Below are 142,773 nucleotides of genomic sequence, written 5' to 3' on the forward strand. Positions count from 1 at the left end.
CAGCATTTGCTGTGCAGCAATGCTCTGGGACAGGTAGCAGCCCCGCAGCTGTGTCCAGCCACCAGGCAGGCCAGCCCGCAAGACACTTGAAGAGGTGTCCATGTGGAAGAGGAGGAGGGAAGCCACCAGCACCAGTGATTTCCTCTGTTACTCATGCTTAGTGTGAGGGAGAGAGGCCTTAGCTTTTGACCAGGGAAGTGAGAATCATTCAAGGCATTTGTTTTACCTGCAAACACCATAACCTCTGCATAGGCCTGTCCGTCACCCCTCCACCCAGCAGGGCATGCAGCCAAACCGCAGCACGCGCAGGAGTTTTCCTGCCGGAGACACGACCCAACCACTAATGGGAGTCTGCACGTGCCCATGAGCCTGCTCTGATCCCTCCCAGCTCCACCCACACCCCAACCAGTGGGATGGGGAGCCCAGGGTGCATTCGCACCAGGGGACGCCACCGGCAAGACGTGACTGAGCTGCAGCTGAGAGATCCACACTGCCAGGGAACGCCCCTCGGCATGGCTGGCAGGGTGCGCCTCAGCCGGAGGGCACGGCTATGCCTAGGCTGCCCATAGGGCCTGGCTGCTGGTTTTCACAAGGGCTCCAATGGCAAACAGAGGGGGTTGACTTTCTCCTGAAAGCACCAAAGGCCACAGACTATGAGCGAGGCAATGGCTTTGCGGCAAGGGGGATCCTTTAATATGGCAGCTTCTTCAGCCTGCTTTAAAAGATATTTATTTCTGGTGTTCCCTAAAAGTATAAAATTGAGAGGGCAGGCCTGGGCCGCTCCTATCTCTGCACGGCTGGCAGCACTGGGCCCCCATCTCCAGCACATGATTCCACTCACATGGCCGGCCAACCGACTCTCCAGTGGCATTCCCCGCCACCCTCCCCACGCACACCAGTCTGCGGTTTCTCAGACAGCCGTCCCCATGGGGAGAGGCAGCCGTTGGCTTTTGCCAGCCTCCTTGCTCGGCTCTGTGCCCTCCGCTTTCAGCCACTCCATCTTCTGCTTGTGCTGCTGCACCGCGTCGGCCACGCGGGCGTCGATCATGGCCTCGGTCAGGATGCCGTCCTCAGACGCATAGGCTGCGGCCTGCAGAGGGGAAGAGAAGGCCAGCTGGTTAGAAACGGAAGGCCCTGGCCTCCTCCCTCCTGACAATGCTCATCACCTTGGTTCCCGAGCACCCTGGTACTGGGCTTTGTCTATCCTGCTAGCCACCAGTACAACTGCCCCAGGGGAAACCGGCAAAGCTGCTATTGGCACGGCTTCCTGAAACCAGGGTAAGATTCACTGGGGCTAAAACCAGTTCGGTCTGTCTGCCGTAGAGGTTTGCACTGGGATAGCTGCACCTGGGGGCAGAAATCAGGGCAAATCCCCACCATGGACAAGGCTGTGGCTAATTTCCACCTTAGAACGATCAGAGGCAGCGAGGCTGGTGTCACCTGGATTTGCAGGAGGGTCAGCGAGCTTCCCTGAAGCTCTCAGCCCTCATTCGAAGGGCTGGCATCATGTGCAGAGAGATCTTCCTTCCCGTTCGACAGGAGTTTGAATTAAATCGGGGTTAACATCAGACAGACCTTCCCCTTCTTTGCCTCCAGCGTTGGAGCAGCCTCACTAAAAATCCCTTTCCTTGTTCGGGTTTCCCTTGCTTCATCCTCGTGATATTGTAACCCTAATAGTTCTCCATTTTGCTGCATGAGAAGTGGTGGGCTTGTCTGCCCTGTGGCTAACAGTAACAGCACCACACTGTAGCTTTTTGGTAGTAAAAGAAAAAACAAAAACAAAACCACAAAACGCTGCCCGGGCTTCTCTCCACATCATAAAGCAGCAGAGAAAAGAAGACAGACGCTATTTCACTCACAAATGCCACCCTTTTTTTAAATAAAGTGTTTCCGCTGCAAATCATTGCAGCAGGAAAAAAATTAAAGCACTCCTCTTTCGGGGGACGGGAAGCTACCTACGCCCACAGCCTCTTACAAAATGCTGCAGATGCAAAAAAACTGACACACAAAGGATTAGCCCCAAATGTAAGTCTGGTTATGAACCCATATTGATCTCCCTACTCCAGCAGGAACAGGGGGCTCCAGACAGCTTGAGCCTCAGAACTGAGAGAGAAATTATCACATGGTAACAGCCATGCTTCGTCTATTGCTAATGAAAGTTGCCAGACTGACCGCCCGAGACACTGAAAACTTGTTTGCCCACAGATAAGGTGCGGCATGACCATGCAACGCCCCCCACCCTGGCCAATGTACTCCAGCTGCTGAGCTGAAGGGAGAACGCTAGTGGACTCAAGCCACGCACGCTAATTCCGATTCATAAAAGCACAACATGCCATGGAAACATATGTCCCCCCTGCAGTTTTTATGCAAATACAAATCGGATTAAACAGTTCTGCGCATGAAGGGCCGGGAAGGCGCTGAACTCACTTCCCAACAGTTAGCAACTTCAGAAGCCACCAGCACCAGAATGGGAAGGAGCAAACAGACCAGCCATTTGCCTTGTGTTCTGTCCTTACCACCCAGGAGATCTCAGCAGTGCTCCTGGTGTGATCGTGTGGGGGTGGGTGGACTGACACATGGAGCAGGGAGGACGGCCACACTGTTCCCTCTGTGCTACTCAAACTCGAGCTCCTCACCTACTGTGCCCCAGCCTCCACTCCCTTCTCCTGGGCCTTGATCCTGCAAAATCCTGACAGCATCCTCCACTCCCCGGGTGCCAATGGGAGTGAGGGTGCTTGGCACCGTGCAGGATGGAACCCCTAGCTCATCTCCTCTCCAACACTGGGAACAGTCCCAGACTCCTTACCACATGCCCGCTTCTCCTGACCCACTTTGTGCAAACCCAGCCAGCCCTGCTTGCCACCTGCCAGCACTGGTCCCCCGGCAGTCTGGCAGAGGGGCTTCCCCACAGATCCCAGGTGTCTGGCTGAATTAGAGTAGAAGCTCTTCAAGGCAGAGGCCGCGTCTTGCATCTATAAAGCATCGCGCACAAGCACCTGGCTCCATAAATCATTAATGAGAGTCCAAAACTGAGGCTGCCAGGCAACAAGGTTTGCAGCATTTACGATCCAGCAGCCTATGAAATGTAACACAATGGTTTCTAGCTCCCCCAGGTTGTTTTACTGTCTGCCTGTATACTAATTCAAGAGGGAGATGCTGCACAGCACTGTACCAGAAGAGTAAGAGGATGGCCTACAGGAGGAGGCTTCACCTGTTCATGTGATTCACGCCTCCCCATTACAGCAGGATTGGAAACATTCTCTCCTAATCACAAGGCACAAGGTTCCCAACTTGGTCCTTGCCCCCCTCCCACCCACCTCTGCCCCTCTTCTTCCGCAGACAGCTGGACAACTAGCAAGTGGAGGAAGGCTGATCTGGCCACAGCAGGGCATTCCACTGCACATGCAGACAGCAGTGTCCGATTCCCAGAGGCGACATCATCCTCTCATGTCTCCACCTCAGAGACACTGGGGTGTAACCTTGCATATTTCTGCACTTGCCCTGGGCAAAGATTTTGTGGCAAGCAATTTAACAATTTATCGCCGTTACCTTTGCAAAGGCAGGCACAGAGAGTTGAGGCCGGAGCCGCGAAGTCTGCACGACAGCTTTGCTTGGCTGCTGCAGGTCACACCCAGGGGAAGCCAAGACCACAAGGGAAGACAACCTTCTCACCGCAAAGAGAGGGCAGGCCCAGACCAGAAGTGTACGGCTTTTTGACTGCAATGGGCATCTGAGCACAGGCTTCCCCTCACAAAAGCCAAGGGGACACCACACTCTCATTCCTCCCTGGAATGGGAAGCTGATTTAAGTGCGGTCACGACACCCCTGCCTACCTACCTTCCTCCTCCTCCGGAGTAGCTGCTTGATCCCTCATCAGGTGCTGCTTTGCAGCCCAGCTCTCAAGCCCCAAGCTGCAGCTACTTAAAGCCTAGAGAGTGATGGGTTGGGGTAGGCAAGAGAGCTGACTGCTCACAGGAGGGTGGGGGCTGAGCGCAAGAGCCTGAGCAGGCCCATGGCAGAGCAGTTCAGCTCGCTCGCTGGTCACCTCTTCAATCATGTTTTAGTAAGTCCACAAGGAAGATCCCTGCCCCCTGGGGAGGCGCTGGGGGCTGCTGATCGGAGCAGAGGGCTGGAAATTAGGACTGCTCCGTTCTCTGGCCGTGAAGTCGCTGATGCACCTGGGATAAGTCTGTCCAACCTCTCTGCTGCCCATTTCCCCACCTTGGCGCAAGAGTAAATTCCCAGCTCACAGAGGTGTTTGTGCACCCTAAAGTTAGCAAACAGCTTCAAGGCGCATGGCTGAGAAGTGCCGCAGCAGGTGAGGAAAGGACAACGTGCCGGGGCTGCCGCACGCTTGTCCTCCACATTCGAGCACTTAAACCAGGCAGGGAGGCTTCATGCTGCGCAGCGACACATTCTGCAGCACGCTGGCAAGGGAGCCCTGGCATCGCTTACTGACCAACCTGCCCCCACGGATGCTCATTATAAAGTGACAGGAGCCTGGGCAGTCCCTTCTCCCCCAGCACCTGCTGTGGTGAAAAGGCTGGTTTGAACATCCCTTCTTCATGGCTGTGTAGCCCTTCTCGGGCTGCATCCAGCCTGCCAGGGCTGCGCTCCCAAATCTGTCTGTTTTCCCCCAGGGCAGCCCTGCAGTCGGGAAGATCCGGCATTTTAAAATGGGGTCAGCACCTCCCTGTGGTGTGTGTATGCACCTGTGGTGAATAGACAGGAGGCGTTCGCTTCTTCCCCGCCACCGCAGAGCCCATCAATTCCATTGTGAAAGCTTCAGCACTGCCGTGCAGTTCACGCTCTGTTGATTTTCTCAATGGACTTTCTATAAATAGAAAGCCCAAGGCCCTAGCTATCAAGAAAGCAAATGGGGAAGCGGCTATCCCTGTTGGGAGAAGCTTAAAGCAGCCCCACGCTTCATTTAGATTCAGACTTCGCTCTTCTGGGCGGATGTAATTTAACCCATTTTCTCTAACGCAACTTTGCAGGCTTGAGAACGTGGACCCAGAAACGGACCAATTCTAAGGCAAAATTAAATAATTTTGGAGCTTGGTGAGGGAGCACAGCATAAATCCCTTCAGAATTATCTCACCGATTCTCCTAAAGCCCCTCTTCAAGGAGGAGACTGTCACACTCAGCTGACAAGCTCTGATCTGTACGCCCAGGGTCGTGTTTACCAGAGACGGTGCAGCGTAGGACAGCCTGCCCCGTAACAATCTCACCTTGAACACCCTTCAGCTCAAAGCACTTCACAAACGTTAATTCTCACGCCGCCCGGCGAGGCAGAGATTCTGCAGACGAGACGTAGACGGGGTAAGGTCACCCAAGTCCGTGGCAGAGAAGGGAACAGATTTCAGGAATACTGACAATAGCTCCCCTATTTCTAACTCTTGGGCAACTCTACCAATGGGACAGAACCAGGATTCCTGGGATTCTCTTACAGTGAGGTTCCGAGAATCTTCCCTAGTTTAGCGGATGGGGGCCGTACCAATGAAAACTCACTTCATTTGCTGGTATTCCAGAGCAACAAGAGCAGCCATCTATCAATGAGTTTCAGTTCAAGATGTACGCGTCAGGAGCTTGGATACTACAGGAAATATTTTGGAAGAAAAGACGATCAATACTGGAAGTAAATTTAATCTTTTGCCGTAACAGTAAGGGCCAGCTACGGAGAAGGGAAAGTCCTCGGGGCAAAGGGAAAGTCAGACAGACAATCGTCTGTAAAAGAGTGCCTAAGCCCGAATCTGGATTTCTAGCATGCAGACTGTTAGCCCCACACTGGACAGCGATGTAGTTTTCTAGCGCTGGAGACTAGATAGGCTGACTTTCTGCACCTTAATGTTTATGCATGAATCACAGAACTGGAAGGGACCTCGAGAGGTCATCTAGTCCAGTCCCCTGCACTCACGGCAGGACTAAGTATTATCCAGACCATCCCTGACAGGTGTTTGTCTAACCTGTTCTTAAAAATCCCCAATGATGGAGATTCCACCTCCTGCCTAGGCAATTTATTCCAGTGCTTAACTACCCTGACAGTTAGGAAGTTTTTCCTAATGTGCAACCTAAACCTCCCTTGCTGCAATTTAAGCCCATTACATCTTGTCCTGTCCTCAGAGATTAAGAACAACAATGCTTCTACCTCCTCCTTGTAACAACCTTTTATGTACTTGAAAACTGTTATGTCCCCTCTCAGTCTTCTCTTCTCCACACTAAGCAAACCCCATTTTTTCAATCTTCTCTCAAAGGTCACGTCTTCCAGACTGTTAATCATTTTTGTTGCTCTTCTCTGGATTTTCTCTAGTTTGTCCACATCTTCCCTGAAATGTGGCACCCGCAACTAGACACAGCTGAGGCTTAATCAGCATCTTAAAACAAGTCTTGGCAAACTAAGCCAAACTAAAATTGATCCTGTAGTGTAAACCAACTTGTGGGTCGTGGTCAGTTCTTTTTAAATCCAGCGGGATTAAGTACAATGGGATTAAAACTGTGTTAGCTGTAACAACTATCCCGATCCCAATCCTTATTTAGGCAGGATGGTAGAGTCAGGGGCAATGCTGTTCACACAGCATATGAATACATATTAATGTGAGGTACTGGAGGCTAAGTGACACAGTGGGTCTGTGCACCAGCCTTTCCCCTTCCTATTGGTACAGAAGCAAACAAAGTTTGATAATTTCTTATCCCAGTGCCTGGCTGGATGTTCATCCACAGCACAGAACCACAACAAGAGCTTGGTATGACTGGTAACCCCCAGACTAGAGGATCATCACTGCAGAGCCTAAGAACCCTAGTGATGGACCAGGACCCCAGCAAAGCGGGGGGCAGGGTGGAGGTGGTGTGGTTGCAGGCTGAGATCAAGGTACATCAGCAGAGCTGAGGGGTCCCCGGACCCAGTCGTGCCCTGGCAGATCTGTGGCATTGGACAAGCAGGAGTCTCAGCAGCTCATGAAGGGATGAGTGCGGGTAGGGATGAAGGAGCGCACATGTATGGAAGAAGAGTGTGGGTTGGTGCAATTTATGCTGCAGTAACATAAACGCTGCATCGCACCCGCGTGCTGTAAGCCAGCAGCTCAAACCCTTCGCTTGTGATCATCCGTTTCACTCAAACGCCTTTTTGACGGTGTTTTAATAGATGGGTTCTCTGCTTGCCTTTCTCCCAGGGATGCTGCTGAATTGGAGGGTGGGGGAGAGAAAAAAAAATTCAGACAGCTGATAGTACTGTGTCTGGCGTTTCACGGGTGATTTGATCAGGTTCAACTGGGTGGAAATCAGAATGGAAATCAGATGCAGCATAGCTCTGGCCTGCTTTGACTAGGCAGAGGCCAGATCTCTTGGAACGCAGCAGCATTTTGTGTCGCTCAAGCCTGCCATTTCGCTCCTGCAGCATTTGGTGCTCCTGCCAGACACTATGCGTGGTTTTGTTTGGTTTGAGACACATGTAAGGAGATTTAATGATTACAGACAGCAAGACTGCAAAGGACTGTTGGAGAAAAAGCTAATTAAGAAAATGGATACATGAATCTGACACAAATTAAGTGACAGGCATGTTGCAATTACGCCTGCTCTTTGGGGAATTAGCTTAGAGTCACGGCGAGGGCATAATACAAAATAGCCCAAAACAAAAGACAGATGAAATGCTCCTATTGAGCATTTCGCTCTGGCATTCATAACTGACAATTTTTACTGGGGCTTTGTGTTATAATCTTCATTGGAATAGGTCAATTTCACTCTTATTTGAAATTTCATAGTCTTTAGGCACATTAGATTTTGGGAGCTGTTGCGATGAGCCCATCTTGAGAAGACTTGGAAGCTTAAATACCTACAATTGCTTCAAGGCTGCTTCGAGGACTTAGCAGATGCAGTGAGCCAGGTGCTCCTTGTTTCCCAGCTTTAAGGCGTAGCTGTGACTAGAAAACCAGGACTGTAATGATGACACCATCACATTTGCTTTGTTCACAAAATTTCCCTAACTGTTAGCAGTTAGCACTGTGAACGCAACATTTCTAGAAGGGAGTGGGAGGGGTGGATGGGGGAACTGAGCTATCAATCACAACCTCTAAAGATTCTGGACCCCCCACCCTAGTGATCCTGTGGATGCACAAAGCAGCTGGCTGCATTCTAGGTATTACACTGTTGCAGCACCAAAGTGCCTCAGACTGGGGGTTAATATAAGATCAATTAGCTTTACTCCAGAAGCTCATGTAACACAGACGACTACGATAAAGATGCTGTTTTGGGGGAGTTATTTTCTGACCATAGCCACATATTTGTTGTTCGGTTTTTTTAGGTACAGTAGATTCCTCATCTCCCCCCTTACCTTGCGTATGCAGCACATTTTGTAACAAAGAATCCGGCGTTGAAGGGATTAGTATGAGCAACTATGCAAGGGTATTATGGGCTGCAACGTCACCTAATATTAGAGACCTCTCTAAATGGACTGGCTTAAGGGTGTTTAATTCCTAAGGGTGTTTAATTCCTACTACGTTAGCTGGAACCACCAGGGAAAGGGAAATGCAGTCAAGGAACAGACTGTCTACAAAGGGCAGGCAAGAGAGAGTTTGGGAGCTGACATTTTATTTAGAGGCAGTGGTCTCGGCTCGGTAATTTTAGCTGCATGACGGAAACTTGATTTATTATTGTGTGTCAATATAGTACAGAAAGCTTGTGGGAAAGGGCATTATCCCAGCCTCAACTGGCCATCCACCATGGACTCCTCCAAGGCTGATATCGACCTACTATACTCATACCATCCCAAAAGATCTGTGAGATTTAGAAGACCTTCCTTTAATTAAAAACCTGCTTTGGGTACAACAACAACAACAAACAACAACAGGCACTGATAGAGTGGTTTTCATCCATGGATCTCAAGTGTTTTATCCAAAGACAGGTTAAGCAAAAACAGAAAAAAATTAAGTAACTATCCAATGTACGTCAATGGCAGAGCCTGAAATAAACACACTTTTGTAAGGCATAACCCTTGGCTATGATAAATTGTGCCATGAAAGCCTCTCTTTTTTTTTTTTTACACACACACACACACACACACACACACACACACACACTCACTCGGGGGAAAAAAAAAGCTAGGAATCAAGGAGAAAAAGTTCAGTGCAAGAATCTCAGTCCTCGACACAGCTCTGCCAACGCACCATACCCAGACCTCTCTTCTCGAGAGACCTATGTCTGGTCAACTGGGCAGAGATATCGTGATGTGCACTGAGATTTTGTGAATTAGTGACCCAATCCCTGCCGCGATTATCATCTTCACCAGAAAGACTGGGGCTTTAACTCATGCTGCCATTTATCCGTAGGACTGTCTGGACCACATTTCTCTAAATGCTACGCAGCGTTTGTACACAAATAGTTTATATCCTGCTTATTTCTCCCCCCCTTGAATCCCAGCAACCCTCGGATTTTCCAAATGCCTTGTCTGCAGATACTAATTTAACTGCTGTCATTTTGCATGACTGCTTGTTTTGTTTCAATAGCGCTACTGCTGGAATGTACATTTTACAGAAGTAATTAGGATAATGGCACTAAGGAAATCAAGGTACTCTACCTTCCCTCCCTTGGTATGCTAGTTAAAGATCACTTCAAGCATAAAGGATGGACACAGAGGTCATTCCTGGGGATTAATGAAAGCTGGGAGAGTTGATGGCTTCATGAAGAGCTGAAGGCCATTAACTGCAGCCGTTCATTACAGGAAATGCCTGGTACCAAGTCGCTTCACCTGTGTTAATAGGATGGATTTTTTTTTTTTTTTAAATCAAGTAAATTTAAGAAACCTGACGCAATGAAAGGTTTGCTGTGTCTCTCCAGAACACTATGACTCTCTCCAAGACAGCTCAAGACAAGGCCTGTAAGTCTAGACTTGGGATTTCACAGTAGGTGGGCAGCAGACCATGTAGCTGCCCTGAGAAAACCAAGTGTGAACAAGGAAACTTGACATTTCCTGGGTGAGCGTGTGCTGCTTTCAAGCAGAGAAAATGTGGTCTAGCAGATATGGCACAGGTCTGGGACCCAGAAAATATGGGATTTATTCCCAGCTCTGCCACTGCTGTGACAGTCTCTTCCCATCCTTTGTCTGCGGAGATTGTAAATTCCTCAGCACCTAGCGCCATGGGGCCTCCAATCTCAGTTAGGTACCACTGCAATATACATAAAAACTCACAGGTTGCTGACCACCAGTTGCTAAATCCCATGTACAGACAAGATTTGGGGACTGAACTTATTAAGCCTCCTGATCAGGAAAGTAACAGCCATAATCCAAACCACTTAAGACTGCTGGATAGGTATCTGCCCCTTCAAATAAGAAGCCAACCACTTCTAGTCTTGCACACATTCCTTCTTTACTAGAAAAGCATTGGCGTCATAGCCAAGGTCTCAGCTTTCACTGTATTCTGTAACCATGTGACAGCTAGCACACAGCAGGAATGAAACATTCACCCCAGCAAATTGATTTATTGAATCCCAACAGACAGACAAAAATGAAGAAAGAAGACTGTCAACAGCACTCGTGAGCAGTTGCCCCTGAGCCCAGATAATGTGTACAGCAATTGGAGTGGATCAGAAGGTAGAAATGCTATCTGCCGGTTGAAAGGCAACAGGAACGAGTGGATCTCAGCAGGAGTGAATTGCACATGAACTTCGCAAGTGTCTGTGCAGTTGCTAAAAGGTGGATTCTAAAAGCAATGTGTTGCAGCAGTGTAGAGAAAGTTGACTTTAGAAGGTTGCAACCGGCTTATAGGATTCAGAGTATTATGATGAATTTTGCATTACCACAGCGCCTAGAAGTCCTAGTTACAGAGCAGGACCCCAATGCGCTAGGTGCTGTACAAATGGTTGTGAACTTGACACTACTGGCTTTCTTCTTGAAACAAAAAACCCAGTAAAAGTGTTGTCACCAATCACACGGGCAAGACAGGATAACTATAGCTCTGAACAATTACTACCAGCACAGTGATTGTGTTTATTTTTCCCCATGCAGACACACACGTGTGTGGGGAAGTAAAGAGGTTTCCTTTCTTTAGATTTGCGGATTAGTGGAGGGATAACTTTTAGTGCTCACAGAGAGGCTGAAATACCTGTCGAGACATCAGTGTAACATGAGGCTGTGGAAGTGCCCCCCCAATTCCAGCCAGATGAAATGTTCCAGATACTGCACTTGTGGGCCTCCTAAGCCAAAACGGACACGTGTGCTGAATGATGCCGATTCTGTATAAGGGCTTCTGAAATACAGCAGTTCACTAGGATAAGACTAGCTGCTTCCTGGCTTGTTTGAGTTACTCTTCCCAGGCCCAGTGTGGATCTGGTACTGTTCCGCGTATGAACAGCTCGCTTTCACCTTCCTCCTCTACCTGCACAAACAATGCTTCAGCAGCTGTTCATGGAAGGAACAACTGTTTTTGGGGTTTACCAGTAGAATAGCAAACCCCATCTCCCCGCCCCCAATTCCAGTTCAAGCCCTTTCCCTTTTCACTGAACACGGAGTTGGCTTATAAAAGTCCTAATATCCCAGTGCTGCAGAAGCTTTGCAAAATTTAATTCCCAGGGCAAGAAAGTGTTTGCTAGGTGAATAAAATACCATTCATTGCTTCATTATGCGAAGGCCAGGCAAGTACACTGCGTGCCAGAGAGGCTTGCAAGACCGTTGTGCATGTACAGGCAGCCCATCTAAAACAATGACCTTTAATCCACTTGGCGGACAGTGGAGACTCTTCAACTTGAGGAGCTGATTTGCTGCCAAGGGGAAAAGAGAAGGCTGTAACTGTGGCTGCTATACTTCAGCCTTTAATCTTGTAAAGAAAGCCTAGCTGAGGCATTGCATAAGGCTTCCTAAGAGCACACTACACATGACTTCATAAAGAGGCTCTGAAGCCCTTTCTAACTGAATGACCAACTATAGGCACTGATCACTCATTTTTCACGGGGAGAGGGAAAAATTCTTGAGTGATTTAGAAGTTACTAGCTCTGAAGAAAGCTGCTTGGCAGCTAATGAAGTAATTCCAACACCTGGCTTCCACATACAATTTATTATTTAGTGCTCTGACTGATCTGAGTTGAAACCAATTGCTGAGAGCGGGCAGTTGCGGTGATGAGTAAGAAAGTGATGGTATTCTCAATTACGCCTCTCCCTACATGGCTGGCTGATGATCTGAGGCAATATGCAATAAAGAATGCAAGCCGGACCGCGCTCCAGCCAACAGTGTTATGTCTGCAAAGCATTTTCAGTCTCTCCACCGCTGACTGGTCCATAACCAGGGCTCTATATACTCTGCAGCGTGAGGGCCCCGGAACCGGCTGCTGAATCAACCCCTTGCTGCAGAACTGGGCTTCACAATCTCAGCTTTAGTTTAAAAAAAAATTTCAAACCCTTGTGGTTTGAGAAGCCAGCCCTAAAAATCAGCACAAAAAACTCTAGATATCTTGAAACAGCAGTTTGGGGAGGTGTGAACTGCCCTCTTCGTATCAATGGGCCTTTCCTTCTGAAGTCCAATGACAACAACTTACCATTGCAGAATTATCAAGCTGATGTGCTGGTCCCACAACCTGGATCAACTCTCATACCCTTCTGGGTGCCAAAAATCCCAAGCTATCTCCTGCTCACTTGCCAAACCACTTCTAGCTTACCCTCTGCTTCCACCCCAAACTTCTCCAGTGCAGTTCTGCATTGTCAGTACAAAAGTCTCCAGGGAGATCAAAAACTGCAAGTGCAGGGACAGCAAAAAATAAATTGATTTACGATCACAACAGACACAGGATACTGCACTGATGGTAGTTATCTTCATACTTAAGGCCTTCAAAATCTCAATACTTCATTCAAACGTAGCTGCAGCCTGCTGCAGAGTGACGCAAAACCCAGCGTCCTTGCTACAAAACTTGGGCCTGGTTTGTCATGAAGTACGTGAACCGGGCCCATATCCAAAACTCCCAGCAATCAAGACAAGAGTCAAACTTTTTGGCAGAATAAACCATGTAATTCCACTGCCCCTGTCCCTCAAGTAGACCTATTCCGCTAAGCAAGGCAACTGACAAACTAGATTTGATCTGGTTTTTAATACTACTCTGATTTTTAAAACCATTCAATGAGTTGTAACATCATTTAGAACCTCACCTCCTCTTTATGGGAAAGGGAGGGCAGGTGACCCAGCTGTCAGAAGTTCATCTTTTTAAACTCAAAGCTGCACTTTCCAGTGCTAGACATGGATGTCCAGAAGAGTTGTGTATATGTTAGAAAACTAACTGTACCCAAGTGTGATATGGCTAACTTTTTAACCAATGGTTTCTGGTGACAGAACAACTGACTACCAAAGTTTGTTTCTTTGATTTCATTTGGTCTGCTCACAATAGCTGAGTTTTCTGAGGAAAACACACACACTCCATGGCTTAAACTCAATCAAAGAAACCACCTTTTGACGAACTTTATACATGCCACAAAAGCCAAGAGCTCTTGCCTTGCAATATTTTGGAGTCTAACGAAGTGCACAGACTTTTGATGGAAAGCGTTAGGACACATTTTGAAGTTTACATCATTAACGGTTTAAAATGCATTGGTTTGACCCGTGAATTTCTCACTAGTCCAATTCATTGATCTGGAAAGAAGCTGTCGCAGGTACAACATGAAATTCTTTTTCTAACACCTTGTAAAATTATAGCTGAGGCATGTCAGAAAGTAAAGGCAAAAATCCCGCTGACTTGTCTTTTTCTTCAGGATGTAGAATCAACCATAAGCTTGCACTGACCTGCCCAGCTATCCCATGTATATACGTGCTGAGGTTGATTTTCAAAGCTGGGTGCACAAATGCCAGTTACAATTACTGCATTTGCCTTCACAAACTGGGTATCTGGGCATGAAGATGGATAGCAGCTGTGCATGTGAATATACAATTCCTACAATTGTACGTATAAATTGCGAGCGCCACTCTAAACATGCAATTATCTTCACTTCTGAAAAATCAGGCTCCCCATGTCCACCACTGAGCTCATTAACATGAAGCCATAACACACAGAGTTACACATTCCAGCTAATTTCTAAGGAACACGCTGCTGAAAGGAAAGTTAATTCCATGTTTGACTTCTGAGTTGAACTACCAGATGTTTCCTGGTAGCAGCCATAACATACAACAATATCACGGGTAACAAGTCTTCTGGAATTGCAGAAGAGCTCTGCTATGAAGGTGCTTCATTTGATATTTTAAAAGATTAAGCAGCAGAACAGAGTAAGTAGAATCCCGGACAGAGAGCAGGGTATGTAATTGGCTCTGATTGCCACAGAACAAAAGGCAGGACTTGGGAACATGCAGAAATCTAAAACTGTAGGATCCAGGAGACTGGGAAGGTGATATGGGGTCAGAGAGATGAGATACATAAGACTAACGCCATTAAGATTAGTTATGTTTGCATGGATTAATTAGGAGCCAAGCGTTACCACATTTCAAGGAGAAAAAGGGAAACTTTGTATACACTTTATTTCTTCACAGCAATATGAAATTGTAGCAGTGGCCAACTATTGACAAATTAACCTAGTACACCACTGGTTCGCAGCTCCCACAGTGATCCAAGCAGCCAGCTTTGGGAACTCCCTTTTATGGGGGATTTCCAAAGAGAATGGAAAGTGACACAGGACCAGTGAAGCTAGAGCGAATAGCTTGTAACCCAGCCATGTGCCCAAATCCAGGCACTGGGGGCAGGTCTGGGAGACAAAATAGCTTCATTTAGTATGGCAGCATCAGGTCTATCAGCAGGCTCCACACTCCAATCTTATTAAGTAAATTGCCAGTTTACTGCAAATTGTTATTCACTCAGTAGAAACGATCACACAGCCATTTCTGTACAAAGCCATTTTTGGTAATTTGCGATGGGTTCGCAGGGAGATGGGTGTTATTCCTTTCAAGTGCAACAACAGCTGCATCTTGCAGCTTTGCTGGTCTCCCCAGCAGCAGGAAGGTGGCAGGTGTGGGACTCCGCAGCACATGGTGTGAGTGTGAGAGGGCTCACCTCTGTGCGAGAAGTACACCAGTAACAGGGACAGGGCAGCGACGCAGAGATCAAAATGTGAAAACGTAAACCGCTGCCATTGGGAAGGAGAATGCCCCAAGTTATGTTGTCCACTAGCTGTACTACAGATTCTCTTGCGGCCTCCCAAACTCCTGACATCTGATCATACGTACTGAAACCTAATGCTCTATGGTACCCTTTTGTTCACATACAGTACGCTCCTCTGAATTTCCATCATTAATACCACAATATAACTTGTGTTGGGAAGTCCAGCTTGAGCTTAGCAACCCTGCATTATCCCTACACTCAGTTCTGCTCCCGAAAGTTGTCTGTATGAATTATTTCCAAAGGCACGAGGCTGAACACATGCATTGATGGTTAAATAAAAGCCAACTGGACAGATTGGTGTAACTCTATGGAAGCAATGTAGATTTACATCAGTCTGGCTCATTCCACATCTAACTTATTTCCTTTTAAAATAAAACCCATAAGAGGAAGTTGTGAAGAGGGAAGGATGTGTTGATTTCAGTTGCTTTTTTGCCAAGCTATTAGAAAAGTAATTTTGAGACATGAGCTTTTGCAGGCAGACTGCCTCATCTGTGAATTTCAGCAATTCTGATGTCAGACTATATTCTGAGCCGTGGTTAATATATTGGGAAGAATAAGCTCCTGATCTCTGCCCCCCACAAGCTGGCAGTATAATTCTGGGAAGATTTCCCAGGAAATGGTCAAAAGCCCTCAGGCTGAGCAAAGGTTTGATCTCTGCCTCCAAGCTACAGAGAAGCAGGAAAACCCAGTATGAGTATTGCTGGATATAGACTGAGTAAAGGACAAAATGAAGGGTTAAGTGAGAGAAGAGGAATCAGGTATGAAACCTAATCTTGGGAGTCAGGGAATAAATCTCAAGTACAATAATAAAAAAATACACCTTCTACAGTGTTTTTCCACCAGTAGGACTCAAAGGACTTCACAGTGGAGGTTGGGATCATTATCTCCACTTCACAGATGGCAAAACAGAGAAGTGAAGTGAAGTGACTTGCTGTACGGCACCCAGCAGGCCAGTTGCAGAACAGAACCCAAGTCTCCTGAGCCCCAGTCCTGTGCTCTGGCCACTAGGCCACAAATCCTAAACCCCTAGCAGAATGGTTTAGCCAGCAGGCCTGCACTGTTCATGAAGGTAGAGAGGAAGAACCTGGGAGTTGCAAGACCTGGGCAGTTCACTGTCTCTGTGCCTCAGTTCTCCCCGCCCCCGGTACGATAAGCACAATACTTGCCTCATTTGCGCATGCTATTACTCAATTTGTGGCTGCAAACAGCAATTGTGTGCAGATTAGACATGCAATGATACACTTGAAGGCTATAAATTTGGCCTGGAAAGTTTAAAAAAAAAATCAAACTCTCCCCTTTTAGGAGTTACTCTTGTAATAGGGCCAACCCATTTTTTTTTAGTGAGCACAGGCTGACAATACCTTTATTGGAAACAGTGACCCTTTGACTAATTTCTCTAACCTAAAATTACAAGATTTCCTCTTGCCATACAATTAAAATGGTTTTCAGGTCCACCACATTTTATTCCAAAAGAGCTATCAGCAAACATCTGCTCTTTCAGGTTAATTTCAAGGTAAATGCCCTTCGTAAGCTTATCCCAAAATACAACTCAATCAACACACCTCTAGATTCTTCTTACAAGGACAGGAATGCAAATGTCCTACTAGAAAATAAAAATTAACTTTTATTTGTATTCCAGCACTAAAAGAAATATGGCAATTTTATAACGGCTCAGCTCAGTGCTTTCATTGTCATCTGTGTCATGAGACACATGGATAATAAAATGATTTATCGTCTGCTCTAACATCTTTTAAGAATAATTTTGTACCAAGATTTCCCATTAACTTGAAATACTGTTAGAAATTAAATCCCACGTGTTTCATGCAAAACAAATAGTCTATTTGGAAACAATTCTGCTTAAATATTTATTACATTTCCTTTCCCTCTGTTTTAAATATGCAGGGAGGACAGGAATACGTAGCTGTAACTGGTTTTATTTTCCCTGATGCTTATTCTCAATCCAAAATCATTCATTGATTTCCCAATTTGCACACTATGCAATACCAGAAGATTAGGACTTCAGCACAAGAAGATATTCTTAAGAGCAAAGACTCTGCTTTCATGTAAGGATATCTTCAGCAACAGAAAAAAAATACAGAACATAAAAGCTATGTAAATGGCATTATTTCTGGTACATATTATTAATTTCCACCAGGCCATAAGCGTGCATTTGCTTTAAAGATGCATAAAATGTACCCATAACCTAATCTAAGTGAACAACTATTCATGTGGCGTTAGCAGGCAAGATAAGAATGCAAGAATGGCCACGGTGGGTCAGACCAAAGGTCCGTCTAGCTCAGTATCCTATCTTCTGACAGTGGCCAATGCCAGGTGCCCCACAGGGAATAAACAGAACACGGAATCATGAAGTGATCCATCCTCGGTCTCCCAATCCCAGCTTCTGGCAAACAAAGGCTAGGGAAGCCATTTCTGCCCATCGTGGCTAATAGCCATTGACGGACCTATCCTGCATGAACTTATCTAGCTCTTTTTGGAACTGTGTGTAACTTTCAGGGAAATTGTATAACTTTTCTTTAGTAACTTTAAAGCTGTACATGGCATATTGACTATTAAAAGGCCAAACTCTGCTCTCGGCCATAACATTGTAAATCCTTAGTTCTCCATTGAAGTGTAAATCCATCCTGACTTCAATTACCGTGCAGAATTTAGCTAGAGGAGTCTGTTCAATCTTCTATACTTCAGTGTATCTAACCAATCCCGAGGCATCACAGGCTTCTTACCATCAGTAACAGCCACAGCAATACAGACCATCAGCAAGAGACCAATGCTACAGAGGAAAACACCCAGTTCCAATCTCTCTTCCAGCAGCTCAGTAACATTTATTTACGCAGAAATCAGCAGGTGTGTATGTTGTGCTCTGCTTTGGGGCACCTGCTGTAAAAAAGCAACAGACTTTCTGCTCTGACTACTGTAATTTACACTCAGCAGAAGGTCAGGGGTCGCTGCTTATGTGCAACAGGCTCTATGCCATCATCCTGGCATATGCCACTGTGGCTGCTGAAGAATTACGTTTTAATGAGAAAAGCAATTCTGCAAGGCCTCCTTTCATGAATGCAAAGCGAGAACAGGGCATCAAGCTGAAGCCAAACCACTGTGGGGTTGTTCTTTTCTTCAGCCACAGATGTAACCTATGTCGTAGATCTGATGGAGGGAAAGGGGAGAAGGTAACATGGCTGGCGTATGTGCTTTGTGTGGGTCTGTATTCTAAGTGTTTCTCAGGACCAGTTCTGGTTCCAGGCTAAGAAGTGCTCTGAAGAAGGTAAGAGGAGGAGTTTTATTCCAAACTAAATGAACAGGCCATCATAATACAAAGAGGTCTCACCAGAGTAGCAAACAATCTAGCTAGCACTAACACATGACATAGTACTTGGGTCTCAAAGACCCCACCTTCTGGAAACAGTGATCAAGACTTGAGCTTCCAGCCCACATCCACAGGGAGCACCAATGAAAAATGCATCTGCAGTGCCTCACCACAGGCTCCCAACTTTCCCGCTTGACTGAAGCGGAGAGAAATGTTAGATAACCCTCAGCTGTAAGCTTGGCGTGTGGGAGAGCATAGCCACATCATACGAGACCACTTCAGAGCACGCCATCTTTCTGTCATTACTTTGGGTGGATCCCCAGACCCCATAAGCGGAGCTGACCAGGAAGGCAGCGCTCCGTTGGATGCCAGGAAGCACAACTGGGGTCCGAGGGAGGGGCCACAATCCACAAAGCACTTCGCTGTCTTTGTGAGCAACAGAAAACAGACAGCAAAGCTACTTTTCACATGTCAAAAATCCAGACACATGCCCAGCTCCCACTACCTGGACTCTCACACTCCGAGGCAAGAATGTCAGAACAAGCCACCATCACTTGCCTGATAGCTGCTTATGAACTAGATATTTTCACATTTTTAACAATGACGGAGAAATCCGCTAGCAGAGACCAAAGCTGTCTCCCCAGCACGTCTTTCTGCTCTGTTCAATATGCTTCTTGTACGACACCCCAGATCCTGGATAACCACCAGCCCTCCGTACAGCATCTCAACGATCTCATATTTGGGCTCAAAGTTGCCTGAATACCGCAGTATTTGCTTTGCTTTCAGAACAGCTACCAAACATTAGGCTGATAGTTTTCAGACTCTGCCTGCTCTGTCTTGGGAACCTGTTTCCTGACTGCTGTAAGGGGTGTCATTCCACTGAAGTCTTTGTATCTGCTTCTACCAGGTCTGAATCTGGCCCCTCAATATTTGGGTGATTTGACAAACCTCTTCATCCACCTCTATTGAGGCCAATGCCTGGCCAAACCTGCATCTCCGGGCCTGACTCTGCTCTGTAAGGAGGGCTGTCTGGAGATCTGCCCTTTTTGTTCCTTACCTTTGCAAGTGTGGCACAGCTCCTCTCAGCTCACTGATTATTTATCACCATGCAGTGGTAGCCTTCCTTACTGAGCCAGTTTTCTCCAAGTCAGGTCTCAATAAACCAATTGCAGGACACCCAGAACGCAGCAAGAGGGATTAAAATGTTACAGGGAAATGCAAAAGCTGACAGGCTATTGAGGTCGGAATGGCTTATTATAAGTGTCCCCTCTGCTACTGCTGTGCAGTGTGCTGGGTACTGGCGGACTGATGCCATCCACCCCAGAGCTGGCTGCATTTCAGCCATGCTGTCTGAGTGTAGTTTGTGAAGTTCTGTGTGAAAGGCAGGATTTGAGATTTCACTAGCACAAACGTAAAACTGCCGTCAGCTGACTGCTCGAGCACGGACTTGGGTTGAAAAGCCACCCAAGAATGCCAGTCATCAACTTCTAGCTTACCTGCCATGCCACAGCAAGCTGGGAAATCTCTCGGCCAGACATGCCCTCTGTCAGCTTGGCAATCTCAGAACACTTTTCCCCGTAGTCAAACTGGGCCAGCTTTAGACGCCTAAAGGTCAGAAGCACAAGGATTAGTTTCCATGCAGTAACATCAGGAGAGAAAAAAAAAAATGGAGGGTGGGATTCTGAAAAGTGCTCGTGTCCATTTAAGTCAATGGAAGCAGAGTTAGGTCAGTGCAGAAGCCATTCACTTGAATGCATGCAAGTGTGTCCAAAAAGGAGGGGATCAGGAATAGCACATGGACTAATGCTAGCCACGGCCATCTGTGGTGGGCTCCCAAAGGCAAGGTGAGACTTCTGGCTTGATTTAGACTCCTGCCAAGAATCTTAATTAGGCCATGGGCATCCTAAACCGAGGGAGTGGAGTCCCGGCAAAGGGGCCAGGAACTGGCTGAAAACAAGGGAGAGGTGGCTGCTGCACTGGTCAACAATCAATACTCGCGCAATTTTATCTCCCAGCAGCAGCTCTATTTTGGAAATTAGGAAACAAAGGCTCAAACTGGCCCCCCAGCGAACACTTGATTGTCACAGCTTGTCTTCAGCTCTTCTCTCATTAATTAGCGTCCCCCCTCTTGCTGGCAAAATTTCCACTTCTCTTCATGAGGTCTAAGCCAAATGTTCCTGCGTTTCATAAGCAATAAGAAAAAAGGGGGATTTGCCATGAGGCTGAATCTCTCTAGCCCATTTGTGGGCTGGGTGCCGGAAGGACAAAAGACAGCTCAATACAAATCGCGCAGAGGGCTGCGAGTCAAGATACCTGGGTTCTACCCCCAGCTCTGCCACTGGCCTCCTGTGTGAGTGACTGTCTCCAAGCCCCAGTTTACCCCAGTCGGTAGCATGCTGACTCTCACCCCCATGATGGTGGTAAGAAGGGTGAAGAGGGGAGATTCTCAGAGGAGCTGCTAGGAATAAGACATTGTGTAACTATCAGACGCTGAACGAGGAGTGTTCTGGAAGCAAGTTCTATTCTAGGAGCAAGGCGTGCAAACTGCAATATGGGTATTTCGCATTAGGGAGTCTGCAGCTCACTATTCCCCCTGCAACTCTCAGAAGTGGATAAAGACAAAAACCCACAATTTAATGAAGTATAAATGTTTGGCTAGCAAACGAAGACTGGAATCAACTTCTTAAGATAGCAGAGGGCATACTCGAAATAAGTCAATGCCTACGAAATATGTCTTCTGCCTTCACTTTGCCCCATTTCCCCCTTCTCTAATTATCTCCTGATTGTAGTCACTAACAAGAGATGCTTATTCTGGGAGGAAAGAACTGACAGATTGGGATATGCCCCAAGCCCACCAAAACCTGAAGTTACATCTTCTCGGCCTGATTTTAACATGCATTGCATCGCGTGTCACTAAGAGCAAGTGATACTGCCAAAAATGAACCCAACAGGAGTGAGACTTGGGCATCCTTTATTATCATAGCACCTGTATGTCCCAGTCATGGACCTCATTGTGCTAGGCGCTGTACAAACAAAACAATACAATAGTCCCTGCCCCAAGGACCTTACAACCCAAGTCTAAGACAAGACACAACAGATGGCTACAGACAGTGGAGTACAAGGAAATGATGAGGCAATACTGGTCAGCATTTTCCCCAGTGGTGTCTGCACATCAGCAGCCTAATCACTGTCCCCACTGTATGCGACCCGTCCCTTACCCCAATTCTGTTCAAGAGCAGGAGACACTCTTGAATGATGGCAAAGGAAGCCTAATGGTCATTACGCAGCACAAACACTGCTGAAGCCCAGAGGAATCCACCTTCAGACCAACAGGCACAACTGGCTGGGAAAAGGGCTTTGGTCTCCGGTGACGACAATCAAGGAAGAGCTTTTCTGTGACAAGGACAAAACCTTCAATGACTCTACTGCTCTGAGGATGGGATACTTACTGTTTCCCCTCTGTGGCAGGCTTCAAGACGTGCTTATCAAAATACATCCTCACCAGACGCTCCCGCTCTTCTAGCTGCGGTAGGTCAAAGTTCACCATTTCATCAATTCGGTCATTGATGGCCCAGTCAAACTGCTCCGGCTGGTTACTTGCTAAAACAAGCATAAACCTGGCAGGAGGGTTGGGGGGAAGGGAGAAGAGAGGAGGTGAGATCAGCCAGACAGACACACATGGATGCAGATCCAATACGATGACTCATGACTGCTACGGCCCAGAGATCTGTACACCACACAGAGCCCACGTGCGGTAATCTTTCTTCCTCAAGCTCCCCAAGCTCATCTTCTCCCACTATCTAATGTTCCAGGGAAGGTCTACTCGCAATGCAGAAAAGTGGCATTGGCATTGCTACCACAGCGATGAACGTGGGCTGGAAAGAGGCTTGTCACATCAGCACAGAAGCAGCTGGCTAATATCTCCCGTACGAGCCAAAGCAAGAGACAGGCCCAGGTCAGGCAAGGGCACAGATTCCATCACACCTGAAAGTTCTCACCCTCTAGCAGCAGTCTAGTGGCTTCAATGAAACAAGCTGGGGGGGCAGCCTCAGTCCAGTTCCTAGTGTGCGCCCACCCCACAAAAAGCCCTTGATGGCCCTTTCAGTGGAAGCCCCAAGGACTGAACAGAGCCATCTTGGTGGTAGGAGCGCCCCCTTGAATGAGGGAAGTGACACCGGGAATGGCACAAACAGAGGCTTGCACTGCTGGGGCCGCACCCATTTTGTGACAGGAGGATTTGGGTCTCTAGGACTCAGAAGCCGGCAGTTTGCAGGCACACTAATTCCTCTTCAAAGATGGAAACATTTAACAGCAGGGAGACTGCAAGTGGCAGGGAAATTGCTTGTGATTTAAAGCTGGGTAATGCTAGATAGTGTTGCCTTGTGAGAGCCCAGCCTTTCCAGCACACCAGCAAGTGCACCGAAGGGAAGCAGATGTCCAAGAATGGGCAAGCTGACCTGCCCCTCCTCTTGCTCCAGCACACTGGATGCTGCTCCAGCTACCTACCCGCTCTTGCCCTCTTCTTCCCTTTCTGGTGGCTTCCCAATTTGTATTTTGGAAACAGAGCGGCTGCTTTTTTGTTTGGTTATGATGTGCTCTCCCCATGCCAATTTCGCCTTAGTGCATTAATTGATGCTACTGGCTTAATGGCGCAGTATAATCTGAAATGGGCTTTTAACAGCAGCTATTGGAATATTGACCTTCTTGCTGCTTGTTGAAATCCAGGCCTGCTGGGGACCATGTTCTTCACATTTATTTGCAAAGATAACTTCTCTGGCCCAAAAGTCGCACTGGCATTCTGCTGAGCCACGGTGGAAACACAGCTGGGCCTTCCTAGACAAAGGTCGTTCCTTGGCGAGGGGGAAGATTATGTGAGACAGCTCGAGAGAAGGGAGTGGAGGAAGTCGCTTGGAGATGTTAGTAACAGGTACCCAACACTGAGATTTCCCACTATGTCCTTTGGGGAAGCTAAGATTGGCTACATAAAACCTAGCACTCATTGAAGGCAGTTCCTGCTAAGTACCAGAAATCCTCAGGGGCCCACTGACAGTGGTGTCTTTACATGGGCTACTAGAGTTACTTAACAAAAGCCTCCTATATCGCGGGCAGGGAGGACTTCTCTAAAGAACCTGCAGTGAGACGCTCTGAAAATTAAACAGAGCACAAAATGAACAGGAGACGTTCGCTCTCCTAGAATGGTTCACTGCAGGAGTCGTGGGCGAACAAAATGAGGAGCTGGCCATTTGGATTGGAGCAGCTAGCACTGGAAGAAACTCCTCCAGAGCTCTGCCCAATGCACCTCAAAAAGGGAGCGAGAGCAAGGGGTTGGTATGAACCATTCCCCACCTGCCTCTGGATCGCAGTGAGATTGTGACTCTGACGCCAGGCTTCAGTTTACCCTTGGACTCGTGAGCCATAAGGTTTGCAAAGAGCTCCACTCCTTGGGAGGAAAGATAGGAAATAACGACGATAAATCTTGAGCTGCAACACTCTATTAATCCTGAGTCCTGCGGCTTCTTCTGGCAGAGCTCCCTCCCTGAGCTCAATTGCTTTGGCAGGGCACAGGGTAAAAGACAGTTCTGTTAAGTGACTTTATCAGTTGTCACCCTTTAAATCTTTGCAGGTTTGCTTTAAAACAACATTACACCCACTCCGTACGGGCAGTGTTCATTCTACTGCCATACCTCTGGGAAATATTGACGTAGCCCTGGTTAATTCTTATTACTAGTTGTGCTTAAATTCTTTGCATTGCTAGAGCTTTTCAAAGTGCTTCAGAAAAGGAGGGCAAGATTCATTATCCCCATTTACAGCTGGGGAAACCGAGGCACGGGAATTGTCCAAGACCAAAGAGAGCCAGGAACAGAACCCAGCTTTCACGTCTTGTGCTTCAGTACCCTATGCAGTGGGCCACATTCCCACCCTTTTAAGGCAACTGAAAAGGGTAAGGGTGACCAATGCACATAAACTTGGCAGACTATAGCTCCCCTTGGTGCTAATAAGAGTTCTGAGGGTGCCTCTGGGAGAAAAACTCTAGCTAGCGTCCTGAACCAATCACACAGCGTTACCATAACAATGTGCACTTTGTTATCTATGTCCTTCATTACATTTTAATTACTGGGCATCTGATCTCCCCGCACTCAGAAAGGAGATGGCTATTTTTGACTTGGCTCCTTTATAAAAGGAGAAATTTAATCTTCAAGCAGACTTGGCAAAGAACCAAGTAAAAAAATTACTTTAAAGGGGGAAAAATTCATCTTTACGTGACCATGATGATCACAGGGAAATGATTCCCATTAGGCTAAGCAGTGCTCTCCGGGTGGAAAATGTTGACTTCACAGAAACTGGGCACAAGATGAATGACAGCCAAGCTAATATGCACACGTATTTGACAAGAACACCAAACACTAATCTGCGTCTGTGGACGTACCTGACAGGCTCAGAGAGAACAGCTCTGGGTTTCCTAAGTGTATTTACAGCAGAGAGTACAAATATACTGAATCCACTAGACAGCTCGCTCAGAAGAGAGAAGAGGGCCAGCGTTAGGAACACGAGAGAGATGGCTCACCCCACGGGCACATGGTCAGAGGGGGCCCTAGAACAGTGAACGAGCTGCAGGTCAAACAGGCACCAGGGAGTCAGACACACACCTGAATGCAAGCCTACCACCGTCTTTAGTGACATCGACATCCATGAATCCAGACTGCACAGGTTTAGCAGAAAGGCTAACTGCCCAGGAAGGGGAAAGTCTGTGCTGCTTCCTTCAAGGCCATCTACAGACCCATATACTGTCCTTACCCATTTCAGTGAAGGCTGCGCAATGCACCTCAAGTGCTAAAACAGAGCCATAGCTGGTATCTGCACGGATAAGGACTGCTCACTCTCTTGTACCGTATATTACAACAAGGTCTGTACAGGCTCCCTTCAAACACTTTCTGGGGCACACAAAGAGCCTCCAAGTTTGACAAACCGGAGTCTCCACTCATGCACTACACTTACGAGCTTCTCTTCTGGCTCCAAGGAAACAAAAGCAGGTGACCGAATTTTTATGTTATTTTTAAGATGCAGTAAGTCAGTTTGCTCAGCATTGATTTTTGTATCTCTTGATGGAGGAGATCAAAGGTCTAACTTCCAATGACCATCTCAACTTGTATTCCCTGGCACCAGGCAAAAATGTTAGCGAGACTTCTGCCTGCTTTTACTGAACATGAGTTACTGCAATACAGAGACTGGGCTCTTACTTGTTGCTGTGCTGTCCCGTCCTGTGCAGAAATGCATTCAATGTCGCTCTTAGGTCTTCACTGATTTTCTCCTGCAAAGATACATTTCAGAGGAGGGTCACTCACCTGGTGGTCAAGGATGGGCCACAACCTTTGCAAATATCAATGGTGATTTTTCTGTTGTTATGGTCGTGCTTGGAGGCCCTGCAAGAAATCAGGGCCCCTTATGCTAGGCACTGTACACATACAGTGAGTGCCTGCCCTGAAGAGCTTACACTCTACCTATTCAAGACAGAGTGGGAAGGGAAAAACACAGATGTGAAGTGACTTGCTCAAGGTTACCAAGCAGACCAGTGGCAAAGCCAGGAATAGAACCCAAGTCTCCTGGCTCCCAGTACAGTGCTCTATCCACTGGACCATGCTGCCTTTGGCTCAATAATATGTCAAAGGGAAGCTTTCACTTTCTATCTAGGTACTTGAAAGGAAGGGAATAAAAAGCTGCAATGAGAAAAGGATTCCCTTGCATATGTATTAATATGATTTCTCCAGGGCTGGACGTGGAAACTCTTTAAACAGATCACTTGGATTCTGAGTGCTGGGCTTAGGGGTAAGATGAGATTTGCCTTCGATGCACAGCACGGGGAATTGTCCTTAAACCGGCAAAAAGGAATTGGTGGCTTTTTTTGGCGCAGCTTTGTTAGTGCTGTGGAAAACAACTCGGCTCTGACAAGAGTCCAAGCCAGCCACTTGCCAGGGTAAAACACACCTGCAGGTGCACAGCAGTGAAACGTGGAACCATGTTTCCGCTGCCTCCTGTCATTTTAATTTCTCATTTTCTCTCCTACCACCCAGCTACCAGTAAGCTGTTCAACACACAGCTCACGCTACCCACCTCCCACTGCTCGACGAAGGAAGGAACAAATTCCCAAGTCAATCCTGAGCGACATTTGCCCCACACAGCTGCAAGAGGGTAATTTCTCCTCTCTAAGTCTCGTAATGATGTAAGCAGTAGGGCACCTGTCAGTTTTAATCATTTTTGCCTGTCGAGGCTAACTAGTCGGGTTAATCGAGAAAGCTGCTGGCTGAGTGACCGACCCCTGCCACACACAGATGGGGGGTGCAGGGAAAAGCACTTACTGTTGCCCTCTTCCGTAAGAATGCATCGGCTTCATCTACAAACAGCAAGAGACTGTGAAGGGAAAAAACAAAACAAGCAGAGACATGGAGACGGATACAGCAAGGGAAGAAGGCAAATGATTTCGAGCACCCTAACCGGCTTAGGGTCCTCTTTCCCCAGACCTAATCATCAGAGGTGTCTAAGCTGAAGCTCCACCAGTGTATACGGGGAGGGGCTGCTGGCGGGGTCCCCTAGCTTTGGAATTTGTCCCACACTGCTCAGAAATAGCCTGAATTGGAGAACTTTCAGGGCACACTGCAAAGCTTATCTTTTTTGTCCAGATGTTTGAAAACAGGAGGGTGTGGGGAACAGCTGGTGGAGGGTCCGAGTCGCATGGTTTAGTGGGAGTGGATAATCCTAAATTGTACAGCTGGACTTGAGTTACGTTCAAGTAATTAAGTAGGGTAGGTGCTCTTTTAGCATCTGTATACTAAGTAAATGCACAGCTCAGGGCACTAGGCAGAAACCCAAGAACACAACAGGCCTCGGTGACAGTATATTCCATATCAAAATTCCATGGCTACGGCTGCTGTTATTTTACCGATGTGACTTTCGGGTCACAGCCATGTACTAAAAATTTCCCTCACCAACTAGTGGTATTTTCCTCATCCCCTCTTTATTAATTTTTTTGAACATACAGCTGGAAATAATGGTTTTATTATTTATTTATTCATTCCTCCAGGTAAAGCCAATGAATAATTCAGAAAAATAAATGCCTTGGTAACCCAAGATTTCTGGTCCCCGCAGGAGACAGGTATTTCAAGTGATCCAAGTGCCTTTTTGGCAAAAACAAACAAACAAACGAAAACACGAACAAACCTTTTACTCAACTCCAGCTTCCCCGGGAATAGTCTGAGCTGCTCTTTCCCACCAGAACAGTTTCTGAAGAGTTGCCTCTGCCCCTGCCTCCAAATACTGGCAGTTTAGTGGAGGCAACAGCTAAACTACAACTCTGAAAGGCAACGCATGTCACCTGATGGAAGCTGGTTAAAAGCTTGTGGGCGCTGCTCCAAGAACATGCACTGCTACATCTCCGTAACCTTTCCATTTACTATGTCTGGGGTGCAGCCTTGAGATAGATCAAGTGTGCAAGTTCAAATTCCAGACCAACTAGTGCTGTGAAATGTGGTATTCTGACGGGGAGTCTGTGTTAGAGGTGGAAACCTCATCTCTCCTCTCCCCTGACACCGCCCTTTCCAGAACAGTAGCTGCCTACTGACAGTAGGAACAATAATCCAAACCTACGGAAAGCAGCACTCTCTCAGACGGCCAGTTTTCCAGCACATTGTATGCAGTGGAATAACTTGACATCTATGCCAGTCCATTTTCTTAAAAACTGTATGCCTTCTGCCTTTCAGCGCCTCAAAATGGAGGCTGCAAACTCTTCCAAAGGAAGTTTATTTTGCAAGCTTTAAATATCAACATTTAGGGGCAAATTAAAACATTTTGGTGATGAACGCAGCAGAGTATCAATATGGACACTGCAAGAGAATGTCTGTCTGAACCAATAACAGGGCACATAAAACATCCATTAGCCCTCTTCATGCACAGCTTACATCCTGCAAAGTAGCATAGGAACAAGATGAGATGGCTCCCAGCCCTCTATTAGATTTTTATATGCCTGGGAGGGGAGAAGGGTGCACATAGAAGAGTGGTATCAGCTTCACACCGTCCTGCAGCTCGCATGAAGCAATTCACATCACCACAAATAGCTTAGCTAGGTGCTCTCTCAAGCCTCAAGAGTGGGGATTTAGTCTGAATGAAAGAACCACTCCAGAATGTTTGTTTTAAAGGGGTCTTGAAAAGGCAGAGAGTGTATGTGCTTTGCTTTTTGATGAATGTCAGTGTGTTCGAATGGATTGTTACAAACATCAAGAATAAAATTCCCTGTTTTTGCTGGAAGCTTATTGGAGAACTAACCAGACAAACAGGAGGATCATGACACCTCAACAGCCTGAAAGCTGAGCAACAGGAAGAGGAGGGCATTATTAGACAGATTTTTTAAAACCTGGTCAAGTCTCAATTTTGTTAACGTTTATTTAATTCCAACCACTGATGCACATAGGAGAAAAGCTCTCCAGGATTTACCACTCCCGCCTCTTCAAGTAGGAAACGAGAGAGCTGCTATTCCAGTTCTCCGTTCCTCTATGAAAACCTCCAGCCAGGACCAGGGAAGGCAAGCACTGACACCCCTGAGAAGTCTCAGGTAAAGAGCAAGAAGAACATTCTTTTTCATGAGTGGGGGGCCAGGAGGGGAAGAACTTCTTCAGCCCTTTATACATCATTAAGCAGCCAAAGAGGGCACCACATTGCAGGTCAGTATTAAAAGGTATGATATGGGATGGCTAATGTAACACTTGTTCCATTACGGTTTCTTCCCAGAAGCATCTGTGGGTACATCTATAGAGCAATCAAAGGTGTGACTGCAGCTCAAGTAGATGTATCAGAGTTAGCTTTAATCTAAACAGCTCAGGTCCTGGAGCAGCGCGGCCTCAGCACAGGCTAGCCCCATGAGGAATTACCCGCGGTCCTGGGCAGGCTTGTACAGTGCTCACTGAAGCTCATGCTGCCTCAGCTTTACTGGCCTAGGATCCAAACTAGCTAGACTAAAGCTTGCTTGGGTATGTCCATTCGAGTTGCAATCACACCTTGTGACTGAAGTACAGACATACCCTATGATTCACAAATGCCTGGTCATTACGTGCTCCCATTCCACTAGGTCCCCCATGCAAGGTAAAGGATCTATGCAAAGCTCAGATGCCAGAGGAACTCCTACTCACCCTCTCCTACTCGTGTTAGCCCAGTCAAAGACTTTGTGCATGGCAGTAACTCCTTCCCGCCCCATAGGGGCGACATCGCCACCTGTCATGATGGCATAATCCATGCCTGAATGCATGGCTAATTTCTGGAAAACAAAGAGGGAAGAGAAAAGAGGGTGTCAGTGGTGATTAAAATGTTCTCATTCACTATTCAAGAGCCCAGAGCAATGAGGTGGCAAAGGGTGCTAAATTACTGACATTTTATGGCTTGGGACGTGTCAGAGCCTCTCCACCTCATTTGCCCATCTGTAAAATCCTCAGAATACCATACCGCCCCCGCCACCTGGTTGAGAGTATTAATGCTTGCAAATTACTGTGCTGATGAAAAATGAAAGTACAAGTTGTATTAAACCACGCTCTCAAATCACAGAGGGGCACATTAGCGTATTTTAAGGGGAAGAAAGGAAGGAAGACTGGATGACCTTGCAGGTGGACTCAGGACAACCAGATTCACAAATTTTAAGGCACAGAAGGGACCACTATAATCCTATAGTCTGACCTCCTTCACAGCACAGGGCAGAGAATTTCACCCAATGATTTCTGCATCAAATCCGTAACTTTTGCTTGAGCTGGAGTACACATCTTAGAAAGACATCTCGTCCTGATTTAAAGACTGAGTGACGTGGGCTGTTCCAATGGTTATTACCCCTGCCTGTTAAAAAAGTACACTTTAATTGTAGCCTGAATGTATCTAGCTTCAGCTTCCAAACCGGGGATCATGTTATGCCTTTGTCTGCTAGATTAGATAAATGAGAAGAATTTGTTTAAGTAAGTATTTACACACCTTGATCAAGTCATTTCTCTCTCTTGGAGAAACTACATAGATTGAGCTTCTTCTGTTTCTCACTTGTAAAGCAGATTTTCCAGAATTCAAATAATTCTTGTAGCTCTTATGAACCCTTTCCAATTTGACATCCATGTTTTTTAAAAACAGGACACCAGACTCCCTCCCTTGGGCAACTCATTTAACCTTTCTGAGCCTCAGTTTCCCACCTTCTGATTACACGCTGTATCCCTTTCTCTGCATTGTTTGTTTAGACTGTAAACTCTGCAGGGCAGGGACTGGTTCTTGCCTGTCTGTGCAACACAATGGGGCCCTAATCTCAACTAGGTCTTTTAGGGGTTAGAGTGATATAACAATAAGGGATGAAGCTCTGCATTTCTCTATTTGTTGATGGAGTTAAAAAACCTGGATTGTTGTTGATTATTTAACTTCTCTGGCAGTCAGCCTAAATTATGGAACTTTTGGAGGCTGTTTTTAAAGCCTGACTCAAGTCATTATTCTGGTGACTGCCAAGTGAAGGGTTTCATAAAGAAGCCTTTGGAGTGGGCCAGGAATTTCTCCCATAAGCCTGAAAGTAAGAAAATCTGCTGTGCTTGTGCAGAATGCCAGCTGACCCACAGGTGGGTTTGACAGGACGCTGAGACAATGTTTATGGAGCACGGTTTCATACCAACTGGAGTTGCTCAGGACACTGTCATCACAGGGTGGAATTATAGCACCAGAAGAATATCCCTTCGTCCCTCCAGCTTTGGAGCAATAGACTTTAAAGCCAGAAGGGACCATCATGATCATCTAAGTCTGACACATTGCAGGCCACAGAACCTCACCCACCCACTCCTGACATAGACCCCTAACCTCTGACTGTGTTACTGAAGTCCTCAACTCACGATTTAAAGACAATGATGTTAACTCCCAATTTAAACATTCCTCTACCTGACTACAGGATGCCAGTGGGGAATTAGCCTGCAACTGCCTGTGTCGGAGACGTTGAGGGCTTGGTTGAGGGTTCAATCTGCCCCAACACACAGGAACTTTGTCACAATAAACGTTTTGCAGGAGGCGTAAGCATGAGCGATTCTTTCTTTCACACACACCTCTGGGCTCAGGTGACTGTAGGAAAGAAGTAGACAGAGTCTCTTCCTCTCCTGCACCCCGCATCAGGAGGAGCAAGGAGCAGCTTGATGGAGCCCTGCCGCGGCCAGCAGGCCGGTTTGAGAAAAGAACTCAAATCGCCAGCGCAGTCCTTGCCACCCAGTTCTGTCGAATCAGCTAAAGGGAAGTTGTTTGAAGGTCAAGTGAACAAACCAGTCTGCACAGGGGGGCGACAGCCACAGCTCCACATGCCATTAACACCTTCCCGTCTCCAGTGAAACATGCTCAGCTGAACAGGACCAATTAATCGCTGGGCAGCAAGAGGCAGGGGGAAAAAAGCTTTGCTTTGTTCTTTAAAATCACCCAGTGCCTGCTGCTAAATGTGAAAAAAGTGTTCTGAATCCGGCTGACAGTGCTGGGAGCTCAGAGCTACATCTCTGGTGTTCACATCTTGCCATCCAGCACAGCTACTTAACAGACTGTTGACCCATGGAGCCCTACACTGCAAGAGGCAGAAAACCCTGTCACGTTGCTCCACGTTGTCATCCTTTAGTGTTCACTGAAGACCGAGTCCATGTAGCTGCTTTGTTTTCTGTTCAAGCCTGTGAATGCTGATGCTGTAGGACATGTCAGTGGTTTTTCAGCCTCTTTCCTGGTGGATCAGTAGCCACATCACAAAAGCCATCCATGCTACCACAACTGGCCAGTGATCAAATGGGCTATGGAAACAGAAATCCAGTGGCCGCTAGAGGCCAGGATTGAAGGAGATCAATCAGGCAGTGTGGGCAAACATCCACTGCTGCTGGTGGGCTGCATCTGTTCTGTGGAGAGTGGACTTCTGTATCCATGGTTAATTACCTCACACTTTTCAAGGACAGCCATCTTAACTGACCCGTGCCTTCCACTCTTGTTGGGGAGAATAAGGTGACCGAAATTACAGGACATTGAAACTAGAAGACTCATTTAATACCTTAAGAACTGTATCTGAACACGGGGGAAAACTATGCACATTTCAGTATTAAAAAAAAATAAAATAAAAAATAATAATAATAATAATAAAAAAATCACAATCTAGGCATGGTCCCACATTGACACCAGACCTGGTTTGAAGAGCACATTTCTACAACAGAAGGAGCAGCCCTGAGAGTCCAGTAGCCTGCAGATTCCTCTGACTTTCCTTATTTGTCCACCAGTTTAAGTACTGGAAAGCACAAGGGGTTCTGAATTCTCAGGGATTGTGTCTCCCTGAGTACAAGCAGGGCCTGACAGCACACACTGCCATACATACTTGCTCGAAAAAAATATGCAGGAGGGCATAATGGGGATGTGACCATCAAGGTGGGGTGCAGACTTCTCTCCCCACCTCCCATTCATGGGAGCACAGACGCTTAGGATGGCAAGAGACCTACAAGAGCAGGACATATTTCCTTAGAGTAGATCACAAGAAACTGATGCTTTCCTCCCATCAAACTGTTAAATAATGCCTGTAGCCGACGTCCCTTTACACTAGTCATGTTTGGTCTACACTTGTTCTTCTCAGAAGTCAAGGCAGCTGATCCATAATTAGACTTTACATCAATGATGTTCAGAGGAGCAGATGAATTCTAACAGTAGCTAGTTTCCTATGGTACTGGCAGCATCTCATTTTCCTATTTAGGAAGGTTTACAAAGCCTGTTCTGCAGCTCCCCCACTCAGTAGCTATCCACCTGTATTTTAGTTGTAGCACGCCTGTGTGACCTGAGCATCACCTGTGCTCCACACCACCGCCTAAAGACCAAAGAATGAGTAAGTGCATGGGATCTTCGCACCCAGGGGCTGGTGAATTCTGGCTGGCAGTAGGGTGTAGATTCAATGCCACACAACATATTGTGCGCCATCATCACTGTTATTCAGGAGAGACAGATGATCCAAACAGGAGTAATGGACTATCTGGTGGTGTAATAGGCTAATGAAAGCACAGCTCCAGCTGCGATAATGCTGTCTCTCCCTGCAACTAAATGTAATGCTCGTGAAAGGTGTTCTCTCAGGAATCCCTGAAAGCTTTTATTTCTACAAACACTCATTCAGCAAGGGTGGAGACAGTTCAAGCCATAACATCTCCTCTTTTCCATCAATAGGTCAACTCCAAACCTGAAGGCTAGCCTCAAGAGGCAAGATGCTAACTCAGTCTCCATGACCCATACAATGTTTTTCACAACACGGATGCTCTTAATACAAGAACACACAAATAGTCAATGAAAAAAGGTGGCAAATTCAAGACTGAAAAGGAATGACTTTTCATTCACCATGACTGGCCTGTGGAACTCATTGCCACAAGAGATCATTGAGCCCAAGAGTATAGCAGGCTTCAGGAAGGACTGGATGTTTATATGGATAAGAATATCCTGAATTAGAACAACATATTAAAAAAAATTTGGAAGGTATCTAAACCTTCCTGCACTGGGTCATAAGCCAACAGCTATCAGGGCTGAGTGACAGTTTTTTCTGAGGCTTCGAGGGCAAAAGTGAAATCCATTATCTAAGTTAAACGAGGCCTTTCCACCTCTCAGAACTTCTGCGTGAAAGTTGTGTGCTTTTTCTCAGAGTCAAATTCACACTAAATCAGAGAAAACACACAGAACAATTCCTACTTATCGAGCCCTCCTGCTCCCTCCCCCCTATGAGTTAATAAGCAACAAGATAGCCCCTATTTATGAGTCAAATATGATTAACAGAGGTGGAAATGAGATACCAGGGCTGGCGTTGGCATTTCACAAGTCATGTCTGTCAAGTGGCGCACACAGGCTGTTTCATGCTGTCAGTCAATCCAGAGGGAGCAGTTTCTGTCTCTAGGCTGAGCACCAGAATTTAAGCCACTGGATTGTTTAACCCGGCGCACAGAGCAAAGCGCTATAAGATAGATGCCCCTTCTTCCTCCCTCAGCGCCCCAGAACCCCACTACACACACATCAGCGCTTGGCAAAGCCACAGCAGTAGCAGCCCAGAGAGGTATAGTTATAACATTGTAGGGTGTTCCTTGAAAATCCACAACAGCTGGACTGTCAGGATCTTGACAGGGCCTTACTTTGGCAAAGAGAGTCTTCCCAGTACCAGGCGGACCATACATAAGGATATTCCTGTACAAACTTTTGTTCTTTCTTGTATTTCTTGTTGCTATGGCAATGTCTCTCACACGCTCCTCCAGCTTGGGCTGAAAGAGAAGAAAAGTAAAGTTTGGGAAACAGACAACATATCCGATACCCAGAGCTGTGTATGCTTCACACACTAGTATAGGCAGATGGCTATCAATACCGTCTGCAGAGAGCAGGATTGGAGTCTCAGGTCTGATGAGTTCTTAGCTGAATTCCTGCAGCTTACTGACTTGGACTTGTGTAGTTCCTCCTTCAGGATTTATTGTATTTCAAGTTATAATTACTTCCAATTCAAGCCACAATGAGCAAAGCTTTAGCTAATAAGAATAATTTTGGGGACCGATAATGGATATGAACATTTCAGAATCTACCCTACCATGGATGCTCTAGGAGCTTATTTTCCATGAGCTACCTACAAGAAGGTATGAGAGGGGGAAGGTATGTAACAAGCCAAGTTAGAAGCAAAACTATTGGTAGTAATCAATCTTCCATGTAAGTAGGAGTGAATGAATTTCTTATACATATTCTTACATTCTGCGAAATACAGAGGCAGATATTCCTACACTTTTTTTTTTGTAACAGTCTGAAAAAAAAAAAAAAAGCCCTTTAATTCACCTGATATTAAGAAATTAAATTCAGAAACAAATGTGCAAAATCAGTCGTGATGAGTGGATTGATAGCCATTCAGATGGTGTTCAACATCAAAGACATATACGTTCCCTGGTTCTCTGGCCTAAATGTGGATGTCAGAGCAGTAACAGTTCACAGATTAGAGACAACATGTAGAATTTGGACAGACTATATTGCCACATTAACGTGCTGACTAAGGAGAGAAAAAAAAAAAAATCACACTGACCTAAGACTTCCAACTGCTCTGTCCAGAAGGATCAAAGTTTAGCAGGGTGTTTAATGTGTTCCATGCTGAACACGGAAGCTTATTTACACTCTGGGCGCCCCAAGAGTGCTACATTTTCAGTATTACTAAACTGTAACAGAATTTAAAATGAAAGCAAGGAGAGAACCTTTGATATTTAGACACCAAGATCTTGGATGGTTTGAGATAGCAAAAGCCGGTACTTACGCTGAGAACAACTCCTTCAAGAGCATCTTGAGCCTTGCTGGTAAGACGCTTGCCAACCTGAGAAGAAGAAATTCATTAAAAAAAAAAAAAAAACACATTATGCAAATATGAGCACTAAGTGTGGGGTTCTCGACGTCACACTGCCAGTTCCCTAGAGCAGAACTAGCACAAGCTGCACGGCGAGCCAAAGGAAAGAAGGTATTTACCTTGATGGGATGCTTGAGTGCCTCCAGCACAGTAATGCGTGAGGTCTCTCTCACCAGGGAGGGTTTGCCCAGACGAGCTTCTATGTACCGCCCTGCAACCCCAGTAGCGTTCTTGGCAGTGTATATCCCCACTGCCAGCAGAGTCAGACCTGCCACCTGGAGAAGAGGGGAAATTCTGATCAACTTCCTTTGTAAGACAATGCTATAAGAATGACAAGCTGGAGTCTGCAGCACTCTCCTATTGGCAGGTCACACTCAAGGCTGTATGGAGGGCTTGTCCATCTGCATCCTGGTGGAAGGGTGTTAAAGCGTAGATCTATGCATCTCACACTGTAAACGGAATGGTGTTATAATGGAGGTAGATGCAAAGTCATCTGTTTTGTTTCTGACTAGGTTAATCAAAATTATGACAAATGAAATTGAAAATTAAATGCATCCTCAAACTGCATTAGTTGCTAATTCTGTTTATCTTTGTGTATTCTATGAATGGTAGAGTGATGATCGGATTCATATTTACATGTTAGTGTACAGAAAGTAAAGCGTACCTCTAATAACTACCAGTATGTGATTGCTCTGTATTAAGAAGGGATTTTTCAGTGGTCATGTACCTTTGTGGTCCCTTCTTTGAATTAATGGACAGGGCATCCTTGACCATCACAAAATCACCAATTAATAATTGATGTCAAATCTGGCTCCACATGTACGTTTAACTGAAAAACAAGCATCCACAAAACCTGAAGACCAACAGAACTGTTTCCATAAAAGTATGCTTGGACGTTCTCTTGGATCACCGGTAAGGTTTGCACGTACAGCAACAGTGTTAGAAACTCACTGTAAACAGAAGAGAAACAGACCTGTCTCTCACCATTGCCCAACCTAAGAGTGCACTGGGCTGCAAGCTCTTTAGGCCAGTGTACGGGTGCCCTTCATTTGTTCCATGAAGCACCTAACACATTTTGAAAACGTTACAGCACCCAGTTTCAATAATTTAGAATGTTACTTGCAATATAAGAGAATTTAAAAAAAAATCTGAGCAAGTCCCTTTCAATACTTTAGAAGGATTTCCACAGATGAGAAACTCTGAGCACAGCTGTGAAATCAGAGTAAATCCAAGAATGACAGAGGCTCCAACTGGCAGTAACCTCCCCTGACCAAAGGGGCAGTTGAGGCCAGCTTCAAAGCTTGGCTCCTTCACAGAGTGCTTCGTACGGATGGTGGAAAATTTGGTTAAAGGAAACAAAATGAGGTTAAAGATGAGCGAATGTTTGCTAGTGGCACGAGGGCAGCTTGGTCAGCTGGAAAAAAATCCTTGATTTGTGTTATTCCTGACAGAACTCTCAGGAAAGGAAAGTGCTTTAATATTTCAGCAATTTATCTAAAATACTGTTGGATAAACACTTTGAAGTATCCTATGGAGGCCATGTCCCACTGGCACACCGTACTCTGCTGTTGGTCTTTGATTGGTACTGCTTTGGTGGCAGTTGGAGAGCTGAATGGTAGAGGACAGTTCCCAGAAGCTCAGACGGAGCTTTCCAAAAGGCACATTAGAGATAAGGTTCCCAGTTTTCAAGTTCAGAAAAATCCATTTTAACGAAACAATGGGGAAAAGCCCAAGTGCCCCATATCTCCTCTGCTATTTAGCAGCCCTGAAGCTTCGCATGGGCCAACACCAGGCTGTTCCCTCATGTGAACAGGATTACCCAGAGCGGTTATCAGGGTTAAAATCGGTCAGTGAAGGATGCGGATATGGCTTGAAATCGCACCAGAAGCAGGTAAGCATGGAATTGCCAAATTTAATGTCACTTTACCACAATTCTGAATCATTGCACGCTGAACTAAGTGAAGGCACAGCTGCAGACTATGGTTGCCAGGTTAGATCATGCACCTCTCCTCCATGGCCCCTGTAAAATAATTTTGGGGTAGTCACAAAAATCCTTCCCCTTCTTCCATTCCCTTCCTTTCAAAGGGTGGGGGTTGGGGCATCTCCTTTATCCTTAGATGCAGAGGTACTCTGCTTCTGCATTCAAGCTGCCAGTGTCAACAGCTGATTATTGGCCTGCTCTGAGTTTGCTATACACATCTTTAACCCCAATCTTTACAGTGACCAGCAAACTACTGTGCCAAAGCCACACAGCCCTGAGTGACAGAACACTGAAGGCTCTGCATTTTACCTTTAATCCCAGTCCCCTCTGGCAACATTCCAGGGAGGCATGAGGGGGCAAACAGGATGGAGAAGTGGTGCCTGCTTCACCCTCCCCATCTCTGCCAACCAATCCCTCTTCCAACCAACTTGGCTTTATTTGCTCTAAATGAAACCAACCTTAATTAGGATGAACTGCCCCCACCAGGAAAGCTGCCTGGAAGAAAGCTTCACTCAATAAGGTGAGTTACGCATTGGCCGTTTAAACACCATCGGCAGCTGCTTTCACGAGCAGCCTGTAAATAAAAACTTCCTTCACCAGCCATTTTAGTGTCCAGCTGAACTCTTAACACCAATAACTACTTCATGAATTGAGTGCAGAGAAACCCTTGCTAGTCACTGTGCAGCAAAATGCTTTGAATAGGAAAAACGACAAATTCCAAATGCCACAGGCACCAATGTGACACAAAGGGGAAGAGAGAAGGGGTCAGGGTTGTGCTGCAGAAAGCTAGTCCTATTTCTAGATTTTAAAATCATCTTAAATTACTCACTTATGGACCAATCTGGAAAAAGTGTCATAGCCCCATGGTGTTCCTGGAGCATTACTGCATGAGGGAACAATGGCCTTCCAGCAAACAGAATCCATAGCTGTTTTAACAAACTATGGTTCTGAGTATCCTGCATGATTCTCCTTAAAATGGCCTGAGTTTCAGGAAATGCTGAGCATACAGGCTGAAAATCTGGCCCTTTTCAAGTGCAGGAAGTTGGGCACCCAAAATCAAAGCCACTTTTGAAAATCTTGACCCATATACACAAATCACTTCACCCCCCACTGAAATGCAGCTACCTTGGGGTGGAACCATGTATCAGCACATAGTAACATGAAACGAAAGTCTAGGAGGTGAGTACTGTATCCAACCAAAACTGCACAGGAATTTCAGGAAGGCAGAAATATCCACCACCATATAACCACAAGACTAATAATTCATCTGCACTCCTGTAAATTCAGGGCTGAACCTTTTCAAACCAAACCTGGTCAAACAAGTATTTCCCTCAGGGCAAGCTTGGCTCCCAGCACTCTAGCATATGGCAGCATCACTATACCATGGGGTGAGTTATTTTTAAGTCTCCTCTGTACAAGAATTTAACCGTGTGCTGTATTGGTGCCCTCCACCCCCAAAAAGAAACTACTTGTTGGGATGAAGAGGTTATGACAAATGTCTGAATTCTGCTTGCTACTGAAGGCTAAGGGCAGCTGTTTTCAGAGGAATATACACAAGCAATTCATCACTTGTCATAATGAGGTCAGAGATAGCACATAAAATACGGTGGGAGATACACCCCTTTTTCCTGAATTGTTGGTAAGGAAAAAAGGCAAGGAGCTAGAAAGTTACATATTAGCTGCATGCCCTTCTTAGGACTGCTGTTTCAAGCTTCCTTGTCAGCAGGACCAGACTCCTCATCTCTATAGTGCATATAAATCTGGTAGGTGCTAAAGTCCCTAGCTCACACCAGCTAGAACGTTTACATCAGGGATCGGCAACCTTTGGCATGCTGCTCGCCAAGGTAAGCACCCTGGCAGGCCGGGCCGGTTTGTTTACCTGCCGTGTCCGCAGGTTCGGCCGATTACGGCTCCCACTGGCCACGGTTTGCCCTCCAGGTCAATGGGGGCTGCGGGAAGCGGCCAAGGGATGTGTTGGAACCTCATCTTGCCCTTTTGTTCTCATTTCGTCCCAAGGGCCAGAGAACTTTTTAAGCCTAAAACATAAGCATTGTGATTACCTGATTATATCGATTCATTCAGTGACAGCCCTTTAGATTTTCACCAGCTATGCATCACTCTAGTCCTATCACACTTAACATAGTTGAGCTCCCAATACTAAATTGCAAGACACACTCATCTACTGGTATTACTGTTCTGTAGCAGGGACCTACATCCACATTACCGTGCAGTGCTGCATATCAGTGAGCTGCGATTAAGTTAGCCACTGGAGCTGTTCAGTCTAATGACCCTTATAAACATAATCCATTATAAACACACTACAGTAAAACCATGCACACTGAAGTAGTATTAGCATAGCATTCTGTACAGAATACCGCAACATTTTTAGGAAGGGCTAATACATACATGAAAAGGGCTGAAAACCCAATCCAGTACCACCTTGATTATCCAAACGCAATAGTGTGTGTGGGGAGGAGGAATCAAATTACCTGGGACAGCGGTTTCAGATAATCAAGACAATTTCCGTTGTGATTAATGACACTGGAAACTCTTGGTATTACAGGGTTTACCTATAACTCTAAGGCTGCTCTTATTTCAAAAAGGACAGGAGACTCTAAACATTATTCCTAGCTGACTTTAAGTGCCTGTTCACTTTTTCATATCAAAGACTGTAAATAAATAATATATGGAGCCCTGCTATAGTCCATTTATCTTTGGCATCTAAGATTTCTGGGGAAAATGCATCCAAAATGAACATGTTCGACCTGCTAGAGGGATTCACAGCAGCACTGTCTCTTTTATGGCTCAGGGGCTTCTGCCCAGTATAGTCTTGTCTTAGGGCATTTTTCAGGAGTACAGGGAAATGGGGATGGCTGGCCTGAGTCTGCTTCAGCAGAAGCATTACATCCAGAGAAACTCTGGCCCATGCTCCAGTACAGTGCCTCTGAGCTCTGTTTAAGCAGCATCTGAAGGCTACTTCCATTCCCTCTGCAACAGTCAGTTTAGATCAAAGAACATTTCCCTTAATTCTAGACAGAAGACACATACCACTGTCTGTAAATATGGGGTGAGCTCTATCTACACTGAAACGCTCAGGGATCTAGCAGCTCAAGTCATAGGAATCTGCCAAGATACCATTTCAAAGACAGTGGAAGAAAGTTTACAGCTGGGGTTCATCAGAAAGTCTCTTCTTACAGCCCCAATAGAACTGAAATTGCAATTTTCAATTGCAGTGTTCTCTGCATCAGATTCATATCAGCCTCACCAGCCCAGTTTGCTTAGGGCCTGATTCAAATTAGCTGCCTATTCTTGCTGGGAGACCCACTCGCTGATTTCAGTGTGCGTTTGGGTGAAATAAGGAAGGCTGAGGTGAGGTTGAGACTGAATAGGATGTAGTTCTACATCCAACCTACACAGCCCCTTAGTAGAATGGGGCTATTACAGCATCTACAGTGCAGAAGGTGGGGGGCGACAGGGGGAAATCACTGTCCATGGTCATGAATGTGGAAAAAAGTTAAAATTCTGCTTCTGCAGGTGACTCCCATATTTAATATTAAGCATCTGATTGAAAAGAACAGGCTTGGTAGAAGCAAGCATGAAAATAAGAGGGGGAATTTTTGCATGGTAACAGTTCAAATACATCCCCTCCCACCTTCCCTGAAAAGACCATGAAAAAGGCAAATGTGATCAGCTGAAGCAGTGCATAGGATTAGAGAGTGTGTCATCATAATGCATCACGGATACAATCATTTCAGAGTGCACAGCATCAGAACACGGATGTGTTACAACTAGGCATGAATAGATGGGGCTGAAGATACAGGTGGCCCTGGGACTCTAAGTGTCAGTATGGGGAACTGCAACAGTGGTGGGCTGTGAGTTGCTTTTTAAAAAGGACCTAGTGAGCGGAAGACTAGCAGGGAACAGATACGATGGCAGCAAAGGCTCAGCATCCAGCTGCAAACAGGGATTGGCAGAGACTACACCTGGCTGGAGGTGGGGGAAGCATAGCAGACAGAAAACAGCCACTCAGAACCCAAGACTAGCTTCAAAACTGAAACCACCTTGGAAGTTATAATCACCATGTTAAAAATTATAGTTCTCAGAAAGCACAGGGCACAAAATATCCACACCAATAAGCAAGTGAAGCAGAAAGACCTAAGACTTCCCCTTGGGTTACAGCTGGTGTTCAGTTCAACAATTCTGAGGTTAACTTGTACTAAGCTGCCAGCAGGGTTGCTTAGTTACTTTGCACTAGTTGCCTGCCAGACAGAGGAAGGCAAGCTGCCTTTCAGACAACACGAAGGGCATTCTGGTAAATTGCTAAGAATAATGCTTCAAAGTGGAACAGATTAGAACAGCAAGACTTCAAACAAGACTTCAATGTGTATAGGCATGTCTCCTTGTTCCCAGAGATGTAAAGCACTTGATGGCTTCCAAAACCCATTTTTTAGGCAATGTTGCTTGGCATTCCTTGTCATGTAAGCCCCAACAACTGCTCTGCCCCCAAGTTCCATCCGCCATGACACATGCAGGATCTTCCCCACTGAAAAAATCATATGTACTGTTAATTACAGCAAGTGGAAATTATGCCACAGTGCCCACTGTGACTTTTCGGGCTGCCAAGGCTGTGCCTTGAACAGGAATTGTTCCAAGGTGTATAAAGATTTAACGTTAAAGATTAACTAACAACTCTCCACCAGATTATTACGACTTGACACTCCAATCACCTTTCAGGCCTCAAAGCCCTCTGCAAAGATGGCTACTGTCCCACTTTCATGGAGATAGACCTTAACATAGAGTCAGTGGCCCAGTCAGAAATAGAAACCAGATCTCAGAGTTTCCTGATCTCTGCACTAGACAACACGTGGTGTTGCATGTTGGATCTGCCTTTTTCCTTCCAAACTACTACAGGGCACTGATGGTTAAAAGAGACCGTGAAGGTTCATGTCTCCAGAGGGTTGACTGCACTTCATCCTGTTGAGGTAGGTAAAGTGAGTGCCACAGAGGAGAGGGAGAGGGGGAGAGCGTGCACATGCCTGGACAGACAGTAATGGTTCCATGACCATTTCTGTAAGAGCTGGAGTTTGGTTCAGTGTCCCTGGCCAGAATTCCCTTCCTCTTCCATAGTTAGATAGGACGCTGTGAACTACGGGTTGCCATCTGCCTATGCATTTAATCCATGAAGTACTTTGGGGTGGAAGGTCCTATGCAAGCAGAAGATTAATCACCATTACATAGTGTATTTTAGGAATGGCTCACCTTAAGGTAAAAGGCACACAAATTAACAGCAATTTAAGAGTATCAGAAGCAGAAAGCCTGTCAAACGAGCCACAGGATGATTGAGGTGCTGAAGAAGCACTGAAGGAAAAGAAGGCTGCTGCAGAAAAGCTAAATGAATTCTTTGCATCAGTCTTCACTGCAGAGGATGTGAGGGAGATTCCTAAGGAGGCTGGATCAGGTGTGGGGGACAAATCTGAAGAACTGTTCCAGACTGAAGTATTAACACAGAAGGATTTGGGATAAAATGAACAGTAATAAGTCACCAGTATCAGATCATATTCACCTAAGAGTTCTGGAGGAACTGAGATATGAAATTGCAGAACTATTAACTGAGGTACATAACCTATCACTTAAATCAGCCTCTGTACCAGATGGCTGGCAGATAGTCACTGTAACACCAATTTTTAAAAAAGAGTAGAGGTGATCCTAGCAATTACAAGCCTGTAAGTCTAACTTCAGTACCAGGCTAACTGGTTGAAACTATAGTTAAGCACAGAATTATCACACACGTAGTTGAATACGATAAGTTGGGGAACAGTCAACATGACCTCTATAAAGGGAAATCATGCCTCACCTATCTGTCAGAGTTAATGAGGATGTAAAAAAAGATGTGGACAAGGATGATCCAGTGGATAGAGTGTACTTAGACTTTAAGAGATACTTTGACAAGGCCCCTCACCAAAGGTCTTACGCAAAGTAAGCAGTTATGGGATAAGAGGGAATATGTCCTCTCATGGATCAGTAATTGGTTAAAAGATAGGAAACAAATAAACAGTCAGTTTTCACAACGGAGAGAGGTAAATAGCAGGGTCCGTAGAGGATCTGTACTGGGACCAGTGCTATTCAACATACAGATGGCATCCCCCCCCCCCGGGTTACACAAACCCGATTTATACAAATCTGCACTTACGGAAAAAGTTCTGCAAACTAGAAATAGGTGGTTTTTTTTGTCATAATGGTTGGGTACATATTTCCGACTTAGCAAAATTCGAGTTTTGCAAGGCATTCCAGAACGGAACGCTTGCACAAATCGGGGAGCGTCTGTATTCATAAACTCTCGAAAAAGGGGTAAACAGTGATGTGGCAAAATTTGCAGACTATGCAAAATTACTCAAGACAGTTAAGTCCAAAGCTGACGACGAAGAGTTACAAAAGGACTTCAAAAAACTGGGTGACAGGGCAACAAAATGGCAGATGAAATTCAGTGCCGATAATTGCAAAGTAATGCATATTGGAAAACAATCAAAACAAAAATGGTTTAGGGCTATGGAGCAGCTTCCATATGAGAAGCTATTACAAAGACTTGGATTGTTAAGCTTAGAAAAGAGACAACTAAGGGGGCGGGGGATATGATAGTGGTCTATAAAATCATGAATGATGTGGAGAAAGTGAATAAGGAAGTGTTATTTACCCCTTCACATAACACACGAACCAGGGGACACACAATAAAATTAATAGGCAGCAGGTTTAAAACAAACATAAGGAAGTACTACCTTCACACAATGCACAGTCAACCATGGAACTCGTTGCCAGGGGATGTTGTGAAGGCCAAAAGTATAACTGGGTTTAAAAAAGAATTAAATACATTCATGAAGGATAGGTCCATTAATGGCTATTAGCCACAATGGTTAGGGATGCAACTTTATTTCTCTGGGTGTCCCTAAACCTCTGACTGCCAGAAGCTGGGATTGGATGACAGGGTATGGATCACTCAATAAATGTCCCTGTTCTGTTCATTCCCTCTGAACCATCTGGCACTGGTCACTACTGGAAGACTAGATACTGAGCTAGATGGAACATTGGTCTGACCCAGAATAGCCATTCTGATGTTCTTAAAAGGTTACTGCTTTGAGTTTGGAAAGAAAGATGTTTGGAGAATAGGCAGGAGGAAAAGGCCAGTTCTGCAAAACACACCAGAAAAACTTAACAAGCTCTGTGCCCCAGAAACCAACAGCACAACTAGTTTACAGAGTAATTAGCTTAATGTTTAACTTACAGCCAGATGCTGGTGATTCAAACCAAAGCAGCTCCAGTTAGAGAGGGAAAAAGAAAGCAGGATGAAGCAATTGCTTTTAGAGCCAGCAAACACACTACTTTTCTCAAAGTGAACGACAAGGTCAAACCAAGGGCTCAAGGGCAAACAATATGAACACCATTTAATTTTACTCACTTTAAGTGTGCAGTAACAGGCCTGGCGGGCTCAAAATAACCTCAGATTCATAAAACAGCGGGAGGACCTCAGCATTCAATTTATCTCAATTTACAGATGTGTTGGAAGGAATCCACAAGAGAAGGCGAGAAACCTGATGCCTTTTCCAGCAACCCCTCTGTAAAGGGACTCTACCCACAACCAACATCTAGATCATAACATGCGACCTTGGGCACAGATCTTCAGCTTTGACACATGGCAATTATTATTAGTGCATCACAGAACTCAGTTAAATCACTGTTACAGGCTGCAAAAATGAAAATAAGACCTGCCAGAGAGATAACAGACTTGAATTTCACTATTACATAACTGCAATATAAGATATGCACCACCACAGCTTTGGGATGGACAGATAAAATAAAAAACCCAAACAAACCCACAGAAATCTCAAACCATTAGTCCAGGCTCCCACATTCCCACTCACTAAATCCAACCCCTTCAATTCTATTTAGGTTCTTATAATGACGCTATCATCATAGTATCCAAATGCTTCACAAAGGTCTGAGTAAGTGACACAACCCGAAATCAACAGTCTTGATCTCTTGGACCTGCAGGGAAAGTGAATTCCAGAACAGAGATTCCTGACAATATCCTGCATCCATCAGCTAAGTAGAACCATTGGGATTGCACATAAGGAGGGGCAGGTAGCCAGTAGGCCTCAGAACACGGGGCTAGGTCAGGGAAACCCTGAGATAAAAGATAGGCTGATTCTCTCTCCCACCCCACCCCGACTTCCCAAATCCTGCTACCGTAGATTTTCAAAGGGCAGAAAAGACAGGTGTGAGTGTTTGAGAGGAAATCAAAAGTTTAGCTTAAAACTCCAAGTTCACAACACAAGAGCTTGTTCTCTTGCACAAAGGCTGCAATAAAGCAGAGGTATCTGGATCAGGAATTTGTGGAGCTGAAAGCACCAGACAGCAAGTTTAAAAAGGATGTGAAGGCTCCAGATGCCCCAAGTGCAACCTACAATCTACAAAAGGATTCACTCAAAGCAAGTCTCGCTTTCACTGGGGTGGCCGTGCAATGCGTCCTTTGGATCAGCCCACGCAGGAGCCTGTGTATAAAGCGGGAGGGAGGAACAGACGGTGGAAATGGCTTTCAAGCAAGGTGTCCATTTTAACAAGCTGGGCTATTAAAAATTTTCTCAAAACTACAAATCAAGACGTGTTGCTCAGTTTGTAACATTCTGAAGAGGAAACTTCATGGCAACAGGAACAGGCTGCCCTGCATTCATGCTGTGTAAGTGGCACTGTGCAGCTTTAAGCCACAATTTACTCCAGCAAATGCAATGGGACTTCAAGTGCTTGACAGGCTTGCGGCTCTGTGATGGAAAGGAAAATATGGCCTCGAAAAAGCTTCTGTAAAAATTCATTCAAGAGGTTGTAACAAATTTTAAGTAGGAATTTCTTCAACAGGTGACTCCACCGCTTTTGTTTCAAGCTCAACTTTAGCCTGAGCAAAATCTTTAGCATCAATAAACATACACAGGACTATATAGGGGCTTTGTGTGGGGGCGGGGGGGGGGGGAGAGGGGGCTGAAGGAGCTCTGAACAGAAGAATCTCAGGGTCCTTCCAGACTCCTCCACCAGTCCCCACATAAATAGAAGATGTCCCCTATACATATCACCCAATGGCTTTGTGCTAAAGCAGCGCTATTAATGCTACCGTATGCTGCTGCCAGGACTTCCAGGGAGAAAGTAAAAATGGTTGAGCATCATTTTGCATAACTGTATAGGACAAAAAGCAGGGCTTCCTGACCCAGCCTTGACACTGCATTTACTAACGTGACAGCAAAACCAGTAGACAGCAGTAAGATGGGAAGCTTGCAGATGCCGTTATTGTAATGGAAACAGGAAAATCTTCAGAGACGGTTAAGTCTTGACTCGCTTCTAAGCTTCAGGACTGAGCACATCCCCATGGGGTTCTCTACAGCAACTTCTCTGGACAGTTTAAGAGTGGCACCAATGACAGCCCTACCCAGTCGTCTTCAGCTGGAGGAATGGTGGCAGATACGCAAGATCTTGACAGCAAGCGGGGGGAATAAGGAGTGTAAGGGAAGCAGGACATCAGAGCTCAGAGGGAGAATGAAGAATGTCTCGCAGCAGCCTTAAAAAGCAGTAGCTTAAAATAGCAAATTAAAATCAGCTTTTGTGCTGCATCTCTTGTTATTCCCAGAGATGCTGAGAGTCCCTAGAGGGCAGAACTTACTCCCCCAGAAAGAACTAGAAGGGAGGTACTGTCTTCATCAAGCCTCCTACCTGCTCGAGCTAGCAAGGAACTAGGCAGGAAAGTGGGTTACCAATGTCTTTTCGGTTCATTATGGAACTAGGTCAGTGACTCGACTCACTCCATGTGGCCACTGGGTACTTTGAGAATTCACTAACCCAGCAAACTTGCACTTTGGAGCAGGGGGAAGGAATGCAGAGCCCTTGAGTTTGGAACTCAGTGTTACAGAGGCAGAGTTCAATGACCATTAGGGCATGTCTACCAGTTAGAGAGCACACAGAGATCATGGACAATACCACACTACCGCTTCACCATGACCTAAAACAGTGGGTCTCAACCTTTTTCTTTCTGAGCCCACCTTTCCTTCCCAACATGCTATAAAAACTCCTGTGCCACAATAACTGGTTTTCTGCATATAAAAGCCAGGACCAGTTAGGGGTTAGCAAGCAGGGCAACTGCCTGGGACCCCATGCCACAGGGTCCCCCACAAAGCTACATTGCTCAGGATTTAGCTTCAGCCCCGGGTGGTGGGGCTCAGGGTCCCAGACATCAGCTCCATGTGGTGGGGCTTCAGCTTTCTGCCCTGGGCCCCAGCGAGTCTAATGCTGGCCCTGCTTGGTGGACCCCCTGAAACCTGCTCGCGGACCCCCAAGGGGCCATGGTTGAGCATCATTGACCTAAAACACTCCCCTCACCACTGACTAAAAATCAAGAAAACCCTTCTGGTCTCACATCACAGCCCTCCTTGCAGAAGATAAGGATATTCACAGAAGGTGGTCTCAAACCTGGGCAGCTGCCGAGATAACAAACAAAAATCTCATTGATAACCCAACTATGCAAGCGTCGGGCTTCCCCTCCCTACAATGTGTATGGACAACTCTAAACCGTATCTGCACCCGACTGGAGGATGCGCATACTTACTCCATAGATGAAAAGTGAGGAAATTGCCCAACTGTGACTGTGGCATGGTGCCAACTGGCAGACACATCACAGATGACTGCCCCATCCATGCTCATCTTGGAGGTGTCATGGCCATTCACATGGCTACCCTCTCTGCTCTGGGCTGGAGAAGAGACCTTATGATGCAGCTGTGGTCATGCTGTTGCTTTCACGGTTCCAACCTCGCCATAGGAAAGAAGAAGAAGAGTATGTCTACACTGCACGTGGAGGTGTGACTGTAGCATGGACAGGCACACCCAGGCTAATTTCCATCTAGTCATGGCAGCATGGATTTCAACATGGGCCACCAACCTAAGTACATACCCAGGATTCCAGCTGACTTGGAAAGCTGGAAATGAGCGACGGGATGGATCACTTGATTGCCTGTCCTCTTCATTCCCCCTGGGGCACCTAGTACTGTTGGAAGACAGGACACTGGGCTAGATGGACCTTTGGTCTGACCCAGAAGGGCCATTCTTATGCATATGCTGGTTGCTCATACCACCTCATCAACACTGCTATTGTTATCTGTACTAGCTAGATAAAGAGAGGCAAAGTAGATGAGAGTGGAGGCCTGATGGGCTGGGTAAGGAAGAATGTTTGATGGACAGCAGTCCTATCTTACTGGTGAGTTAACATAAAATTGTGCCTGTGCCTAAAGCAGAACACCAGTATAGTTTATAAATCAGTATCTCAAATATGTACCACATTTTGAAAACAGAAAAAGAACAGGCAGGTAAACATACAACAGCAAGGTTTTCAGCCAAACCTAATACGGCCTCAGTAGCTGGACCTCAGATACGGCATCTAAGTGCTGGTATCATGTAGATCTTAGCTAATACAAAGCAATATGCATTAGACAAGATGCTGGGTAAGGCAAAAGCCGAAAGTGTCCAATATGAGATTTTCACAATGCATTAAAATGCACAAATCAGGTTTAAAGCAGGGTTTGGGTAAGTTAGAGCCAAAATCCTAAGAGTAAAGGATTTCTGTTACAGTGCTTTAATATTAAACTGTTCCCACAATTTTTAAAGACTTCAGTGAAAAACTATTTTTCTGGATTTAATCACTCCCCCGGATGATGGTGTAACCCCACACGTAACAACCTGGTGCTAGTGCAGGAGGAGACAGACACTGACCACTCATCTTACAGTGCAAGCCGAGTAAACGGAACGAATGGCTGATGATTAATTCAGCTTCTAAACTTACTTCTGCTTCAATAAAGTAATTGTCACCATAGCAAAGGACATCTTACAAGATTGTTAGTCTGAAAGGGTCCTTTTAATGTTAATGCCAACACACTCGGAAGAGGAACTCTGCTAAATGCTTCAGGACTGATCCAAACCTCACTGAAGTAAATAGGAATCTTTCCATCAATTTCAAGAGTCTTTGGATCAGCTCCTAGCAGCTTTTGTTTTGAAATTGCAGAAGCTGCAAGCTCATTTACTGAAGTTACTGCAATATCTAGGCATAACAGAAAAAGTAAGGAACATTAACTTGAGTTTTATTTTATGTGTAAATTACCTCTGTATGGCAGGCATAAGGGTAATATTCAGAGGAAAACAGCTCCACCTAGTCATTTATTTGAGCAGACACACTGAGGACTTTAGTCTCTGTGTCCTTGGGAACTTTAGCATGCAGATTCCTTACACAATAAGCTGCACAATGCAGCTTTCATGCATGCAACACTAAAGGCTCAATCCTGCTTTCTGGTGCACTGCGTACATCTGCACTGATCTTAAAAGTTCAGCTATTGTGTAAACCGCAGATGACTTTCCAAGATAAGCAGCAGCAATGTGTGTCATACAACAAGGCAGGAATGAACCGAATCTGCTTTGTAAAACTCCTCTGCAGAAACATACAGTTTCTTAAACATTTATCTGCAGATTTTCAGCCCAGGGTCTAACAAGGGTGTCTGCAGTGCCATGCAGAGTTAGACAGAAATACACTAATACACAGAAAACTGCTGAGATGACCAGACCATCATGTACGTCCTTATGTTTTCAACGCAACTCGAGTGCTAGATCAACCCAAGCCACAAGTGCTTCTTTTATTTTTAAAATTAAGTGTTTAAAGTTAGAGAGTCATTTGAGTTAAACAACAAACATCTGAAACTGTTAAATCCAAGGGCAAAGAAAAAAGTTCGACCCCTGGCTGAGAGTTCATTAACAATTTTAAATCTAGAGCTTTTCTCCTCTCAACAACCAAGTAATAAAGCCACTGCAATTAGACTGCACTATAATGGAAACCGTGACACTTCAGTATTGTTCTCCCAACAACACTGCTGTCATAAAGCTACTTCTCAGTAAACAGTACTGCATTTAGGTGGTTCTCTACCATTGTCAGTAATGCCACCCAGTGGTACAAATACAAGCCTATGTACTTTAGGAAGTGAAGTAACACGTTCAATAGCCACTCTGCTGCCAGCAGACTAGACTGGGAAAATAAAAAAAACAAATGTCTCTTTTGTTAAGCTTTTATCCGTCTTTAAATTAAGTTTTTCTGATCCGCCTTTTGCAAATCAAAGCAGGTACCTGCAGCCTAACATCAGAACTTTCTTCCGCCCCAGTGACCTGCTGCAGATGACAGCAACACGTTCACATACAATCAAGTCGTTGTAGCAATGAAACGTTGATTATCCAAATCTGTTCAGAAAGCCACCAAAACCTGGCTGCACACTTCACTGTGTAAATTCTATCCTCAAGTTCTTGCTCAGAGCCTGGATTGCCAGATATCAAACGCATACAAGGTGCAAGAATGCAGACAGGTGGAAGCCCTAGTAGTCTCACTAATCTCTAAGAGACCGGAGTTTTTACTGATTTCCTTTGGTACCTGCATGGGTGCACGTACTGCGTGATAATTCACCTGAGTCTTGCTGGATATACAGCTTGGTTTAATAGAAGAGTTTGTTTTTCAGAACCAAAAATACATTGTGATGGAAAAGCCAAAATCCCTTCAACTGTAAAAGCCAAGGCTTCCCATAGTATTCTCCAGTGAGTGTTAGACTTGGACCCAACTGCGTCTGTGGGTACTGATCCAAAGACTAGCATAGGTTTTTGGATTAGACCACTATTCAGTTTCACACTGTACCTGGTTTTATAAAACCAACAGGCAGAGGTGAGAAGCAGGCAGGACAAACCTAGAGGGCAGTGCAAAAATAGGTATTTTTCTTAGGTAAGAGGAGGTTGGTAGCAAAAATAATGGAGCAACAATAAGGAGAAGAAGAGAAAAAGATTAGCCATTAGCAGGTGTTTAATAGCATAATTTGTATTTGTACTGTACAACGCACAGAAAAGAAACCCTTCCTAATAAACTGCTTAGTTATCCAGAAAGCTTCTCATGACTCTCATCCACAGCTCAAATGGTAAGACCCAGTGCGCCTCTAGTGATCAATGCTTGGCATATATATACTGATTACCCCTCCAAAGTGCTGTATGAACCTCAATTAAGGGGAAGAGAATGAAGGAAAAGATGTTTACGGTGAATCAGAATGATTCTGAACACAGATATGGTTGAAAGAGGAGCAGTGTCCCAAGGGACGAGGAGGAAGCCCTGTTGTTCAAGTCATTGATAGCCAGAAAAGGGCAGTTTTTCCCCATCATCTTAGTTTTCCAGGCTAGACCCCGGCCTATATTTTGAACATTAAAAAACAAGTAGAAACTCCCTTCACTCCAAAAACCCCCTTTGGATCTTTGTTGTCCAGCCTAGAGTAGAGGGCATAAGATGGATGTGTTCCCCCTACTTGCAAGTACACCGTAATGCATTCATGATACTCTTCCCATCCCACCTTAAAGAGTCACTTCCAATTTTATTACAGTGCCACCGACAAGACACCAAGACAGGCTCTTCTCTTTCTGAAAAACATTAGAACAGAACAGGAAGACTGCACTGGAGTTCTTAATCAACACTATTAAATGAATTGCAGTGTTCTGCCAAACAAAATAAAAGGAGCAATATAAGTAGAGATATCTGTGATTCCATTGCAAGAGAATAAAGTCAGGGTTGCATTTTTACTGAAAGATGGAACTGTCAGTGTCTACTGCTGATGAGAAAGCTAACAAAAAAGTCACTTTGTAATCTAGTCAGTTTCAGAAAGTGAGTTAGTAATATCAGATGCTCTGCTTGTCTTTGTGACACTCTGTCAGCTTCTTGGTTTAAAGAATTAGTCAGATTTTTTAAATAATTACTCCTCTCTGCTGTTGCTGGATGAAATACCCACAAAAATCAACAGACAGGGGAAACTGAATACAGGAGAAAAGTGAAAATGACAGTACATAAAGCGCTGTAACATGTACAAAGTAAATGGGAAAAGTTTTCATTTTTGTCTACTCTTGTAATAATTAGAACCTTGCATGTTAATTGGAGGCAGACTTGCAGATAGAAATATGGTTTTAAGTTGACGTCGTCTATCTTGGAAAGTCAGCTCTTAGTTTCTAACCCAGAATTTTTAACATTACCAGGGACAAGGTTTGTAAATACCTGTTGTCTATTTTCCAAAAGATATGTCCACAGCTTACCGTGGCTGTAACTTTATCCCAATCTGTTACAAAGGCACGAAATCCTTCTCCAAACAACGTACCCGCTGTCCTGCGGAAAGAGAGCAGCAGTGTAAGGAGAGTCATTGGAGTAGATGGCAAGAAAGGGGGAAGGATTTTAAGTTTTAAGGACAGAATTGCAAGCAGCTTACAAAATTATTCCAGTTTCCCTGATGACTTTCTTCAGAACCAGTCAAAACTAAAAGAGCTCACTCTGGTCCCGAACATACAGGGCAAATATATTTGTAACAGTCTGGTGTATTTGGGGTTAAATCCAGACGAGCTTCTGGACCGAAGCTAATATGTTTATTTTTTACTCACTTCACTCATTCAAAGCACTTCATAAAAATCAATAAATTAAAGCTGACAACACCCTTGTGAGGTAGGTAAATTTTACTTTTGTTTTGTAGGTGGGAAACGGTCTCAGATAAAAGGGTAAAACCTCTTCACTGGAGCCAATGAGAGTGTTGCCAAAGATTTTCAGAGCTAGGATCTCACCCCAAAATGATCAGGTTAAGGTCATGCAGTCTGTTAGAGAACTCAGCCTAGAATGCAAGAACCCTGGCACCCAACACATGGCTCTAACCACTACACAATAGCTCCCCTTTCCACTACACTATCCACCCTAATCACACCTAGAGATAGGGAAACAGCTGTGTTAGAATATGCTACTCTCGGGCAGGGAATAAAGGAACACCAGCAATAACTCTCTTTTCCTTCAAACTTGTGCAAATCTCCCTCCCCTACCTTCCCCCCAAACAACAAGGTTTTCTACACAGCCTCTGTTTGATGGGGGTAGTTTGAGGCAGTAGCAAGGTGACCAATGCCCCTCAGCTGGTTTGCACGTACTTGAGGGAATCTAACACTGTCTGGCGATGCTCAGCAGCTTTCAGGCGGATCTGCTCCCGAATGAGGTCTGCGTTCTCACGCTCAGCCTTTGCGCGGGCTCGCACTTCTGCTTCGATGCGCAGCATCTCGTTCTTGTGCCGCAACTCCATCTCCCGCTCCACAGTGGCTTTAAAAGAAACAAGGGGATGGGATTTTACTCTGGGCTTTATCCCAAAACCCAGCTTTTGGGAGAGGGATAAATACTATCAGCTTTGCTACATGTCAGATGTGTGTGACCTGACGACAGATTTCAGTGGTGACCAGCCTGCCCCACAAAAGGAAACAAATCAATGCAACAGCATGAAAGCTAAGTTTAGGAATCTTCCCTCTAAGAACGAGGAGGTGGTCATCTCTGAAATATTTAGGCGGGACTGCACCACGAATCATCACTCTGTTCTGGGAACATGTTACCAATACACTGAATACATTTGTTCAGAGACAAGCAACAAAAATAATCAGAGTGTGACATCAGAGAAAAGAAGAAGAAAATAGAATATAGGCTGGTAGAGACTGGCTGCGCAATGCCAAGGGGGACCTGTTAACATTCCACAAAGCTAAGAATGAACACGCTGAGGATGAGCAACTTGGAGTAATGGGATGAAAGGGAAAGGTCAATGTAGGCGGAGTATAAAACATCCCCCCAAGAGTGAAATCTGCTAGACTATGGATAGGGTTGTCAGAACTCTATTTTTAATTTTAATAATAAATTTTTAACTATTTTTATTTTTACAGCTCCTGGAAATTAAGGGGGGGTAGGACTGAAGGTTTTTTAGGGCAGCGCTGACAGCAAGGCTGCATGCACAGCAAAGGAGCCCAAGACACCCAGGCACAAGGTGCAGGAAGGCTGTGGTCCTGGGAGGGTGGAGCATACACCCCAACCAGGACTCTGAGGACAACAAGCCCTGGCCGTGGGGGAGGCCACCATGGTGCTGAATGGCTCTGTCCCCAGCTGGGAGCCCTCTGCTGTCATGGGAGTGAGGACAGCCAGCGGTGCTGCAGAGGGATCTCTGACCTGCTGCAGGGCCACTGACATTCAACCACTGCAGGAGTCAGGGGGAGGCTGCATTCCCAACAACTGTCACCAATTGATATTTTTTCATCGATTTCAGCGTGTCAGCTGAAATTTATATGCCAACAGTTATCAATTTAAAACAAATCCTGCCAAACCTAACTATTGAACAATCTCCCAACAAAAAGCAGCATTTGAGATATTTAAAATTAGAGACAAACACTAGAGGATGCATGAGAGGGGACAGTACTGTGCTGGACTGCAACAGAGGGAACTGGTTGACTTTACAGATCTTTTCCACTTCGAATTTCTACCTGCCTACAGAAAAAGCCAGGTCACAAACAGTACAGGCTAACAAGATACTTAAAATCGACACTGGATTTCATGTGTTTATGCTCTAGAGAAGTCCTAGCCAAACACCAGATTGATTCTAATGGTTCCTGATTAAATCCTGAGGGCAGGAAATGTAGGAGTGCTGCATTATCTACAGGATTTCTAGACCAAGACGGGTTGGTGTATTGCAGTGTTCAGCCACTGGAGGTCACACTCCAGTGCTTTTATTCAAATAAAGGCTCCCTGTGGAAGTTTAGCCTTTCCCAGAAATGAGCTACAGGCACCAGCAACTCCCAGGGGTCTACAAGAGTACACCATTCTCACTAAGATGGGGTTTAAATCTACCCTGCACTAACTGTCTGCATGGACACTGCTGACATGCCCTAACAGTTCCATAGTGCACTTTGATCTACTCCACTTTGAAACAGGAATAGATCAAAGTGTACTAGGGAACTGTTGATGTGTCTCAGCTGGGTCCACAAGGACAGTTTGTTCGCAGCAGGCTAGTGAGGGTAGTCACATCCCAGCTTGCTGTGAACTAAACATTCATGTAGACCAGGGGTGGGCAAACTACGGCCCCGGGGGCCACATCTGGCCCTCCAGAGGTTTTAATCCAGCCCTTGTGCTCCTGCCACGGAGCAGGGTCCAGGGTTTGCCTCACTCCGCACAACTCCTGGAAGCAGCCACATGTCCCCTCTCTGGTTTCTACTCATAGGGGCAGCCAGGGGGCTCCGCACACTGTCCTGCCCCAAGCTCTGCCCCCACAGCTCCCATTGGCTGGGAACCACAGCCAATGGGAGCTGCAGGGGTGGTGCCTGCAGAGCCAGCTGGCTGCGCCTCTGCGTAGGAGCCGGAGATGGGACATGCTGCTGCTTCTGGGAGCTGCTTTAGGTAAGCGCCGCCCGGAGCCTGCACCCCTGCCCCAGCCTTGATCCCTCGTGTGCCCTCTGAACCTGTCGGTCTCAGCCTGGAGCACCCTCCCACACCTAGAACTCCTCATTTCTGGCCCCACCCCAGAGCCCACACCTTTGTGAGCATTCATAGCCTGCCATACGATTTCCATACCCAGATGTGGTCCTCGGGCCAAAAAGTTTGTCCACCCTGGTGTAGACAAACCCTAAAATAGCTGTGATTTAGCTGCTGCTTGCAGATCCTGCATGATGAGCCAGCTGGTATGTACTAGCACTCCAAATACAGTTCAGAGGTTGCTCTGAATAGCCACTTAATCCCCAACCAAAAGGGGAAACTGAAATATGGCATTACCTCGCCTCATTGCTTCCTGCTTCTGCACAGATTCCTCCTGCTTCCTCAAGTTCTCTTCATTAAGGAGTTGCTAAGAAGAAGAGATCACATCAGAAGATGAATTAGTTTGGGAGAAAAGGCAAAACAGGAAGATGGAAAACTGTTCGGCGATCTTAAAACAGCTAGTGTGTGTGAAAAATGCAATCAACCTAATACACATGCAGACCTAAACATTGCAAATGCTCTGAACAAATACAAAAACTTAAAGTATATTCTTCGTCCAAAAATCCACGAAGACTCAAATTCAGGATTTCATGTTCTCCCAGCTACTTCTTGCTCCTTTGTCCTATTTGCTGTCAGTTGCTTGCTTGGCTTGGAATGCAGAAACCCTGAGGCTGTGCAAAAAATATCTAAGCCCTCCTGTCATAGCATCAGTCACTGGGTCATGAGGGTGGAGCATAATTTAGCATCATTGCTCCTAGTGAAGTTAACACAGATTGGCTAGGTTCTCAGAAGTTTTAGAAGATGGAACATCTTACCTGCTGCCGCAGCTGCTCTTCATAGCGCTGCCTTGCCAGCTTGTCCTGATATTGGGCCCTCTACAAAAAGAAAAGAGGAAATACATGAACATTAAGTATTCAAGAAAAACCCTGCCTTAATCAGCAACAAGACTAGGGTATATGAAGCATAAGAGATCAGTCTTTGACACGTAACACAGTCAATGTGTTGCAAGGGTTCTCAGACTTTTGTATTGGTGACCCCTTTCACACAGCAAGCCCCTGAGTGTGACCCCCCTTAAATATATAAAAAAGTGTTTTTAATGTATAACACCATTATAAATGCTGGAGGAAAAGTGGAGTTTGGGGTGGAGGCTGATGGCTCACGATCCCCCCACCCCCATGTAATAACTTCATGACCCTTTGAGGGGTCCTGACCCCCAGTTTGAGAACCCTTGTGTTAGACAATCAGTCCCAGACCAGGGCCAAAAGAGTTCTGCTGGCTGAAGATATAGGGCAGAGGGGGTTGATACATGAAAAATTAGGGCTAATGACCGATGGCAAGGATGTTGAACCTTAAACATCAGTTTGTCAGCAATTAGAATGAAAACTGAACTGCATTTCCCCAATTTTAGCATCACTGTTCCAAGAGCTATTAGAACCCCATCAAAAAGCTGCCCAAAAGCTAGCCCCTAAGAAGAAAAATCAGTTTGTCAAATTCTGGGTTAAGTGGTAATTTCCTGGGATCTCTTTCCAAAGGGTTAGATTCCAGAAGACTTAAGAGAACAGGGAAAATTAGAGGCAACATGAGACTGCACTCCAAGGAATTTACAGTGCATTTCATTGTCCAGCCAACAGACATGCTGTGTAAGCCAGTAGTTTTCAATTCTTTTCAAACCATGACTTATACCTGCAAGGATGCACCCCAGAATGTTTTACACCAATTCCCTGCAGCACTTAAAGACAATTCCAAGGCAGAGATAAGGAACAGGTCCAATTTCCTGGATTCTTTAGGGTGTCTGAGGGTCTGTTACAAGCAGCTACGAAAATCAGCGTCAATGGAACACCAGAGCTGGGGAATGAGGCAGATTCAACTAGGGATGTCCCCTCCTTAGAGACAGTAATCCCCAGGTGGAGAATAGCTGGTGTAACTGAATACACCTATCATGGTGTGTTTCCCATTCCAGCCAGCAAAACAAGCCAGCAATCATGTCTTACTGCTTGATGCTGCCTGGTTTCTTCATTTAGTGTCTTTCTTCTCTCATCTGCTTGTACCCGGATCTGTTCATTCTTCAGCTGTTCAATGGCTGCCTCATATTCCTATAAGAAATAGGTCAGCATACGTCAATTTAACACAAAAGCCTCCACAGGGCTACAAATTACAATCATATTCTTCAAAATAGTTTCTAATAGGTTTCGGTTCCTCAGTGGGGCAATGAAGTTCTTAAGACCAGGGATCATATCTGATTTTGTGTTTTGCAAAGTGCCATATACCGTACTATATCAGAGGCTCAGATACCACAAATGAGGTATTGGGAAAAGAAACAAACTTATTGCCATTGTGACTAAAATGATATTCTGGGAGCTACAATACCAGTACTAGCCACAAAATGCCACAAGTTCTTAGAACGGACATAAATCCAGTAAAAGAGCAGAAATTAGTCCAGCTGCAATGCTGCATTTCTGGACTCTCTTTTTTATAAATAATATGAAGTAATGAAAATGCAGGGAAAGGCAGCGTACTAAAAGTGAACATCTCTGTGCAAGAAGAAATCAAAATATCCTAGGCAGACTGCTATCCAATGAAGTTAGCAGAGATGCAGTAGGTATGAATTTGATCCTGAGGCTTAACATACCTTAATTTTGGACTGCTGCTCCATTTGCAATGTCTGTTCCTGCAGCTGAGCAAGACTAAGAGCATCTTTTGCATGGCCTGAAATTAATAAGGTTGTTTAAGAACATGTTTCTGTAGTATTAGACTCTATTTTTCTAGGTAAACTTGGTGCTGGTGAAAGATGTCACATTCTTGGCTCTAGAAACTGAAGTCTTCTATCCATAAAACTTTCAGTGTCTAGGCATTTTAAAAGTATTAGTCATATGATGACCACAAGTCAAAAGGGCACTGAGCAATTGATTGCTTGATGTAACCAAGCACAAGAGCTGCCTGAAAGCAGCTGCCAAATCCAACTATTTTCCCTATGTTTAAAGAAACTACACAGCGTTGAAAGCATTAGAGAAAGGTGTTTTGTGTGTTATGTTCTGAAAATTTGTTGAGATCCCACACTCCTGGCCAGGAATCTTCATCATCCTTAAATACTCCCAATTCTTACAATAAGGAAGATCAAAAACATTTCAGGGCTATTTTATATCAGGGCTCAAAAGTGTGTTTATTATAATTTGTTAATTTACACTTTATCATGGGGAGCTGAATCAAATGCATGAATGGAAGCAGAGGCCTGCTCACAGGATATAAGGTCTGTCACTACAAGGTCATAGATCTGAACCTGTTGCAGGTCAGAGGTCATACAAGGTTATTAGCAGCTAATGGCAGCTGTGTGAACTCATTGCGGGGGGGCTCAGCCCAGCTTTTAATAAAACAGCTTCCATCAACAGAACTATCATTACCACCACCAGTGTCTGCAGAAGCATGAAGAATTGATAGTCACGGAGACAAAACTCCTTTCACTTCACAGAAGAAGTCTCTCCAAAGTAAGGAAGAGGCACATCAACTGAGCAACCTCACAAAGCTGCCTGTCTGTGGAACCAGACTCACGGTCTCTGTTGCTGCGATTTTAGGCTGTGTCTGCCAGGAAAGGCGGTTGCACAACCAGGTAGTGAGTGATGGCTGTCGGGCCATTGGGACAGATTTTAATGCAGGACTGGCCTGGGCACCGGGGTTTGGGCAAAGGCGCTTAGAGTAAATTCAGTTCCACTCTGCACCTGTCACCAGCACCAAACCCATGGCAGCGGCACCTTGCCCAGCACCCCCCTCCCGCAGCTGGCAGGGATCCCCCAGCCATGTACCCTCCCCCATGGATCTGCCGTGCAGCCCCCACGGGTCCAGTCCTCAGCCCCAACCCATCGTGCCACCAGCCTTGCTATGAGGCACTTGCCCTGGCAACGGCTCAGCCCCCGCCCCCGGGCCTCCCTGCATCCCGAGCAGCCCCCAGACGCCCCCACTCACGGGAGGCCTCCAGCTCCCTGGCCGCCTTGGCCGCCCGCTCCAGCCCAGTGGGGTCAAAGTTGCTCCATTTGTCCTTGGGCGCGTGCCGGTCCCCGGCTCCGTCCCCCGCTGCGGGGCCGCCGGCGGAGGGAGGGGGCGGCAGGGCCAGGCCTGCCCCGCCCGGGCCTCCGTCCCCCGCCACGGGGGGAGAGCCCCGGTTCAGGCCGAACAGCCACGACATGCTGCCCGCGCCGCCGCCGGGAGCCAGCCACACGCGGAGTAGCCGCCGCTTCCACCGCGCAGGCGCGGCACCGCCTTCCCTGCGTCCATTGGAGCAGACTAGCGAGCATCACCGGCACGTGAAACTTCTCGGGAGTTCTGATTGGTAACGCTGGGAATGACTTCAACACGAACAGCAGAGAGGCTCGCCCTCGGTCACGTGATCCCTTTCCCTACTTTCGATTGGTTCGATTCTGGAGGGTGACGCTTGGAGCCGGCTCGGAATTGTAATCCGATTGGTTCTCGAGACCTCTGAGGGGGCGGGACTTCGAGGTCAGGATGGGAGGTGAGAAGGGACAAACGGAAAGGAAACAGGGCGGTGCTTCCGCCTAGCAACGCGAGTGTTGCGGGCGTCGCTAAGGAGGGGAAGCCGCCGGTTCCGGACATGGCGGAGCAAGCGCTGGGCGTGCGGGGCCGCGGCGCCCGGATCAGGTACGGGCCCGGGGGCGAGAGGGCCGGCAGGGTGGGGTGACTCCCCCATGGGGGAAGGGCGGTAGGAAGCACCAGGGCGTGATCCCCCTGAGGGAGGGGCGAGGAACCCCAGGGATGTGACCCCTGCGGGGCAGGGGGAAGGAGGACCCCGGGGGGAAGGGTAACCCATCCCGCAGGAGCAGGTAGGAACCCCCCAGGGGTGATCCCCTGAGGGAGGGGCGAGGAACCCCAGGGATGTGACCCCTGCGGGGCAGGAGGACCCCGGGGGGAAGGGTAACCCATCCCGCAGGAGCAGGTAGGAACCCCCCAGGGGTGATCCCCTGAGGGAGGGGCGAGGAACCCCAGGGATGTGACCCCTGCGGGGCAGGAGGACCCCGGGGGGAAGGGTAACCCATCCCGCAGGAGCAGGTAGGAACCCCCCAGGGGTGATCCCCTGAGGGAGGGGCGAGGAACCCCAGGGATGTGACCCCTGCGGGGCAGGAGGACCCCGAGGGGAAGTGTAACCCATCCCGCAGGAGCAGGTAGGAACCCCCCAGGGGTGATCCCCTGAGGGAGGGGCGAGGAACCCCAGGGATGTGACCCCTGCGGGGCAGGAGGACCCCGGGGGGAAGGGTAACCCATCCCGCAGGAGCAGGTAGGAACCCCCCGAGGGGTGATCCCCTGAGGGAGGGGCGAGGAACCCCAGGGATGTGACCCCTGCGGGGCAGGAGGACCCCGGGGGGAAGGGTAACCCATCCCGCAGGAGCAGGTAGGAACCCCCCAGGGGTGATCCCCTGAGGGAGGGGCGAGGAACCCCAGGGATGTGACCCCTGCGGGGCAGGAGGACCCCGAGGGGAAGTGTAACCCATCCCGCAGGAGCAGGTAGGAACCCCCGAGGGGTGATCCCCTGAGGGAGGGGGGAGGAACCCAGGGGAGTGTCCCTGCCTAGGTGTTACCCACCCCCGGGTGTGTGTGAGATATGGACCTCCCAAAGGAAGGGGGTGTGAACTTAGGGGAGCGCTTCCAGGAGGCAGGGGGTATTGGCCGCCATGGAATGACCCCCAGAGGGGTGGGGATATGAACTACCAATTAAAATGCGCATGATATGAGCCCCAGGGCGTTCCTGCTTTATTATAATACTTTGCCCTTCTCTAGCTCCTTCCAGGCACGGTGCCCAGCTCACACCCATCACCATGAGGTAGGAAAGTACAAGTCCTAGGTACAGATGATGAAGCTAGTGCAGAGAGGAAAGGTGATTTGGCCAAGATCACACAGCAGCTCAGTGGCATGGCAGGCATTGACTCTAGAAGTCTGGGTTTCCCACCCTCGGTTTTGAGGCTTACACACATTATGCTGTAGAAATGGGAGGATTAACTTTACCATATTCACACTTTTGAGGAATTAGTGAAAATTGACCAGCAGTGATTGTTTCCAGCAACAGGTAAGCAGCATCGCTTCCTGGCAAGAGACAGCAGAGAACATAAAATAAATTCACTGTGAAATAGACAATATCTTGTAAAAAGAAATAAATAGTTCTGCAGAATTTCTGTTCATTTATGACAACAAAAATAAGCTAAAGAGAAAGATAGTTTAAGAACGAGCAGGGTTCCTTCTAGTGTTTCCAATCCAGCCCGATAGACCAATGGTGTGTTAACGCCCATGTGCCAATTCCTGCAGCACTGGAAAAGACAGTTAAGTGACCAAAGGGAACGTTTCAGAGGAATGAAAAAATCCCTAACACAGCACCTGCTGATAAGCTCATACCTGTAAGCTTGAAAGTCTTCATAATATTTATTTTAGCTTTTATCACTAGAGGTGCTATTCCTATTTATGTGCACTGTAACAACACTTTTTAAAGTGTATCCTGGATAAAACAGCAGAAATGATAATTGAATGGCACAGATCAACACTAGCATCCTTTGGAATGAGTGAAAGTATTTACAGAGTATAGACGCTAAGACAATGAAGGAAAATAAACATTCTATGTTCAGAGTGATCTGGAGTCTTCTCTCAGATAACCAGCTTTTCACCGTTTCAACTCCATTGACTTAAATGAAGTTCCAAGTAATTTACATTGGTATAAGTGAGAGGAAGCAATTCAAGTCTGTTTCTGTCTTTTGATTTCCACAATAACCACCTATTTCACAGCTGAGATACCACTGGAGCCTGCCACTGCCAGAGCCTGTGTTAAACGTAGTTCACATCTGAATATAGACTACTATGCATATTTAGACTACAGTGGACACTTCTCACCAGTTTCAAGAGTAACACAAACACCTACACAACCTGTTATTAAATTTAATAAAAACACTCAACACTGAAATGTTTTGTTTTTTCTTTAAAGAGAGAAGCCAAACAAATTCCTGAGCAGCACCCAGAAAACTACTACTACTCACCATCTGAGTCTCAAAGGACCGGAAAAGAGCCAGACACTGCACAGCAACTGGGAAGGAACTTCATTATTTAAAAAACAAACTGGTAGGATATAATATAAATCATGATAAAGTCACCGCTTTGACAGCGGATGCTTTCTTTTTATGTAATAGATCTTATCATTTGGAAAAGTCTCTGGACTCTATTCAGGTTTTAAGTTAGTGTAAATCAGGAATAAGTGCTTTGAAGCTAATGGAGCCAACCATTGTGAATGAGATCAGGATAAGGACCTCTTTATTTAACTATAGCAGACTCATGTTCAAAGGATTTTTATCATAAACATACAAAATATAGATCTTTTAAATCCAAAATGAGAGCAAATATATTTTACCAAAGGATTTAAAAATTGCATTAAGTGTTAACTCACTTAATGTTTTTTGTATTTTGCATCTAGGAGAATGGTGGTGGTTTTTTACAGGAAGGAGGGGTGTGGATAGTGGTCTAAATATCAGAACTGACAAACCTAGATTCTCTAGGGCAGACTCAAACTTGTCTATATTTCATCGGTGCTGTATGTGTATAGGACCTGACCCTGCAAATGCTTACTACTGGACCTAGTGCTTGCTACTATAAGTACTCCCACGGAGATCGTGGCACCACTCATAGTAGTAAACGCTATAATCAGTAGCTAGTGTTTGCAGGATTTGTCCCAGAGCATATGAAGTGCTTTGAGATCCTTTGGAATGCAAATCCTTAAGAGATGTAAAATTATTGGGCCATATTGTCTGCTACTATTATTATGATAGAGATTGTGCTTTAAAATGAGAATAATCCCAAACTACCGATAGTTTTCCTCAAAATAACTACATCTCATCCAGATTTTTCTATGGTCAGTTCTCATATGTCCAATACTTATCCCTAACTGGCTTATTTACAACACACTGTATAACATCCACCCCTTAAGGATAGAGCTGTGTGCCATAATACTTATAACATACAGAATCATTCTTCTATCCCTGTAGGGCTGTGAAGCTTAATTTTTAAAGTGCACTGAGATCCTTTGAGAGAAGTACCTCTATGATCAGTTATTTCTGCACTGTGCTAACAATAGATGCTGATAATGTAGAGCAGTCTACAAGTATAATTGATAACGTTTCCTAAATAAATGCATTTTTTCCCACCTAGAAACTAGCTTGTCCCCATATATAGAGAAGAGTCCCAGCATTGACGACTTAGAAGAAAGTTTGCGGAAACTTAAAGTTCAGGTGGACAGCTTGGCCTCGAGTCTGAGTTTTGACCCTCATCAAGATTATACCATAGACTCTAGCACTACAGTCAACTTGAGCACCTTTAATTCTGCATGGCCAAGAGTTCCTAATGGGACCTATGGAGAGGCAGACATCGGAGATTCACCAAAGCCATCTGCAGAGTCTGAGTGGTTTCTGAACCCAAGACATCTAGTCAAACCACTGGGAGAGTATCCAGCGCTAACAAGCTTGGGCCTTCCGACATTCTCCACATCACCCATCAACCGTGTGCCAGGGCTCCTGGGGAGTGAGATTGCAAGTCAGAACTATGTGCCGTCACTGGATCTTGCACATACAGAGTCTTTCCCAGTGAAGCTTGGTGCTCCTCATGTGATTGGAGTCAGGTCATTGTTGCCCCCTAAAATCCCAATGCAGGATCGCTCTCCTGAAAGGTCCCTCTCCCTTGATCGTTCTGGGACCAACCGATCCCGTTCATTCTCTCCGGCTCCCAAAAGAACCCGGTGGCTAAGGTCTCGCTCACAGTCACCTAGACCCATCTGGAGACCAAATTCTGCTAAGGCAAATGCCTGTGCCCAGCCTCCACCACACTTTGGCAGGTCTAGGTACAGCAGAAAGAAAACAGCTTCAACCAGACAATCACGATCCAGAATATACAAACCAGGAGCCCTGGCTGCTAGGTCCTGTACTCCAGCGAGGATGAATATAAGGGGACCACTGAGCTATTCTTGGAGCCCTTACAGTCTGCCCTCCACTGCTGTATCCTCACCAACGGCTCAGGAGATTAATGAACGGTAAGAAAAGGTTTGTGCGGAGATTCAAGCTTTCCATGAGTTCTTCCTGGCAGTGCGAGTCCAGAACATGTTACTCGATAACTATCAGATGTAACCTGGGACCACATTACACACTGGTTTGTCCAAGTAGTGTAACACATGCAAGAAAGTACATTATATTCCCAGGCTACATTGTAATTTGGTTTTTAATTTGTTACTTTAGGGCTTGATCCAAAGCCGCTGGGAGTCTTTCCATTTGATTTAAAATGGATTTTGGATCAGTCCAAGGAGCGTGTAGTTTAAAACAAACCAACCAACCCAAAGTCAGAATTTTACAGTAGCTTTTAATGTAGCATCACCTCTGTAGCCCGTAGAGAGGTTGGGGCAAAGTATTTGTGTCTGACAGAATGCGTGCATTCTGAGTGCCTTACTTACTGTTTAGGGCTAGTTTTGACTCCATTAGGAGTTTTGTTACTCCTGAAGTGATTAAATTGGTGATGTTTAGAAGTATCAGGGCAGGTCTATGCTACCCACAGGATTGGTGGGTAATGATTGATCTTTCAGGAGTCAATTTGTCACATGGGGGGAGGGATAGCTCAGTGGTTTGAACATTGGCCTGCTAAACCCAGGGTTGTGAGTTTAATCCTTGAGGGGGCCATTTAGGGATCTGGGGCAAAAATCTGGGGCTTGGTCCTGCTTTGAGCAGGGGGTTGGACTAGATACCTCCTGAGGGTCCCTTCCAATCCTGATATTCTATGATTTAAATTGAATTTAGTAATGTTGTATTACACCACTGTGGGTTCAGCTCTTGTGGTTACAATTACAAGCTCAAAAGAGCAAAAGTCACCTTTTCTACTTGCTTCAGATTTAGAGCCTCTAGGTACACATAGGGACCACACAGACATTCCCAAGTACAAGGGCTAGTCTGTTTTACAAGCTTTATTAAAGTTACAGTTAGTTATCATTACCCTTGTATATAAAAAATCTATAAAGACCTATGCACAAGTTAGAAACACAGTCATACTCACATTCTTAATGATATTCTTAGGGTCTGATGAATGTCTTGCCAATTGATCATCAGTAGAGGGATGGTTTCTGATGCAGTTTTCCTGTAGGGAACTCATTTTACCCAGTCTGGGAGCCCTCTGATTCTCACTGCACCTACACTCTGTGCATGTGAATGAAGGTGTCCACCCTCTTTTTTCTTATTTGTATTGTGTGCCTCAAGAATATTGGGGTCCCCCATTTTTCATAGGTTGTTTGTATTTCCTTTTATTCCCATTAGCACTGATGCACATAGTGCACCCTGTAGTTAGGGCCTGTGTTAGAACAATGTGACTACTGGGTATCTTGTATTAAAAAATTACTCTTAAGGTTAATTTTTCACAATACCACCCATTGGTACATCTTTTCCCATAATCTTGTAGCATAGGGTCATTCTTTGGTCACTTACCTGTCAAGCATTTTTTAAGCCTGTGGCCTAGTATGGCTAAGCTGACATCTTCCAGACATCAGCCTGTGGGCCTTGCGTGTCAGCCTTAGTGTCACCAATGTCACTGGAGGTGCTAATTATTGTTTTAAGAGAAGCAGTTAATGGATGATTACCTACATTATATGGCAGTCATTCTCTCATGATGTCTTGTACTTTAGAGCTGCAATAGTACATAAAAACCCTACAGTGTGTGTGAGTCAAGCTTGCTTTATACACAACAGGCTTACACAAAACCCTGGAAATGAAAAGTTAAAGCTTCTAACATTTTTTACTTCTTCAGTGAGAGACACACCTCCCTGCTAGAACAAACAGCATGGAACACAACACACCTTTAACTCTGTCCCAGTAGGGATGTCAGTCTTCCAGCACTCCCTTCCTCAAACTCCCCTTCACCATAAACAGCCGGATGTCCCCTGCCCCTGTATCTGGAAAATCACACGTGTTTGGGAGTAGGGGGAGCTGGAACGGTCCAGTGATTTTTGGATGCCCAGCTTGAGCCACCTTAAAGGGGCCAGATTTTTGGAAAATATTGAGCACCTGCCCTTTGAAAATCCATTTGGGCACTCAAAAATTGTAGCAACTACACTCACTAGTCACTTTGGGCCACAGTTTGTAAAATGCTTTGAATTCCCCAGCTAAGAGATTTTATAGAAATTCAAGGGCTTGTTCTTGTTGATCGATCAGGTTTTTGCAGACTCTTGCAGAAGGTGCTGTTGGGAGGTCCCTGATAGAAATGTCCCCGTATCAGAAGGAGCTGGCTCGTCTCAGGCTGGAGCGTCTGCGTGTGGAGGAGGAATGGTTATTAGAACTAAAGAGGCAGCAAGAATTGGAGCGAACTCGGGGTCCAAAACCAAAGTGGTAAGTGAAAATCCTCAAGCTTGTGGGTAGCCCAAGTGGCCAGGCTGCATGCTGGGTTTCTCCAAACGAGAAAGGGTGCTTGGACCCAGGTCAGCTTAAAACTCCTTGGCTGCTACTACATATACAGCCTGGTGGAGAAATAACTTCGCAATTCACTATAGTGCATCCAAAATGCTTCACTCTGTCATCAAAAATCAAGCCAATTGCCTCAGGACTAAGGTTTTAAACCTTGACCTCTGCAGGGCCCAGTACTGTGAGCCAAAATGGATCTGTGCGTGCACACAGATTTTGTGGGTGCAGATTGGTGCTGGGTTCTGAAAATATAGGAGCAGCTCTTCAACCAGCAGAGGGAGCACAAGCTAACAAACCTGTGAATCTGAAGCACTGATGATGCTAACAGTCATGGAAGTAGCCATCTCCTTCTATGCTCCGTGAGAAATAGCGGGGGGTGAGGGGGCTCATGGGAGGAGGAAATCAGTGTGCTAAAGAGTAAAGTCCCGTCTTGGTGTCTATAAAGCAGGAGAAAGTGAATTGTTATTAATATAAGGGAAGATACTCCAGTATCTCAGCCATGAGGGCCTTATAAGTACCTGCATAGATAGTGGAAGGTATTTTATTATTGAGCCTTTTAAAGAGTTTCCTAGAGTGAGGGTCACTTGGTCCTGCATGTCAGTTAACGACTTGTGTCCTGTCTTTCATGAGGGTTCTAGAACATCCTTCTAAATTGGGCCCCACTCAAGGCAGGGTTGTAGCACATTAAGGCTGCCTGTAGATGTAATGAACTTCCTTTAACCCACTGTCACGTACGGCTCTGTCTGATCACCAGCTGGGATGTTGCCACAGAGTACCTTATGCATCACATCAGGAAGTCTTAGGGCATCCAGGAGAGAAAGGTAGGGCGCTGGAGAGGCAAGATTCTCTGCACACAGATATTTGGGGTTAGGTATGAGAAAGGTTTGTATGTTGGGTGGAGAGTCACAAATACAAAGGTAATGCTACTTTTTCATGACTTCCACACTGGCTCAGCTGAGATCAGAGCTTGGAAGATTTGGGGATAGAAGGATGAGTCCAGAGGAGAAGGCACATTTGGGAAAGAACCATTTATGTGGTGCCTGCCCCCTGTGGCTTTTATGATTGTTCCCTTCTCAGAGCCTGTCCAGTACTGCTGCTTTTCTTTTCTAGGTATGAGATGAAAAACTCCCAGTTTCATTATGAAGCCCACAAGAATAATGAGTTGCTGAGGAACAGCCAGGACTTGCAGTCTGTCTATAACTATAGGCAGGAACTGGCATCCATGTCCAAGGAATTCCAACAGCATTTGAAACCTGCTCACCTGCACTCTCTCTAGTAATAACAAAAAAGCCTGGGAAGAGCTCTAACTAATCTGTGCTGGTAGGAGGTGCAATCAGAGACGCCAGCCTGTGAATTCTGGGAGGCCCTTGTGCTGTGCTTAATGAAGAGGAAACAAGATGGTGGAGAGGGGAATTCTTTACACCCACTAGCCTATGGGCCAGTTCCACTCCAGTGCATCTTCACTGCCTTCAGTGCTGAAGTTAGTCAGTTATTATTTACGATAATAAGCCAAATCACTACTGCTATTATTCACCTCTGTGCCAAGAGCCAGCAGAAAATCTACATGCTGGCCTTCCGCACGGGGGGAATTTTACCCTGTGAGGAGCTATCCCTAATCAACTTACTTGCAGTATAAAAGAGCCTTTTACTGAAGTGGAGGGGAAAGGATTGAGGCAAGGGGAAAGTTAAGGGAACAAATCTATGGAATGATTATAATGAGGACCTCAGAAACAGCCCTAAAGCCCTATTTGTCAGATCCTGCAGCTTGAGATGATGAAAAACTCAGAATACGGCATTGATGGGGTTGGACACATGGATAAATAGCATCATGGCATTTGTTCAGCCTTTCCACTTATGGTGTCCTTTCTTTTCAGCACTTGCTTCCTTCAAAGTGCAGTTTGAGTGACTCCTTGCTCTTTTTTGCAGTTTCCTTCATTTTTTCTTTAATCCCTTCTGTAGTTAGCTGCTGGCAAGTAGAGCATTCTAAAAGCAGCAAGCTGCCTAGGTTCAGCTGCAAACAAAAGCTGCACACGTTCCTGCAGCTACTAACAGATGTTCTGTGCTGCATCATCCCAAGGTGCAATGCAGACTGTTCTGGAAGCCAAAACAATAGCAGGTTGATTTGTTTTGAAGATGTTAGCCTGCAGTGTCCATTATTTCCACAGTTGACAAGCAAACAGCCCAGGGACGATCCATCTCTGTTCCCTAAACAATATAATGAATTCTACTTCAACAAATTTCTAATTCACATTTTAAATTTTCCAGTAGAGGCCTCAGAATATATTGATTGTTTTAATAAAACTCTGTTACCAGTGATCATTGCTAGCAATCACAGGGGGGCTTTAGTAGGGCTTGGTTTGGAGCACTTCAGCTATCCAGCACAGATAATCTATTTACTACACTGAAGGCAAAATATTCTGAACTATTACAGAGGGGAGCTGGGAATAGGGATTAGTTTCATAAGTGCAGAAGGACTCGAATAAAGAACATCAAAAATGTCCTCACTCATTTTGGTCTGACATAAACAAATTGGCTAATCCTCTACTGGAGATATCAATAATAGCTATTGTTTACCTCTCCTGGGGAAGCAACTGTTTTAACCTGTCAGTGGAACACTGGGAAAGTGACAGAACTATTGAGAATACTGTTATTTTGTTAAAATCCATTCCTGTTCATTTACAACTGCATGATCTGCCCTGTACAGTACAGAAAGATACCATGTTAGGTGACAGATCACATCCCTTTTCCCAATAATAGCCCTAGATAAATGGAAATGTTTCCAATTAAATTTACTTTTCACTGTTTATCCTGGTTTAATTTGGGATTTCTGTTGGGGCATGAAGCTATCCCTGTCAGTTTCACTTTCTGCTTCTCATGCATTAGCACAACAGCTGCTGTGCTTGGTTGGTAAATATCCCTGGGAGGCTGGAGTTTAAAAAATAAAACCTTAACTGAACTAAAACTCCAAACAATTGTCTTAGGTTTCATTAACCTCTCCCCCTCCTCCACTAAATCCCTCCTTCCCTCAAAACACAAAACATAAACACTGGGCCACGCCCCCTAGCCTCTCAGAGCCTGTAACAACCACTCTAGAAAGCAAACATCTTTACCTGGTAGGCTGCATAGTCCCGTGGCTAGAACGCAGGACTAGACATCAAGAGAGTTAGTTTCTTTTCCCAGGTCTGCCACCGACTGGCTGTGTGAACAGGGGTATGTCATTGTGCCTGTCTTGACAAATAAGGAAACAGGGGTTCAATGTGGGTAATCATTCTTACCCTCCTTTGTAAAGTGCTTTGAGATCTGTGCATAAAGAGGACTATATAGGGCCTAGGTTTTATTGCCACGTGGTTAGGTGATGGATTTGTCGCTTGGAATTTAAGCTCTAGGGATTCATACTGTACATATATAAGATTTTCTGACTTCAAGATGGGTGAAATCTTGGACCCCAATGAAGTGAGTGGCAAAACTCCTGTGGCTTCAGTGAAGCCAGGATTTCACCCTATGTGTTTTGGTAGCACGAGAAAATGATCATTGTTAGCGTATTCTCCATAGTACACATTGGCCAACTTTTTCTAACCCCTCTAGATGCCTAAATAGGGATTTCGGAGCTTAACTTTAGGCATCTGTGTTTGAAAATGTGGCTCATTGCATCTTTGTTTGGAAGTGGTTCTCTCTCATCTCGCTAGCTCGTAAGCCTGTTCTTCCCTTTAAAGTGATCATTGTTTTCTCGTGGGATGACTGTTTTGTAGAAAATCTGTGTAAATGAGAAATGTGGATGATTAATAAAATATTGCAGATTCTACCTCATGAATAGCCAGTATTCCAAGGGTCTGGATTTTGCTGATTCTTGAAAGATGAATGAAATGAGGCAGCAAACAGCCCAAGTGACAACTACTGGGATTTTTAAAAGACTGTATGGGACTACGGTATTCCACCCCATTGAATTTCCATGGAATATGGGTGCTTAAGTCTTTTTGACACCTTTGCAATCCCAATCAACATACCATTCTTTGGAAAAGAGAACAATATATGCAACATTTATGCATTGCACTAAACCACCTAACGTGCGGTTATGGTCACAAATGACCAGCAATAGTGACCCATCATCTGCACTGGCTTTACACCTATGCATCTCCAGTAGATGCATTCACTCAACACAGAATTTTGTCCTGTCTGTTCCAAGTCCAAGCCAGAACTCAAAGCCAGAATTTTCTTCCTACCAACACTGGAAACTGAATGCATGGCTTGAAAGAAAAAGTTCAAGTAGGGTCCTGTCTGCTTTGTACATAAAACCTGTGACATCAGAAGAGGGAAGGGTAGGCCTTTTTCAGGCAAGTGGTTGTGGGTTGTTCTAAGTTTACATGCAGAGTCCAATAGTGTACCTTATTTACTACTAGAGAAAATGCTGTTGCAACGTATGTTGAAATAAAGAAGTTCTCTTCTCACATCTTTGGCTGAACCTGAGGCTCTCCTTCCAGGCTTTAGGAGATGACCTGTTATAGATTTTCTCTTCTAGTTTTCCTGTGCAGATGCTGCATTTGCATTGGATTGGCCCTCGGAGGAAATGTCCATTTGAAGGCAATGCTCCCCCCAATCATGCAGTTTGGGGGTCGTGAAGGAGAGAAAGCTCACCTAAGGCGGAGGCCAGTAAGTTAGGCAGAACTCTCATTTTTAGGGCATCTGCAAATGTTTAATATCTTCAGAGGAACCGTACGGACAGGTACCAAAGGCTGGATTTAATAATGTCCTTCATGGCAGAGTGCTGGAAGGAAGCCATCCATCCCCCTTTGGCTGTAGCACAGCCAGCTGCTCCCCCATCGGAGCATGCAGAAGCATTGGCTTCAGCAGCTGCTTATGGTAGGGACACTGAGTGCTGCAGGAGAAAGTACAAAGGGGAAAAGAGGAGCCTGGAACAAACACCATTGTTCTTGGGAGCCTTTCATCCCACACATTGTTGTCAGAGCACTTTCCTGGCAGGCTGAATGCTTCCCTCTGGCCTGTGGGAACTGGACCAGCTTTTATACCCACAGAACTATTTTCTTCTTCTGACCAATGACAACCAACACTCCCTCCCGCAGCCCCTTAGCCCACACCTTCTTCCAATAAATGGGAGAAAGTAGTGTTGCTCCACTGAAGTTAATAGAGCAATGCTGCTTGATGCCAGCTGAGTACCTGCTTCAGTAGCCCTCTGGGCACCAGTAACTCTGAGCAAACAGGACCTCCCTGCTGCTTGGAGACAATCACTCAAACCCGTAAGCCAGAGCGCAAGTTCCCTTTGAAGTATGCTTGAGCCTGGGATGTTGTAAGGAAAAGCTGCAAGAAGAATTCACCCCAGAGCAGCAGGGTTTGTTATGAGTTAAGAAAACAAAAACACCAAAGTTAAACTCTGGAGCTGGGGCCAAATACGCTGGCTTTTCCTGCAGAGAACTGCTAAGGGCATATCCCTGGGTAGACTGGGACATCAGCTTGGAAAAGAGACAACTAAGGGGGCACTGGGGAATATGATAGAGATCTATAAAATCATGACTGGATTGGAGAAAGTAAATGAGGTGTTATTTACTCCTTCTCATAACACAAGAACTACGGGGTACCCAATGAAATTAATAGGCAGCAGTTTAAAACAAACAAAAGGAAATATTTCTTCACACAATGCACAGTCAACCTGTGGAGGTCTTTACCAGAGGATGTTGGGAAGGCCAAAACTATAACACGGTTCAAAAAAGAACTAGATATATTCAGGGAGGGTAGATCCATCAATGGCTATTGGCCAGGATGGGCAGGGATGGTGTCTCTAGCCTCTGTTTGCCAGAAGCTGGGAATGAGTGACGAGATGGATCACTTGATGATTAGCTGGTCTGTTCATTCCCTCTGGGGCTCACGGGTTGGCTGCTGTCAGAAGACAGGATACTGGGCTAGATGGACCTTTTGGCTGACCCAGTATGGCCGTTCATGTGTTTTGATAACAAGTGAACTAAACTGGAAGGTTTCACTCCCTTTCCAGGTAGAGCAGCACTTGACTGGCAAGCAATGTTCTGAAGACCCAGGAGGCCTCAACAAGAGGAGGCTGGGGTGGGTTGCCTTGCACAAGAACATAGGCAGTCTTGTAGCAGATTCCACCAGTTGTCCTAGCTGGTGCAGTACCAGGTGCTTCAGAGAAAGATGGAAGGACCCCAAAGTGGAGAATTATGGACTAACCTGCTTGTAGCAGAAGCTCTTCTCTAGCCTTGTCATAAGCTTGGCTCATTCCCTAAGGATTGAGTTCCCAAGCATTTGAGTTTCAACCACTTTCAACCCAGCATGGCTGAATGTTTGGGGTTCATGGGCACTGCAGTCCCAACCCTATATGCTCAAGCCCATTTTTTGTGATCGAAAGGACATTTACTTTCTTGCGCCTTTTAAAACCATTTTCATTTCTGTTTAGATCTGAGGCATCATTCCAGCCAATGGAATACTGACTCATTCCGCTTTGCCTTTTTCTTTGAAATCTACACATGAACTGTATACAGGGTGCAGCACAGAAGTTAACATATATCCAAAGACATTACACAGGACGATGGGGAAAAAAAATACGAGTAAGTTGCTTTATCTCCCATCCTTGAGACATTGACAGAAATAGTCAACACTACTGTAAATCTTATCTAGGTATTTCTAACACGCCCATCCTTGTGGTATGTGTGTCCCATGTCAAAAATCCTGATAATGAAACATTCAGCTTGGGAATATAAAACACACATAAATCAGACAATTGCAAAATTAAGGAGCCACATTCTCAGATGGCGTAAATCAGTGTAACTCCAGCTGAGGATTCAGAATGAGGATTCTACAGTAACATTAGCTTGGTTACATTGTAATCTGACAGACGTATTTTAATATTACTTTTTATTCAGTTCAATACACACCTTAATCAATGTATAGAAAGAGGGTCTCCCTAGAACCGTGGATTTTGAGTATTTCCTTCATAAGTTCTTGCCACAGCTACCTACCATGAATTGTATGCGAACAATTATATTGAGGCACTTACTAAAATGAATACCAGGTTTTCTGCACACACCCCTCATCGGAGCAAGTGTTACCTTTAACCCATTTGCCACGTTGTAAGCCAGCAGGAAAGAATCAGTCCAACTCAATAGATCTTGTATTTTTAATTTACTGGCTTCAAAAGAATGCATAGCAGTAGAGGGAAGGCAAGGTTAACGCATAGTAAGTTACACCGGGGAGTTGCGCAAAATTAAATGATCTCCATCTTACAGCAAGAACAAACAAGATGCTTTTACATTTTCCTGCATGAAAGATTCAGGAGGCTGTATCTTCCCCTTGATGCAAGTGTAACTGAAATGTTAGTCAATTACACATACACCTCCCAAAGGAGAACGCAGGCCCTGTAAACTCTCCTGCTGGAGTCAATGAGGGACAGTCACCTCTGTGCAATCGGGCGTCCAAGGTCTCTGCCCCATGTAAGCCACCCAGTTGAGTGCAACACATCGGGTCCAATCAAGTCAATGGCAAAACTCCCAACGACTCCGAAGGTGCAGAATCAGGCCCCTGAAGGGCTTGCAGGATCTAGCACATGGCTTCCCAGACATACAGGACAACTATTAAAATGTTTCACGTGCAGGTTAAATAAGCAATGAACACCAAACAGAGTAAGTGTTTCTAGGGGAATACATGCATGCTGGCGCTGTGCCCTTGGGCACAGCGAATATGTACATCTCCTTCACATCCTGTGCCCTGGCGGGTGGAACTGCACATCCAAAATGGCATTTTCACTAGGTACTAAAATGATCAGCAGCCTCATTTCCCCCTACACACCTTCCCATCCCGAAGAGGCAGCAGGACCAAACCTGGTGGGCGAGAAAACAGCTAAGCCGTGTTCCTCCCATAGCGATCTCCTTTTACATGCCGTGCAGCAGCTATTTGAAAAAGTTTTTGATGTGACTATAGTGGTGGGGAAAGGTTCCTGGAGACTGTGAACAGGCAGCGGCACCAGCAGTGCAAGCTTCCCCTCTATGGCCCTGCCGATGGGACTCAAACTCATTCAAACAGGACACGTCTAGGGGCGTGAGAGTAAATTAATCTCCCTGATCCAGGTTGCCCTGGATCTTCCACCTGCTGGGCCAAACTAGCACCAACTATATTGCTGGCTGCTTGTGGGGTGTGTGTGAGAGAGAGAGAGAGAGAGAGAGAAATGGCTATCTCAACTGGCCTTTCTGTGCCCATGACATGCTGCTTCTGATCCCAGTGGAAGGCAGAAAGGGTATAATCTGGTACCTGTTGGGGGTGGGGGGGGGGTTCCTGAAATCCCCTCATTTCTGAGCAGATTTTTTTGGGGGTGGTGGTTTAGTATCCACGGAAGTGAGAGACTGAAGCCATGTTGACAAGGCAAGCCCTGTATGAGCTTCCTTCACACAGTTCTGCCAATGCACGTCAACCTTGACCTGGAACAACCCTGCTGCTCCATTCCTGGGAGTTAATCACGCAGAGACTGCCAGTCTTCGGAGAGTGACATAGATCAAGGTCTAGAATTGTTGTGGTTATTAAATACTCTGGGGCACTTTATAAGAGTCAGGGAGTTAACCACTGCGTCCTGGCCAAACTCCAGATGGGGTTTTGCATCTCCTCTTCTCTCCTGTCCCCAAATGATCCTTCTAGCTGCATCGTCCCTGCATAGTCTAAGCACCTTTAAAGGCTCTGTCCTTCCACATCAGAGGTGGCTGCACTTCCGGGATGGATGATGGGAGCCCTGTTGCGATGCTTGTTGAACATCTGGAATGTTTGGATGGAAAGTGCTATTCATTAGATGAATCTATTCTTTGCAGTCCTACCCTATTCCCTAGATCTGCCTCTCAAACCCATTGATCTCATGGGGCACAATTCACCCCTGTCTAACTCCAACAGCTTCAATGGAGTTATACACCAGGGATCAATCTGGTTCCCAGCCACTTGTGATCAGTGCAAGGCCACTTATACTCTGCAAAAGCCAAAACAAGACAGAAAATGAATACAAAACAGGAAGCAAACAACAGTTAAGATTTCCCACTTTGTCTTTCCATCACTAATTTTTCAGGCGTTGGAACATACAAAAGACTAGCACAATTTTTAACCTGCACCCATTGCATGGCTGGGATCCATCAGCCTGTCTGCTTGCTCCAGCCAGCCAAGCCGTTTGATAAGCTGGGGGTCGCACTTTACAGTTTCAGGAGTCTGTGGGCTTGACAACAGCTGGGGGAACCACACACCTCGAGTGGTAATGCAGGATGGGAACTTATCTGTGAGGTCCCCCCACTCATCCTTGTCCAATCCTTTCCCCTTGCGCTGTAGGGGAACAGCTCAGTCCAGTGTCCCTCACGCGCTCCGTCTGTGCTTGTATCCTTGTGCCGCTGTCACTGGAAAGGGAGCCAAAGGACAAACGGTCAGCTCTGCCTGTCTGGCCCTCCGGGGAAACCTCAGAGAGCTCGCCCCCGAGACGTAGCTCCACCATTGCTCATGGGGTGGAAGGGGAATACCTCAACTCCACCCTCCCCCTGGCCTTGCCTAGCAAGGCAGTGTCCAAGCTCTGACCTTTCCTCTGTCCACACAGGAAAATTCCTCTCCAGCCTTTCCCCTCCCTTCTCTCGAGTACCGCAATCTCTTCCTCAACATGCCCCCCCAGTCCATTCATACTCAGATCCTCTTCCTTTACTGTCACTCTGACGGTATCGCCCCTTCTTTGAATCCCTCTGCTTCCTCCCCCCGCTCCCATTTCACCACGTCAAGTTCCAATCTTCTAGTTTTCATCTTCCAAGCCTTTCTCAGCTCAGCCCCTCCCCTGCAGCTCTGCTTTGATCCCTTATCTCACCTTCCCTCTGGCGCCAGCCATGCCAGCACACCCACCTGCTCCTCCCATAAAGAGGTCCCTGCACTTTCTCCCGCCCTGTCCCCCATGCCTGGGACGCCCCTCCCTGAACTTCTCCTCCTTCAAGACAGGGGACGATAGGCAGATGGGTGATGTCAGAGCAGCACTGGATACCACCAGTAAGATTGTCACACTGCAATTCCAACACCCAGGCGCCCTGCTCCTCTCCTGCTAACCTCAGGTACTTTTTTGCAGGTTGGCACATTTCCTCCTGCCTGCAAAGCTGTGATTCACACCCCTAGGCCGAACAACAGGGCCATGTAGACAAGCCACAGCCACTAGGGGAGCACTCTTGTTAGAAATGTGTAACAACAGCTGGATGCATCACAGCCTGGGGAGGCCTCTAAGGTTGTGGGGTGATATATCAGCATACCAGCCCCCGAGCACAAGAGCAGCATCATGGCAATTAGAGCCTGATCCAGTGCTCACTGAAGTGGGTGGAAAGATCCCCTTGATTTCAAAGGGCTCTGAATCGAGTCCTCCAAGAACTGAAAGAGGATTTCAGTGTCAAAGCGTCAGCAGCCTCTGGTTTGGGTACCTCCATTTTTACATGATCAACTCCAGACCCCTCAAAAAAGCCAGATTTCCAGACAGCGCTGAGCACATGCCTTGGGAAAACCAGGCTAAGCTACAGTCACTTGTTACTTGTGAAACTCTCCACCGCCGTCTCAGCACTCAGAGAACCCCAGTGTGCCATTAAAACAGGGCTCCTCAGTCAAGGAACCAGAGCAAATCAACCTCCCAAACAACAGTGCTTCTCGGACGGGGTCGGTTTAAAACAGAGGATTTAAAAGAAATCTCTCCAGGTCCCTCTACTGCACGTTATGAACCAGAATCCTGCCAACCCAGCCCCTCCGGGTCTGATTTTTCACAGGTGCGGAGTATCTACAGTGCTCACTGAAGTCAATGGGCGCAGCAGGTGCTGAACACCTCTGTAAATCAGGCCACTTCTGTCCTGCCCCGAGCCCATGGCTGTACCCAATATACACTGTCCTGTAAGAGCAGCCAGTGCCACTGGGAGTGGGTGGGCACTGACCTTGGGGTTGCTCTGCCCTATGAGGTTCAGCCTGCAGTGACACCAATGGCTACTGGGCCAAAGAAATTCTGGCACTACCGCCTCCCCTCACAAAGCCCCTGGCACGACGGCACTAGTGCATTGCCCTCTCCAGGAGGGCTCCTGTCCCCGACTCACCATGCTGCATGTGAACCATGCGGCACAGCCCCTTCCCCAGCTGGTTCCTGTACATGGGCTTCACACACACTTTGTTGGCAGTGCCCGAGGCCAGGTCCGTTAGAAGCACGCTGTGGATCTGCGGTGAGACGCTGAGGAGCGACGACGGGCCTGTCTGCCGCCGGCACCTCACCCGGTAACCGAGGACTGGCCCATCGGCCGAGTCCCAGGAGGCCTTCAGGGTGTTGGGGCCCATGTCCTGAAAGCGCAGGTGCCTCACCTTGGAGCTCTCTAGCAGGGAGATGAGGAGAAAAGCAGGTTATGGGGGCCCAGTCATTTGTGTCATCCCTCCTTCTGGGGCCGATTCCCCCCTTTTAGTGACTGACACTGGGAAGAGGGCAGGGTGGACAGCTCTGCAAGCCACAGGCCCCTGTTTATCCTCAGAACAGGGACAACTTGGGCAGTCGCCAGAATCCCCCTGCCCTGGAAGGGCCTGCTCCAGGCAGGAGGGGACAGTTCCATCTCCAGGGCTTGTAGAGTCCTCAGCCTCTCTGCTGACACGGACACCTGCCCATGGGAGCTGGGCTGTGATACCCCCACGCCCCAACTCATCTCCCATCTCCACCATTGCTCACTCTGGAATCCTTCTGACTAAATCAAGCCGGATTTTGTCTGCCCTGACAAGCTAAGCTCTAGAGACTTCACTTCCTGGGAGCCCATGACCCATGACACCCCCGTTAATGAGCTTCCACCTCAGTTACACCAACCACGCTAGCGTGGGAATTTTGGCCATGTGTCCAAGGGGAGCTCATGACTTCCATCCCTCCGAGGCTCCAAGAGAGAGGCCACAAGCAAGGAGAGGACGACAGCAACAACCTTCCATCCCTGGGGACTCCAGCATCCTCCCAGCCAGCTCTGCTTGTGATGCTCCAGGTGGCTCAGGAGGACAGGCTCCATTGGAGACCTGTTGCACACCTACTGCTGAATTTTCATCAGTCCTACGCTCTGTGACTCTGCCACATTTCTAGGATACACACGCTCTGTTCCCTGAAAGCTGCATCGTCCCCCTGGCCGCATTCTACCCCTGACCCCTGCTAGCTGGCTTGGCTGACCCACTCAATTGCTAGAGTCCTTTCCCTGAGGTCCAGCGCTCCCTTGCTGTGAGCTTTGGCTTTGCTTGCAAAGGCGAGGGGGTGGGGAAAAAGACATAAAACAGAGGGAGAAGGGCTTCCCACTCAGTGCCTGGTCTGGCCAAAGAGGTGGCCACATTCTGGAGGAACCCCAGGCCACCAGTTTGACCACAAGTAACAAGACCAGTCCCTGTTCAACCCCACGCGGTGTTATCTCACAGCTGGGACAGCGGTGTCCTGTCAGCAGAGGGCCCCGCTCACTCACCTTCCTGTGTACAAGCTTTGGCCGACAGGGCTTTCTCCTTCCCCGATTTATAGATGGCCGCCACCGTCACCAAGTAGGTGGTGTTGGGGGCCAGGTTCTCCACTACCGTGCTGTTGTGCACCCCATCCACTTCCAGCAGCTTAGCCGAATTGCCAGGCAGTGGCCCGTACAGGACCTGGTAGCTCCTCACGCTGTCTGGCGTGGGAGCCCAGCTGACACGGAAGCTGTGCGGCTTGGACTCCGAGATGAGAACCCGAGTTGGGCTGATTTCCTCTGCGGGGAGGAGGGAAAGGAAGACAAGTGTCGGTGTGATTCATGGCAGCAGAGCGGCCTCCAGCCAGAGCAGCGTAAATAAGCTGGGAGCCTATTGGCCGTCATGGAGGTGGAAGCGACTCGACTCCAGTTAGACACGTCGACACAGCCCAATCCTGCTCTAAATCAAAAGGCTCCCACAGGGGACTAGTTTTCTACACTTCTCCCTCAAACGGGTCCAGCTTCTGCTCACAGTGTCACCATCTAGTGGTCACCAGTAGATGATGGGAAGCTTGCTACCACCTCAGCTCAGACACCCGGGTCTTTGAGCTCAGGCAGGAGCAGCTCATGGTTCTAGACCCAGCGGTCACAGGTTCCTTCCCAGCTGATGACAACCACCCCCCATTCAGGGCATGTTATACATGCCTAAGTTGTCACACGATGATAGCGAGATGGGGAGGGCAGGTTCATGGAGCTCTTTCCACCTGCTTGTGCTTTGCTTCCCTTTACCCTGATGGGATCCACCGATCGGCACTAGGTAAGCCAGGGGAGAGCCGAGACTTCCAGTTTCCAACTAAATTCTGCTGTTTTTTTCTCTCACTTCATAAGAACGGCCATACTGGGTCAGACCAATGGTCCATCTAACCTAGTTTCCTGTCTCCCACAGCGAGGAGTCGTCAGAACCGGGCGATTGGGGTGACCCACCCCTGTCTTCCCCTTAGAATCTGCAGAGATTTTAAGGCCAGATGGATTCTCACTGTGTGGCCATCTAATCTGACCTCCTGAATAACCCAGGCCAGAGAATTCCACCGAGTGATTCCTGCATCACGCCCACACCTCGTGGCCGAGCTAGAGGGTCTCTCTCAACCCCATACTCACTCTCCTCATGCCTCGGCTATAAGGTCTGGGCCAGGGACTGTCTGTGCCATGTGTCTCTATGGCACCGAGCACCATGGGGCCCTGACCCTTGACTGGTGCTACCGTAACATACGTCATCTTCTTACCTTCCAGTGTGGTGACCCTGGTGGTTTGCGGAGGGATATAGTGCTCGTTGGACTCTGGAATGAGCACGACCTCGTAGGTAGTGTCTGGCAAGAGATCGCTCAGGAAGAGGCCGGTGTGATCCCCGGACACCTGCTTCACTAGCTTCCTCCTCGGGTTGTCCGCAGGAGCGTACTCCAGCACATAGTAGCCAGTGTCGCTGGAGAGGAGCCGAGGCCACATCAGACGGAAGCTGCTGGAGGTGATCTCCACGGCGCGGAGCCGCTTGGCTCGGATAACATCTGGGAGAGAAACAGCAATAAGAAGTCACTGGAGGATCAGAAAAGTCCCACTGATTCCCTGTGCCTGTGCAACCAACTCCCTCCCATCACATCTGCAGCAGTAGCTTTGTTAGGCACAGAAAATGCAGGTGAGCATTTCGCATCGCCCAGGTAGCTGGGGTTCGCCTCTCATGCTAGGAGCTCTAAACCCATTAGAAATAACTCTATACACCACTCAGATCACACTTTGTTGCAATGCAGCCACTTTTGGGGTGGAACAAGGCAGCTGTTTAGCTGCTCAGTGCAACACTGCACAGCAGGTTGGAGCTGGGCTGCCATGTACCAGTCTCTTTATTTATTTATTTTATTTTATTTTTAAGATTCTAGAGCACAAATGTGCCTCTAGCCTTTGCCTCAAAGCCATGAAGTGAGTGTAAACAGAAGCAGGGGAATCTGGATCATTTTAGTCACTTCCAAGTCTAAATAACACCCCATTGTATTCGTGATCATCCATAGAGTATCTGGGTGGTGCTTGTAAAGCATCTCTCTGCTACGACCACCAGATGGCAGTGGAAACCACACCCCAAAAAGCTGGCACAAGGCTCAGAACTGCACAGCTGTGTCTGTCTGTGGCGGGTGGCAGCTCTACCCCAGATGCCCACTACCATAGTACCTGGCCCTGTTGCCCTTCAGAGAGGGGGAACTGATGCTGAACAGAACAGCTACAGCTGGGACAGGACAGGGCAGCTCCGCCCCGCCACCACCCTCCCTGCTACTGTGCCCCAGGCTGCTCTGGAAAGGCCCCTCCACATTTTGTGTGTGTGTGAGAGAGAGAGAGAGAGAGAGAGACCCAACCCCACCGCAAGGACTGCATGGAGGGCAAACTCTTGGGGTGGAGACACCTGCCTCACTGGAGCTGTGCTGAGAACCACCCCCATTCCCACCCCACACTCCTCTCACACTGGTGCCCGACAGTCCCGGGCTGGTATCGCTGCCAGGCAGGGCGGGGCTGGAACCTCTGACCCTGAGGCCGGGGTGGCGTTGCAGTGGTCATCGTTGTACTGCCAATGCCTCAGGCTGGCACTTTACCTGGCCTTCTGTGGTAACCCCGGCCCTGCCTGAGGTACTGTGCTGGGATGTTCACGGGGAAACTGACTGCGTTTGCACGGTGTGCGTTCCCCGCCTAACCCGAGGGCCTGCAGATGGGCACAGCCTGCTGCAAGTAGGGGCAACTGCTTCCCTTGGGGGAAACTCTCCTTAGTTCATGCCGGGGATGAGAGGGACGCCCCACCTGAGAGGCAGGCAGTGCCACTGTCCCCAATTCAGCAGCATGGTAAACTGAGGCCTACAGAAGTGAATCGTCTGGTTATCAAGCGCCCCCTGCCCTCTGCTCCCACTGACTTCTGACCATGAAAGCCTCGCCCGAGCTCACACAGAGTCAGCGACAGAGCTGGGAACAGAACCCCCGAGCTCTGACTCTTAGTCCCACGTGGGTCACGCTCCAGAGGTCAGTCCCCTGCCTCCCAAGGATTGAAGTCAAAGCCCCTGCTTCTCCGGTGCACGGGAAGAGCCCAGGGTCAGCCAGCGTGGAAGAGGAGGCAGTTCTCCCCAGGAGGCTCCGTGCCCCAGCCCTGCTGCTGTGGAAGGGGGGCAGGGGAGAGCTAGGGGGTTGTTTGGCATTTGCTGAGCCCCCTGCATTCATCCCAGCTGAGGTCACCCATCCCAGCGCTCCACAGATGCCCCATTGTGTTGTGGCACTCAGTGCCGCAGTGTTCCCCGCCTCGGCACTGCCCACTGCTTTCCCTCATTCGGCTCTCTCCAGGGCTGGCAAAACAGCAGAGCCCCCATTGCCCCCTGCCCGGACCCATGCGGTCACTGATCACCTCTGGCCATGTCCTTTGCCACCTCCATGGTACCATTGCAAAGCCCTTCTCTGCAGACCTTTGCATCTCAACTCAACACCTCTGGCGCCAGGGCCTTCTCCTCTGCAGCTCCCACCATCCCAGGGCCTCAGCACCCCCTTGACCCCCAAAAGCCTTTTCTCTCTTCCATGTTTCCATCCCTGCAGAGTCGTCTGGCTGCAGATGCTAGAACCCGACTGTGGCTTTTCTGTTGCTCCTGCAAGGGAGGGGTAGGCCACTGCCTGGCCGTGGGACTGGGAGGGCTCCCGGGCTGCATTCCCAAGGCCTTGAGGCTTGTTAGAGGTGCAAACCCACTCTCACTGTATTGGCCTGTGGGCCTGGCCTGTGCAGGTTACTGGAGGCAGCAGGCCGATAAGAGACTCCCCTTCGCTTTACTGGCTCCAAACCGCACAGCTTCCTGCCTGAGTGGGAAAAGGAGGAGCTGGGAAAACTCAGCTCTGCCTTTTCCCTGTGATGCCAGCCACTGGCAAAGGGGAAGCCTTGGCATGGGACCTGTGGGCTGTCCTACTGCACCCCCCCTTCCATCTTGAGCTCAAAACACTTTACACATATCACTATCCAACACAGACAGGTGGGACACTGAGGCACTGAGCACAGCCCTGACCTCCTGAAGAGCACACAGCAAATCCACAACAGAGCTGGGACCACCACCCAGATCTCAAGCCTGCCCAGGAACCAGAAGTCCAGCCTTCCTCCTTTAAACTGCTGGAGGTCCAGGCCAGCTCCCTGGTACACCAGAAAACAGCCTCAGTTTTTCCTTTGAGCTGTTTATGGGCTCACCCAGCTGGGCAGGAACATTCCACATCTGCCATGCCCTCGCTTTCCCCCTTCACACCAACAGCCAGCCAGCAGCATTCAACGCCCCCTCCTCCCCTTCCCACCGTGCTTTGTAAGAACTCCTTTGTAAGCTCCCGATCCTGCCACCCCTGCTGCTCCATGCAGTGCGATTCCTAAGGGCATAAAGGATCAGATCATTTCAAAACTCGGAGACAGAGACTGAGGTACTGGAAAGAACATTTATCCTGCCAAAGGCCAAATGCACTTGGGCTGGAAATGAATCATCTCCGAGACAGAGCCCACCAGGGGTGTTGTGTGAGAATCGGGTGGTGCAAGCTAACACTGCACCATCCATGGAACTACCCTGTTTTACATCAGCTGGGGATCTGGCCTGTACTTGCTAACAGCATCTGTGCCCTGCTGCATAGCCAGAACTGCCTTGGCCATAAAGCCACAGAGAGCAGAGGCATGTGGCTTGATTGATTCAGCACCCTATGAATTTCTGATCTAAAACTAACATTAGGCTAGCAGGATGTTATGCCCTAGGCATCCATCCAGGCTGAAGCTTTCCAGTCACCAATGATTACTGCACCCCAGACACCCCCTCACTCACCCCCCTCCTTAACAATCTGACTCTCTCTCAGTGTCTCTTTGTGGCTCATGTAGGATGGACACAGATGAGCACTTTTCACAGCCATGGGTTTGCTGGAAATTCCTTGACTCTCAGTGAGCCCAAGGCTAAGTGGCAGGAAACCTGCTCTTTCATCATCTGCAAAGGAAACATTGTTCTTCTCGGTGCAGTTGGCTGGGTTGGGACCCAGGAAACCTGGATCCAGTTCCCAGTTCTGCTGGCTTGTGGGATGACCTCAGGCAAACCACTTCTCCACTCTGTGCCTTGGTTTCACCATCTGCAAAATGGGGATAAGCATACTGCTCTCCTCTGTAAAGCTCTTTGAGATCCAAAGTGCTGCATAGGAGTTAGGTATTCACTATTGTTCTGATATTACCATCTCCACCACTGGCTTAGCTGTGACCCTGGACAAATCCCTTCAGCTCTGTGCCTCAGTATTCCTATCTGGGGTATGGATACCTACCAACCGCTGTGAAGTGCTCCGAGGCACTGGTTTGGAAAACACTAGGTGCTAATAGGATCAGGCTCCCAGAGTTTGATTTCAAACAGAATGGCCAGTCGTTGTCCATTTTAACAAACAAATGCAGGCTAGAACAGACTGAATTCTGCCCGTCGAGGGTAGGGCCTCACATCTTCCGAGCACAGTGGGTGCTGTTCTTGATCAGATTGGAAAATCGTGTTCCTTGACTACACAATGTCCCTAGGTCCCTGACAGGGAGCCTTCGCCGTGAGTTGCTGGAGCTCACAGACGTGCTGCTCCTCCTGTGCCTGTGCTGGAACCTGCTGCAGTTTTTATTGCTACTCTGCAAGTAGGATCCTGCAGTGGAGAAGGTGCCAAAGGGTGATGTCAGTTTCTACAGAGCACAGCCACCGATCAGACGTGAGCAGGGAGAGACCCACATCTCACCTCACAGGAATTCTTTGATTGCATCTCAGGTCCATCCCTTGGAGAATAGAGCCAGACTCTCTCCCCCAGCTACAGTACCTTGAGAATAGGTGCGTGTTTCTCACCATTTTAAGGGGACACTAGCAGCTTAATCATGTGCCACTCTTCTCACCTGCGCTGGTGTACGTAGAGTAACCCACTGGAAGTCAGGAAGGTTACACTGTAGAACCAGGCACTGCCATATTAGATTGGACCCTGGTCCATCTGGTCCAATGTATTTCAACGCCACTGTCTGTAAGAAGCAGCCTCATCCCCTGCACTACGTTGCTCAGCCATTTCCCCAAGATCCGATTTGTTTTCCCTGCTTCCATCTGTCTGTCGCAGGTATTTACCTGGTGCCCGTTCCAGGCTGTGATGATTTGACCTGGCGAAAGGAGCAGGATCAACCCTTTATATCTTTGCTGTGGATGGGCAGCACGGACAGCATCTGTCTTCTGGCCAGAGGAGAGCAACACACTGACTAGGGGGTGACAGATTTAGGTCCCGTCAATTCAAGCAGGAAAGCAAATGCAAGCGATTGCGGATTTAAAGCAATGGAGGACAGTTTAGAAAGGGTGCCCAACAGCCCCCCTAGACTGGGGAAGGCCAGGGAGGTGGGGGTGGAATGAAGTAACTACGGAGGAGACAGTTGCCCTGGTCAATCTCCTCTCGCTTACGAGAGTTTTACACTGTCACAGCTCCACTGACTTCGACAGGGCTACTCTCGATTGACACCAGAGCAGGCCAGATCAGAACCAGGCCAACAGTCCGTCAAGCCATTTACTTTCACCGACCTTCCCAGCACCCCTCACTGTAGGTCAGTTCATATTATCATACCCACTGTATGCAGAGGGAAACTGAGGCAGGGAGCTGCTGTCACTTTTCCACAGAGGCAAGATTAGAAACCAGCAGGGGGGTCCCCCATATGTCTCAAACACGAGTCTATTCCCCTTCTCTCACTCACTCTCAGCACTGCCTTTCTTGTTGGTTTGGATCTACAACTCCAGAATGACTCCCGGACCAAACAGCTTTGGTGTATTAGTTGCCTGCTTAGATCTGTGAGCAAATCTTTAAAAGCAAAGGAGATGCTTCTGAAGGGAGCAAAGAGGAGAGGAAGGCTAATGCAGCTCAGAGAAGAGGCGCGGCCCCTCTGATTTACTCCCTTTGTGGGTTGTTCCCATGCTCACTTTCACACGAGGCAGCTGCTGCATGGGAGCCAGGTCCATCCTGCGGGCATACAGCAATGAGTGGAGATGAAACCCAGCCCCTTCCTGGACAGGGGTGGAGGGAGGAAACTGGCCAATTTCATTACAAAGCTCATTTGTACACCTACAAAAGGCCTTTTAACACTCTATCTTGTTTCAAGAGATGAGGACAGGATAATGATGATAATAATGCCAGCTCCAGGCCTTTTCCCATGCTGCCCGCTGGCTTGGAACGGCCTCCCTGCACTGCATGCCAGCTGCCCTCCCTTCCTTCCCATAGCATATGTGCTTTGTGCATGCACAGCATGGAACCCGCAGCTCTGGGGAAGGGAAGGGGAAGGGGTCTGCACCAAGGCCCGCTCTTGGCAATCTCACAATTTTATCGAGGTAGTTGGTATTTGTCTTAAAGCCCCAGCTCCTGGAGTCTTGGGCATAGGGGAGAATCCTGGATTAATTTTAAAAAAAAATTTCTAGACCTCACTGATGCAGAGCAAAGCTTGGCCTGAGTGCAAGCCAGCTGCCTGCAAGCCAGAAGGCAAAGGAACACAGCACGTATTATTGCTGACAATCTCGTGATCTTCACTCCAGATCCTGAAGGGGCCTAACTTCTGATTGGTGTGTGCTAGGAGCTGGCAATGACTCCCTCCCCCCCCCCCCGGCTTCTGGGCTGCTGCAGCCCATTTGCCAGCTGGGGTTTGTCCAGCACCTTGCACATTCCAGCCACGGCTGCGATATACATAGTACGTGCTCCTTGATCCCCCAACTGGAGGGGAGGGGGAAGCCCTGGCTTGTCACCCAGCTACTCTGCAGATGTGGTTAGTTTTCGTTTCTTTTTTTTAGTTATAATGTATGAATTTTTCATCCTCAGTTTTCTAAATGTGGGCTTTTCTTTAGTGACAAAATTGTTGTGTCAATAGGAGACCATGGAAAGGGTTAATTGGCTCCTCCACACCGAGGTCTAACCAGTCTTCCCTCAGCAGAAAAACTGTCTCCAGAAAGCGACTGGAACACCTCGTAGGGCCAGAGGAACTGGCTCCACTTCCCAAGAAATCCTAGAATCCTGGGAGGCTTGGGCCAGGCCCCAGCTTTGCAAGCACAGGCAACACTCGGAGCAATGGCACTGAAAAGCTGCGTGGAGGACGAGAGTTGTAGGTAAAGACGTGCGAACGAGCACAAGGCGTTTCCCTTTGCTTTGGCAAGGCTGTCTCCCTCCAGCACTGCGCACGTGGCTTTTGGCTGCCTGGGTCTCTCTCCTGGCCACTTTGCAAAGGCTGACCGTGAAAATCTAACGCACCTTCGGCCTTCCACTCTTACCAATGACTCCAGTTCCACAGCCACACTCGCAGCAAACTAGCTTGCTTCCAACATGCTAACCTTGACGAGTCTGGCCAGGATTTTCTTCCGAGGACTGTGCTAGCCAAAATTGTGCTATAGATCATTCCCCTTGGTTATCTCCTATAGGATGTTACAACACCGGCCTATGAGGTGCAAAACTCTGGGTCACAATTTCCATTGCTGGAATCCCACTAGGAACCACGTTTAATGATTATTAAGAGGGCAGCATGCCAGGTGGCCTCAGGGCAGGACTTTGATCCTTTGGTGAATGCCAGCCTCCACGGATACACGCAGCCGCGTTAGGTTAGCTCTGTTCCACAGGGTAAGCGTGAAGTGAGTCGACCCTGCCAACAGTTCTATCCGCACTGGGTTTATTCTGTGCATGCCGCGGGTGCTTGTGATTATTCTCCTTGGTTTTGATGGGACAGCTTCGAGCCGCTTGATGTCTTTGAAATGTTTGTTTAAAATTTTTTGAAAATGTTCACCGTCCATTTAGAATGAACCCACGGTAATTTACAGCCCTATTGTTGAGTTCTACAGAGTCGCTTTATGGCCTCCGGCTGCTTTATGAACTCAGTAATCTTCTAAGGCAAGCCGGTGTTATCCCTGTCTTACAGAGGGAGAAACTAACTCAGGGAAATTAAGTGACTTACCAAGTGTCACAGAGGAGTCAGCGGCGGAGGTGGGATACAACTTGGAAAATCTTAGCTTGCACTAACGCATGCCACTCAAGAGCTCAGACCACCACCAGGATGTAGCCTGGACTGGTGTGTTTACATTCTAAAGAACAAATTGTTACACCAGGCTTACTGGGCAGCCAGGTAATCTTTTTGGCTGGAATTTACTAGGGTGCCTCAGAGAAATAGGCACTAATATTCCCTTATGTTTCAAAGGGATTTGGGCACCTAACTCTTGAAAATCCTAACCTTTATTTTCTACAGCTAAACCTCCTGCTCTGCTCCGAGTTCCCTGGGTAACCATTAACCCGTGGAGACAGAAGGATAGTTCTTGAGTTTGGTGCATTTTCCTGCCTGTCTTGACTTGCAAGGGAAGCCAGTAATGATGCCAGTGATGATTCATTTCCAAATCTGGGGGGGTTTCAAAGGAATTCAGACAACTCGTGTCTGAGCTCCCCTCTCTTCTCCCCCACCCAGCAAATCATTACGACGCGAACACAGCTAATTGCCCCCAGCCCGCAGAAGGGAACAGACCCTGGCTTGTTTCTGTTGTAGCGTGCAGGGAGATGTTACAGCTGCAAGACCTTGTGGGATTGTCCCCAAAGGGAAGACAAGAATTTGTCCCCACTCTACCCCCAACCTCCTCAAGGCCTGAGGTCATTCCTGGACAAGCAAGATCAATGCCGCAGCTGTCCTGGGTCAATAGGAGGTCTCCCCACCAACCCACACTACAGTCCTGACCTCTGCTAGCAAAGGATGGGGAAGCCAATCTACCCCACACAGCAGCGATGCAATGTCTAGGGGGATTCGTACCCCGGCAGCTCCTGAGAACAGGGGCCTTCTTATCTTCAAAGCACGGAGCACTAGGGTCAGATTTTTAAAGGTATTAGGCACCTAATGATGCAGACCTGCACCTGGCAAGATTTCTACGAGCACAGAAGCAGGTTAAGCTCCTAACTCCTGTTGGTTTGGTGCCTAGCCAGTTTAGGCACTTTAGAAAATCCCCCTCAGCCCTGTGAAAGTAGAATGAATTATATTGTAAAAATAACAATGGATTAAAGAAATGTTGTATGCACCTTTAAGCAGAAATAAGAAATGTTGAAATACAGGTACCAGGAAAAGAAACATTAGGCATAAACAAGGGTGCTAATGGCGAAACATTAACAGAAGATCGGTAATAGCAAGGAAATAAGCTATGCATGCCTAGCCCAGGTAAACTTATCAGATTCTGCTTCCTTTGTTATCTTGTTAAGTGCTCGCCCTTTTATCTGTATAAATAAGATAGTTTGTGTCTTGCATGGGGCTCACATTAGCTGGGTGTTATTAGCCGAGCGCTGTGCTAATAAAACAGAGTGGGCTGACAAACTGAGTCCTGAGTCTAACTTTGACAGCCCCTAGCTGAACAGTTAGGCACCTAAATTCCTTTGAGAATCTGGCCTTTGTCATAGCAACCCACTCGGCGTGGCGCTAGTGGGGGCTGGACCTCATGTCGAGGTTGAGGAGCCTGTTACAGCCTTGACCAGCAGAGCTGGTTCTTTTACCTCAGGCAGCAGAGCCTCCTGCTTTATGACACGGACCCCCAGATTCAATCTCTTCTGCGGCTGCTGAGCCCACTTAGGGGGCAGCGTGCCATCACCCCATAGCAAACATCTGCGTAGGCGGCAGTGCCAGCGAGCGAGGGTGAGATACCAGCTGACCTCGACTTTCACTCCTCCCCAGAACTGAGCATTCTCAGAGGTGCCGCAAGGTCCGGCCACGTGCTGCGATTCAGTAAAATGGGCTTAGCCTAGTGGTCCACAGAAGTACCTGAACTCTAGGGTGCTTCCCCAAACTGAGGAACTGGCTGGCGTTCACCCATTCCCCCACCCCAAAGGGGCATCGCTAACTAGAACAGCTCTCCCTAGGCCGGCCAGAGAATGGTACCTATGATGGCGTCCCTCAGCTCCTTGGTGATGATGGGCAGGTCATCCACGTCCACAAAGTACAAGTGCTTCTCAGGAGGCTGGCTGGCAGCTGCCGAAAGCTCCAGGTAGTTCCCCCGCCCGGTGCTGATGATGAAGACCGTGACCCCCATGTCCTTCAGCAGCTGCATGGGCTGGGAGATGTCATCAGTAGAGAAGCCATCCGTCACCCACACCAGCACCTTGGGCACCTCCACCCGGGCGCCAGCTTCATCCGTGAAGAACTTCTCCTTGGCGAAGGAGAGGGCTTTGCCCGTGTTGGTGTCCCCCATCAGCTGCTGCATGTCCCGGATGGCCTGTTGCACCGCCCCACTGGACAAGTACCGGTCGAAGGGGAACTCTATGGTGGGCACAGTGCTGATGTGGATGATGCTGGTCTGGACGTCACTGGGGCCGAAGGTAAAGGGTCGCAGGAGGCCCCTGATGAACTCCTTGACCCTAGAGAACTCGTAGAAGGAGACACTGCCAGAGCTGTCCAGCAGGAAGAGGAGGTCCCCTTCTGAGTCTGGAATGAAGGGCTGGAGACCTGGCAGAGAGAGAGAGAGACAGAGAGGAGGTTATTGAGATGGTGTGACCCAGTCCAACCTTTGCCACAGGAGTCTGGTAGCAGTGAATTTGCTCATCTTCAGTCAGATCCTGAGGTCCATATGCAGGTGCTCCAATGGGAATCTGCCAGAGTAAGGACCTCAGGGTTGGCCCCTTGTTTCTCTGTTTTCTGACTTGGCATAAAGACTCCTGGGTTCTACTCCAGGCCCTGCCACTGACTCTCAGTGCTAGCCTGGGCAAGTCACGTCACCTCTCTGCACCTCCCTTTCCCTGCCTGCACAGCAGCATTCGTTGTACTGATCTGCCTCACCCGCTGGCTGTGGAGCTTAATTTCTGCAGAGCAGTCTGAGAGTCTGAGATGAGTGTGAAGCAGGGAGACACAGACATAGATAAAGGCTTGTTCCTTTAATATGGCCACAGACTCCATGTAGTGACAACTTAAGAACAGGTTTCAGAGGGGTAGCCGTGTTAGTCTGTATCAGCAAAAACAACGAGGAGTTCTTGTGGCACCTTAGAGACTAGCAAATTGGGCCCAAATAAATGTGTTAGTCTCTAAGGTGCCACAAGGACTCCTCATTGTTTTAATGTAAGAACAGAATTTGGTTCTCTAAAGACCTTTCTAATGGAGACATTTGGAAGCACTTAACCCAGAAATGGGAGTGCATGGAAGGGTCTCATTCCAAAGCCCGTTGAAGTCAACAGCTTTGGCTGTTTGGACTCACTGTGTGATGAAGGCTGGGGCGAGAGGCGTTTGCATGATCACAAACGGGAGGGGAGGTTTTCGTGAGACAATTCCTCCCGTACAACCTGGCTCACACCTGAGATAAGTCTGAGGGCCCCGGTGCTGCATGCACAGCCCCCTCGGTACTACATGCACAGCGTAAGAGGTTATGTTTGGACCATCACTGCAAGCGGAGGTGCGGCTCCACAGCCTGCGAAGAGCCGTGCTATAGCACTGCTCCTGGGACCCGTGCCTTCCGCAGAAGGGTTAAAATCAAGCAGGCAGCTGCTGTAAACAGGATCTTGGGTCACCCAAACAGCCAGCGAATCCCAGCGCTGCTGAGCACCTCTCACCCTCCCGCTCTTGGCAAAAGCCCGTGTGGCACTGAGTCAGGCCCGGCCTCTGCGAGCACCGTCCTTCTACGGGCATGTTCTGCACGCTTCCCGGACAGTAATCAGCCAGCGGCGGCAAGAGTCAGGATGCAGAGCACAGCTCCGGTGGCCGATGAGCCAGGCAGAGGCTCGTGCTACGTCTCTGCTCTCAGAGGCTCCTCGCCAAGTTCCTTTTCAAGTCACATTTTGCAAAGAAACACACACAAGGAGGGAGGGAGGGCAGAGAAATGATTATTCCTGGTATTACACCGGCACCTCGGAACCCCAGTGAACTAGGCACTGTGCAGACACATGGGGAGAGACTGTCCCTATGGCAAAGAGCTCACAGTGTTGACGCTAGACACACACTGGATGGTAGAGGAAAGAGGCACAGGGACCCTTGTGAAAGTCCCACAGTAGGTCACTGGCAGCTCCCAGAATAGAGCCCAGCGCGGTGCCCTACCCACTGGACCACGCTGCCCCTTACCTAACAAGAAAGGGGAGAATGCCCAACAACATTCATCTTCCTGGAAATCAGCATGGCCAGCGGGTGTACGGAGCCAAAGCTGCTGCTGCTGACCTCCCAGAGGGAGTGAGGCGGGGATGTCAACCCAGGCCGGTGCTGCCATCCTTCTCCCAAGGGGCAGTGAGACAACAAGGAGGGCCACACGGAGACTGGGGGAGCGTTCCATCCATGCCAGTCAGGAGATGGGACCTGGCGCAGTTCTGCAGCTGTGGTACAGGGGGTGCTATGGGGCTATTCCAATGGGTAAGGTAGTAAGTTTGGTTCCTCAGCTGGTAATAAAAATACCTTGCCCTTCTCAAGCACCTTCCATCCGGCGATCTCAAAGCACTTTACAGACGTACTCACCTGCGGCACCCCATTTTACAGATGGAGGCACAGAGAGGGGCCGTGACTTACCCAGGGTCACGCCGGGCAGCAGTGGCAGAGCCAGAAGTCAAACCCAGCAGGCCTAGCTGCCGATCTTCTGATCTCTCCCTATAAAATCGATTTGTTCCCACATGCGTCTCTGTTGCACAGCACACAGGCCATTTCCTGGCCTGTTCTCACACACTGCCAGAGGCTTCTCCTGGGTGCTCAGCATTCCCAGCCGGCGCAATGTTTGGACCCCAGAGGGAGGCTCTGAAACATCCATGCCAGCCACACCTACTGTTTTAGCCTAGAGCAGAGCAAACTCCAGAACCAGAAACAAACAGCTGGGAAGAAACAGGCAGAGTCACTGCTAAGGGAACGGGACACCCAGGAGGAGGCACCTCTGACTTCCTGGGGCTGAGTTTGGCTGGAAGAAAACCAAGGACAGGTTGGAAAAAATAGAGACAATAAAGTAATGTGGTGGGAGACGCTGCCACTTCTAGATTCCCAGGAGGGGCAGCTGGATATCCAAGCTGGCTGGGGGGCTCTTGGCTTGCTTCCAAGGTTGCAGCCAGAATCCATCCCGGGTGGGCATCAGAGCTCTGTGACCAACCCAGGTGTTAACAGCGAAATCTGCTCCTGGTGGCAGAGATGGAGGCAGGCCTCCCTTGATCACAGTTCATCCTCCATCAGGTGGAGGGCCTGAATCTTTAGTTGCCCAACTGAAATAAACTCGAGTCATTTCCCAGTACCCAGAGAGCTCAACCCCCAGCAGCTGCCTAGATGCCACCCTGGGGTTTCAGAGACAGTCCAAGGCTCTGTACATGTTTCCTTCGTGGGGCTAGGCAGGTTTAAAATTTGGGGCTTATAGCCCTTCCCTTGACTCGCCGAACGCGTCCCTTTGCTTTGGGGTCGTTAAGACTTTCTTGCCCATTCAGAGGTTCCCACCTGCTCCTGCTCCAGCAGTCCTGTTTCTGATCAGCCCCGACTAAGGCCGGGGCAGCTCTGCAGCAGGAGCACTGGTGTAGCCCAGATGCTGGCGTTTTAACGGCTGCGTCTCACCCTTCTCAAGCAGGTGGGCAGGACACAATGGGAGGGACGCCAGCGCTTTGGCCTCACTAGTGCACACACTGCCGATAACCCCTGTGGAGTGGCGCCGGAGGAGAGCTGGTGTTTAAGGCCACTGCAGACAGGAGCTGGGGTTTTCAGAAGCCAGCAGGATGTGTGCTCCTAATGCACTTGGTGCTTTCGAACAGTCCCGCTCTGTCAGCCTGGAATACACGCCGGCCGACTCTGCCAGAGAACCAGGCTGGAGCGTGCTGCTCTGGAGACTCCAGGAGGCACCGTACAGACTCTTGCAGGCTTCTAGACTTTAGAGGTGGGCCCGAACCCCAAAGCTCACCCGAACTTCAGGGACATTCCTATCTGGAGCCAACCTTTGTGGCTTGAGCGCTAGGTGTACTTATTTTTTGCTTGTTACAAAGAGCCAATCAGGGCCACGAGCTGCACTTGGTTGCACTTGGTCAAAGCTCAGCTCCGACAAAGAGCCACCCCCACCGCTGTGTCACCTCAGGTAGGAGCTCATCAGATCTTCCACACTGAATAGGGTGGGGACTGGTCAGCACTTGGACGCCCTCCTCCCCCATGCAAAGGTGGGTTGTAAGAGGTACTGATGGTTCAGTAGGTGACACTTTCCCGCTGGGTCAGTTCTGAGCACAGTGGGCCAGCATTGTGATGGGAGACATCTTCCAGAGGAGACACACAATCCAGATCCAGATCATTCATAGCTGTTATTGAACCCATGGAAACTGCTGGTGAAACTTGGGATGTCCTCCTAAAAGAGCAAGGATCCTGCAGGAGTCTCTCGTAACGATGCCCGAGCCTCACATTAACCCACAACTGACTAAATCTCCCATCAGCCATGCGTGATCCTCGTATCGTCAGTTCCAGCACAGTCCCATCCAAGTGACCTGAATTCCCCTGACGATTTCAGCGACGCCAGTTGTTATTCACATCTCCCAAAGACTGCTGTGTGATCCCGCTGCATTCCCCACCCAAAAGGGGTCTACATTTCAGTGCCTGGGGGGTGAGCCCTGGATAAACCGCCCACAGCGCTGGGAGATCCTCCAAGAAGAAAGGTAGCATTATTGCTCTTCACAGCTTAGTTAAACAGAGCACTCAGGGGAAGCGGAGGAGGACAGAGAATATGATGGAGAATCTGCTGTGATAGCAGCATTTCTCTCTGGCTTATTTGTTCACGGCTGCGGGGCTGTGCTCAGAACTTAATAAATTCTTCAGACCCTTATTACAAAAAATGCTGTCTGCTCTGCATGAACCCTTAGGGGGCTGAAACACCAAGCGGTGGAAGATGGACTGAAAATGCTTCCGCTGGGCAGTGTGGAACTGCAGTGTGCTAGTCTTGCTTCTCTGAACACCTGGGCCCTCAGCTGACTGCAGCTCAGAAGAGAAATGTGGCTAGAAACCACAATCCATTCCCTAGCAGTATTGTCCACCCCAAGAGTCAAAGATTGGCTTAGTGAGCTGGAAATGTTTTTAAAGTAAGAAGGTTTCAGGTCTTTTTATTGTCTTTCTGGGTTTTGAGCCTTGGTGTGGAGTGTGTGTGTGCGTGTCAGATTTTCCAGCGCTTCCTCCCCCCTTTTCCACAAATGAAAGCTGAGATTCTCATGTAATCACAGGACTCTGGGAGCTGGAGCTTTAACCCCCCCCCCACCAGATATCGCAAGGTTTGTGAAGAAATCACAATGGCTGGCAATGCTGAATAGGGTATTGTTCGACAAGACTGGCAGCCTGCCCGTTACGGAGACCAGTGACTGGGTTCGTGGGGCTCTGCACAGCAAGATGAGGGTCATTGGAAAAACAGCCCTGGAAGAGCAGGGCAGAGCAAGGCAGGGGGCATTGCCAGATCTGTGTGGGGAACCCAGGGCAGGCTGCAGGGCAGGGTTGAGAGGCATTGGCAGAGCAACGCATGTGGGTCCGGGACTGGAACGGGAGCGGGTGCTGGGGGACAGGAGTGAAGGACATGGGGCCAGGAATAGAAAAGCAGGTAGGGCTTTGAGGTGGGAGTGGAGGAAGGGAACAGGCTCAGGCCAGCCCCCTAGGGCCTTTCCCCCTGCTTTGACAGCCCAGAAAAGAGGCCATGCCAGAGGAGAACGGGAAGGGAAAGCTGCCCAGAGGGGAATCCATTCCCACTAGGTGGGCGAGAGGGCAACTACTCAACTGCATGTCATAGACCCCCTACACTGCTGACAGCTAATGGGGATTCTCCTTTAGTCCAGTGGCAGGGGGTGCTTTGGAAACAGGAGGGTCTATATTCTACCCCATCAAATTCCAAATGGCCATGCTGTACACGAGGTGGAAATGCTAGTGTGTTGTCCCAAATGTAAGTGCACCACTGGGGGAAAACCTGTGGGGAGCAGGCCACATGTCCTTATTGGCCTTTCCCAACTTCAACATCTAGGATGGTTCTAAAGCTCTTTGGAGAGTTCAGTCTCTAGCCCACAGATGCTGGTTTAGCATCTCGGGGATACAAACTCATCCCTGTGCACCCCTTTGCTCCGAGGCCGGCTGGCTCAGGACCAGGACCCTTGTCTGGATATAGGGTTCTCCTGCTAGGAGCCTTCACTTTACTGTTGATCCTCGGCGTAGGTTAGATCTGGGCCCATCCTGTGGTGGTAGGGGGTGTCCCAGAGTGCGTGTGTGTTTCAGGGCGTGTGTAGCAGCGGTGCAGAGTGTGTCAAGGGCGTTGGGGGCAGCTGTGCGTGTAAGGAGCGTGAGTTGGGGCTGGTATTAGGCATGGGACCCGTATGTGTCAGGCATGTGCATTGGGGCCGGTATTTGGCAGGAGGCCCGTGTGTGTCAGCGCGAGTGTTTCGGGAACATCAGAACACATGAGCACAGGGGCTGGAGGACTGCATTGCTCTGGATACATGTACAGGATGGCGGGAAGCGTGTGTGGGATTGTGTTCGTTAGCTCTTCAATCTAGACATCTGCAGCTGAAAATCCCAAAGGCAACATGCCCTGAAGTCACCAGAGCCCCACAATGACCCTCCCTGCCTGCTGTTTGCATGTCTTCCCTGGAAGCAGCACCCAGTTCCCGAGGCCAGTGGCTGACTAGCCCATGAATCTGTCTTGGGTCTGATGTGTGGGATGATAGGATGACGTAGCCGTTCCAGCACACCATGAGCAGGCAGCAGAAGACACGTGAATCCCCCTCATTACAATCTCACCCAACAAGGGACAGCATTGAAGTCAGAGGGTGTTAACTATGTGGGAGATGCCCAGAAGAGGCGCTCACAGAGCTTACGTTCATCACAGCCACCTCGGCCTGACTCAGCCTGGTGCAGAAACACACCCACTGGCCCTGCAGAATTACAGACCCATTTGCAGAACAAACCACAACACAGAGTCCGTTTAAGTGATATTTGAACCCATGTTTAATGTCAAGAGTGGGGGGCAGACCTGCAGCAGGGCAATAATTCATTGTAAAACCTAACTCTGACACAGCACTTCCCATCCAGAGAGCTCAAAGCACTCCAGAGATGGGGTAAGCATTACTGTCTCCATTTTACAGATGGGCAAACTGAGGCAGGGACTTTTCTGAGGTCACTCATCAAGTCAAAGGATAGAACCCAGGTCTCTCAAGGCCAAGTGTCGAGCCTTCAGCTCACTGAGCCACACTGCCAGACAGCCACACGAGTGCCTATAGTAGGTATGGGACCACAGAGGGATCTGCTATTTATTCACAAACTGGCACAGCCTGGGCAGTGGCAGCATGAGTGTTAATCCTGGCCTTAGCTCGGAGGTGGAAATCTACTCTCCACGGCCCATTGAGTCCTTGGCCTCTCCGCTGAGTCTGCCAACAAGGCTGCAGCCAATGGAGGTTCTGGAGAAAGAGACATTTCGACCCACCTGAGAAGAGACTTTCCTACAATACCAGATTCAAACCGGTGACGTACAGGGCGATATATACACCCTGACCACTAACTTCAGTCCATTTGGTCAGAGGGTTCCACATTGGCTGGTTGACGTGTTTGGATTCCTGCAGCAAGTCACTCCGCTCATGCTGCCACTGCCCTGTGCTTTCCCCTGCTGGGTCACACACGCTGCTGTACACCCAAGTAAGACGGCAGGGCCAGCTGCTTGGCTGGCAGGCCAGGGCGAGAGCGCTTGGCAGCACAGTTGCCATCTCCTGGAATGATGTCATCTGTTTCCCTGTCTCTTCTCCTACCCCCATCCGCCAGAGGAGTATCACTTACTTTTCTGAATGTTGCAACAAGCAGCTGCAATGGCTCCTGGCCCTGGCAGGGTCTGGATGGCCTGGGACTGGAGGTGGCCCAAGGAGTCTGCTCATCAGTGGTAAACAAGATCAATGAGCCCTTGAACGCCCTGGGCAAAGCAAGGCATGCCCCACGAGGAACAAGGCTCCCGTAAAAACCCAGCCCTGCCAGCGTTACTGAGTCACTCAGCAGTCAAGAAAGGCACTGACCAAAAAAACCCACAGCGCAGCCACTTCCAAGAGGAAACTATCAAAGGAGGGATGTGAACCAGCATCCTGCCAGACCTCAGATGATGCCACCACCCACTGAAAGGCTAGATAGAGCCATCATGCTGCGCTGGAAATGGGCGTGTTGATTGTCTGGCACTCCAGGAAGTACCACATCTTCCAGACAGAACTTCCCGGAAGGTGGTTAGATTTGATTGGTTGGAGAACCTGTGCAAGGAGGCAGGCGTATATTTTGCAGCTATTTATGGGTACCGCAGAAAGGCTGATTCCCTCCCCTCTAGGGCTGAGATATGCAGGTTTGCTCCTTTATAAAAAAACAAACAAACAATAACTACAGCTATCTCAGGGTCAGCGTCCCCGACACTTAACCCCAATCAAATATAAATAAATTGCTCCCCCCCCCCAGAATCTCTCTCTTCACAGTTGGCACTAGAGCTGGATGGCAAAGCATGGGACAGGAGCACTAGAGCTGGATGGCAAAGCATGGGACAGGAGCACAACACACTACAAGGCTCTCCCCTTTGTATTTTCGTTTTTTAAAGTCCTTGTAATTGTACCAGTTCTTCCCTCCCCTTCATCCTCCACATTTTGTCAGAGGTGGAAGGGGACCCCGAGCAGTTAAAACCGCTGGTTAATCCTGTGGCGCTTTGCAATCAGCCCCTGCTCCAAGCAACACTGAAATGTGATTAATCCTCAAAGCTTAGTTGGAAAACTGAGATTTCTCACCTCCAGCGGGATCTTTAAGACAAGGAACCTGCCTCAGCATCATTGACCCAGCCCAGGCCAGCGACAAACATACACAGGCCTAGCTAGGGCGGGTGGGGTTGGGTTGCTTTATTAAACCCATCTCAGGTCTCTTGGCAACTGGTAAAGAGACTTCCTTAAAACATGCTTTGTGGAACTAGCTCCAGCCTTGGGACAGGAGACCCTGTTCCCCTACTGGGCTCAGAGCTCTGCAGCACTGTCTGCTCTACCACTGCTGAGCGCCTGCAGCAGCTCGGCCGATGCACCTCTTACCCCTTATTCTGAGGCACAAAAATCGCCTCACCTGGGGACTAACTGTGGGAAACTCATGTCACTGGTGACCCCAGGCTGGCCTGGAACCCAGGTCTTTGGAAACAAAAGGCAGAGCCACGCAGCCCCGCTCTCCCACTCGCAGACCTTTTTGTATTGTAACGTGCATGCCAGCCAAGCGAGGTGCGGGCTCTGCAACTGGCAGCAATCAGTGTGGAGATCACAAAGCTGTCACGGGACCATCGAGTTGCTTGGCTTTAGCTGGGAGAACATAGCTGGCCAAAGCTTTCCTCCTACCTGAATTGAGATACCAGAGGATGATGCTGGCCCAGACTCCCCTCCCTTGCAGCGGTGTCACCCTATGCACGGTGTGCTGCTTGATTTATATGGGACTCAGAACTGGTAGGAAGAACGGCGCAAACTCAGGAGCCAAGAGACATCAGTCACCAGTCTCTTAATTGTGCCTTAAAACCTCCAGCCCTGCCACTCCCTCCACCCTCAACTGTTTTGCCCTAAGGGGAAAAACCCAGCACCCTCAGAAACAGATCTGGAGTTTGGTTGCTGAAGAAAGCAGGCTCTGTTCTCAGTGCTGCCCCCGTCCAAACAGATGGGAGGAGATGGACTCGCCCTAGGGCAAAAGCATCAATCTCCCAAGAGGGGATCTTTACCATCAACCCAACCCTGGGGATGTTACTCTGGAGTGCCAGGCAGATTAGAGACAGGAGAGGCTGTACTACAAACGAAAGGGACCACACTGCTTGGGAGATGGAGGGCGTAGGGGATAAAACAGATCTCTCCAAACGAGGGATGCTCACACAACCAAGAGACCAAAGCTGTTCTGCAGGGTAAGCCAGGGGCAGTCAGTGTGCACCAAATATAAGCTACAGATTGAGAAATAGCTCTTCAGGTTTCAGCCAAGCTACTTAAGGCTACAGCAGTGTTGCCACATCTCATGGTTGTCTTGTGATACTTGGTGCTTTGCATAAAGCCCCAGCTCCCGGAGTTCTGTGATTAGGAGAGAATCTCAGCTTCCACTAATAAATAAATATGTTTCTAGCCCTCGTGGAAGTGGAGAAGAGCTTGACAATGTGACCTAAGTGCACCCTGCCTGACTGGGGTTTCTCTGCACTGCGCAGTTCTTTGCTTAGGCTGAATGAGCAGGTGGGACACTGTCCAAAGTGTGCATGGAAGGACAGTGGCCTCCTGGGCTAGCTGCTGCATAGGTTGGGCTGGTGACCTCCATTCCCCTTCTCATCCCCTGTGCAGTGCCCAGCACTCAGACTTCGGGGGTTAAACGGCATCCACTATACACCTCACATCTCCAGTACTGCCCTCGCATGCCCCCAGAGCTAGCCGCGTAAGATGGCCAGGTCTCTTTCCAAAGAAGAAGCCCCACTTCGCTGTGTCTAGGCAATAATCTTACATGCTCCCACCACAACACAGAGGGTGAAGCGAGCAGGGCTGGCGGCAGCAGCAGCTCTCAACCTCATGGTTTTCAATTAGCTACTCTCCTCCAGGAGTTTGTGCTAAAATTGCCGCTAAACCCCAGGTTCAACCTGCCTTCACCTGCTGTTTCCTGTCTTCACACTCACCAACAGATCTGTATTTTCAGGGCAGCATACCTGCCGGAAGATAGACAGCAATCTGTCCATCCCAAAGGCCCGGCTCAACCAAACATTGTGCTGGTGTCAATCACACAGTGCAGCTGCAAAATGCAACCCCTGCTGCTCCACAAGGGTTTTGCATGGGAGTAAATGAAGGCACAGGGTATAGGGCAGTGATGAATTGGGCTGTAAATGTTCTCCTTTCTATGGGCTGGATTTTGATTTCTGCTGGTGTAAATCTAGAATGACCAGCTAATACTGATCTCAATTACACCCATGTAAACCCAGAATAATGAGGGGTGGAACTCTAGATTGGCACCAGGTGGGTGGGGCTGACATAAGAATCTGGTCCTAAGCATGCTGCAGGTCATGCATCCCACTGTCTTAGAGGCAGCTCTCCGATAAGGATGGCTATTGAATTAATGCACTGACCGGTCATTCCTGGGAGCTCAGAAATGCCACTGGCCACCCAGTAACATCCCTGCACTGTTTCGCTGCAATTAACCGTGAAGCCACAAGAGTGTTAAGTGTGAGCACCAGGAACAGCCAGGGATGTGTGGGGGACTGACTTTCTGCCTGCCAATCCAGCCCACCCCACCCCATGCTGGTAAATCAAACTAAGCCACGCAGGACAGCCCATCCGACACACAACTAGATGGTTTTCTCCAGAGCACTTTGTACAAAACTTTAGAGGCACCTCTGCTGGGAGCCATAAAACACTGAAGAGTGAAGCAGTTGGATTTTGGAAAATAATCTCAGACCAGCAGTTGCATTTCGTCGCAGAGTTGTAAAACTAAAGCAAAGAAACCGAGATTGCAACTTGTATAACTTTGCTTCTTGTGTCAGCCACATCCGTTTTATAATGCTAGGCTTGCCCTGTTTTAAATTTCCTCTTCAAAGCAAGGTCTCTCTCTTAGGCCAGGCTAGACAAGTGCCATGTACGTTATCAGGGCTGGTTAAATGAATAAAAATAATCATTTCTGCTTGTGTAGGCATCAGCAAGTCCTGGCCCAGCACCAGGAGCAATAATGCCTGCCTGGGCATAGGAATCTAGCTTGGTAAATGAAGTCACTTGGGCCAGATTCCAGCCCTCTTCCACTGAGCAGTGCTTTCCTCTGCCAGGAGTCCCACTGCAGCCAGCAGCAAGGTCCTGCTTAGCTTGAGTAAAGGTAGCAGAATCTGCCCCTGAAGGCTTCTAACTAGAGCTGGTCAGGAATTTTTAGACGTCGCTTTTTTGAGGGGGAGGGGGGTCACAAGTTGCCAATTCCTCGAAATTGTAACACGTTTGTGGGCAAGGGTCGGTCCTGACAAATCTCTCATTTTAAAAACATTTCAAAAAGTTTCAACACTAACATTTTTCATTTAAAGAAAAACATCTCAATCATGTGGGCTCAAAATGCCTTTTTTCGCGAAATAAGCTAGTTCTTGTAATATGTATCTATTAAACACATACATACATAAAAGAGTCTCAGAAAAAACATTTCACAACCATCACCATGAAATGTGTGGATGGAGCCAAACTGTTTATTTTCCAGATTGTCGGTTTGCAAAGACGTTCACAAGTTTCATCTTTTGTTCTGATTTGGGACGGGAACTTTTTGGATTCAAGAACTTTTCCCCAGGACGGGAAAACTGTTGCCTACTCAGCTCTCCTTCAATCCCCCAGCAGGAGAGGCTGAGAATCTGTTCTCCAGATTGTCCATCTCCTTCACACAGCCCTCCATGCCACAGGTGTGGATGCTTTCCTACCACCCCCGGGAAATCCACCTGCAGCTACTGTTACTCTAACTTTCAAAGCCTAGAATTTGTTCCACCTATAAACAAATGAAGAATTAACCAGACGCTGCAGACTTAAACCCCACTCTGTTGTCTGAAAACTTTTTTTATTCGTTACTGTCTCAAGTGACAAGTTACTCTAGACATCCCACCCACCCCCTGATTTTCCACGTTGTTTACTTTGTGCTTGTGACAGCAGCTAACGTGTTGTCGGTTTCACTGCCCGTTTCCCCGTTTGCACTGGGTCTCTCCCACAACACATGGGCAGAGGGAAAATATTTAAAAGGTGGGAGAGGAGGGTATATAGTTGTGAAACCTCAATCATTAGCAGGCGCAGCTGTAGCACCGGCAGTTCCTTTTTAAATTTAAGATTTCTGCAATAAAGAACCAGGCACCTCTTTCCTTCGGACCCGCCTGAGATCTGCCATCGCACGTTGTTTGCTGCAATGAACAACACCAGAGCCAAGTTTGCTCCCTGCCGGGGCGGTTTCAGGGGGTTCACTCCCCCCTGCCCCCTTTAATAACTCGACTGCATAACGCCCGGATGGCGTTTGCAGGGTCAGCAGCCCTGCCTAAGCCCCGCATTTCCAGGCACTCACCTTTCCGAGGCAGGCTCTGCTCCAGCGCCACTTGCAGCCACAGAGCGAGCTGAAGCGCCGTCCTGGCGAACATGGCAAAACTACCTGCGGTCCCAAAGGCAGATGAGCGGCTGGAGCGCAGTCATATTCCGGGGCAGGGTCCCGCAGCCCCCCGAGCCTGGCCGCTGGCGCCGGGAGATCAGAGCCCGCGGTCCGGAGAGTTTTTGCTGCGCTCTTGCGGACTCTGGCTCGGGAAGACACGTCCCCTCCCTTCCCAAGTCATAAATCCTCCCCCCGACAGGAGTGGCTGGAGGAGCAGCCCATGCAACACCCCAGCCGCTGCGTTAAATCCCCACTGGAGCTGGGCTGATTTCACAGCCCGGGGCTCCAGCCCAGCTGCACTGAAGAAAAGCCGAGACTGGGCGCCCCTCTCCCGTGACCTGGCCCGGAGGGAGAAGGGGAAATGCCCCCTCCCCGTGCACACGCTCACCGGTGATACTGGGTAGCTGCACGACGAGGATTCCACCAGGTCTTAGTGCTACTCTGGTCTGCCCCTAAACTGAGCAGGAGCCCAAGGCCCAGCACTCCCAGGCTCACTTCCCAGCTGTGCCCAGGAACCATCCCTCGACCTGGCATGCCCAAGTGCAGTGGAAAAGCAGCCACCTCTGGGGTGGAGGGTGGCAGCCAGGTGGGCGGTGCACCAGGCTGTGCTGCCCATTGTGGCTGGTCCAGGTGACAGCTGCTACATAGGCACGGCTGAGCCTCCACCCAGCAATGCATGTGGGTACCTGTTTAAAGTTAAGCAGGAGTTTAAATACTTTGCTGGAGGGTTTCTCCTTTAACTCATGTAGCAAGGGATATGAACCAAAGATCTCAGGTTGGCTCCACAGCAGTGACTGCAGAGCCTAATATATGCAGCCTCATTTTGTCCTACTGGAAGGAAGAAGAATTTTGGTCCCCAGCACTGGGATGGGACTCAGGAGATCTGGGTTGAATTTCTGACTCTTCCACAGATTCCCTTTGTGACCTTGGGCAAGTCACATCATCTATATTCCTTTGTATCCATCTTGTCTAGTTAGACTATAATCTCTTTGGGGGAGGGACTTTCTCTCATTACGTCTATGTGCGGAACCAGGCACAGTGGGACCCTGACCTCATGTGCAGCCCTCGGTGCCACTGGACCACAATAATAGTGAGAACCACTCCATGCCTCTCCTGTGGTTTGTCCTTTTGCAACGGGATGACACATTTTTCAATGCAATCAAAATGTAACGCTTGGGATGCAAAGAGATTGGAGTGCTCATTAAAATAAAATTCCCCCGGCTCAGAGGGTGAAAAGCGCATGGCATCTGCTACTGCAGACCTGAGCCAAAAAAAGTTACTAATGGAGGAAAAAGTGGAAAATCACACTTGATCGCTAAAGAGCAGTCTATTGTCCTTCCATTTTATAAGGGGAGTAACTGGAATGACAGAGGACAAAAAATAGCAGAAGAGGAAACTTTCAAAGCTGGGGGCGGGGGGAGGATTTCTGAAAGTTGTGAGCAAGGTTTCTCCCAAACTGATTTTGTGTCTCCCCTCTGGGGAATCTCAGGAACAACAGTTACAAGCTGTGCAGGGTGGGAAGAAATTTGGATGCAAATATCCCAGTGAAATGGAAAGGTAGGAGGGCTCTAGCAAATTAGGGCCAGTGAGGAGACATGTGGCGTCAAGCAGCTGGTTTTAACTTCTGGGCTTTGTGGGGCAAATGTGACCCCACCCTGGGCATGCCATTGCAATGCTACGAAAGAACGAGCTTGGTACCAAACTGCAGAGTGGGAGAGTTTTGTATCCAGGCTGTCTGATGCTCTGTCACTCGTCCATCCGGTAACACGATATGAATGAGTCAGTCTCACGCCCTGATTGATTCACACGGGCAGGAATAATCATTATCCCAGAGCCTGGTGAATGGGAAGGCTCCAAAACAGCTGCTCTCGCTCCAACCATCTGGAATTTGTAAGGTCCTGCCCCTGGGGGTGGCAGCTGAACCCTGCTGGGGGGAATCCTGGCCAAACGTGGTTGCTGCTAGCTGGTTTCCCTGGCCGACATGGGCAGGGATGTTTGGATAAAGGCTGAAGGGCTGATTCCCAGGTTAGAAATCGTGGGCCTTAGCCAATACCCTGTGAAGTCAGTGTCAGTCTTTCCATTGACTCCATCAGCATGGTGTAGAGCTAACCCAGGACAGCAAGAGCCTATAACTCCCATGGAAGCCAGTGGGAGCTGACGGTGCTCAGCACGTCTGACAAGGAGCCCATCAGTCTGTCGCACAGTTTCGGGTGGGGAAGCTTGTCACTACAGGGGGGCTGGGGAAATTTGAGGGTTTTTCTCACTCAGAGAAATCAATGGGGTTTGGTACCTAAGGTGATTGTTCAAGGTAGCCAGGGCAGAGTCTATGCAAGCCAGCGGGTGCTGGAGGCCTCTGAGCAGGTATGTGCTAGGACTGGCCCTGGGTTTATCAGTTTGGTCACTCCATTTCCAGCACTGTGGTTCCCAGCACTCATCCACACAGGATCAGAGCCAGCCCTGAGTTCAAGGAGGGGGATCATTTCCTTCCATCACTTGCTCCCCAAGCAAGACTGCCCATGGAGCTGGTCTTCATTCTGGAGTCATTTCCTTTTGAGGCAAAATGATAGTGCAGTGACACTCGGCCCTGCACCACCCCAGCCTGCAAAGGTTTCAGCCTGTATCCTCCCAGGAGCCCTGCTCTAGGGAAGCAGGAAAAAGCAGACTGGAAAATTATTAGATCTTACATCATTTTGCTTTATTTTAAAACCCTGCTGCAGAGGCCAGATTCTGATCTCACTAAAACCAGTGCAGATCCAGAGTAACTCCACTAGCACTTCAGGAATTAGGGCCACATTCTGCTCTGAGTTACTCTGGTGTAAATCCAGAGTGAGTCCATTTTTCATTACATCTGAATTGGATTGTAGGTCTCTGAATATGGAACAAACGAGACCTGGAGGGTTAGTCTTAGCTTTGAGAACATTGATAATCCTGTTTTATTCATGTCCCAGTTACTATCAGGTTTTAACTCCGGCTCTTTACTCTCTTACACTGAAATTGCAAACCCATTCAGGAAGATCTAGCAATGTAGAAAAGGACTCTTTTTAATGTAGTGGAACTGCGTGCTGTTAAAAGCTGCTCCACCCCAGAGACAGATACATTTCAGTGCCGCATGAAGCAACTCCTATTTCATCAGGCCCAATCCCGCAGCCACATACACATGTATAATCTTGGGTACATGAGAAGTCCAATGGCAGGATTGAAACTGTACCCTGGAAAGTTCTTTGCATTCATTTTTATTAGTAGTAGTGGGGCCCTACCAAATTCATGGTCCATTTTGGTCAATTTCACAGTCATTGGATTTTAAAAATCATAAATTTGATGATTTCAGCTATTTAAATCTGAAATTTCAGAGTGGTGTGTTTGCAGGGGTCCTGACCCAAAAAGGAGTTGTGGGAGGTTGCAAGGTTATTGTAGGGGGGTTGCGGTACTGCTACCCTCACTTCTGCGCTGCTGCTGACGGCGGCGCTACCTTCAGAGCAGGGCAGCTGGAGAGCAGCGGCTGCTGGCCGGGAGCCCAGCTCTGAAGGTAAAGCCCCGCCAGCAGCAGCGCAGAAGTAAGGACAACATGGTATGGTATTGCCACCCTTACTTCTGCGCCGCTGCTGGTGGGACGCTGCCTTCAGAGCTGGATGCCTGGCCACCAGCCACCGCTCTCTGGCCACCCAGCTCTGATGACAGAAGCAGAGAAGTAAGGGTGGCAATACTGCAATCCCCCTAAAATAACCTTGTGACCCCCCTGCAACTCCCTTTTGGGTCAGAACCCCCAGTTTGAGGAATGCTGGTCTGCGCTGTGAAAACTCTGTATTACAGGGTAAAAGCACACAGAAGACCAGATTTCATGGGAGGAGACCGGATTTCATGGTCTGTGATGTGTTTTTTTATGGCTGTGAATTTGATAGGGCTCTATTTATTGACAGTCATTCCTATAAGCACTGTCTAGCTGAAGGATGTCAAAACTCTTTGGGGCCGCTGTATGTTGGAAACCCAGCACTTGGAGAGGAAACGCAGCAGCTCCTCTGCTCTAGCCACACTGCACGAAACTGTTTCTCTGATGTGAAGCCTGCCTTCCCCATTACACTGCAGGAGTGTTTAGTTTGGCACAAGGCAGTTATTCAGATAGCCAGGACCATGGTGCCAGCTAGTCACCTGAGTGATGACATGCGCCAAGGGGTCTTTAAAGACCAGGAATGCCGGGGACATTGGACTGAAAGGCGACAGCTCATGCTGGGGCATTAATTCGACCCTGACTCAGAGGGAAGGCAGGCAGCCAGTGAGCCATCAACACTATATACTGCAACATCTGGGTTCTCCTTGGAGAGCTCCCATGCAAGTACTAGCCAGACCTGCTCCTGCCCCCTGCTTGCTGATCTGCCAGGGCTGTTCTCTCCTTAGGGTCACATTTAGTTAATTAAAGTGGGCTAGGTCCTTGCACTGTGGAAATTGGCAAAGCTCCATTGAGGTAAATGGAGCTACACTGGATTTATGTCAGGTGAGTAGCCAGTTGTGTTTCTAGTCCTCAGTTAACTGCCTGTCCAACTCATGCCACCGCAGGGCTCAAGTCAGCTTGTACTTTTATTTGGCATTAAAGACAACGTACAAAAATAGTGACCTTGGCTCCCTGCGGTTTTCCGAACGTGTCTGGCGATTGGTATGTATACACAGCAAAATAATATCTTATGTTTATAGGCTGTGTGTCAGCCTGAGGCTCCCTACAAATTATATACAGGAATTGGTTCTCCCGGCATTGGAATGCAGCCACTTCTGGGGCGGAGTGCGGCAGCAATTCAACAGCACACTACGACAGTCCACAAAAGTTTAGGACACAAAGGGGAAAAATTGCAGGGACAATTTAGGGCAGAAGACTGCAATTACACAAACTGGAGGAGGGCCAGGACCATGGGACAAATGTCCAAATGTCAACAATAAGTGTCAAGGGACTGTCTGAAAAAAAGTGCCACCTAATGCCATCCTGGGGCACTGCTTCAGCAGGAACAGTGCCTCATATTGACTCACCAATGCCACTCCCTGGGGCACAGCGGCCTGTCGGGATATGGCATCCTATTCTAGTTCCTCCTCTAACTGGAGCTCACATGGCGAGCCGCTGTGGAGATGAAAGGAGAGAGCTTCAGTTAAGCTCACGCAGCTAGACATGGGGATGTCAGATGTGTAATTCGCTTTGAGTGGTGTGGGGCTGTCTAAGCAGAGCCATGCACTGGTGACAGGCTCCTTCTCCCCCCGTGGTGCCCAGCGGTGGCGTAGCCTGCCATTCAGATCAGCCTGGCTCCCAGTCCCAGCCACTCCAGGCAGTCTCTGGGGAGCCGGCTGTCACCTCGTGCAGACAGTCAGGTTAAACCGCGCAAACCAAAGTGACTGGTGGCTCTGGGGAGCCTGATGAGCCTGGAAAGAATGGAAACAATGGCCCCCTTTGTTCTCTTGGTTGGCAACAGTGTGCCGGCCCCAGAGCGCGGAGCATTACAATGACATTACAGTGTCACTCCCACCCTTGGTGTGAGGACGGATACCCTGGGCGAGGGAGTCTGCCAGCTGGGGGGAAGGGACCCGCCAGGGGCATCTCAGTGTGCTCTCAGACAGGGCTCTACAGAACACAGCAGCAAAACACTTGCGGGCCAATTCTCCCTGGTGCACAGGCCCCTATGCACCACCCTTGTGGCGTAAGGGGCCTCAGAACGGGCAGAATCTGACCCTTCCTCTGTGACCATCCAGCTGCTGCAGCCCCCAATGGAGCAGGTAGGTCACTGAAGGGGGGGGAGCAGGTGTGGCTATTCTCTGTTTCCCCTGGGCTATAGGAGCCAGGGTATCACAGCTGTCAGCCAACGCGGGTCCTGTCAGGCGCTGGAGTGTGAGGACTGCCAAGGTGTCTGAAAGCCACGTAACCCCCCTGCACCAGGGGCAGGCTGGACGAGCTGAGCGGCAGGGGCCTCGGTCCAACTTTTCTGGGTAAACTCCTGGGTGTCCAGCACCGTCTGGCTAGTGCCCCTGCCGAGCGTGGCGAGAGGCTAGGCTCAAAGGCTGGGAATGGTGCAGGGGCGGAAGGTAACCCAGCTAGGCTGGGACATCCCTTCCTCTTTGCCTGGTCTGCATCCACAGTGCAATGAGTTGGTAAAGGGGGAGGAGGCTGGCTGCTCTAAGGGCCCCTCCCTCCAGAACTGGGACCGCACACGCAGGTGCTGAGCAATCTACTCCCATGGTGCCTTGCCAGGGAGCTTCAGCCCTGACCCTGAGGGATCCCCTCCAGCAGCGCAAAGGTTAAATGTCTATGGCCCACTCAGTCCTTGACTCTCTGCAGAGCCGGCCTAGAAGAAAGCCCATTAGTGCCCGTTCCTGGTGTGGGATGGGGGATCTGGACTTCTGCACACTGGGCCCTAGGCCGAGACCCTGGAGTCACATCTGATTGGCCACCAAACAGCCACGGGTCCTTTCAGCTTCTGGTTCCCACCAGTAACAACCACAACCATGCAGCCCCCACTGCACAGTGACTCGGGGGCTGCTGCTGCCTGACTCACCTTGAGGTGAGAGCTGTAACTGCAGCTGTTCCAGGGTTAGTGGGAGGCGCCATGTCAGACGGGTGGGCTGGGGCACACAGAGAAAGGACGTGAATGGCGGGGCCAGATTTCGATGGAAAGATCCTCAGCTGGTGTAAATCAGCATCGCTCACTGCGGCCGATGGGGCGAGGCCCATTGATACCAGCTGAGGATCTGGCCTCAACTCTCCCCATTCTCAGCCTGGCCTGAGTCAAATTTCATTGGCCCTCATCATTTTAAACACACATTTTGATCTATTCTTTCAGCTCTGTTTGTATTCTAGCCAATTCTCCCAGCTAACCAGCTCTTTCTAATGCCCTGTATTGTGCTTGAGTTAATCCGCTGCCGCTCACTTAGGGTGACCAGACAGCAAGTGTGAAAAATCGGGCCAGGGAGTTGGGGGGTAATAGGAGCCTATATAAGACAAAGCCCCAAATATCAGGACTCTCCCTATAAAATCTGGACAGCTGGTCACCCTATGCTCACTTATTCCAGCGTCCATCCAGAAGTGCCTTGCTTTGCTAGGAAAAAGAAGATTTCGATCTGTGAACCAGCCCCTTCTAGTCCCTATAGAAAGAACCTGGATAAAGAGTGATCATATTTTCCGAAGCCATTAGGATCCAAATAGCACCACAGAGAGAGTGATGGAAAATGTGTACATTGCTATAAAGTTTCAGTTCAGCAATGGAAGCTCCAGCTCAGGGCATTTGCCTTTATACTAGCATGGTTTCTTGCTTTCATTTTTGTAATGAGGTTAGATATTTGAAGCTAGAGCCAGAACATGTGAGCAAACTACTTCGGGCCAATGCAATGAAAGGAACCTCTGATTGCAACTGGGCTTTACGGCTAGAGCAAATCATGGGGCTGATAACGAGACTAGCAAATTGTCAAGTGCAATAAATAGCTTCTAAAAGATATTGGAATGCTGGAGCGTGACTCACGCCTGCCCCTCGTCCCTGCCTGGACATTCAGCTCAGCAGCCTCTCCTCAGGGTCCTCTGATCTCTGCCTCAGAAGATTTGGGGGTGCCAGTGTCAGAGCCAGGGAGAGCCAGGTTCCTAACTGGAAAAGGAGGGCAGCAGTTCTCAAACTTTGTACTGGTAATCCCTTTCACATAGCAAGTCTCCGAGTGTGACCTCCCTTATCCATTAAAAACACTTTTTTAGAAATTTAACACCATTATAAATGCTGAAGGCAAAGCGGGGTTTGGGGTGGAGGCTGACAGCTTGTGATACCCCCATGTAACAACCTCGTGAGCCCCTGAGGGGTCCCAACCCCCAGTTTGAGAACCCCTGGAGCAGGGCCTTCCTTTACCCAGACTTGCCCCAGTGTTCACTGAAGTTTGGCTAATTTGACCCATCAGAGACAGCCAGGCAGAGTCAGGGCTGCATTTGGGTTTGCTAGACCTCGCTGGCTGAGGAGCCGCCTTTCAAAGGTGAGGGCGGTTTGGATCCTGCTCCCATCTCGATGATTCCCAGCAGTCTGGGGGTGCATGTGCACAGACAAAGCACTCTGGGTCCAGCTGGTCTTTAACGCTGATGGGAGAGGTGCAGTAACAGGAACGTACTGCCCTAGAAGTTCCCCCCGAGCTTAGCTCCCATCACCCCTCTTTGCTGGACAGCCACTGCCAGGTGAAAGTGCAAGGTCCCAAGGCCCTGAAACAGTCAAACCCTTTGGCCTGACCCAGTATGTCCCCTCCCTGATGGTGACGTATCCCTGCTTTCTGCATTCTCATGCCACAAACGTAGCCCCTGGGCCCTGAGGTCCCTTTGCCTCCCGCAGGCTCATCCAATGGATTCCAGGGAACACTAGGGGGCGCTGTGCCTGGACTCATGCACCTCTGCACTGATCCCAACCGTGGCTGCAATTTACTGCCACGCTCTGGCCCCCGGGCGGGTTCTAAAGTCCAAGTCCTTGCATCAGATGTTGTTGACAATGATCCTGCGATTCCCTGTGTAGACGTCACTGCACGGCCAGTTTCTCCCCCTCCCCTTTGCCGGGGGGGGTGCTCCCTAAAGCCAGTTCCAAGTCTCTTTTGTTGGTCATCAGCTGCTCTGAGCCCAAAGCAGGAGAAAACGATTTGTCACTGGTAGACGAGCTTAATCCCTCAACACTTGCACTGAATCCTGACATGTCTGGGGGCTTTAGTGTTTCTCTGGGGCTGACATCAGCGCTGCCCTCAGCAGATTGAGCCAGATGTGCTCAGCTGTCTGCTGCAAGCCCTGCATTCCTTAGCAGCGATCCTTCCTCAGGCAGGGCGCAGAGTTCCCAGCCCTGCAGTCCAGGGAAAGGGTGAGGGCGGAGGTCTCTGTCGAAACTAACCCAACCTTAGCTGGCTGTCATCGTGAAATGCCATTTTAAAAATGCAGGGCAGTGTTGGGGAGGGAGGGAGGCACAAGTCCTATCAGAAGGCCAGCCGGGACATAAAGACAACCTAGCATTCGCCCCAGCCACAATGCCCTGGGTCTCTGTCATCACTACAACATCAACCGGGGAGTAAAAAGTCCTGAGATGTTACTGCCTCCTCCTAGAAGGCACCACATTGCTTATTTCATCCTTTTGCAAACTCTCCCCTTGAAGGAGGCAAAGTCCTCCCAACACGGACAGCCCCTGTCCGCTCAGCAAAGCCCCTGCTTTCAAGTCATCTGTCTACAAGCCAGCCTCAGTCACCAGCCAGTAACATAGACTCAGTCCTGGGAAAATCTGACCTATGTGCATAGACTTCTCCCAGGACGCCCAGTGCAGCTCCGTCTGTCCAATGCAGACCATGCATCAGGACAGGCGACCGCAGACTGCGTCGCTGCGGGTGAAGTGTGTGTGTGGGGGGGAGGGAGCTGTGTTTTAAAGCTATAATGTCTTTATTGTGCTCAAGCAGCCTGGCCCATTGCCACTAGTAGCTCCCATTTTTCCTTTACATTTGCAAAAGGCATTTGCATGCCCTTAGACTCCCTAGCGAGTCCTTTGGCAAGGGCTGGTCTGGAGCGTCCTAGGATTATTTATGATCCCTTCCAGCCATAAATGCTTTCATTGGCTGTTATTAAAGGCTAGTGACATATGATTTCACTACAGGCGTGAAGGGATGACAGGGCCTTGGGTAAAGAAAAACAGATCTCTGAATTCCGTGTCAGCCAACTTTAGCATGTGTCTGGGCAGCTAATCAGGCCCCTGACCTGCTGAACTGCAGCAGGGACAATATATTTTTTAAACACACCTGGACGCATGGATTTGCCTTCCGCCTTGCCTGTGGCTTTCAAATTAAAGCTTTTGGGGCCAATAGAGGCATTCGCTGGGCTGGCGGCTGGAAAGACAGCCGCACTCTGAATAGCAGCCAGCCACTGACAAAGAGATGGATTCAAGCCATGCGAGATGCTGAACACCTCAATGTCCACAAGTGGTTTGTGGCTCATTATAAACACAGAGCCATTAACAAAATTGAGATCAAAGTTCAGGGGACTTCAGAGCTTGGGTCTTGGGGCCGGTGCGTCTCTACAAGTTTGTCGACACTGCAGTCCTGGGTGTGGTTGCAGCACGTGTAGACATGACTGCTCTAGCTTTACTCTGTGTAGCTTGGATAGCAGAGCAGTGAAAGCACGGGCTCCAGTGTGGGCTAGCTGCCTGAGTACATACCCAGGTGCCTGGGTGGGCTTGTACAGCCTGCAGTGAAGCCCATGCTGTATGGAGCTAGCTGAGGTTTCCACCCTGTGGTTGTACTGCAGCCTTGGGGCTCCCTGGCCAAGCCCCTTGTGTCTCCATTTACACCTGTGCAAAATGAGGGTCAAATGCTACCATTGGTGTAAGCGAGAGGGAAATTCTGATTTGGTGGCGTTCTACAGCCACGTTGCTCAGGCATAAATAGCTGCATATGTTGCAAAGCCGGAGAGAATCAGCTGCAGGAAAGGGGCTGATTCTCCACTTGCTTATCCTGGTCTTACCTGCGGGTAACTTCGTTGACTCCTGCACCGCCACTCTCCACTTCCTCCCGTGAGCCCAGGCCTGGAACCCTATTTGACCTCCACCATTTTTATAGCGGGGCTGATGTTGCTTTGCCGATCGGCTCAGGCTGGAGCTCTGGCTCTGAAGACAACCCCTCTCCCTAGGCGTCAGAGACCGGGCCGGAACGTCCACACTGCTATTTCTAGCTTGCTAGCATGGGCCTTGCTGGCGTGAATCTGTTGACTCTGGCTGTGAGCCTGGTTCCCAGCAGCTGTGCAGATGTACTCTCCATGGCCTAAGTCCCCTAGCCTCTCAGTGGGCACTGCACTCCCAGTGTCCCTTGGGTGCTGGTTCTTAGTGAACAAGCAGGGTCTGGCCTTTTAGTTTGGCCTCAGAACGTTTGCTCTTCACAGCCTCTGTGGTTCTGCTGCAGCTGCTGTGGGATAGCGGCAAGGGACTGCCTGCTCCTGAGCGCCGATGCTGCACTAGAAATGGGGCAAGCTAATGCAGCTGCATCTATTTACTCCAACAGAGCATTTGATGCACCAGGCACAGGGAGCAGCCCTGGAGGGCTGGTTGCCCCCTGTAGGTTGCACAGCGAGGCAGCACTGAAGGGGTTAACCAGTGGGCCTAACACTACGAGACGTCATCGTGCATTCAAGGGGAGCCTGGCTTCTGCCTCTCCTCAGGGGCGTCAGGAATAGGCCCACCTCTCCCGACAGCCGTCATTTCCCATTACCTCCGCTCCCGCCTCCCGGCATGCAGCAGGCTGAGGTAATAGCTGCTGCATTGTCACAGCAGATCTGAATCCTCCTACGCCCCACAGGAGATGCTCGCAGTTGTCCGCATGGATCAGTTTATGCTTGAGTGCGTCAGTCCCGCTCTCCTGGCCCTACTTATGCTGGTCCAGGAGGAAAAGGAAGTCATTTTAACCAGTGAATCAATGGGCAGGACACATACAATGTGGCCATCCCCTGGCCTTCGGAAAGCATGAGTCAGGCCCCCCCAAAATCATGAGCTTGGCTCCATGCTCACGAGAGATTACAATAATAAATGGATGGCGGGTGGGGGCATCTTCTTATTTGAATTCTAGGTGTTGAGCCTTTAGGGGTCACGTTCTCCAGCTTTTTCTCTGCAGCTGTGAGGATTAGAAAGTTACTTTTTCATTTAACCGAGGGCGGAGTTCAACAGGGAGTCATGTCTCCCTAGGGCCAGGATTTCAGTCCAAATTGAGTGACAGTGGCAATAGCTTCCCAAGGGCTGGCACTGCTGCTTGTGTGGCACAGAGAAGGCCTGAGCCAAAATGGGTAGAAGGCCAGGTTTGCTGAAATAGCTTGTGTTGGCACAATGCATCCAGCCACATTTAGGCTGGGAGGATTATCAAGGGAGTCAGGCAGCCAACTGCGGCTGAAGTCAATGAGAGCCGGGCCCCTTTGCAAATCTCGCCTTTCACCCTTAGTTCCGAGTGGATGTGGATTGTTACTCAGGTCCCAAGAAACCTGGGCCTTTGAACGTTGGAAAGAAGGGGGAGAATCCTCTGCTGGACATGGACAATATTGTGACCTCTCCCCCAGCCAAACTTCTTAGTTATTTCATGGTCTGAAGTGCAGGGCCGGCTTTAGCAAGTACAGGGCCAGATTTGAACAGTTTCAACGGGGCCCCAGCAGAGATGACTGAAAAAAAAAACACATAAAAAACCACATGGGGCTTGTACTCACCAGGCGGTGCTCCTAGTCTTCGGAGGTGGGTCCTTCACACGCTTCAGGTCTTCGATGGCACTGAAGAACCCGCCGCCGAAGTGCTGCCAAAGACCCGGAGTGCCGAAGGGTGAGTAAAAACTAAAAAGGAGCCTCTAGCCAGGGAAGGGATTCTCGGCCACTTAACCCCCTCTGGCGGCCCTGACCCTAACCCTAGCTCCAAGTGTCCTACTCATAGGAACATTAACCCCAGGGTACGGAGCCCAACCCATAGGAACCCTAACCCTAGGGTGGGTAGCCCAATCCATAGGGAACCTGACCCTAGCTCCAAGTCCCCTACCCTAAGGAACCCTAACCCTAGGGCGGGGCGCCCTACTCATAGGAACCCTACTCCTAGCTCCAAGTGCCCTATCCTTAGGAACCCTAACCGTAGAGCGGGGTGCCCTACCCGTAGGAACCCTAACCCTAGGGCGGGGTGCTCTACCCATAGGAACCCTAACCCTAGGGCAGGAAGCCTTACCCATAGGAACCCTAACCCTAGCTCCAAGTGTCCTACCCATAGGACCCCTAACCCTAGGGTGGGAAGCCCTATCCATAGGAACCCTAACCCTAGTTCCAAGTGTCCTACTCATAGAACCCCTAACCCTAGGGTGGGAAGCCCTACCCATAGGTTCCCTGACCCTAGGGCGGGTAGCCCAACCTATAGGAACCCTAACCCTAGCTCCAAGTTCTCTACCTATAGGAACCCTAACCCTATGGCAACGTGCTATACTCATAGGAACCCTAACCCTGTCCCCAAGTGCCCTTCCCTTAAGAACCCTAACGCTCGGGCCGGAAGTCCTAACCAGGGCCGGCTTTAGCAAGTGTGGGACCTGATTCGAACAGTTTCAATGGGGTCACAGCAGGGATGACTGAAAAAATAGAAAGACACTTAAAAAAACATGTGGGGCTTGTACTCACCGGTCAGGGCTCCTAGTCTTCGTAGGTGGGTCCTTCACTTGCCCAAAGTCTTTGACAGCTGTGAAGAACCTGCAGCTGAAGTGCTGCTGAAGACCTTGAGTGAGTGAAGGACCCGCCGCCGAAGTGCTGCCGTAGACCCGGAGTGCCGCCAGGTGAGTAAAAATTAAAAAGGACCCTCTAGCCAGGAAAGGGATTCTCGGCCACTTGCCCCCCCTGGCGGCCCTGCCACTGGGCACGGGGCCCTCTTAGGTGCGGGGCCTGATTCAGGGGAATTGGTGGAATTGGCCTAAAGCCGGCTCTGCTGAGGCAGGTCAGAGGATGCTGCCACTCATTTCCCAACTGCAGATTTGTGCTTAGCCATGTCGCAACCCTGCAGGTCGTCACACGATCCTGTCATCCAGCTGGAAGCAAACTCCTTCTCCAGACACACAGAGGAACAGTTACTAAGTGGCTTCTTCTAAGGAGGGTTTCTTGGAAGAAGAAGAAGAATCCTGTGCATGTCTGGAGCATCTATTCTGAAAGAACCTTGGAGCATTTGACATATATTCATTACAGCTCACTACAGCCTCATGGATATAGGACTGTAGCAGGTCATGGCAGGGCCCTCTGGGATCCTGCCCCTGCTATGCTGATAAAGTCACTCAGAGACTCAGGGGTTCAGTAACTACTGGTGCTTTTTATTTACAGGTTGTGCTTCCACCACCTTCTCACCATACACAGCTTACGTTCTAGTGTCTGCTCCCAGGAGGGAAGGTCTCGCACTCTGCTTCCTCTCCTCTCCTACCCCTGGCTTCCTTCCCTGAAGCCTTTATCTAGCCCCCGGCTAATTGGGCAGGCTGCTGTCTCCTATTCGCCAAGTAGGCGCCTGCTTTCTCTAGCCAGCTCCAATTTGCTTCCCATAAAGCTTATGCTCAAATAAATTTGTGCCACAAGTACTCCTGTTCTTTTTGCAGATACAGACTAACACGGCTGCTACTCTGAAACTTCCCATAACAGGGGCTGGTGTGACAGAGGGCTGAGTCATCAGTTTTTGCCCAGCACACTGTCATAAGGACACTACTATGACCCGCATTTTAGATGGAGAAACTGAGGCACAGAGCAAATCCAGGGCACAGGTAGGAAAGAATCCAGGAGTCCTGACTCCCTGTCCCCTAGTCTAACCAACCAGGCAACACGTTTCTCTTCTGTCCACCATCCTACTCACTATCTCAATTGCCTCATTCTCACGCACAGCATAGAGCATATTTTAATATTTTAACAGTTCATACATTCCTCTCACAAAAAGATTTCACCACATAGCTGAGAGATTGGCCTGCAATATGCATTTCCTTTGGTCTACAGAATTTTGGCTCCCACTCAATAGATCTAATCCGGTTTTAACGTCAATTCTACACAGCAGCAGCAGCAGCCACTTTTTCGGGCACGTTGGGTACCATGGTTTCAGCGAGCAGCCTCTCGAGAGGCGTCGTTCCAGTTTAAGGATTTGGAACCAGTCCCAGTGAAGAATTATTTTGGGCTGTTGAGGGGAAAAGGTCTCTCAAAGAACACAGTGCACTACATGTGGATCTTGAAATGTGCTCCTTTCAGCCCAGCAAAATGGCGCTGCAGCCTGAGAGGCAGGCCAACGCAGCAGCTCAGCCATTGCAATTCATCATGCAGAATTTGGTTTTATCAGACTTACAACTCCACATGTGCTAAGATCTGGACTGATCTTGTTTCTTGTGGTTTGACAGCAGTATAACAGACAGCGGCACCAGGCCCATGGTGGCTATGCAGCGTTTTCCACATGAAATGATAAGTGCTGGAACTAGGGGTGCTGCCGCACCTCCTGGCCTGAAGCGGTTTCCATCACACACAGGGTTTACAGTTTGATTCATTGGCTCTCAGCACCTTCACTATACAAATTGTTCCAGCCCCCTTGCGTGAGATGAAGCCTTAGTAACATCAGTGCCAGAAACAACCTCCTAGCCCTCATTTCCTGGGGTTTTACAGCATTACGTTTCTCCTGAGTTAGGACCCGATTCTGGTCTCAGTTACACCAGTGTAAATCCGGAGTAGTTCCTCCAATGTTAACTGCGGTCTGAGTCTGGTCCGCTCCCGGGTGTCAAACGAGAGTTGAAGCTGCTCTTTAGTATTTACTGGGAGCTCTTTTTTGGAAAATCTGGTTTTTCCTTGTCACCTTGCGCTGCTCTGTTGGGAGAGCACAGAGATGAACCGCTTGGAAAGGCCAAATGAAAATGAACCATGTCAGGCCTTGATTTCCTGAGCAAGTCACGGTCACCAGAGAAACTGAAATTTCCCCCTGAACAATGAGGTCTCGCTCCGTTCAGGGTCATCCGCCTCATGGCACGCTGAGAGGAAGCGTTATTGTAAGTGAACTGGGTGCGTGAGATGAGCAATTGTTAGCGGGAGAGGGCCGTGTGTTTGTGTGAGATATGCCATTGTTTAGCTGGAAGGGAGACGTGTGTGTTTGTCTGTGCAGCTGTTACATTTGCAGACTGCACAGGGGGTGGCGGACAGATGTGGTTCTGTGACATTCCCAATCAGCTCCAAACTTCCCCCTTGTTAGCTGGATCAGAATGAGGGTGCTAAAAAGAGAGCGTAGCTGTGACGGGAGGGGCTAGTTGCCCTGAGTACTTACCTAGCCAGGACGCTAGGCAAGGGGCAGCTAGCCCTTGCTACCATGGTGGCACTGTCCTTTGCAGCACGCCACTAGGGGTAGCTCCTCAAGCTGCAACTTACACCTGCAGCACCACGTGTGCATAGTTAATCGCTAAGGACAGACAGCGCCAAATGTTGGAGCAGAGTTCCTGGGGCTTGGAGAAGCAACCGAATGTGTTGCATCTTGCAAGGGGTTAGAGCAGCTAACCCTTGCGGTCCCTTCCAATCCCCTGGTTCTTTGACTCAATGGTCCCTCCAGGGGAAGGCAGCAGCCCACCACCAGGGCTAGGCAGGGCTGCGGCCTGCATGTAGTGTGGATAATGACAGGGCTGTTAATTTGCTCTATCCTGGCCTTAATCCAGCATAACCATGTAAACAAAACCCACCTTTGAAATCCCCCCAGAAGATTTGGAACCTTCAGCCAAGTTCAATATTTACCCTGGAGATGGGAAAGTGCCTCGCTGGGACTGGGGGACAGAATGCACAGGGTAAAACCTCCCGGCCATGGGGCCGTTCCATCAGCTTTTGCTTTGTGCAAAACCAGCAAACAAGCCACCAAACTACCCCAGGCAGCGATCTGCCCCCCGCCCCGTGCCCTGGGAGCCAAACGCAGGACATTGCTGGTGACGTCTGCGCCAAGAGCTTCTCTTTGATCCCAGCCCGGATCCTTTGTGGTTTTTATTCTACTTTCTTCTCCGCTGTGACACAGAGTCCGGAGGGGCTCCAGTTTGGGCAACACCACAGGGTGACTCTGCTCTTCTGACCACGCTGGGTCTTGGTGTTTATTGTTCCGCTCTTTGTTTTCTAGCAAGGTGGGGGTGGGGAAATGAAGGGAGAGGGGCCAAGGGCCAGTCAAGCAGTGCAGGTGCCTGGAATGGAAACGCAGGCAGCCCCAAATGGCTTGCAGTTCACCGGGCATTTTCCACAAGGAGATGCAGGGAGTGATCCGGCCAGGTGGCTGCAAGGTGCAGCAAGATGAGGCGCAGCAGCAGAGAGCGGGCATCTGCCTCTCATGTCTGAGCCACACCATCCAACTTCCAGTCTGAGAAGTCTCAGTGTGGATCGGCTCCTTTCATACAGCCCCTGCTGCTGGTGCAAGAGCCTTCTCCTCTGCGCTTCTCGCACTCAGGAAGTGCCTTGCAGGGCCTCTTGGCGTCACACCAGCTGTAGTCCCAATGTCCCGCTGGCATCCCCTCTCCTCTCCCTGGCCTGCACGTTGCTGCTTCTCGCTCCTGTGGCTTGTGTCTGTTACTTTGCTCTGTAAAGCGTCTTGAGATTGGGGCTCCATTTTCATGCCTGAGCCCCTCCATAGAGTAGGTCCAGTGGCTAAGACACAGGCTTGGGACTCAGCAGACCTGAGGTCTAGTCCCAACTCAGCCACATCCTCATCTGTGTGACCTCAAGCAAGTCACTGCATCTGCCCTGGGCTTCAGTCCCCTGCCAGGTAGCTGGGGATGACACTTCCCTGCCCCAGGCTCTCGGTTTGTGCAGTAACAGGGCCAGCTAAACAGCCAGCTCTGTCCATCAAAGGGAGGCCATGGCAGGGGACCCTCCAGGCCTTTTCCTACCAGGTGAACCAGTAAGGAGCCAAACTGGGCTGATCTCAGCTGCAGGCAGCTCCTGGCCTAGTTCAGCTGCTGCATTTTGATCACCAAGAGGAAGAGGCACAAGTAAGCTCTAGGCTGTGAAATTTAATAGGCACCTAACTCCCTTAGGCTCCTTGGAAAAGCTCAGCTCTAAAAATACCTTCTAGTTCTTTACTCCCCAAACCTTTACATTCAGGCCTGATGTTCACTTGAGTTGTGTCTCATTCCGATCAGGCAGCCAGAGGCACTGCCCAGAGGGGGAAAGGTCCTGCTCATGAAGGAGCAGGCTGGAACAGCACCAGCCTTGCCAGGTGAGCTGTATTTTTAGACACTCGTATAACTCCTGCCCTGCTCAGCTGGGCTCCCAACCTGCCACCGAAGTGAGGAAACACTGACGAATATGCCACTGAGTCCTCATTAAACGTCCATCAGGGGAAACAGGAAGGAGAAACGGCCCATTCAGCACGTGTTCCCATGGGACAGGCTGTACGGCGGGTGGAGGAGAACGGACAGCAGCCGAGCTGCAGTGGCCGAGCCCAGCTCCCCATCCACGGCCTAGAAGAGGCAAGCAAGGGCTGGGATGACCCTGCCCCTGCACTCTGCCTGCCATCTTCCCCGTCTGGCATAAGGGGTTAAGGAGGGTTTCACCCTCCCCAGTGGTGGTTGGTGAGCCGGAAAGGCAGCCCAGTGTGGGGGTTGGGAACATGTCTCACTGGAAATGGCTCAGCAAAGAGCCAGAGTCTGAGAACCGGACGGGAGCAGGATCCAGGATCGGGGCTCCCCTCTGAGGGACAAACTACCTGGGATGGTTGTGAGCTCATGAAGCTGGCGGTGCGCACTGAGCATCCTGTCAGGTGTCCTGGGGCAGCTACCTTGGGAAAGAGATGATCCTGGGGAAACCTGGCAGGTGGCAGCCCTCGTCCCTGGCCTTTTCTCTGCTTTCACCTTTCTGGGTCCTCAGCCCTTTGAGCTTCCCCTGGAATGATGGGTGTGAACAGCCCCATAAGCACAAACTGACCCCATATCTGCTCCAAACATGACACCAAACTCACTGGAAAGTTGGCCTCAGGCCGCCACCTGAAATTCAGCCCCTATCCCCCTGCAAGCTCAATCCAGCCTCCCAAACCTTATGGCGAGCCTGACCTTGGCTTCAGCAGTTCGTTCACATGCATGTGGCTCTGGCTGGGCGTCCCGCCTCCGTGAGGCCCCCTCATCTCACACTGTGCCCCTGGAGTGACATGCTTGAGCGGGCACAAAACCCACAGACCACGAACGAAGCACTCATTCTATTTTAATCCCAGCAAGGCACCACCTGCCGGGTGCGAGTGGGGGAGAGCAAGGGAGAGGACTCCTCACCTTGGCACCAGGTTCTGTGTTATCCCGGAGTGGATTTACCATGAAACTGTGCGGTGGAACAGGGCCCCCAAAGACAGGGGGGTCCCAAAATCCAGGACAAATTTCATCTGACAACCTGCACCTGAGTTCTGGCCGGCAGCACAGCAAGGCTCAGGCCCAGAGCCTGAACCCCGCATCCAAACTTCCTCACCCCCTCCTTCCTGCACCCCTCATCCCCTCCTTCACCCAACCCCCTGCCCCAGCCTAGATCCAGCAGCCAGCACCTAAAGTTCCTTCCAGAGCCTGCACCCCTCACCCTCTCCTTCACCCAACCCCCTGCCCCAGCCCAGAGCCTGCACCCCACACCCAAACTTCCTCCCAGAGCCTGCACCCCAACCCCCTGCCCCAATCAAGGTACCTCATTTTATTTTCATTTACTTCCCATTACTTATCACAAAGGAGGAGGAATAAGAAAAAAAGAATGAAAAACGGAGGCGGGGGAGATAAAAGAGAATGTTCTTTTTCTTGGCTGGGTCCCCAGGGGTGTGGGGAGGTGAAAATGAAGCTGCTCACAGGGCCCGACTAACTTTAAATCTGCCACTGGTGTTATCCAGCCAAGGTCACTGTGGCCTCGGTCAAAGCATTGCTGTAGTTTATGATCTTTTTTCCCAGGCTGATTGGGGTCGGGATCGCTGCGCTCCTCCCCTGGCCTGGGGACTCATTGGTCCATGACTCTGAGTGCCCCGCTCCTTTTGCTGGGCCACATGTCACAGTGGTGCAGGGAGAGACTGCGGCTTGCAGTCCGACTCTTTCGGGGTCGGCTCCAGGCCTGTCAAAGCCCCAGAGAGGGGCAGAGTGGAGAGTGTGAGCACAGCACTAGGAGGATGCAGCTTCTGAGTGTGGACTGGGGGGAACCTGGGCAAAATATGGCTGCCCGGGACAGGCTGCTGCTGCTGCTAAAGTGAAACATGTTCCCAGGCTGATCAACACGGCAGGGCTCCCCTACCAGTCTCTGGGGACCCGAGCCCAGCTGTGACGCTCAGACCAGAGGGGTGAGAGTGCAGACAGAAAATAGAATCTATGGGGGAGGTTAGTGCTGGAAAAATAATTGGGGAATCCCCTGGAGAGCACCTTAGTCTCCTTTTCTGAATGCAGGGCCTGCCCCGGACTGTCCGGTCAATGTTCTGTCTCAATCCCCTGCTGCAGCAGGAGACTGTGGGAACGTGGATTGAATCTGCTGTGGTATCTAAACCAATGATGTTGTTTTTCTTAATCCCGGCAGGCACGGTATGCAGGCAGAACATGAGCAGAGATTGGCGAGAACCAGAACGCTAGAGCCAAACCCACCTCCCTCCCTCTCAGAACATTTGGATCTGGGTCTCGGTGTTTCAAACCCATCCCGGCTCGTGGCTGTTAAGTTCATCACACTTTGATTGCGTGGCTTCTGGTGCTGCTGGGAGCTCAGCCGAACTGGCACAGTGCGTGAAACTTTATAGCTAAGGAGACGGCCAAGCCCCGTGAGTCATGTTGTCCTAGGCACACACACTTAGCCATAGTATTTCCCATTTAACAGTGTGATGCTGTTGACTATGTGGAAGGAAGTGGGTTCCGGATCAGGACTGGGCATTAGGAGATGCGAAGGCCATTTGCAGCTCTGTTGCAGGCTCAGTGACCTTTGGCAAGTCAGAGCATAGCTGCTAAAGTCTCCACCTGTAAAATGGGAGTCATCCATAATGCTTACCCACCGGCCAGGAGACAGGAAAAATTAGCTGTTGTGCAATGCATTGTGATGGGTAGTGTCGCTCTCTAGTTCTTGGCCCCAGAGTTAACAAGAACCTGCTGTTTACTAACAGCTAATGGAGTTATCCCTTTAGCCCAAGTGGTACTTGCCCTTTTGGTGCTGTAGGTCGCTGGTTTGATACCCCCCTATGGTGGTTGTGTGGCTGTGGCTGTTAAACTAGTTTGCTCTTTCTGTAGCTCTAAGTGTTGTTATTAAAGCAAGGCTCTGTCTGTAGATAAGAACAAGTTGCGCAACTCAGAGCTGGATGTGGATCCAAAATCCTTAAGGTTCGGGGGGGGGGGGGCGCAAAGTTATTCTTCCCAAGATGGGTAGAAATTAGGCTGAGGAGGATGTTGCAGGGGAAGGGAGAAGTTGAGAATTTCAGGATCACGTCTAGGAAATCCTGTTACAAAACCAAATTCCTGGAAGGCACGAGGGAGCCAGCAGGTTCTGCCAGGAAGCGTTATCGCGGATGGCTCTCATTCTCTCAGCCCAGCTCCCGCCAGCTTCGTTCTCCCCCCACACTGCGGTAAGGAAATAGTTGCAATTCCTCTGGTACAGAGAGTAAGAATACGCTTGCTGCATAAGAAGAAAAGCAGAACAATTCCTGTCTCTTTGAAAAGAAGGGACTTTTGTTCTGCAGCTTGGTGTTGTAATGTTTGGCCTTAAATGAAAAGAATGACAGCACCAGCAACAAAGAACCCCCCCCACGCACCCAAACAAGTGACTCAAGTAGGGAGAAAATGGCTGGCAGAACTCCCGGGTACACGTGCTCCTTCTGCAGAGATCCAGCAAGCTAAAAGGGGTTCGCATCCTGTAGTCAAAGAAACAGGGCACAAAGCATCTTTGAGGAATGCTCAGCCTGTCCCAGGAGGGGGGTGCAGTCAGGTCACCTACTTGCGGGCTATTCATTTGCTATAAATATTTATCAAACCCAAAGTCCATCAGCAAAGGTCCATGTTTTCCCAGAACCGGTTGGGACCAATGTGCATCATGGCTCAGGTACCGGGGAGGCAGCCATTCCTCCTGCCAGCAGGTTGGAGGAAAGGATGGTCACGAGCCAGATCATAATACGCAGGGGAAGATTTGGCCCTGTGCGGGACCAGAGAAAGGATGGAGGAGAGGCTCTTTATGCCTTAGTCAGGAGCTACCAGCGCTGATGTGTCCCTGGCTCAGGCTAAGGCAACTCGGAGCACTGCTCTAATTTGCGACCCTGCTTTGGTGACTTCTGATGGGGCTCTACCTGGGTGCAGAACTGCTCAGAGCGTAGGTGTCATAACCTATTCCCAGATTTGGACCTTAGCGTCCAAAATATGGGGGTTAGCATGAAAATCTCCAAGCTTAGTTACCAGCTTGGACCTGGTAAAGCTGCCACCACCCAAAAATTTAGAGTGTTTTGGGGCACTCTGGTCCCCCCAAAAACCTTCCCTGGGGACCCCAAGCCCCAAATTCCTTGAGTCTCACAACAAAGGGGAATAAACCATTTCCCTTCCCCCCTCCAGGTGTTCCCTCCCTGGGTTCCTGGAGAGATACACAGAAGCAAGCTCCGTGAATCTAAACAGAGGAATTCCACCCTCCCTATTTCCAGTCCTGGAAACAGAAGTACTTCCCTCTTCACCCAGAGGGAATGCAAAGTCAGGCTAGTAAATCTAACCCACACAGATTTCCCCCTGACTTCTTCCTCCCACCAATTCCCTGGTGAGCACAGACTCAATTCCATGGAGTTCCCCACTAAAGAAAAACTCCAACAGGTCTTAAAAAGAAAGCTTTATGTAAAAAGAAAGAAAAATACATAAAAATGGTCTCTCTGTATTAAGGTGACAAATACAGGGTCATTTGCTTAAAAGAAATATGAATAAACAGCCTTATTCAAAAGAACACAATTCAACACACTCCAGCAACTACATACATGTAAATACAAAAGAAAAAAACAATAACTCCTATTGTTTTATGATCTCTGTACTCACAACTTGGAAACAGAAGATTAGAAAGCAGGAAACAGAAAAATCCTTCCCATAGCCGAGAGGGATAGACACAAGACAAAGAACTCAGACACAAACTTCCCTCCACCCAGATTTGAAAAAGTCTTGTTTCCTGATTGGTCCTCTGGTCAGGTGTTTCAGGTTACTCCTTTCCAGGTGAAAGAGACATTAACCCTTAGCTATCTGTTTATGACACGCCCCCCAAATTGCAGACAGTGGGGAACCTCACTGGCGGCGATTTCCTCCTAGAACTTTAAAATAAACAGATTAATACAACACATGCACCTTTGCATATACCACTAAGTATATAACTAACAGACTTGTACATTTTAAGAACACTTTTTAACTACTGGATTTGCCCTAGCCACGCCCCCTCAAACACCAGCTCTGACCTCTCCTTCCCCGCCAGCCTGTCCTGTGCTCCTCTCTGTGCCCAAGGCTGCTCCAGATGGCACCAATCCTAACCCCGCTGTAGGCGCTGCCACACCAGGGCCCAGTGGCTGCCCTCTGGCCTAACTGCTGTAAAGGGGCCAGAGCACAATGACGAACTGAGCCCACGGGCTGGGATTTTCCGAAGTGCTCAGCATCAGCCCAGATGCATCAATGGGGGGGTTACGATTGATGTCAATGGGAGCAGACCACAGTCAGCTTTGGAAAGCCCAGCTCCTGCTGACAGAGCTCTTTGTTAGAGCTGTCATAGAGCTGGTCGGGACTTTTATAACAAATAGGGGTTGGGGTTTTTTGGTCAAAGGAGTGCGGATTTGTCACTTCCCAGTGGCCCTGGTTTTGCCCAATGGCCCAGTTCAAAAAAGTGCAGAGAAAAAAGAAAGTTTTGAAGTTGTTGAGCTGTTTCATTTCCAAATTTCTCAATTATAAAAAAAAGGCCCTGGTTTTCCAGCTCCACGTGACTCTTCGTTTAGAAAGTTCAGCGACTTGCAGTAAAAAAGGAAAAAGGTCAAAATCAAGAGGGAATGTTTCGATAGATTGCAAATGACAATAGATAAATAACATAGCAGGTTGCCAGGTCGCAGAGCGATTCAGCTTTTCATGCCATTCGAGGTGGGAAAAATGTCACGGTTGTAAGTATTCACAGGACGAGAACCGCCTGCTCTTCACCCCTAGCACTACTCAGTCACTCTCATGCTCCCTTGGGAAGCAGGTATGTATTTACCCCCCTGCAGTCCTTGGCCCACCCTCCCTCTGGAATGGGATGGAAGAGGCTCCCACAGTGTCTGCCTCATCTCACGCCAGGCGTGAATTCAGACCGCTGCGTATACATAGCAGTGTGCTGACCTGGGTATAAATACCAGAGCGACTGCTCTGTACCAATCAGCGGGGAGTGGTGTGGAGAGAGGGGAAAGCGTGATGCTCTCCCTGGCTCTGGCGGGATTGCTGGGCAGTGAAACGTACTCCGACAGGTTCCCGTCGTAGCAAAGCATTGGGGTCACGCTGGAAGCAATCAGGAGCTAATCTCTTCCTCTTCAGACCTGCTGGGTGTCACCAGGATTCATCAGCCTTTGCAGGGGCCCTGCATCCAGCTTGAGGGGGAATCTGTAATTGTTTTTTCGTGTACAGGGCAGGCCTACCCAACAGGCCGGGTCAGGATCGGGGCTTCATTGCCCTGGGCACCGTGCAAACATAGAGGGCGACACGGTCCCTGCCCCAGGGAATTTATCATCAGAGGCCTCAGCGGTGCAAACAGTTCTGTACAGGCTGCTCACCTTCAGGCACGGGAGGAGTCACAGTGAAGTCAAGGGGAAAACTCACATGCTTATTTGTGCTTATCTGACTTGTCTTCCAACCCACTGCTCCTGGCCGTGCTCAGGCGTGTATGTAAGCGTTTGCAGGCCTAGGGAGCTGGAGCCAAGACAGACAGGAGCCCAGTCAAAGCTCTGAGGCAATAGCAGATTCCTGGCTTGCCTGTTTTTAACCCCCACCCTAACTCGAATGTGAGTTTGTTTTTAAGCTGTGTCTGTTTCAGTTAGTTTGTTCTAACTCCTGCCCATTGAGCTCGCTTGTCTAGCTGCAAACGCTGCCTACTAGGCGGGGGGGAGCGGCTAGGGGCGGTTTAGGGGTTTGTACAAACCCTTCTAAAACAAGACAGCTGAACTCCTCCTGGCTCCACCCCTCCCATCCTGAGATTCCCAGCAGCTACTTGGTGCAGGGAGAGTCCAGCTGTTCCAAAATCATCTTCGGGGCAACCTCTGTCGCATTTCAAAACACTCCCCGGTTTAGTGCAATGACTAGAGGGGGCTGAGTCTGCTGAAGACCAAGCAGGGACCCAGGGAGCAGGCGGGCTCTGTCTCTCCTAAGGGCACGTTATCCTGCCCCCTGCAGGACTCAGCACAAGGACATGAAAGAGCGTGAGAACGGAGCGCTCCATCGAGGTGCCGTCCCCATGGAGGGCAGCACCAGCTGCAGCTGCACAGCTCAAGGCCACTGGCTGCCCTTTGCAAGACAGATTGGGAACAAAAGGGGCTGCTCGGCGTCCCCTGGGAGAGCCATAAAAAGAGACATTCCTCTTTTACTGCACGTCAGCAAAGGGAGCGGACGGAGCAGACAAAGGTGCAGTGCCCTGGGGGCTCTGTGCAGACAGATGTTTCTCTCTGGAATGCTCTTGACATTGGCTCTGATGGGAAAGGCCTCCGGAAGTGGCGCATGTACAGAGCGATTCTCTTCTTGCTTAGGCCCTAAGCCTGCGTTAGTGACAAAAGCAATTGCAAAGCTCCCGCCAGCATCACTGATCCAGGTCAGAGGGTGACTCAGTGGATGCTCATGGAGCTAAGCCAGTGTAACGGAGAGAAACTCAACTCCCTTCATCTGCAGAGCCAGCTCAGGAGCACAGAATGCAGCTCACTACACGTGTGACATATCAGAAGTGAAGTCAGACCCGCCTCCCAGTGAAATGACTGTTTATTTCAGGATCTAGGCCGGGCTGAGATATTTTTAACACAAGCAGCAAAGACTAGATGAGTTGAGTTTATTGGCTCATCTCCAGGGTGTCAGGGTCCCTGTATCCAGGACCAGGGGGGTAATGAGGCAGCTGGGTCCCTGTATCCAGGACCAGAGGGGTAACGAGGCAGCTGGGTCCCTGTATCCAGGACCAGAGGGGTAACGAGGCAGCTGCTTTGCACCTGGAGAAGAAAGTTTATTGGCAATTAGCAGTTAGGGTGACCAGGTGTCCTGATTTTATAGGGACAGTCCCGATTTTGGGTTTTTTTTCTTATATAGGCTCCTATTACCCCCCATGCCTGTCCTGGTTTTTCTCACTTGCTGTGTGGTCATCCTATTAACAGTGCTGGCGATGGAGGTGTCCATGCCTCCTGGGCCGAAGGAAATCCTAGCATGGGCTCTGCCATGACCCAGCACTCCTCTCTGCTGCCCTGGGACCTACAGCATTAACTCTTTCAGTGCCTGCCAGCATGGGCTCACATCAAGAAGTCCAAGCCTGTGTCTGGATTACAAACAGCCCAACTCTGTAGGGGGCTGGGGGGGGGTTGGTTCAGCACCCGATAAAGAGAGGGAGCCAATGGAGAAATTTGGAGCTGGCTCTGAGTTTGGTTTCCAACTACCCCACAATGTTGTGGGGTAGCTGGATGCAGGGCGGGCTGAGAAGGAGCAATTTGGGTCATTCTCTAATGTAACCCCCAAACTTCCTTTTTTTCCACAAAACACTGTTTGTGCCTTGGACTGATGAAGCTAATGGCCTGACACACCCTGGGTTACTGCATGGGGGTCTGCTGCTGTAAAAGGCACTAATTAATACAGGACCCAGGGAATCAGACTCTACCTTTGCTGCCAGGCCACGGGGTTTGTTCTTCCCCTCCTGGGGCTCAGAGCAACTGTCAGATCAGAAGGGGACTCAGCGCATTCAGTCAGATGAGACCAGACTGCTTCGCTGTTGTCGATTTGATGACTTCTCTCTCACTCCCTGAAAAGCACAGAGAAGCCCTGACAAAATCTTCCCCATAATAACAGAGGGAGCTAATTGCTGTGAAACACCCACTGACTGTTAATTACAGGGGCCTGCCCTGGCTAATTGCTCTGTAGTTCTGGGGAATATTAACCATATTCCATCAACGGTGATGGTGCAGCATCAATAGTGACAGGTTGCACTTTTCAGCTTCAAGTCCCTGGCAGAAATGAGTTCACGAGCCCCCCGACGTGTGTGAGCTGCGAAGCACAGTGCAGTAAGAGGGAAGGAAGGCAACGCTGACATTTGGGGGTGTTAGCAAGACCCCACAGCACTCGACTGCATCCCCTGCTGTCATCAGAACTGCTCAGTGTTGCAAGGGAGCACTCACAATGCACCTGGCTAGGGGTATAGAGAAATTCCTGGAAGTGCTGCAGGAAGGTTCCAGCATTGAGGCACAGGTGATATCTTACCGGCGGACTATAGAAGACCCATGGCACAGCCACGGCTTGCTCAGGTCAGATGTCTTGGGCTTGCAGGGCTTCGGCTGTGGGGCTATAAAATGATTGTGTAGATTCGGGCGCTGGGACCCTCCCCCCTCACTGGGTCTCACCCGAACGCCTACACACCAATTTTACAGCCCTGCGAGCCTAAGTCAGCTGACCCGAGCTAGCCTAGGCCTTGTTTGGCAGTGTAGATACACCCTTACCTGTCCCACACTTACTGCAGGAAGGATGGTGCTATGGGTAAGGCACTGGATGGAAGATCTGGGTTCCATTCCCAGCTCTCCCCTCAGCTTCATTTCTGAGCTGGGGCAAGTAATATCATTGCTTCATGCCTCAGTTTCCCTGTCTAAACTGGGGATACAAGCACTTTGTTTTGTCTAGTGCTGCTAAGTTCTTTGAGGCAAGGGCAATCTCTCTCTCTCTACGCATGAGCAGCACCCAGGAGGACTTGATCGCAGGTGGACCTCTAGCTGGTGCTGCAAGACATACAATAATTACAACCACAGCTTACCCCCGCGCGCAAAGGCTGGGGAAGGGGGAGTCCCACCTATCTATTTCTAGGGATAAAGGCTGGAGGCAGGAGCTGCAATGAAATTGCCTGGGTGGGGTTTGATAAATGGGGCCCCGGGAGCTGCTTTTCGCAGAGTTATGGACTAAGAGGTTCTGTGACCAACATCCTGGATTCATGCCACAGTGAAATTGCACAGAATTAAGCGAAAGTTGGCTGAGAAGAGACGTAATGTAAACTTCAGGGGGGAGGCGCACAAGCGGTATGTGACCCCGTGACAAGGAGAACTTGATAACGGCACAAAAAACACCTGCCAAATAAAACTGGAGACATTTCTGGGTGGCTAACTCCCCCCATCCCCGTTCTCTTCCCCACCCCACCAGCTGGCTCCCTCTTTAACCTCCAATCCCAGTGGTCCCCCTCTGTCCTGACACTGAGCATTGGCCACACTCCATCAGAAGTGTGAGAGAAGCTCCTCCATATACCTCTGCCCCTGCCAGGCTTGTCTGCTCCTACAGCCCCCAAGAGGGGGGATGTTTAGCCACTGGAAGTTCTCTGGGGAAGGGACCATCTTTTTGGGTTGTATTTGTGGTGGGCCTGGCCCAATGGGGCCCAGTTGTGTGCTGGGCACGTCTAGGCCCTGCAAGTCAAAAATAATGAGCTATCAGAGACGCAGGTGACGTTGGGTCGGTTTCCCCACTGCTTCGCGTCCTGTGCAGAGAGAGCCAGCGAGTGGGGAATTCTGAGCTGGCAGGTGCAAGCAGCGACACTAGGTGGCAGGGTGGGGTGAGTTGAGCCCACTGGCTCCAGCCCTCCCAGACTTCAATTCCACGACCATCGTACTAATCCCCCAGTGTCTTCTCTTGCCACGTCTCAGGACTGTGAGAAGCAGCGAGCTGCAGATGGACTTGAGGTTGTTATTCTTTGCCCCTGGCTTCAGGGCTGCCGCGAGTGGGTTCAGGCCCCGGTGAAAATTTTTTTAGCAAGGGTGGATCGGCTAAACAGGGCCGATGAAGCCGGAGAAGCCGGGCCCTGGGCCCCCTTCCGGACAGCCACGCCCTGGTAATTTGTACCGGCTTCCCCGCATCTTCTTGGCCCTTCCTGGCTTGGAAAGTCCAGCCCTGTATCTTGCAGTCATAGGACGCTGCTCTGGATTGCAATGACTACTGAAATCTGACTAACAGCCCGAGCAAAGCAACAGGCAAGGAGGGCTCGAAATTGAACCCAGATTGCCTGGGAGAGCATCCGCCACAAGACCATCCATCCTGTCAGATGCGCCATGGTTGTCTCAAAACCATTTAAGTTGCCATTAATGAAGAAATCTGGGAAGTCAATCTCCATCAGAAGAGAAGAGCAAATGTCAAAGACCATCAAGCCTCCTCCATAGATCGCAGTGTGATTAGCAAAGGAGGGGCATGTGTCATTATTCCCACTTCACAGATGGGGACACTGAGGTACAGACGTGCCTGAGTCTATAATGCTGCAGGACAGGGTTCAGCTGGAGAATGGGGCACGCAGGCAGATGGAGACTGGTGGGGCCAGCAAAGTTGCTGTGATGCTGCAGGGAGTGCAGAGCAGAAGTAGTATATAGGGAGGTGGAAATAAACCCACACACCCCAGATAGACTCAGCCCAGAGTCCTTCTACTTGTATCTTATTTTTTTCTGTTTAGTGAAACCATGAGAAACTTTTTAAAAATTCAGGTTTGCAGTAGGTGCTGAGCTGCTGGCAGTGCCTGCCCCATGACAGGCCCGCGATCACACCTCCTGCTCCTCTTGTCCATCATGTGTAGGCAGTTTGACAGGCGCTGTTTAGCAGATCTCTCCATGTAGGAGCTGTTGCTGCCTCCGCTCTGTCCTCTGCATTCAGGCACCTGTCAAGGAGACTCTGCATGTGACGTGTTACTGCCAGGCCAGGCAGGATGCTTGGAATGGGAACAATTAGAGCCTCTTCTCTTTGCAGCAGATGACCTGTGTGATTGGCAGGGCTTCTCAAGGGAGCCAGCAGATTATGCCCCAAGGAGTTCACCAAAACTATGGATGGAGTGGGGTGGGTGCAGGCCAAGGGGAACTTCTCTCCTTGCCCAGAATTCCCCAAGCACTTGTCCAGTTTTGGCCAAGATGTAAACTTGACATTGTCCTTGCTGTATAGTTTTAAAGCTATTCCTTCCAGATCAGATCCCGGAACTTAGCAAGATGACAGTAATAACGATCTGTGCCTTGGGATGGTGTAGAGTACAGTCGCAATGTTGTCTCCGTAACAGTGTACGGTACAGTCGCAATGGTGTCTCTGTAATGGTGTAGGTACAGTCGCAATGGTGTGTCCATAATGGTGTATGGTACAGTCGCAATGGTGTCTCTGTAATGGTGTACGGTACAGTCACAATAGTGTGTTTCTTGTAACAGTGTAAGGTTCAGTCACAAATGGTGTTCGTCTCACAATGGTGTGCAGTACAATCGCAATGGTGTGTCTCTTATAACAGTGTAAGGTTCAGTGTGCTTATCTACCAGGGAAGTTTGCAGGACGCATTCTCCAGCTACATTTAATGGGAGCTAGGTACAGCGTGGGAGAACAGTAGACCACAGGCAAGGAGGCAGCTATGTATGTACATGTTCTCTTTGGGAAGGGGTTAATCCTGGATCTGTTACACTGTGCCCTGCACTCTGGGAGGATTTACAGCTGAGGTCTATGGACCAATCAATGCCTCACACTTGGAGATTCCTTTGCCCTTCCCCAGAGGGAACACCCTAAGGACTGTTGCCCAACACCCTAGCTGTCCTGAGTGACATGCATTCTGCACTGATTTCCAATTAGCCCCTGGTGTGCATTCCTGTTAACCAGAGCCAAACCCCACCGAAGAGACTCTGGTCTCTCACTAGGTGGGACGGGAAGGAGGCGGGAGCCGGCACAGAGATCATTCGCAAGGCATTTACCCTAGCCGAGTGTGCACCACCAGGTGTAACTCCATGGAAATCAACGAGTGCGGCTACCAGTCTAGACATGGTGAAGTGAGAGGAGAATCAAGCCCAGTGTCTCATAGACTGGCCGCTGAGAGGGTAAGAATGTAAATGTGAGGAACCGCTTACAACCTCCAGCGATGTATTTAGTGACTGGAAGAGGGAGTTTGCTGTAACACCTCCACTCCAAATGCACTGGCTTGAAGTCAGGGGCTGCCTTGCTGGCCACTTCGACAGCCTTCCGCTTTCCCCAGCTCTGTTATTTATGGCTTAGGGAGCAGGGTTGGCCTAACGAGCTCCACGAGGGCTATAAACATTTGCTGGGGCATAGGCAGGTGCCATCTCTAAGTGGCAGGGAGGCGCTTAGCAAGTCACCCCCGGCATTCGGCAGATGCTTTCCTGCTCTCACTGCCAGATGGAACAGATCCATTCTGGAGCCAACCTCTGCAATGAAAGAATCTCCTCACGGGGTATCCGATTATTCTGATTCAGTTAAATCAGCCTGAGGCTCAGCCAGGCAATAACTTATTTACTCTTATGAGACACTAGCAGCCATTCATCCAAGGGCTTGGGCTCCGCCAGCTTTCATAAGGGTCTGTATTTGTGGTACATATTTCTAGCTTGAAGAACTGAGGTGGGTGAAGGTCAGGGGAGCTGCATTTGCCAGAGATGAGACCACCACACCAAAAACTACAGGTGTGCACGGAGCTGTACAGACATAAAGAGGCAAGGTCTGTTCTGTGTCTGTGGAGTGGGCTCATGGGTGGGGAAGGAGCATGACGTTGGCATGGGGGTGATGCCAGGAGAGGAAGGTGTGTCAGGAAGGGGAGCAGCACCGGGGAGGGGTAGCAGGAAGATGGGACCTAGACTGAGGGCTGGGGGAGCTCAGAATTTTTGCCTGGGGAGGATGGGGCTTCAGACCCTGTCCGCTCTTAGCCCACCCACACAACTGGGGTGTCTCGGGCTGAGGCAGATTATTTACTCCCTTGCTGGCAGTGGGTTTCTGCAGATCCTGGAAGCAAAGTGGATTTGACTATGAAATTCCAGGACTGCCTTGGGATCGCAGTCTCCCCACCCCCCATTTCCACCTCCGCTCCAGCTTGCCTCCCTGCTTTCCTCTCTGCCATCCCCTTCTCCCACTCTCTCACCCCACCAGCTTTTTTTGCACTTCTGACATTTGTCCCTTGGGCGTCCATGTCGGCTCGCAGCTGGCAGACCTTCCCTCACACCTGCAACCATCTAGCACCCTGGATCCCTTGCCCTGACCCAGATGAGTCATCTGCAAACTCCGGGAGTTGTAAACACAGAGCCTAGTGGTATCGCATAGCGCAGTCCTGCCTCCTCCCTGTTTACTGGCAGCAATCGCAAGTCTAGCCTAGCTGGGAAATAAACAGCCTTATCTCCCCAAATTAGCTCTCACAAGCTGAGCCTTCATGCCAAAGGCAGACTGCAAGAGCTGGAGGGGCAGATTGCAGCTCAGCAGCATGTAGGAGCTGGAGAAAGAATCCAGGCTCCTTTCCACAAACAAGTCTTGGGTGTCTGTGATTTCTCTTGAAAATGGGGTTCCCCTTCCTCACTTCTTTTCCCCCATGGCATCTGTAACTGGTGATGGGGGAACTTCTACATGTTTGGGGCTCAGGTTCCCCCCCCAAAAGCCAATGGCTGTTTCTGAGAGTCGTCTGAACTTCCTGAGGCCCCTGAACTCAGGCATTCATGAGCACGTGGTGCTCTTTGGGTTTCCTGCTGTTTCCTTTCAAGCTGGAAGCTGCAGGCAAACATCCTGCTTTGGGATATTTTGACGTCTCCATTTCTGGTTCCAGTTGGAATGCAGATGAGCAGAAGCATCCGCAGGAATGGGAATGGGGAGGGGAGGTCAGTCAGTCCAACTCTTTGGGGCTGCCAAAGGGTTTGGTTCAAGTTATGGGCAAACGTTTCACCTGAGTGGTAGGGTATCCCACCTGGCAGTAAGGTGCACTCTGCAGCCATGACGGATGGGTAGTTTACCTCTCCTTGTTGCAAGTACTAGAGGCCGAGCACAGTTTCACTGATCAATTGGGATTATTTGTTTCTGAGAACCATGTTATTATCCTGTGTTAAGGCCATTCCCACTAGCTCGGTATGGTTTGATAGTATTCCTAGAGCATCCCCGGCTCCACAGCTCAGCCCATACAAGCTATCTGATAGAACCATGCAAGCAGGTTGCTGTTAACAGGTTTTCAACTATAACATGGACAAGTCCCTGTTTAGCTTCTGGGTTTCACTGATGTTTGGTTTTGGAGGGGCTGGTCCTGGTCCTTTGATTTCTTGTTTCCTTATAATCCTTCTAGGGTAGCAACTCAGGGACCCTGTGCATCTTAACTACTTCAATACTGGCACGAAGGGTAAAATGCTTCTGTGGTGCTACCTCCTATAGCTTGTGTGCCCTCCCTGAGGTGCCACTGTTTAGGGGTAAGTAGGTACTTAAAACATCACCACTATATTTCATTGCAGCAGCCGACAGCAGAGTAAGTGTAGAATAATAATAATGACAGATATTTAGCTCTGTAGCCATGTGCATTTCATGCCCAGCTCAGCTGAGGCCAGCTATGACAGTGAACGGGCTGCAGGCTGGAATTCATCCCAATGCCTGAAATAACAAAGGAGAGAATGGAGTGTGTTGTCGCCTCGTCTTCATGGTGCCACCATCTTGGATTTTAAGCCAAGATGGTGACAGTTATGTCTAGAACTAATTATTACTCAATAGCCAGAACAACACTACTCAGAATTTCTTAGAACGCAACATTTCAGAGATGGAAAATAACCTCAAGGTTCTATGATAGTGAGGGCTTCGAGCCAGCTTCGTTGATGGTAAGAGGTCAACCAGCATGGACTAGTGTTTGCAAATGGCATGAGAGCATGAAAACAGTGAGATTTGGTGGCAGAAGAGGCCCTGTCACTTCTTGAAGTCTGGGTCCAAATAAAGGTCAGGTCACAAGTGAAATGAACTTTGTGCCCTCGACCTTCTCCTTCGAGGCTGCTTGTGCACATCTCAGAGACATTCCCTCTGGTTCTCCACCGTTTGCCGTCTCTGCTCAGGAAAGTCTCAGTGCTGCACTAGCAGAAGGAGGTGTGGCATTAAGGTGAACTGGGAGGCGCTCAGTTGAAAGCCGGCTCAGTGACTGCCTGCCTTATGCTGAGCCCAACTCCTGAGCCCACAGCAAGTAAATGATTCTTCTTCATTCCATCCATTGTCTGGTCTTATCTGCAACATGAAAGCTCAACAGATGTTGATCGAGTCATTCCTGCAGTGCTAACAACATTCCCTGGTGGTCAAATAGGAGAATGTTAAAAGAAATTAGCCCTGAGCACTGTGCAAAGACAAAAGACCCTTTTCTCATGTGCTATAGTCTGCATTCCAGAGCAGCTGCTCCTCACAACAGATGCCTCATCCCAACCTCAAGGCTGCTGGATATGCAAGGCATCAAACATGTCTCCATTCTATGCATCCGAAGAAGTGAGCTGTAGCTCACGAAAGCTCAAGCTGAAATAAATTTGTTAGTCTCTAAGGTGCCACAAGTACTCCTGTTCATTTTGTCTGGAGGTTTATTATTCTCCCAAATGGCTGCCATGAATTTCCTTGTCACAAGACACTTCATGATGTCATTCTTGGAGTTCTTCCTGCTGCCTAGAGGAAAAACACATTCCTCACCTCCGTAACCCTTTCTCTACAGGCGAGTCCGCCTATGATTGTCTACAGGACATCTGGATGTACTGGAACTTCTGGTCCTGCCAGAGTCACCTGTTTCATGAAGGTGTCCAGCGCTGAAGGGGTGACGATGCCTCTCTGAACGTGAACAGGTTAAAGACATTTGTTCATTCTCTACAGCTTGCAGTTGCTTCTGAGACTGCACTGCAATGGTATCCCATCATCCTGGATTGATGCTACATGCTTATCGCCGTCGCCAGCTTCCAAACAAAATTAATCGAGCTCTACATTAAGGAAGCGGCGAGGGGGGATTGGTACAGTTTAAAAAGGGCCAAATGTTGATGTGTGGGGAATAGCTCCACCAAAGTCAACTGTTTTTCAATTGACTTCAGGGGAGCCACACTGATTTACACCAGCCGATCATCTGGCCCCAAAGGCTCCAAGTGGTTTCTGCATACTCCTAAGGCCATCCATTATTTCACAGTTATCGGCACCATCCTGTGTGGCTCCAGCTGTAGTGTGTGTATTTACTGGATGCTATTAAGGAAAACCAAAGAGAAAGTATCTCATAGGAGGATCCCGAGTCATAGGGAGCATGATGTGGCAACCAGCAGCATGTGCGGATCGTTAATGGTTCTTAACTTGGCAACCTGCTGACTGTAGCGTTGCTTGGAATGATCCCTTTGGCTGGCTAATGCAAGCCTAGGAAATCTCTCTAGTGGTGTATCGAAGAACGGTGTAGACACTTCCTGGACCTGTCCCTGACCTCATGCTGGTGTCACAGTGATGCAACATATCATCATTGAGCCCATTGGATTTACTCCTGACCTATGCCGGTGTAGTGAGAGGTGTATGTGGGGTACATGAGAACAGTATCAGGCTACGTGATGTTCAGAAGAGAATGGAAAGAAGAGATGAGGGCAACCCAACAGCCTGGGAGCTGAGCGGAGGTGGGGGAAGCCAGGCAGCGGAACTACACAGGATTTCGTCATTGAAATGTCGCCCTCTTTGGAAAAGACAAACAGCCAGGCCACGAATAGGAGCACCACAGCACGAGGATTCAAAAATCACCTTGAGTAACTGCCTCCCCCATCGTCTCATTCATCCCTCTGCACCCTTGGGAACCAGCTGAGGCCCCAACCAAACAGTAGCCTGGGGTGTTTTTACACTGGGTGTACAGGGAAGAACAGAGCCACAGGCTGTCTCTTCAGGGCATCAGAGAGAGGCTAGACAGCCTGGTATTTGAGGCCCGGTGCACCAATTCTGAACAAACACCTGCTGTGTGGGACGGGATCCAGGAACAAAGAGACGTGGGCGAGAGCTTTTCGATGAGCGAGAATTACTGGAAAGAAAAAATGCCTGTTGGCTGCCAAACCTGAGTACACAGGGCATGTGGGACATTTCACAGTCAAGTCTGTTCCAGCCACCTGTCTCCATTTCCTCTCTCACTCTGCTGACCTTCTGCCCTTTCTCCTGCTAGCTTGCTACCGTCGGCCCTTCACGCAGGACTCAGACAAACCAGCCTGAGGACAGTTCCTTCCAAACATGCGTTCGAATCTCAGATTTGGTCCTATTTTCCTGTTTACAACCAATTGCCCATGAAACGTTCCAGGTGACCGGTTGGAAAACACCACGCCGCAGGTGAGCATGCCCAACTCTGGCCTCCCTGAGAGATATCAGCCAGCTGCCTGGAGAGGGCGCTGTCTGCTGGCTAGATGTGGGGACTCCTGGGTTCTAGTTCCACCAGAGCAGGTCAAAAAATATCAGTCAAAAATGGTTTCTGATGAAAAATTGCTTTTTTTTTTGGGGGGGGGGGGGAATGTTCCTTTTGTTTGAAGTTTTCCATTTGTTCAACATAAAACCCTGACAATTTTAACCCAGACTCAACTTTTTAAGTTTTAATTATTTCAGTCAACACCCCCCCAACGAACATTTCTGGGGGAAAAAAATCAAAAGCTTTTAGTTTCTTCTGAATTTTGCCATGGAAATTATGGACCATTTTCTAACCAGCCATAACAATTCCTAGCTCTGCCCCGCCTCTCTCAGTGGACCTTGGGCAAATCAGCTTAGCCTCTCTGTGCCCCAAGCTTCCCCAGCAGTAAAATGGGGGGATAGTCATGAGGGTTAAGTACTGTTTGCAATCTGCTTTGAGCTCCTTGGATGAAAGGCAGCAATGACGCCCAAAGCCCTGTCAAGAACCCCGTGTAAGCTCTCCTGGCCCTCCCTGCAGCCCCTCAGGCAAGCTACGGCCCTGCACATTATATTACTCATTGTTAATGAGCATTTGCAGAACACTGGACACATACAGAGCACTTTCCAAGGCCTACAGCAAGGTATGACCACGGTCTTGAAAAGCTTATTGCTCAACAGAGTGTGCTTGCCTTAGCTAGCCACGCCTGTACTGCCAGTACGGCAGAGCTGGGCCTGGCCCCTAGGGATGGATATGGGGATGTGGATACATCTCCACTTTCTCCCAAATGTTCTGGTCAGAACATCCTGCCATCTGCTAAGGCCTGGATGTGGCCACGGCTGCATTGGCCAGAGCGCTGCAGAGCTAAACCAAGCGCTCCCGTCCCATCCAAAGGGCAGAGCCCCTTACGCTGCGTCACTCCCAGTCTTGCTCGCGTGAGGTCCAGCATCACCAGGGGGCGCTGTTACACATAGTCTTTCACGTTCTTTTTCTCAGCGTGGGAACAAGTCTGGACTCTGGAGAAGACATGCTGGGTTACTGTTAGTTTGGGTTGTACAAGCTGCTGGCGTGGAAGCAACTTGGGAAGAGAGGGAGCTGTAGCAGCAGCAGCAGCAGGTAACCTTGCTCTTTGCCTTGGGCTCTGAGTAGAGTCAATGTGTCAGGCAAAGTAGCTCTCTGGGAATGGGGCACTGGTGTTGGGCTGAGATCCCTAGAAGCAGGGGTTGCCCTGCATGCTGTCTGCCCACCTCTGTTCCAGGGCTGGCGCATACATGCACATAAATGAAGTTAAGCAGAGAATGTCCCCAGACGCCATGCCACCGATTTCTCCTTCACTGGGAAGCCAACTTACAAAGTCTCGGCCATCGGCTACCTCTCCTCCGAGGGGCGACTGGTGTGAGAATGGGACACTGACCCAAGCAGAGGAGGGCTGTTGCCAGTTTCAAATGCAGGCATGGCAGCCCATTGCATAGCTTGACTGATGCCTTTGGTTTCCCAGCCCTCCATCTCTCTGCCTGTGGTTTTGCTCTAGTCCCTATCACTAGGGATGTGACTCCACCGCTTTCTCTTTCAAACTCCGCCTGCTGGATCCAGGCCACTGGTAGCCATAAGGAGACAAGGATGATGGGATCCACGAGAGACCGTTTGGCTGAACATGGCAGACTCGGGGGAAGCTGTGTTTCGAGCCAGCCGGCTGGAGCACAGGTCAATGTCATTTGTCTTCCTTTGGGACCAGAGGCTCTTTTGCATGGTTGTGAATTCAGCCCACCACAGGTCCGAGCCCACGCTTCACCCGGCTCTCAGAGATAACTAGCCTGCCGTCCGTAGGACGCAGGAGCTGGGAGTGAGAGAGGCCTCCACAAGCACAGTTCAGCAGCTGCAAGACATCTGGTTTCCAACTTTCAGACACAGATAATGGCATGTCAAATAAAGTAACAGAGCCAGGGCAGGGCAGAGCAGTTATCAGCTGGATTGTACAAGGGGCCTGATTCTTCCCCGCTGTAACTCCGCTGATGCCAATGGAAATGGACCTGGAAGGTATCTGGCCCAGTACATCTTGCAAAGTATGCTCCCTGCCCCTGGCCCTAGCATTAATCCTTAGTCCTCCCCAGCAGCGTCAGATAGCATGGTCTGGCAGCTAGGAAACGGGCCCGGGAACCGGGAAGTCAACGTTCTCACCCTGGCTCTGCTATGGGACCTTGGCAAGTCACTCTCCACCTCTGTTACCCCCATACACCCTTCGTCTGTCTTGTTTACTGAGCGTTCTGGGGCAGGGACTGTCTCTCGCTAGCTGTGCGCACAGCACCTCGCACAATGGGGCCCTGATCTCAGTACAGGCATTAATGGGATGTAATACCACCCTGAGCACAGCGTGTGCTCAACACAATACCACCCGAGCACAGTGTGTGAGCAACGCAATACCACCTGAGCACAGTGTGTGTGCGCAACGCAATACCACCCCGAGCACAGCGTGTGCTCAACACAATACCACCTGAGCACAGTGTGTGTGCGCAACGCAATACCACGCCGAGCACAGTGTCTGTGCAACGCAATACCACCCGGAGCACAGTGTGCGTGAGCCCAACGCAATACCGCCCAGAACACAGTGTGCGCCCAACGCAATGCCACCCCGAGCACAGTGTGTGTGTGCCCAATGCAATACCTCCCTGAACACAGTGTGCGCGCGCAACGCAATACCACCCCAAGCACTGTGTGAGCCCAACGCAATACCACGCCGAGCACAGCGTGTGTGCAACGCAATACCACGCCGAGCACAGCGTGTGTGCAATGCAATACCACGCCGAGCACAGCGTGTGCACAAGGCAATACCACCCCGAGCATAGTGTGTGCAACGCAATACCACCCCGAGCACA

The 142,773-nt window shown here is 48.9% G+C and overlaps 3 protein-coding genes and 1 long non-coding RNA gene across 5 annotated transcripts; 1 reads left to right on the forward strand and 3 right to left on the reverse strand.

The window, feature by feature from the left end:
* Positions 1–670: 670 nt before the first annotated feature.
* Positions 671–60,387, reverse strand: LOC127038685 (ATPase family AAA domain-containing protein 3). Of its 2 annotated transcripts, XM_050931469.1 has the most exons (16): positions 60,149–60,383; positions 58,821–58,897; positions 58,183–58,284; positions 57,007–57,066; positions 56,489–56,558; positions 53,845–54,010; positions 52,978–53,047; positions 35,945–36,100; positions 35,739–35,795; positions 34,591–34,716; positions 29,611–29,735; positions 26,791–26,842; positions 25,675–25,745; positions 21,886–22,053; positions 19,933–20,041; positions 671–1,090 (listed from the first exon to the last, which is right to left on the reverse strand). In XM_050931469.1, exons 1-16 carry the CDS (start codon positions 60,366–60,368, stop codon positions 911–913), a joined length of 1,809 nt encoding a protein of 602 aa, XP_050787426.1. In that variant the 5' UTR covers positions 60,369–60,383; the 3' UTR covers positions 671–910. The 2 variants fall into 2 exon arrangements, with proteins under 2 accessions (XP_050787426.1, XP_050787427.1); XM_050931470.1 differs by lacking the exon at positions 21,886–22,053 and having other exon boundaries at positions 60,149–60,387.
* A 315-nt stretch (positions 60,388–60,702) lies between these two features.
* On the forward strand, positions 60,703–68,926 carry LOC127038690 (uncharacterized). The gene is made up of 5 exons (XM_050931480.1): positions 60,703–60,838; positions 63,162–63,295; positions 64,376–65,249; positions 67,405–67,578; positions 68,761–68,926. The coding sequence occupies exons 1-5, from the start codon at positions 60,792–60,794 to the stop codon at positions 68,924–68,926; spliced, it is 1,395 nt and encodes a 464-aa protein (XP_050787437.1). The 5' UTR covers positions 60,703–60,791.
* Positions 68,927–74,777: 5,851 nt separating this feature from the next.
* VWA1 (von Willebrand factor A domain containing 1) lies at positions 74,778–104,177 on the reverse strand. The gene is made up of 6 exons (XM_050931479.1): positions 104,086–104,177; positions 91,018–91,581; positions 81,365–81,643; positions 80,109–80,381; positions 78,735–79,004; positions 74,778–77,033 (listed from the first exon to the last, which is right to left on the reverse strand). The coding sequence occupies exons 1-6, from the start codon at positions 104,156–104,158 to the stop codon at positions 76,993–76,995; spliced, it is 1,500 nt and encodes a 499-aa protein (XP_050787436.1). The 5' UTR covers positions 104,159–104,177; the 3' UTR covers positions 74,778–76,992.
* Positions 104,178–129,680: 25,503 nt separating this feature from the next.
* On the reverse strand, positions 129,681–135,834 carry LOC127038708 (uncharacterized). Its single transcript, XR_007770768.1, has 3 exons — positions 135,701–135,834; positions 130,433–130,573; positions 129,681–129,776 (listed from the first exon to the last, which is right to left on the reverse strand). It is a non-coding gene; the product is annotated as an uncharacterized LOC127038708 (long non-coding RNA).
* Positions 135,835–142,773: the final 6,939 nt, after the last annotated feature.

The sequence above is a fragment of the Gopherus flavomarginatus genome, chromosome 21 (genome assembly GCF_025201925.1).
Source record: "Gopherus flavomarginatus isolate rGopFla2 chromosome 21, rGopFla2.mat.asm, whole genome shotgun sequence".
Taxonomy (NCBI): domain Eukaryota; kingdom Metazoa; phylum Chordata; order Testudines; family Testudinidae; genus Gopherus; species Gopherus flavomarginatus.

Coding starts and splice junctions, on each gene's coding strand:
- LOC127038685 (XM_050931469.1), bottom strand. CDS start 60,368: ATGTCGTGGCTGTTCGGCCTGAACCGGGGCTCTCCCCCCGTGGCGGGG. Junction 35,796..35,944: donor CACTCAAGCATCCCATCAAG/GTAAATACCTTC, acceptor TCTTCTTCTCAG/GTTGGCAAGCGTCTTACCAG. Junction 34,717..35,738: donor TTGAAGGAGTTGTTCTCAGC/GTAAGTACCGGC, acceptor CTTCTCTTTCAG/CCCAAGCTGGAGGAGCGTGT.
- LOC127038690 (XM_050931480.1), top strand. CDS start 60,792: ATGGCGGAGCAAGCGCTGGGCGTGCGGGGCCGCGGCGCCCGGATCAG. Junction 65,250..67,404: donor GCTCAGGAGATTAATGAACG/GTAAGAAAAGGT, acceptor TTGATCGATCAG/GTTTTTGCAGACTCTTGCAG. Junction 67,579..68,760: donor CGGGGTCCAAAACCAAAGTG/GTAAGTGAAAAT, acceptor TTTCTTTTCTAG/GTATGAGATGAAAAACTCCC.
- VWA1 (XM_050931479.1), bottom strand. CDS start 104,158: ATGTTCGCCAGGACGGCGCTTCAGCTCGCTCTGTGGCTGCAAGTGGCG. Junction 91,582..104,085: donor GCAGAGCCTGCCTCGGAAAG/GTGAGTGCCTGG, acceptor TCTCTCTGCCAG/GTCTCCAGCCCTTCATTCCA. Junction 81,644..91,017: donor GCTGAGGGACGCCATCATAG/GTACCATTCTCT, acceptor TTTCTCTCCCAG/ATGTTATCCGAGCCAAGCGG.